The sequence below is a fragment of the Amphiprion ocellaris genome, chromosome 22 (assembly GCF_022539595.1).
Source record: "Amphiprion ocellaris isolate individual 3 ecotype Okinawa chromosome 22, ASM2253959v1, whole genome shotgun sequence".
NCBI lineage: Eukaryota > Metazoa > Chordata > Actinopteri > Pomacentridae > Amphiprion > Amphiprion ocellaris.
Window position 1 is genome coordinate 14,410,975 of NC_072787.1, and position 139,624 is coordinate 14,550,598.

General features: G+C 41.0%; 2 protein-coding genes and 1 long non-coding RNA gene across 25 annotated transcripts; 1 reads left to right on the forward strand and 2 right to left on the reverse strand.

Moving 5' to 3' along the window:
• Positions 1 to 6,111: 6,111 nt before the first annotated feature.
• On the reverse strand, positions 6,112 to 7,550 carry LOC118469502 (uncharacterized). Its single transcript, XR_004846392.2, has 3 exons — positions 7,418 to 7,550; positions 6,827 to 6,978; positions 6,112 to 6,391 (listed from the first exon to the last, which is right to left on the reverse strand). It is a non-coding gene; the product is annotated as an uncharacterized LOC118469502 (long non-coding RNA).
• Positions 7,551 to 17,520: 9,970 nt separating this feature from the next.
• Positions 17,521 to 81,844, forward strand: eya1 (EYA transcriptional coactivator and phosphatase 1). 23 transcript variants are annotated; one of them, XM_055007176.1, is made up of 19 exons: positions 17,521 to 17,712; positions 23,166 to 23,227; positions 49,299 to 49,426; positions 50,098 to 50,163; positions 51,623 to 51,700; positions 53,712 to 53,778; positions 54,155 to 54,300; positions 55,209 to 55,346; positions 59,839 to 59,921; positions 60,501 to 60,687; positions 61,393 to 61,535; positions 62,253 to 62,336; positions 65,823 to 65,912; positions 75,200 to 75,258; positions 75,377 to 75,537; positions 75,763 to 75,877; positions 76,227 to 76,348; positions 77,165 to 77,265; positions 79,619 to 81,844. In XM_055007176.1, the coding sequence occupies exons 3-19, from the start codon at positions 49,303 to 49,305 to the stop codon at positions 79,697 to 79,699; spliced, it is 1,845 nt and encodes a 614-aa protein (XP_054863151.1). In that variant the 5' UTR covers positions 17,521 to 17,712; positions 23,166 to 23,227; positions 49,299 to 49,302; the 3' UTR covers positions 79,700 to 81,844. The 23 variants fall into 23 exon arrangements, with proteins under 23 accessions (XP_054863151.1, XP_054863153.1, XP_035798602.1 ...); XM_055007178.1 differs by lacking the exon at positions 50,098 to 50,163 and having other exon boundaries at positions 17,522 to 17,712; XM_035942709.2 differs by lacking the exons at positions 17,521 to 17,712; positions 23,166 to 23,227 and adding an exon at positions 41,530 to 41,825 and having other exon boundaries at positions 54,158 to 54,300; positions 61,396 to 61,535.
• Positions 81,845 to 134,001: 52,157 nt separating this feature from the next.
• On the reverse strand, positions 134,002 to 137,746 carry xkr9 (XK, Kell blood group complex subunit-related family, member 9). Its single transcript, XM_023297771.3, has 4 exons — positions 137,594 to 137,746; positions 136,485 to 136,930; positions 135,950 to 136,164; positions 134,002 to 135,872 (listed from the first exon to the last, which is right to left on the reverse strand). The coding sequence occupies exons 2-4, from the start codon at positions 136,799 to 136,801 to the stop codon at positions 135,244 to 135,246; spliced, it is 1,161 nt and encodes a 386-aa protein (XP_023153539.1). The 5' UTR covers positions 136,802 to 136,930; positions 137,594 to 137,746; the 3' UTR covers positions 134,002 to 135,243.
• Between the last annotated feature and the right edge of the window lie 1,878 nt (positions 137,747 to 139,624).

Genomic DNA, 139,624 nt, shown 5'->3' on the forward strand with positions numbered 1-139,624 from the left:
ACAAACTTCTGACACACTCTAATTTTCTAATCTGCATCAAAACCTAGTAACATAGCAACAGTAAACCTCAACACAGTAAACCAGACTCTCTGTCCTGCAGCATTTCTGACTAAATGCCCATATTTTGTTGAAATAGTCGAGCATGTTTTTGTTTTTGACCTCATTATTCATCTTTCCTGCACTGTGAATATTCCAGCAGTCTGCCGCCTCAGCCTGTGGCGTTGATTAATCTCCGTGATAATGAAGACACGCCACAAGCCCTGGTGGGGGTGTAATCACCATAATCATTTAATAATTATGTTGTATTCATAAGGAGCGGATGTTTAATGATCTGTTTACTCACTTTATCTCCACTTGATTAGATCTAATCACACCTCGGCGATACAGAGTTGTTTTTTTGTAATAATTACTTGCACCTCTGGTGGATTTCTAATGAGCCATTTCCTATATACTGAAACGTAGAAACCGTGATGGCTCATTTGCATCTATAATGCAAAAAAACCAAAACTAAATAATAGCTTATGTCAATAATCATGGGGTTGAATTTCACAATCTCTCTTAGCTGAGGACCATAAAATACAGTTTTGCAGCATGAAATTTCCTTTGAAATCCCAGAGACACCTGATGCTTGTTTGAGCTACTTCATGCGTCTCATACTCGCCTCCTCCACGTTTTTATTAAGCACCCTGCAATTTCAGACCCCATGTTCCCCTCTCCACTGCCTCTGCCTCTGGTGTGCAACAAAAAGACACACTGTAGTAGTACTCATTGACTTCCTCGCGCTCCTCTGTCTCTCCTCTTTCGTTTACAAGGTGGCAAAGCTCTCTGCAGTGTCTCAGTGCAGCTGGCATCTCCAGTAAACGGGGGAATCCCAAGTGATCTATCTGCATGGCGCTCATGTTATCTCCAGCGAGGGCATTTAAACTGCTATGTCTTTTCCACATGGTCCAGACTAGTTTAATTACCCTGCCCTGCCTCAGCTGTAGCTGTTGAACGCCCACCACTGTCTCACTATGTGGGAACCAGGACGGAGGAGGACAGGGTCCAGAGCAAAGCTGTATAATGCTAATATGCTGGAATTAGTATATGTCATATGTTGATATACAATGTGTTAAAAGAGTTAGAAAATTAAGAGCGGTGGCACATTCTCTTCTCTACTGTATACACACAAACAGTATATATGATCATATAAAAGCATTTGCATACCCAGATCCATAAATAGTTACTGTCTTGTTTTCCTATTCAATAATTATAATTTTAAACAAAGATTACTTGTTGCAGCAACACATCAGTTCATGTCATTATAGCTCTTCAAAAATGGCCTCATTTGGTCACATAATTTTTAACCCAATGTCTCATTCTGAAGGACTTTTTCTGAACTGAGCCAAACGGAATAATCCATTCATAAAATCTTCCAGCCCCTTCCCAAAATCGACCTTCCCACCATTATGCTAGTCTGGATCTTACCTGACACTCTGCAGTCCTCTGTAATTAGGGGGTCACAAATATATACAGTCTATTAATCAAAGTTATATCTGGAAAAGTTATAAGCTTTCTTAAGGCATACGTGCTCCTTCAGACCTTTGACATTCCACATTCTGTGTTATCTCTGGGGTTTTATTTTGTTTCCTCTGATTACTCCACTACTTTATGTCTCTATTTTTTGTACATAATTAATCTTCAGTGATACGCAGTAATATAAGGTTCCCAGCCTTTTTGGCTTGTGACCATTTAAACAAATAGAAAGCTTAATAGAAAGTCTTGTATTACTATGAGCTCTGTACACTTAAAGCAAACAAAGCCTGATTTGATTGAGTTTAATTTGAATAACCTTTAGAAGCCCAAAGAGGTAAAACTATCCAGTATTTAATTCTGATGTGAGCACACCACGCAGTGATACAAACAAGAGCTGTTTATTGCTTATTATTTACTAAAAATGCTATTTTTTTATGTGCCACAAATGCATAAACACCGATGTATATACCTGCAAAAGAAACAGGAACAGTTTTGAGGGGGGAAAAGTGTTGTTTGCCTTAACAAGAACCACCCAGTGTTGTGTTCATATGATACTGCAGGCCCGGCTCTGCCTGTGTCAGGTCTTCTCTGGCTCTGAGCAGTGTGAGAAGGTGAGACACTCTGATAGGATCAGCTCGAATGACCTTTTCACTCCTCTCCTCTCTTTCCTCGACTGCCCTCCATCCATCCATCCATCCTCCTCCCCCGTCTCACCCTCCATTCCCTCCCTCCCAGCACCGTTGGCGCTGGGTGGCACCCAAGAGCCGCTTGGCCCGGGGGGTAGGGTTACAAGCAGACCGGGGCCTTGGCTCACATGTTTTAACAATTTCCTCCGTCCTCTGTGAAATTATGCAAATATTTTAGTCCAGTTTCCTTGAGTCTGGAACACCAATTAAGAGTGTCTGTTTGGTTTTCATGACAGCTGTTGAGGAGACTTGCAGACAGGCAGGCCTTGCGCTAGAGGTGAAGGGCTCCCATCAAGTAGACCTGGATCCAGATGTAAGACATACAGATGCTCAGGAGGCTGCACACACGGAAGCGCTACTGATGAGGTGAGACTGGGGTATAAAAAGGGGAACATACAGGGATAAAGAGGCTGAAAAATGAAGTATGTGAGGAGGAAGAGTAACACTGACAAGGAAGGTAGAAAAGAAAACACAGTGATGACAACAAAGACAAAAGAAGAAGAGAAAGATTTGGATTTCAGAAAAAGTGAGAGGAGAGAGGAATGACTATATCAAAAGCTAGTGTAGATTAAAGAATAGCAAACCTTTGTGTTCACTTGAAGGAAACTTCCAGTGTGTGGCTTGAAACACATCAGTCTCACGCAATGATGTTCCAACACACGTCCGCCAGCAGCAGGTAAGGTCATATCAGTTATTACCACCATTTAAAAGCAGGAGGTCAAAAAACGAATGAGACCCACTGCTGGGAGTACACGCTTCTTCTGGGTTTCTACTCAGACCTGCTCCGTCTGACTTATTTTTATTCTCTCTCTTCCTTTCACCTTATCCCACCTCTGTAAAGACCAGCTACCAGTCATTCCCATCACAGGAAAACCTGATCTAAGCTCCTAAAAAGGACTATGAAGTCCGCTCTACCTCTCTGGAAGTCCATCTTTTGCTTTAAAGGCCTGGTGGCTCCAGAAATTCTCCATCATGCCGAAGAATTTGATCCAGGGGATTGTGCTGTCTGGATAAAAGTTCACCATGCTCTCTAAGGGGAATGGATCGAGGTCACGGCACTAAAGCATCTCCCTCAGTTCAAAGGTGCGCATGAACGTGAGTCCTGAGGAGAGATTCATCTTGGTTAGAAAAAAACCTCTTGAAAGCAGGGCATGTAATTGCACTATGGGGCGTGACGGACCATATCGTTATTAAACGGTATTGTTAAAGGAAATAGGAGAAAGGGGTCAATTTTGATGTAAGCCGCCTTATTGTGACATTTGAGATGAGTCCTTCACTGATGCTGGTGATAGATGGAGGAATAGCTTTGATGAGCTTATCCATCATTATAAATTATGGCATTTGGGTAGATGCCACGTGGGGGAAAGAGATATTTTATAGTATTTAAACTTCTAATTTCCTTTGTTTTAAAAAGCTAAAACTCAAAAACTGATTGAGAAAAATAATACTCTTTAATGACAATATCCTAACTTGTCCAGCGAAATTCAAAATGACAACATTTTAATTTCTATTATCTATGTTTGTCATTAGCATTTCAGGAAATGCACTTATTTCTTGCCTTAGCCAGTTAGCTTAGTTTAGCTTAACACAAAGTATGAAAACCAGGGATGGTGTCTAACCTGGATCTGCCCAAAGTTGGGGTTTTTTTTGTTTTTTTGTTTTTTTTTTAAATTTCCACCAACCAGCACTTTTAAAGCTTACAAATAAACCATTTGTTTGAATCCATACAAAAACTCACGTGTTCAGGCAACAGTTGTGAGTCCAATAGGTCACTGCTTCCAGCCAAGAAATAGTCCAGCATCTATCCTCCTTGTAAAACCACATATTCTCATTTTGACACTTAGCTTTTTATACAGTTTAAACAAACAACTTCTAACATGTTAAATAATGAGCTTTAGATGAGCTGGGAGGTAGATTTTGTTCACTTTAGACAGCTGCTCACCTGTTCCCAGTCTTTGTGGTAAGCTAAGCTAAAAGACAGCTGGCTGCAGGTTTTTTTTTTTTTATTCAAGGTACAGACATTAAGATGGTATCATTTCTCTTTTTGGCTCCCACTGAAAAAGCAAAGTGTATTTATCAAAATGTCTTCCTATTTCTTTGGGGTTTTTCAGTTGCTTGCTAAGAATAGCTAATAAGTTAAAGGTGGCCTGCAACTTTGCTCCACCTGCCAGTTGGTTCTGGTCCTCTTTTGCCTCAGTCAGTGCTCTAATGCCTTTCCTTTGTTTGGCTGTTTCTTCATCCTTCACTCTGTCCACCTCCCCCTCACCTCATTCATAATTTTCTCCCCCTATTTCCAAGCTCTCCTCTCTGCGCTGTCTCCCAGAGTTCTTAGTGTGGCGGAGCTTTTCTGCTCCAGGTGGTCTGCAGCCAGCCACCTGTGTTGTCTTTGTGGCGCTGTCATCTGTCTCCGGGCAGGCTTTGTGGGGTTGCCAGTGTGAGGACAGGCCTGGTGAGCACCGATGATGGAGATAGTGCTTTCTGCTGCTGCTTCTCCCAGACTCTCACAGGACTCCAGTGTTGCTGGACACAAGGAGCAATGTTTACACCCCCAGCCGGTCCCGAAGAGAAATCCTGGGAAAATGTTTCATTTGTCTTCCTGCCTGATTGCTTGGATTGTCCAAAAATCCAAAGTCCAAAATATAATGTTCTGTTCAAGCATTTAAATATCTCTCCAAGCAACAAATACAGATTGAGAATATGGTAAAAACAGAGTTGTAAAAATCCCAAATTTGTCATCATAAGAAAAGTGGGAAATCAGAGTCCAAAAACATTGTACCATATAATGTATTCCTGCTGTATTTGTGCTATGTGCATGTGTTAAGTTTTCTACTGGTTCTAAGTAGAACCATGATGCTCACAGGTACTGCACAAAGGCAGATCAGCCAGCAGAGATGCTCATTCACCGATTTGTTCTAAAAGGAACCTCAAGCAAGAGTATCATTATTACACTGTCAACCTGACAGACCATAATACCTTCGTACGTCATCATATCACGTATCATCCATCTTAAGATGCAGCATTTGGAATTTAAAGGAGTTACATGATCATCTGACTTCTGTGTGTATACATTTTCTAAGAATTTAAATGTTAAAAAGCATACAACCTGATTCATAACTGTCCCAAATTACCTATTGTATGGAGTTGGAAATTGAACTACACAGCATAAGAGACACACACAGTAACTTAGTTTTCACGGCTAATGCATTTTTCTTAATCTCCACTTGAGGGAAACATTATTCAGCTATGGCACCCATTTGTTTCACTATGCAACAATACAGAATAAAAAGCAAATCTGATGAGAGAAAACTGCTGAAAGTTTAAAGAAAATATAGCATATATATTTTGGGGGCATTTCTGCTTTATTTGCTCGTTATTTTCTCAATAAATAAATGAATTGTCTGGCCAGAAAACAGTCACAATAAAGATGACATAGGGGTATAGTAGTGTTGTTTTCAGTTTGGTTCACAAAATAGAACTTCAGACTACTGAATGTTTGGCATTCTTACTTGGAATGAAAAAAAATTATAAAAATAAAATGGTTAAATAGCCAATAAATTTATGCCAGTTGACTGCTGGATGAATCAAATGATTATTTCATCCAGATATTCCAAGAGAAAGTTTATAGAGTTGGTTAAAATACAACATATAAAGAATGCTTTATGAGCCTTATATACTGTAGAGGATAAAATACCTTCAAATAGGCCCCAGAAAGTCATTAAAAGTGGCACAGTCACATGATTGTTAGTCGGTTTGTCAATTTATCACTTTAATCAGAAGTAGGCACACATTACAAAAAAAGCAGGGGGCTTAATTAAACTCTCTTAAATCCCATTAACCCTTTTTTCTAAAATGAGGCCTAATAATCTACATAAATGTGATTTGAAGAATAAAATGAGTTGACGACTGCTGGTCAGAGTTTAGGCATTTCTTTATTTACCATTACACCACTGGATATGCTCTACATCCCAGGACACCCCCTCCTCCTCCTCCTCCCCTCCCTTACATATTCAGAGTTTTATTTACTCCTCATCCGGAGGGGAGAGTGTTGATAAATGACGGCGCTGCGCCCTGGGACTCTCCTGTTTAAGGAGCACCGGGGCGATTTATGAGTGCGCTCCAGCAGGCTTCAGTGTGATTAATCGACGCCGTCCTCCTCGGCCACAGGCGGGGCAGGGGCAGCAGGCCCTCCGCTGTTTGGATAGGGAGATAACATCAAAGCAGCCTGCTGCTTGTGTTAAGAAAATACTGCATTCTGGGTCAGTGCAAATGAATCCACGAGGAGCTCCAAACTGTTTTTAATGGCATTCCCATCGATATATTATCACTCTTGCAGAATTTGAGTCTAGAGGTCGTCAAATGACATTTGCAAATGTCTTTTTGCTCCTTGAACCCCCAAAAGCTTCCTTCAGGCTATATGGCTGGCTTTGATGATTTAGCTGTTCGTGTATAGGGCCGTATTTATGAATGAAGGGTGTCAGTGGGAGTAAACACTAATAAACGCTGCAGCACTAAAAACAGTGATTACCTTTAATTGCCAGAGCATAAATTTCTATTTTTCCTCAACTTAACTCTTGAGACTAAGTTTATAATGAGCAGTCAAAGGTGTTAGCCTCTGAGATATTTACCTGCCCTGCTGCTCTCCTCCACACCTGCACCATTGATCACAGGCCACACTGATGAGCAGCATGCTGCAGGGCTGACACTGCTGCTCTTTTGATCTCTCTTCTCAGTGACCTGCTCACCACAAGGCGCAAAATCCCTCTTGTCTCACTGCAGACTTAACAAAAAAAAAAAAAAAAGAAAAGAAAGAAGTTTGTCCTCAGGAAATGACGCCCAATGTTGAAATGTTAATCCCTAAAAGTAGAGCAAAGTAGAGCATCTACTGGATGCATCTAACTGAGGGCAAATTCCCATTTTAAAAATGTTTGGTTCAATGAATTTATTTAAATGCATTACCTAGTCGGGTCTGTTCTATTAAAGTGTGCAACAAAGTAAAGCAATCCCAGCCAAATCCCCTCCTTTTTTCCTCTTGTCTCATTTACACATCAAAATAGTTTCTCTACTTTCCCATTGTGAGAACACCATACTCCTCCAGTCAACTGGGAATCGTTGGGCGAATTTCCGCTCTTTATTTTCTACTCCCAACTGCTTCCCGTAGTTCCTAAAAGGATGCCAATTTAGCTGAATTCAGGCTGAGTTGAAAGGCGCTCTGTTACCTGTCCGCTGGGGTAGAACCTCTGCGGTGGCTGCCCTTTCCCATGCTTCCACTACAGGACCTCGACCACAGGCAGACAGAGGGGACACCTGTTCCCTCAGAGTGGTTGGCCAGCATCTGAAATCTTAGCGTCGGCCCTGCCTATTGAGAGTGGGCAGCACGATAAGGCCCTCGCACTGTGATGGGGCGGAGGAAACCTGAGCAGAGAGCAGGAAAGGGGATGCCTATAGCCAGATGAATCTGGTGCAATTTGCCAAAACACAGTGCCTCCTTCCACGAGACGATTACCCACACTTGCAATAGAAAAGCCATTGTCTAGTATGAGTCTCCACTTATCTGTGTATTCTTTATTGTAATGCACAGACATAATAGCCTGCCTGTGCTGCAGTAAAGGACAAAGTTTAGTGCAGGAGGGAGGAGGTGAAATTGAATGTTTCTGTAGCTGTTGGTGTAAATCAGCTCAGTTATAGTCTGGCAGGAAAAAACACTGGCCTCTTCTGGAAATACCTTTGACTCAAAATCATAAATTGTTGGCACAAAAAGCCCATCAAATTTTACACTCTTTGAACTATTTGTGTGTCTTTGGCGCTGCTCTGCCACCGTCCGGCTCCTACGGAAACAGAAAGAGCTGATTTGAGACCCAAGAACTCGTTCACGCCCCATTGAACATGGTAACTTTTTAAACATGTGGTTAAAACAGTGGAAGGCTGAAAGATGACTGTGATTCTTCTGTAGTGTTTTTTTGTATCCCTCATGGTTGCAGTATAAACCAAACCCTCAGCCACTTCCTGACCTTGTTCTGACTGGAGCTTCTGAGCATCTTTTGGGGAAGAAAAAGCAAAAATAATAAAATAAATAAATTTCCCTGACTGAATGCTGTCAGGAACATGGGTCACAAGGGCAAACACGGTGCACTGAGAGTTTGCCCAAGATGTTTCCGCATGAGCCCCTCAATGAGCCCCATACTGCCTCTCTCCTCACACCATATATCAGCCTTCCCCACTGAGGGTGAGTCACCTTCCCCATACCATCTTTGATGTCCTAAATATCCCGGAGTACAATTTGTAATCACTGTCGAACCAAACTGCAGCGATGCCTCATGCAAGCCCCAGTCGACTGCTCTCTATAAGACAATTTTAATCCTTTCAGCTTGCTTTTTTTTGTGATTTTCTCCTCGCTTCCTTTACTGTAACATCTTACAAGTGCACTCTCGCTGATATACTTGAGTCGAGTAAGCTACGGCATAAAAATGTCATGCACCTCAGTGCTCAAATATGTTGAAGATGGACACCGGGAGGCACGATGGCCACCGAGGGGCTATTACAAGAGGCCTAGGTCAATGTCTTTCGGCTGCCTTCAGAAGCCATGGGGAAATAATCGTCAGCTCTGGTGGAAAGAGTCGGAGAGGAGCACAGATGCTTGGTGCTGAAATCTTCAAAGATTCCTTCCTCCGACTTTCACTTTCAAACATATGTGCAATAAGAAGTCGGATCTGTAGAGGAGAAAAGTTTGGAGTCAGTGTGATTTACTGCAGCAGAGTTCTGTTTTAAACAACAGGATTTCTTGAATATGTCTCTTGGAATACACCAGTGGTGATTTTAAAAAGAGGGTTGTTTAGTTTTACTGTGGTGCAGTCTCTCCAGCGGCTATTGTTGATGTGTGTGGAGATATTTGAACAATATACAATTGAGCAATGGCAAAGAAAAAAAAATCACATTAAAGTTAAACATTTTCTCAGGCCACTGTCTGGAAATTCAAACACAGTTACTTCGAAAACCAAGAAAAAAAAATCCAATCCAGCTCTTTTTGGACTTTTTTTCCATTCAAGAACTTGTTGCTCAATGTTTGTTTTCTGAGAAGCACAGTCACAAGTGAAAAGCCAGAGTGTGTACAAAGTCATGGATGACAGCTTAATGTGGCTTCCTAATTTATTTCGCCACCCATCTTTTCGACTCAGAACCAGAGAAAAAGAATGTCTTTTGTAGAAGCAATAGAAGAAGGCGTGTTATTGGGGCTTAGTCCGTTAAGCTGTCCTCACCTCTCCGTCTGACCTGAGCTTGCTTGAGATGTTTTCTAGCTGAGGCATCCTTCCTGCCAGGGAAGCGGGGGGGTGATTTATGGACAAACGTGTTGAGAGGGAAATGTAAGGGCACCCGCCGAGAATTATTGATCCTGTGAATCAAGAGAGGGGAAGAAGCTGTGGAGAGAGAGCGAGAGAGAGGGACGGCCAGTCAGACAGGAGACTGATACAGAAAGGGAGGAGAGGGCAAGCGTTGTGTACAGCAGAGGCCATTAGCCTCTTCCCCCTTTGCAGGAGAGACCAGGCAATGATGGGTGCTCTCCTGTAAAAAGAGGAGGAGTGGAGCACAGGAGGGGCTCTAATAGGATAACTCCCCCATTAACCCAGGGGAGCTGCCTTTCAGAGATGCTATCACTCCGAGCACACGTCTCCGTAAGGCCTGCCACAATGTCGCCATGCAACAGAAGAAAGGCAGCATCTGTCTATCATCCGATCAGGCAGTATATAGTCAAATCTGCTAGACAGGACACATTATGGTGCAGGAAAATTTGCCTTACTGTTAATCTAAAGTATTATAAATAAAGAAGCAAAGTAGAAGTCGAGGTGGTAATCGACTACAGACTTCTGCTTCATTTCTGGGTTGACGTCATTCTAATATTCACTATATGTTTACAGTACAAACATCTGTGCGGAGCTGCTAAGCACTTAAGGAACTGTGCCTCTAACAGGCAAAACGTGCACTTGTTTTCTTAAAGTAAACACCATCTCCATGGTGAGTTTATTATTTAAAAGGTAACTGACAGTGTTCATAAAACTTCATGTGATGCCATTGTAGCCCCCGATTCAAAATATGATGTAATCAGGGTCTAATTTAGTGTGTTTACTCTTCGCTCGCATACGGTACAGCTCGATCCTTTTTTTTTTTTTTTGCCAGACGTACCAAACTGCTAAAAAGGGGGCTACTTTGATTGCACAGAGAGAGGGAGAAAATGAGACTGAAATTGTTAAATCCAATTTGCCATATCAGCATAACATACAAAATATACCCCCTTTACATGCCAGATTGCGAGCCAAATAATCCTAGAATAACAATATATTTTTAAAATTTCACAAAGCCAGACAGGTTCGTTGCCTCTTCAATGTAGCGCCCGCTTTGATTGAATAAGCCCAGCACTTAATGTATGAAGAACGAGTGTCTCCGGACACCTTGAGTGGATAACCATATGCTGTCACAGTAGACCAGACGCGCCTCATATTGAGAGCTCTGTTGACCTGGGAATTGTGTGGGAGGTGGAGAGTGGGGGTGGAGGCGCACGGGGGACTTGTGAGAGTTTTGAGAGGTACAAATCAAGGATTTAACTACTCCAGCTCTCTCTCCGATTCTCAACATATAGGCCAGCGTCCGACTGTGTTTGCGGCGGCTCGCAAATGACTGAAATTTACATTAAAGACGCAAAGAAGCACTGGGTCATGGTGCTCTTTGAATCAAGTGTGAAAGAAAGAGTGAGAAAAAGTGGGAGAGAGAAAACTGATCTAACAAGAGACACAGAGAAAGGCAGATTTTGCGCCAGTGCCAGGGGTCTTTATTGGGCCACACATTAAATCAAAGGCAGATGTTCATTCCCTTTGACCAAACCACATCAGCTGTCGCTCCCCTTGTTTCCTCCAGCCTCCCCAATTATGTCTCAAATAAGACAAACCAAAACCAACTATCAGTAAACATGCAGACTCCTCAAATTCCATAAATGTCAAGCTGTACAGACAACAAGTCAGCCAGCCTCTGTTTGTATAACTGGGAAACCCCGTTCTGGTTCCGACACAGGGCTACAGCTAGCACGCTAGTTTGGGGGAAGTGTTATTATGGTTTAACATGCCAGAAGTTCTCCCTCATCATGAAACAAACCCACCAGTCTGTCAAACAACTGTTGACTTCTTAGGGAGGCACATTATCATTTGCTCTGCTGAAGTCTTACTTGTGGTCGAGTGTTGGTACCACAGAGGAGAAGCAGTTTGTGAATAAGCAACAAAATACAAATGTTCTTTTGTGATTCACAGTGAACAGAGAAAAGGCAGCAGCGAGGGTCTGGGAGATTTTACATAATGTGCTCATGCAGTGGTCAAACATTTGTGACTGAAATGTGTCACTCTAATTCAAATGCTGATAGCACTCATATACAGCTGAAATCAGACTCAAGCGATTAGAGGTTAACCTAAAAAAATCATACAGCATACAACCTTCACAAATCCATTTCTACTTAATTTTTCATGGGAGATAGAACGTGCTCCCTTCCATTACTCTGATTGTGTCTCAAGTGTATGAAAATGTAACATTTCGGAGTGCTGCATATTCAGCTCTTGCTTGGCCTAATGGTGCCCAATCAGTTCCACCAGGTCTGTTCCAATGGGCTAGGCGGCCTCTACCCTGATTACACTGAATTGTGGGTATTTCCTGCCTCTAAGCCTCGCATATGGATTGAGTAAGGCAGTGGCTGAGGGACTACCGTTTCTCTCCACTGCATCTTCCTCTCTTTCTCTCCCACTTTTTTCAACGGAAAAGCAAAACACTTTTGTTTTTTCTGGCTCTGCTGTCAAAATACTGAGCTGGGCTTTGGCTCAGTGTCTGCCTGCATGTAGCCAAGGAAAATCCCATGAGACAAGTGTGGCTAAATGCAGTTTAATCCACATGATCACTATCCGTCTGTGGGACTCAACCACACCTATTGCTGACCTATTGCTATGAGGCACATTTTTATTCAATATGTTTCCCACTTTAGGATATAGATGTTTTCAGTACGTTCAAGTCTTGGTGAGGGTATGTGTGTTATGATTAAGTCAGCTCCACCATATGGGCTGGGGCCTGTTTTTTATGGCAAAGCTCCTTTTGTGTTCATTATAAAAATAATGAAAAAAAGGCCGGATGGATGTTTTACAAATCCAAGCTTTTTCCCTGCTAAAAAGAAGATTATAACATCATCATGAAATACAACCTTTATGGTGGAAAATGCCATGCTGCTACCTGTAAGTGACAACATAAATGCTTTTAAAGCAAACACCAGCACTACTTTTTTATGTGTATAATGTTTTTATCAGCAGGAATACTGTTCCTGAAAATCTTTATTGTATTAAAACCACATATATGTAAGGCAAACCTGGAGGAAAATGGTGTCGGTGTGAGATTTAGGAAGTTAGTTGCAGATGGCACATCAGTGGAATCATATTATATCCAAGAAGAGTCAATAAGGTAACCTCTCCCTGGTATTCTTTATGACATTTTTAACCTTCATACACATTATTTTCTCCAAAAGTGGTTTCTACCAGAAGTCAAAAAGAAGGAAAAAAAAAAAACTGTGGTAAGGTAATAATTTAAAATCTCCTTTCAGTGCCGAAAAAGCTCTATATGTTCAAAATGAGTCCACTGCCAACTTTGGCAAAGTTTAGATGATGCTGCTTTTAATTTAGGAAAGATGCCACATAAATAATCATGAGTTTGCAAAAGGGGGGAAAAAAAGGCAGCTTTCGGTGCCAGTTTTCTTCATGACATATTAACAAGAATCCACACATACCATATTATTGTACTGAGCCGTTTTGGACTGCAAATTTCCCATACTTCATGTTATCCCACTGGACTCCGGCTTTGTAAGCACTTTTTGTGGAAGATTTTGGCATTTGATGCCAGTTCTTGTATGTTTGCATTGAACATTTTTTGGACTGGACAGCTCATTATTTAGCAGTCCACTTTCAAACACTGGCCATACTTCCCCTCATATATAACTGCTGATAGAGGACGGATTGAAATGTATTTTTCAACATTTTTTTCCCTCACATACCTGCGGGGGTATTTGATTTGGCAGCTAAACAGCCTTCACCTCGAGGCCATATCAGAAACCAGAGCAATGAATCAAAGTATTTTGGTTGTTACTTACATTTTTGTATTTGGATGTCTAGCAAGTCAAACATATAAATGCTCACTAGTGGCAATTAATTATTATTCCTGGAACAGTTTTACAGGGTTGACTAAAAAGTCTCCCCTTTAAGGCACAAATTGTGAGCAAAAGGCAGAGCAGAAAAAGAGTTTTAAGTGTAGTATTTTACAATTCAAAGATCAAAATCATTTATACAACCTTAAAAGACCTCCTGCAATGAAAAATCAAGTATTTTATGCTGTTAATATGTCCTTATTCTGTTTTTTAAATATTTCTGAAGACACATCATGAGTGAAATAAGCAGTCACTGCCATGGCTGAGCAATTCTGCCACAAAACTGTAACGTACTGATGAAAATCACAAAAATACGGATTCGGGTTTCTGGGTTTTCATACATAACAAACCTAACAAACAAATCCTGTGTACTTGCAGGCTGTGGCTTTTCTCATTTGTGTTTTTCTTCAGAATCATTTTCACTTTTAAAGAGATTTACAGTGTTTAAGCAGAGTCGTAGGTGAGCTGGTGTGCTCAAGCTGTAGCAAGTGGTGGAGAAAGAGGCATGAATGAATTCTATTCACGGAAAAACTTTCTAAATACACAACTCTCGTACACAGAGATGAGTTTTTATTTTCGTTTGATGAATGACCGGAAAGGGACTTTAACTGAATCAGTGACTGTCATACACAAAATTACAGTAGATATTATACAGTATCCATATAAATGATGTATCAAATTCCTGTTTTTAGCTTAGATGCATACAAAATTGTTAGTCTCCTAAGTTGTTTATGAATTGTCACTGTCTTGTAATTTATTTAGGTGATTTAGACAAACACCATATAATGATTCATAATCTGATTTTGCGAGGCATCCATATCCGATTCCGTGTCTGAAAACCATTTTGTTGTCCGTCTTCTTTCTGTGACTCACTCTGCTGTCCTGTGGCCAACAAAAGAGATAGTGTGACACCTACTAAATTACTGCTGCACAGAATGTGATTGATTGACTTGTTGTTGGCCTGCCATGACCACTGGAATGCACCTCGTGTGAAAGGTGCCTCCAACAGACACACTGGTGCATGGCTCCTCAGGTTACCATGGGTGGCACTCTTGGCATTATAAATGTCATTGTGTGCTTTAAAAAAAGGGCAAAGAAAACAAAAAAAAAATCCTCACTGAACTTCTCCTCCCTTCTGTGTATCAAGAAAACATGTACTTTCCTTCAGGTGTAGGTTATTTCACTTTGCTTGTAATGTGATAGGATACTAATACGAAACACCTGACCTCAGAATGAAACGCCACATATAATGTAATAAAGTGCATTGTCTGATTGGTTATGGTAATTCGTCATTTAGCCACAATAACCTTAAGCTCAGCCGCCTCAAATCCAGTAAAATCACTTAAAACAGATGTGGTTGAGATGTGGGTCCAGATAGATTCATGAAAAATGCGTCCCACAGAAGAAGTACCACCAAAAACCTGGTCCTCAAACGATAGGAGAGTATCCCCATGAAGACCAAGAGGCGGTGAATTGTTATATTTTACTGTATGGCATAAATCACAAATTATAGAGGTGCTGAGAATAAAAAGCATCTGACATTTTTAGCGTGACAGTTCCGCCATTCCTGAGTTTAAGTGGTGGTGGGAGCTTTGTGGCGCTAGACCGAGATCTCCTCCTGTTAAGCACACATCCTGTGGGCTTTGTCCCATGGCAGTGACCTGATCCAGCAGAAGGAAGCAACCAATCAGGGAGATATTAGATCAGCTCCGGGAAAAATTAATAAAATTCTCTCAAGTCTGCCTCACCTACTGTACTGAGCCATGAGATTCATACACAAGAGTGAAGGCGTGCACTTTATATGCTTTCATCAGAGCGACTCCATTAAACTCCCCTCTCTCTCCAGGTTCAAATGATCTATGGGCATCATGATATGCTTGTGGAAGGTGTTGTGTTCCTTACAGCTGATGTCCAGACAAGGGTGGTCTGTGCAACCGGATCCTTTGACATCACGGAGAACATGAAAACATGAAACATAGTTATTGATCACAGAGTCCACGCTAATCAAATAGCACCCTGGTTTGTTTGAAGTTAAAAATGGTTACAGTGGGTGTTTACGGTTGCACTTCGGGACCCTCCAGCCGCACCCCTCTTAAACATACACAGACAGAAGTGTTATTTGTATTGTTAAATTTACATTAAGTCCATTTTAATTGCATCAAGCCACTAAACAGATCTTACAATAATGGGCCTGACAGAGAAAATTGCAATCATCTGTGAAGAGCCTGCGGCGGTATAATGGACAAACCTGATTAATTTAATCTTGTTGCACTCCATTATGGCTGCACTTTATCATTTCAACAGATGGAGCACCAAGAAATTAAAAAATGCTCTCAAGGATATGTGGCACTCTCCATCCACTTGCATCCCCTTTATCTGAAGGTGTGTTGGCTGCTGTGCTGAAATGAAGGCTCCGACTGGAACCTTTGAGATGAGTGCATTTCCTAACCCAAATGAGATTATGTGAACAGTCAATTGATGCAACAAATCATCAAAACTGTCTTGTGATGTATTGCTGAAGGCTGTTAAAGGCTGTCCATCCAATCCTCTCGTCCAATTAGTCGATATTATCAAAGGAGTAGAATGACAATTGCTTTACTATATGGAGGCCCTTCAGTGGAGCAAGAAGGTTTCATTCACTCAACAGCAAAACCTATTATTATCACACAGCAGGATGTACATTTTCCTGATATCTGCATTTTAATGTAGGAGTCAATTTAGGGTAAAAACCAGGAAGATAAACTGAATAAAGGACAATCTTTTTGTTGTTTCTTGCTACAGTTTGAATCTTTTTAGAATTTTTTCCCTTCACCTTGAAAGCAGGAATTGTGTCAGAAATCCCAACTCTAAAAGTCAATTCATACAAAAACACCTCACCTCTTTATCATATTTATATACATTGTGAAAAGCTAAATAGAAGAGTAAATTTGTTTGTATTTCTAGACCTAAAAAAACCCCAGAACTTCCCAAGAAAGATGCAAGAACTACATAAAAAGCAGATAAATAAGCATAATTTTGTGCATCAGATTTGTTTTTTCTTCTTTCCATATATTGCAAAATTATAGCTTTGGAAATAATTATTAGACCACTGGCTTCCACCTCTTCCTTTGTGGTTCTTGGTGGAGCCGTACTACATTTTCATCTTAAGATTGTAAGGGACAGCTATTTTACTGATTCCAACTCGGATAGCAGAAGCTTTCTAACTGTATCCCTCTTTGTTAAGCAGCGAGATGGCTGTCTTCCTGTTATCAAACTATTTTTAGCCACTGCTGAGAAATAATTTAGCACAGATTATCTGTAGACTTTACATATACAGCTTATGCTCAAAATAAGGGTGAATCAATAAAATATTTTCAGACCATGTAGTGTGAATTTTGACATTATTAAAGTTAAATACATCATATTTTCAAACATACATTATTCCATGTGTTGGCTTATTCCAAGATTTTTTTTATCTGTATTTTAGAAGATGCTGTAATTACTTAACCACTATAAACAGAACTGTCATAGTTGCAGGTCTTGTTTTATTCCCAAAGTTGTATTTCACGACAGGGTAAGGATGGAGTGAATTAGAGCCCTAAACATGAGATACTTTTAATAGATTCTTGTAGGACTAAATACTGAAAAAGAAGCAGCCATTCTTAGCGAAAATAATTCAACAATATTTATGGCTATTGGAACCCATAGGTGGCGCTCTAATTCATAATCAGTAAGAGAAATGAATTAAGATTACAGTGCAAGGCATCATAATAAACTAATATTTCAGCTTCCTTATATGCATGTGAGTTTATTCTCCTGACTGATTATAAAACTACAGAGCAGTAGAGATGGAAAACATAAATTGCAGATAGGATTACTGTTATTGTGTTTCAAAATATCACCAGATTGGTAAATGGCATGTCACAGATGAGTATAAACAACCTGTTGTTGACAATAGTGGCTGTAATTCTGTCCGAGCTTTCCTCACGCGTGCTGCATTTGATACCAGCGGGGGCAGCGCGCGCACGCACGCACGCACGGATATCTTGTCAATGGAGTGTAACCTTCCGACTCCGCCGCCGCCGTGAAAACGTCCAGCTTTTATGACGGACACTGATAAGCCTTTTACGAGGCTTTCCCCCCTCCGTTTCTTTTCTTTCTTTCTTTCTTTTTTAGTTCGTCTGTGTTTGTCACGCACGCATTTTCCAGCCGGCCGGGAGAAAGGCATGAAACGCTGCGGCTGACGGCTCAGAAGACCGTAAAAGTTTATGGACAGACAGACTTGTTGCATGTGGTGACAGCGGGGATACCCACAGTAAGGTAGGTACCAGTGAGACCAGTCGGGTAGTTTTTTTTTTTTTTTTCACGTTTTTGTGTGTTTTCGCCCCTTTTCTTCATTTTTCGTAATTGTTCCGTATTTGTTTGCGTTGTGTGGCGGATTGACAGCGTGGTATTGAGCCGTTTCCAATATGGGCGGAGACAACGCTGTTACTTTGACTAGGAGCTCCAGCGCTATGAATCATAGGGCCAGTATTAGCTGCGGAGGGATCCAGTGCACAGTGATACACTCACTAAACTGAGGCTTTACATACAGCTACTTTAACTTGCAATGTATTCATCTTAATTTGTATGTATTTTATTTAATATACTATCAATTTAGTGTTTAAAATGTTCCTTTTTTGATTTTATTTCAATTGTTTGTCTTTCTGTAAAGAATTAATGTAATTTATTTTGCAGCATTCTATGCATTACCTTACTGCAATTGACTTTAGTCTTAGTAGGTAATGGTTAAAAAATAGTTGAACAGCACATTTCAATTGTCTCTGCCTCGAGCTCCTGTTTATCACACCGTAGATCTATCTTTTCTTTGGTATTATATAGTAGGTAATTTATTTATTTATTGACATTGATCTCAGCTGATAACGTTTAAGAAAAATAGCTCAACTGCATATTTCCATTGCCTCTTCCTGAAGTTCCTGTTTATCATAACATAGATCTATGTTTTCTTTGGCATTATGTAGTAAACTATTTATTTATTGACATTGATCTCAGTTGATAATGTTTAAAAAATATTTTAGCAACATATTTCTATGGCCTCTGCCTCAAGCCCCTGTTTACCACAAAGTATATCTATGTCTGTGTTTGGCTTTATGTAGTAAATTATTTATTTCTTGACATTGATGTCCGTTGATAATGTTTAAAAAAATGTTCAGCTGCCTGTTTCAGTTGCCTCTTCCTCAAGCCCCTGTTTACCGCACCGTAGATCTATGTTTTCTTTGGCATTATTTAGTAAATAATTTATTTGTTGACATTGATCTTGGTTTGTAATGTTTAATAGTTCAACTGCATATTTCAACTGCAAGCCCATGTTTACTGGACAGTAGATCTACGCCTGCCTTGGCTTTATATAGTAAATTATTTAAGCACCTTCCGATATTTTTTTACAAGACCGATACCCAAGTATTGGTAATCAAAGACAACAATAACAAATATTTGGATCTGTTATAAGTTTACAGTAAAGATTTAGAACAACACAAACTCCAGCAGAAAGCTTCATTGAAATGCCTTTCTTTATATGTATTTTGTATGTATTTTATTAATTGTGATGTGTAACCAACTAACCAATCAGCCAATACAAAGTTGCTAAGTGAGTACAGATCAAGTGAGGTGGCTGCATCCATGATGAATTTGCATGTTTAAAGAATTCGGAGAATCAGTTAAAAAGTAACGATGGCGATAATTGGAAATATAGTGAATATCAGATTCAATAGCTGTTTGACCCCTGATTTAATTTCATGTGTTGACTCACCTCAGTGGCCTATAAATATCAAGCTTTCACTCCCAGTAATAAGGTGATGCAGGTAGTACAAGTTGTACAAGGGGCATTTGTCAAAATATCATTTGCCCTAAGTTAACAGCAGTTGGAGCTCGGTTTTGCTCTCATTCATCCTGCTCCAGACTGCAGTCATTTTTCTGTTTAATTATTTCCTTTTTTGCTGTGCACCACATTTGACAGTGATGGATAACAGGTTAAAAATGGACATTTTCTCCTCAGTTAGTGTATGTTGGGTTGACTCAAGCATGCATGGTGTTCTTCCCTCAGACCGAAGGACGTTGGAAAGATTGTGTTCCTCTCTGCTTTTCCCATTCCGATATGATACAGTTTGTCTTCATTTTCTTCTGACTTGGAGTTATTTTCATGATATATAGCTGAAGCACATCATCAAGACAGAAGTGTAGGTTATGTCAAAGATATGCCATCATGATTACAGTCTTTGCAGAGGCAGGCCTCTGCTAGTCCCACAGCACTGAATAAGCATCACACTGGATCAAGTGCGTAACGATGGTGGTTCACTGATTCACTGTTTTTCTTTGCCTTACAAAACAAAGTTGTCAAATATCAGTGGTCCTTCAGTGTCTAAATGTCAAGTCGAGAAGCCGCCATATTTATACACCTGGTTAAATGTTATGATGAGGTTACTGCTGAATATTGGCTCATTTCTGACCAGAGGTTAGACTAGAAATACATGGGCCCATGGTTATACAAACCTTGTAGCGCTGCAATTACAATGCAAGAAAAGTGGAACAGGACACACAAATGATGTTTGCTTTGTGTGTCTGTTTTGTTCCGTCTTTCTGATGTAATCTCAACAATTACACAGTGCAAACTCTTAGTCCTACCCAGCAGCCACTGTCAGGTTTATACACTCTTGATGGTGACAACCTGGACTGGATGTCATCATATATATAAGCTGAATTATGTATTGGTTTAATGTACTTTAAACATCAATGTACAGACAACCAATGCCTAATCGACACAGTTATTTCTCCACCTAGTGTTTCGTTTAACAAGATACCATTTAATCTATGCAAAAAGCCTGAAAATAATGTTAGAAAATAATCACAATTTATGAAAGCCTGGGTGATAACTTCACATTGGCTGATTATGCAGCAAACTATCCAACACTCAAAGACATCCAGTTAACCATCACACAAGACAAAGTAAAGCAGCATATTCTCACATTTGAAAGATTGGAGTGAGGCATTTTTGGTTGAAAAATTTTTAAAGAATTAGTTCTGAAATAGTTGCAAATACATTTGCATGTTGGTGGAATAAATTGATTCATTGACTAAGCGTTTTATCCCTACTACTAAATTACTTCTCTTATAATATGATAAAGTCATCATTTTACAAGGCCACAGTTTAATGTTGCCTTTCTTGGATTTCCTTGAAGAAATATTATCTATTTTATGAAAGATCAGAAACATGGTAAAAACGCACAACACTGTACATGACACATTTATTGCGACTTGTGGTCATTATATTTTATAGTTTTTTGTAGGGTGATCTCACATCCTCTGTCTTATACATTTTATGGACATATTTATTGAAATTGTGGAAAATATTGCTTTGTTTTGATCCAGTTTCTTTTTTTGGTGCATTTTGTACCATTGATGTTTGACCTGAGGTGGAACAGCTGTATCTCAAAGATTCCCGTTCACAATTCAGTCACTTTTAAAAGTGTGGTTGCACAGCATGAATACTGCAATGTATCATGTCTGCAGCAATGAATAGAACAATTTTATTCACACATGTACTAGATTCCCTACTGTACTGTACATGTGCTTCACGTTTTCTTTAAGACTTCACTTCAGAGGAAAGTTCTCCAGTCTGTTCTCCTCACTTTTGAAGTTACATGCTCCTCCAATTACGGGGGCCATGCAGTCTCCCCTATGGTGTCCTTGGACAGCTCTTTGAGTGCCTGAAAATGTTGCGGACCATTAATTCTGGATTGTCTTCATCTGTTTGCATAATTTTCCCTCCGTAACCATTTTCCTCCCCCATTTTCACAGTCTCCAGTCATCTGCCCTCAGGTTTATATTTTTCTCTTTTACAAATATTTGAGTCTTCAGGACATTTTAGTTTTATTTTTTTTTTCAATACCACTGACAGTTGTTAAACTTTTACATCAGCCTGTTTTATGGTATACAGCCTGTCAGCTGTGTACTGTACACTGCCTCTGTGTTTTACAACCTGTGCGCTGATGTTGCCTATTGAAACTTTTCACCTGCCAACAGATAGGTTTACAGATGCATGCACCGATATTTTTTATTCTTTTATTAAAATTTCCAGAAATATATAAAATCAGTAACACAGCAGAGCAGGCAGTAAAAAGGAAAATCAGTTTTGTGTAAAAAAAAAGTATGTGTTTTCTTTAACCTTATATATTTTCTAGTTTTTTTCAGTTAGACTAATTTGCTGTCAGGCAGGAGGTTGTTTTTGCAACTCAGACAGACTCCAGAAATTAATTTATCCAAATAACCAAGTCCTTCTGGGCCATGGAGGTTGGGACACTGAAATGGCCCTGGTAGGCAAAGCCGTCGTTTGAAGTCTGGAATGTTTTGGCTGACTTAGAGCAGGCGACTGGAGTGGAGGGATCATTTTCACTGACCCATGGGATTTTTAACCATTTTCATATACCAAGAACAAAACAAAGTGAGGAAAAATGCCTGAGCTGATTTGCATTGACTTTGCTATCAAAAACCAAGAGGGAGAATTAAGTGAGACTGATTTAGGGGAGTTGTATTTTTCTTTTTTGCTGATTTGTAGAATATGATGGCTTATTAACTGTTTAAAAAAGACTTATCAGGGATCTACTCGAAAAGACTAACATTGGGAATGAAGCTGTGTTGTTGTTATGTCTCTATTCATGCAAAAAATTCTTTAGTTTATCTTTAAAAAGTTCTGACATATAATAAAAAATCTACCTTATTAATACAATCTGATTGCTAATTAAAAGGTCATTTGGACTGAGGGCAAACCAAATAGAGGGCCTATCCTAATAATCCAAACACTTTAATTATGCACTTACATTGTATAAATGCTCTCATTAGGTGCATGTACTGTTGGTAATTTGTTATATCCCCTATTAAAAAATCACCACAGTAGTTACATTAATAAAATTAATTCCTATTTATATATTGGATCCTCTTAAAGACTTTAATTACAACAGCTAAATGGTATGCTTTTATTAAACAAGCCCAAGGAAAGGGAAGCGCAGGAAACCAAGCGGTCTTGAGTAACGCAGCACTTGAGTTTCCAGTGTAATAAATAATTCACAGGTCCTGTGTGATGAGCTGCTGAGGACAGAAATCCCTAATGACAGCTTTTTATAACCTATGACTCAGCTGCCCATTATGCTTCTGACATCCCTACACAGACCACATCCCCTCTGCATGCTCAGTGCTCACTCTTCTCTCACCCTCCACTGCTTCGCCTACTGCATTGACAAAAAGGAGTTATATTACAAAGTACTATATACAGTCACTTAATGAAACAAACTGAAATGGAAAATAGATTAAAACTGAAATATTATAGGTTGAATTTATTCCTTTGATACGGCACATCACAGCTGAGAAATTGTTCACATTTAAACTCACTTTCAAACTGTCTTCACATGTAATTTAATGAATTTACTGGCAAGTGACTAATTTAATCTGTAAAAATCATACAGCACTCTTTCCATGCTAGTCTTTTCTTAATTCCTGGCCTGAATAGTAGAAGATGGACACCACATCTTTGTAACAGAATTCATTTATCAGTCCACTTCTCTTTCTTCTTCTGAGGTCGTTTGTCAACTGAAATATGCTCAAAATGTGAACTTTACAGGGAAACCAGTGGTTTTGTTTGTATGTGAAGGGTTGTCTCTGAAGATGTGTGTGCCCTGTTGTAAGTTTACTTGTGTAATTTCTCTCACTTTTTTCTGCTTCAGGTGCATGCAGGAGGGAGAGATCTAAACCTCAATGCCTGTTGCTACTGCTGTAAATGTGTGAGGTAAGACTGAGTAATTGAGTTTCTCCGGTCTGCTTTAGGCCAATGACTTTAAGTGTTGCAGTGTTTGATTGGCATAATGGCACCATACCCCCCCAGGTAAGGTCATTCTGAGCAACATCTGGGTCCATTGTGCATTATGCAACTCCCAGTATGAAAGGCAAGGCCTCATATGGTTTTGGTTGATATCATTATTGTTATCATTTCCAAACCCCAGTTCTCACTAAGAATAGGTGGTTAATTTTAGATGCAAAAACGATCCAATTACTCCAGCCTGCTTGTGGTTGTCCCCTGAGTTAGTGCAGGGAAATAAATCTGGTGGCCTTGATTAAGTACCTGACAATAGAGTTAGCACAGCAATAGTAGTTTATAGTAACACAGCGGACATGGGCAATTAGGCCCACCAAGTAATTTACAGTACTGCTTGCAGGTGGCGACCTGGTATGAGCTGGAGACCACCTCAGTAACAAATTAGATCGTATAGGCAAGAAGAGTAGAAGCTCTGTAGGACTTCCAAATAAAGCAAAGCAATCAAAGATTATAAAAAGCTTGACACATAATTCAGATTTGTTATGATTTTGTTTTTGTGAAAGGACTAACATACGGCACTGAATTTTTTTGTCTGTAATTTTCTGGAGAAAGAATGATCACTTTTATATGTTGTTGATCTTTTTACGTCAGCGTGGACTGTTCTCCTCTCACTGCTACCTATTAATTATGAAATACTGTAGGTCTTGCCCATTTCATTTTACTGCTTCTTCCTGCTGAACTTAGTGTGAAAGGCTGCTGTTCTTAAATAGGTGTATAAAAGTAAGAGCGGAGAAAGTTCCCCCCACCACCAACTCTCCAAGCATTATGTCATCAGAGTCAAAAAGGCACGGCTGAAGAAAAATAGCTTGTTTTACACATAATAGACACCTTAACACATGGTGCAAATGGAGCAGGGTATGTGGCTACTTCTCTTTACTGTTGCAGGACACACAGTGGCAACCTTGATAAGAAAAGCATACATCCTTACAGCTGGTGAATTGTCATCCATGAGAGGAACTAATTTAACTTTGGACCAAGAGTAGATATGTCTTTTATCCTAAAATGTACATTTTTCAATTAATATTAGGAGTGTTTTTTTACACAATGTTTGAGATATTCTTGGTGAATTTGAAGAGTTTCAGAGAAATTTCTTAGATAAGACCTTTATTATTGTACTGCAGTCTGTGTCACACTGATGAAAAACAGTGCCCTCTTCTGCCTGTCTGTCTTTTTTTTTGTCTTTTTTGTACGCAGACTGAAATATTACTGCAGACTTTGCTGTAGTTTACAGTGTGAGGACAGTGTGGAACTGTGTCTGTGGCTTAACAACCTTTTGTACAGGTCAGCTCCTGGGCTGTAGAGTGGCAGGACCCTCAATGACCGCCTTGATCCCCACTGTCAGCACCTTGGCCTTAGTGTGGGGTGATTTCATCAAGGCCGCTACAGTATGGTAGATTCCCTGCTCCCTATGTTGAACCACTGCTGGGTTGGTTTCCTCTGCAAGCCTGTTTCATTTAACAGGGACATGTCCTGTGCTGCTAATGCAGTTTCTTCCTGAGACATTAGGTGTTTTATTCTGTCTCATACTTGTGTTTTTTAACCAACACAAAAATACACAATGTGTATTTACTTTATTTTAGAAATTTTGATCTTTCTCATCACACATTCAACAAATTCATAGGCTATTGTTACTAAAATCTTTTAATATTTTTTGTTGTATTGTTTTTTTATCGCCAGTCAGACCAGGCACAGTGCCGCATGGCTTTGTAGGATGGTCCATCTATTTTCATTTATGACAAACACTCTACAAATAGTTAGGACAGCTAATTGGCACAGACTCCAATGATGTGAGCAGAACCACACAACCAACAGCTGTTTGTGGTTTGCAAATGCTTTTTCAGCTATTTTAGAACCCCAATCTAGAGAAAGTATACCGTGTGTTTATGCTACACCTGCATTGCCTTGAAGACAGAGAATGTAAGCAACAGAGGAATTAGCTTTTCCTATTATTTCTGGGACAGTTTGTCAAAATTCATACATGAGCAGGCATTAATGAATGAAGCCTGTCTTTCCTGAGATGATTATATTGTCTGTTTTTGATAGGTCGTGTAAGTGAGCAGATAAAAGTAATTCCATCACTTCATTAATGATTTTGCAAAAGTGCTTTGTATAGGACAGGAAAGAAAATTATCGATAAGCTTTTAATTATGATTGTTATATCCGTTCACTCAATAATGTAAAGTTTCCTAAGTTATTTCTTGAGAAGTAAGCTTGAACTTCTTGCTCAGCTACTGAACAATATTTAGCATTCCTGCCACGCATGTTTAATCTCTCATTAGCCTTTAGGTGACATGAGACAGCATCAGCCTCATTCTTGTGTTTGCCAATCAGAGGCAGGTTGAGTGACAGCCACAGAACAGCACATCTCTTATGTAAACCTTTCCTCTACCACCACGAAATTAGAGTCCCTGTTGCTACACACTGCTGCCTCCTGCTTCTGCACAAATGAGAAAGTAAGCACTCTGGTTCAGAAGTTCACATTTTGGATGCATGCCGGAACTACTTAAAGCCAGTGACGTTTTTCAGGGAACAGGTGGTCAGAGTGACATAATTCTGGCTCACTGTTGTGATCCTCAGAAATTAGGCCCTGTTACTCTGCCAGAAGGGTTATTACTCTGTCAATATGTATAAGTGCGACTTCATCTGACTTATTATGTAAATAGATAAAAATGGACAGACAAAAATAAGATATTAAAGCAAGCTCTTCCTTACAGCTCCTCATATTCTTAGATATGTTAAATATTTCCAAAAACAGATAAATCACAAACATGTGCACCTTCTTTGACATGTCTTCAGGCTTGGCTGAGGAAGCTATTTATTCTCATCCACTGTTAACTACTGGCACATATGCGTTAGAGTGGAATGCCATTCAGAATGCAGAAAATATATTTAGTTCTCGCCAACAGACAGCAAAAGGCACCAGTGGGTCTAGCCCCTGTGTGAGAACAGTTATTTCTGTCGCAGTATGGACTTTCAATTACTGTAATCTGCTGCTTCACTCCTTCAAGAACATCAGGGCCGATTAACTATTTTGATACTTCAAATGTGATACCTACAGTACATATCATAAAGAGATGCAGACTTTATTTTCACATTTATTTATTGTTTTCATCTTGGAAGTTTTGATTAAGTGTGTTAGTTTGGGATATAGTGGGTTATAGAATAGTGTGGTCATTAAAAATTAAGAATGTACTCTTGGTTTATTTTCTTTCTCGTGCACTTAAATTTTTGCTCAGTCGCACTTTAAACTATGTAAGCAAGGAGAAGCTCAGATATCTGTTTGTTTTTTTATTTTATATGAAATGATTGCATGAAAGAGTTAATGCTAGTGCAGTGACTGTTTGACAGATCTAAATTATTATTTTGAGTTTCTATAAGCCCATTAATAGGTGGGCGCGTATGGACAGTGGAAATACCCCACAGCTGCAGTCTGACTGTTGCTCCATATGTGACCCCTCAGAAAAAACTCAAACTTCGCTACTACACAGACTTGGTCTCACTTGCAGCCGTGCACGCCTTTCCATTAATCTGATGGCATCTGAACATGTCAGCGTCATGCCTGGTTGAACATGCTGGTTACTTTTCTGTAAAAGTCATGACACCAATCTCATTAGTTTCAGTCTAATAACATTTACATATTGCTTTCAACATGGGACAAGTGTGAATTGCATGCAGTCACATCATTAGCTAGGCATGCACAAGATTATGATGTACTGACATAGGACATTGTTACGTATCGCGAATGACACAATAGCCAAGGAAGTAATGCTGTAACAGCTGCTTACTAATTACATCTATTGTTTTGGAGAATGCTCTAAACAGCAATAATGTGAGAGAAATAAAATCTCCTCAAACACACCTATGTGTGTCTTCTGTGTAGTAGTACTTTGACCTCATGTATTAAACATAACTTAATGTATTGTTAAATCGCGCCTATATGGCAAATATTATCAGCATACTGTGGCTCTCCATAATTGCCATTGCTATGTCTCAGTGAATCTTTGAGGAACATTAATGTAGAAGTGAGCCATGTCTGAATGGCAGATTGCCATCACTTCAACAGATTGATGAATTCAGTAATGTTACTTATCCCATGTCTTTTCAACAAACATACTAGGTACATGATACAGCTATGGAAGCCCTGTTTTCATACACAATTAGCTTAAAATACAACATTGCTGACAGTCTATTTGTGCCCACAGTGCAGTTATTAGTAGTAGTGATCCATGGTGCGGACAATGCAAGTCTGTTTAAACTGCTTAAATGAACTCCCTGGTAAAAATAAGGATTCTGCATGGTTTTATTTATTTGAAAACCTGTGAGGTCTGGCGCTTACATATGAAGAAGGTTTTATCTCAAACTGGGCAAATCTGTTGACAAAGCCATGTGATTCAACAGGGATGAACTGAGAACAATGCCCAGATAAGTCAATTACCTACCTGGTAGGAACACACAAGGCTTGTGTCCTGGAGCTAGGCAACTGGCAGGCCGTCTGTTTGTATTAGGAAACAGTTGAGCACCTCCTGCAAACAAAACTTATCCTGCTTAATTGGTGTGTAATTCCTGCAAAGTTGTCATATATGTCTGTTTTTCTTGCCCTGTATAAACACTACAGGGTAGTGTGAATGGTCATTGAGTGGGTAAGTGGCAGCTTCTCTGGAAGGGCAAATAACTGGTGGTAGGAACTGTGTAAACATTTTGGAACTTTTGGTTAACAAAGTTGTATTGTTCGTCTTGGAACACTCTAAATGACAGAGCAGAGTTTCTCCTTGGACTTTTAACAGAATGGTACTGCTGTGTATGCAACGTTCGACCCACATTTATGTGCGTCAGTGGAGGAATAGCTTAAAATAGCTTCAAAATCAGTATGGCATATACATATCTCATGTGGTAATATTCCATCGTGTTTTTAATTTATCACATAGTGAACATTGAAACAAGCTAAGGATACATTACAAAGTTGCAACAATTTGTACATTATTTATGCAGGCAAAACAAAAATTTGTGTTTACACAGTTTTTGAGGAAGGAAACATCGCATTATCAAGGTTCGGCCACAGATTCCCAGTAATGTTGAAATGACTCCAGAGTGCTGGCAACACCTTTTTGCTTTAATGATTCACTCATTATGAGTATTACAAATAGGAAAGAAATTGTGACAACTTGCAAAATAGTCAAACACAGCTGTATGTTTTGCATGCGTAAACATTCACAATTGATGGACGAATATGTAAGACCACTTAAGAATCATTTGGCTGTTAATAGGATGTTGGGTGAAAAATTTCTTGCTGTAAGTCAAACTTTTATTCTTTAAACTTGACTAGTGCTGCATATATGCTTCATCAGTTGTATGAAGCACTCACCCTACTATACTAAAATAGCTAATTAATTTATGTCAGTTTGATGAGGAAGTGATTGATTTTGATGACTAATACCGCAATAAATTAAGATCCCCCAATTACTCATGAAGCATTCTATGTTTGGATTCTGCATTATGTTTATTGTGATTAAGAAAATAATGCTGCACAATGCAAATTGGTTCACTATAAGGACAGGAAAAGTGCACTTAATGGTTGAAGTGACCAACATAATGTATCAGACTTTGATTCGTTTAATTAACGGTATTGAATAACTTCATCTGAGACACTGTATTGGTGTCTGTGGCTTTGCATTAATGAAGTGATGCACTACAGATATTGAAGTGAGCGTGCTGTTTGCAGATTTCAAATTAAATACAAATGTGGATTATAGCAATGAAATTTTACACATACAGTGTTTGTTTCTCATAGCAGCTATCTATGCCCTCAGCTTTGGAATGAAATCCATCTGGTTTGACTAAAATAATCAAAAATAAATTCCTTAGTCATAACTCTGATTTGCTGCCATGAGTGAACAATATCTTTACCTTCTCTCAGTTCTCAAACTTTTTAAATGTCCTGGAGGAGTTCTTGTTTGAGTCCCAAACCTACTGAGATCTCTAATGAAGGCTTTACCTTCCAGGCAAGCATATTTCTCCAAATGACAGTAATTTACATATGATGTATTTAGAGAAGAAGAGGGCAGGCTAATTCTATTTGGAGATTTTCCTTTGTTTTAGGAGTCATTAGCAGCTAGCTCAAATCTAATTTTTACAATTTCATCAGGCCATCTTGGAAAGCCTCTGTGAGCTCATCAGAGAGGAGCATTTATTGCTAAGTGTTCTCTATTGCATTAGCACACAATAAAGCGGCCAGGGACTGCTACAGACGTTTATGTGGAATCCAGTTAACACTCTGCCAATTCGTTTTTTATTGGGACACAATCAATTTTTATTCATTTTAAAGCCAGAATGCTTTCTTTCATTGTGTGCCTACCCCAGCTTATTATGCCCTAAACTAATTACTCAGTTGTTTTCACAAAATGCTAATGTTTATGTTAAAGATTTCCTCCTTGAAATGCAGGCCTGACGTGCTTATACATACACTTCCCCCTATGCTTTAAGCATAATAATAATGACATTCATTTCATTTCAAAGTCTGGCAGTGACAGTAGGGTCTAAGTAATAACACTGATTAAAAAAAAAAAAAAAAAAACAGTTAAAGTCATCAGGCATGGCCCTTGGGTCAAATCTCCCCTTTTTCTGGCCAATTTCTTGAAATTTAAATTTTTCCCTCATTGGAATATCACAAAACTTTTGGCATGTTTTGGAAATCTAGTATGGAGAGAACAAAAAAAAACAAAAAAACAAAACAAAACATTACTTTAGGTCATAAAGTTATAACATGAAAGCGAAAATTAACTTAATTTGTGCAGGTATTTATTAGTTCACACTGTGTACATAGTAAAAAGTGTTGAAACATGAGCAAACAGTAAATATAAATAAACTCCATCAGTATTATCACACCAGAATAAAATGTAAGTTTTTTGTTAGAAGGACACTGTGGCCTGGTGTTGGTGAAAATATAGGTGCAAATTTTGACCATGTCCTCACTAAAGCTTCTATCTATTGATCATTCTTTTGATTGTGAAAGTGGCATAATGTGTTTTATCAGGAGTAGAGGTGCTGACTTTCAGTCTAGGCTGGGCTTATTTGCAGAAAAAAATTTGACAGCACCTGTAAACCTGTATTAGGATGTTGAAATACTATAATGGACCCTTAGCTGAGCCTAATAGGCAACCTTTGAACTACATGCTGATTTATCATCCCAAAACAATAATGATACTGCAACAAAGTTCTGCAAGGTCTCTTTGCATGCCCAATATGTGATCTGTTTAAAATTAAAAATGCAAACCTTTTGAGAGTTGTTATTTTAAACTTAATTCTTGCTATTATGAATTTGTATTGATTTTCCACCTCAACTTGAATAAATATTTTTGATCACAGACATTTACTGGCCTAGTAGATAGACATGACAGTGTATCTATCATACATATCTACATTTAATATACATTTAGCTGAGAACTCTATACATGTGTAGTGAAATAGCAGCTTAACTTGTCTCAGTGTGAGCTAGATGAGTGCATCTTCACTGCGATGTAATAATTAGAGTGCCTAAGTGCTCCTGGAGACAAGACAAACCTAGATACCCTCTTCCTCTCGTTCACCAAGAAAGTCTTTAATGGCTCCCATTTGACTCTGATATCATTTATTGTTTGGTATCAGATGTACACCTTGTACCCTTCACCATTTGCACTGAAGCAAGTTGGACCTAAACTGTATGGTGGGCAACAGACATAAAATCTTATTTTTTTCATATTATCCTTCAACTTCCAGTCCTCCATTGTTTTCCTGTCAGTAAAATGCCCAGGCATCCTCTGTTTGGTATTGCATTTCAATATGCACAAATAAACAATATTTGTAGTTCCATCCACAAATGACAGTAAGTGACATTTTTTTGACATACAGTAATTGTGTATGTGCTCTCAAATTCGCAGACTTTCTAAATGTGTGTGCCGATATTTTTGTATTCCAGTGTTGGGATTTGTTCTGCAGTGGGCTCTGGAATGCTTTCAACACATTGATGAGATGACAAGTTATCATTGATCTGTCCTTACTTAGTGGGATCTATTAAATAATGTATGGGCTCCTGTGCATTACCAGTGCACTCTCCTGTCCTCGACCCATTAGAGGAGTAGGGCATGGGGCCCTAGTGGCTCAGGGCCCTCAGAGGTCCTTGGGCTTTCATTTAATTAAATTATCCTATAATGAAAACTCCCATAATGAGATTAATTTTAATTATTTATCAGCGACCGATTTGAGGGAGAGGCTGCATTAATAATGCATGAACAGGCTAAACATTTTTCAATTCATCACCTTTTCCTTTTGTTAAAGGTGCAATTTATTAAGTGCTCTGCAGCTGCTCGAGGTACTGTTGGGGGAGACATGGATGGCCAGGCCCAGAGGTCAGGCAGAGGGGCTGCTAAAGTGCTTGACTGTCATTTGATAATGTACATTATATTGATAAATGAATATACCCAGAATAATTGTGTACTATTGTGCATTTACCTTGTGTGTTTATTCCTGCTTTTTCAAAGAGTTTTGAACACACTGTGAATAAGTCATAGCCTTCCTTTTCTCAAATATACAATAAAGTTCTCCTCAGTTGCTTAAAGTTTGATGAGTTTATGTTAATACCTAAGGCATCAAAATTATGCCAGTAATTCCCTGCTGATGTTGGTTTACCTCCATTAGACTGGCATGTTGATTCCCCTTGTGTGAGCACATTAGAAGACTTTGGTGTCTGGCCAACAGAATAGGGGAAGATTGTTAACTGTCACACTGTGTGAAACTGTAATTAGCTGGCTTGGTAATGTGCTTTTTTTGAGTTCCCGGGCAGCGGAGATAGCAGCACACTGAAAACTGTAAGATGATACATTGTCAAAAACAGTTGCCTTTTGTGATTTAAATGAGCACATTTCACATAATAAGGTTTGTATCAACTGACAGAAACATATAGGCAGACGGAGCGGCAGAAGTGGCTCAGGGCAGGAGACAAGAATGTCATTGGGATGGTGAGCTGGGTGCATTTATCAGGCCTTCATCAATAGTTGATTAATAATTCAGTCAGAGTCTGGGGCTTCTTTAGGGCAGGGTTTCAGCTAGCTTGTAATTTTGTAAATTGCATAGTCATCATGCAATGGATGGGTCAGGCTTCTCTAAGAGTCACAGCTGTGAATCTAGGTTGGCCTAGGGGATTTTAGAAACGAGAAAGATTTTTAACCCAGTTGTGATAGCATTGTAGTCAGATATTCACAACAAATGTAGTGGGAGGAAAAGGGCTTACAAAGAAGCCTGCAGAGAAACAATATAAAGACAGTTGGAAGCATCTTGTTTGCCAAGAAAGTAAACATTAAAGCTGTGATACTCCACAGATATTCTAAAGCAGACACAAAACAAGATGTCAACATACATGGAGCTTATATAACAAGGTAACAGTTTCAAGCTCAGAAGAATATACTCTGCGCACAGTTCTATCCAGACTAGAATCACTACTTTACATTTCAGCTTGGCTATAAAATGAACAATACTTTCCAAGTCAAAAGGAAAATCAATATTCAGAAAGTGGCTTTTTGTTAAACCACCAGCCCTGTCCTTTGACAGATTTCCACCAGATATTCCCCCCGGCTTACAGAAAACAAACAGGCATTTCTTCCCATTGTGAGTTGTTCAAGGTGCTTTGGCCCAGGTGCAGCATGAGCAGAACACTCCGTGGCCAGTGAATAAGTAAACCCTTCAATTACCCCAAGCCAGCTCTCTGATATCTCCCATTCAACAAAATAGGCCCTCTAATTGCCCTGACCAGTATTACCTGTTCTGCATCCAAAAGTACACTGTTCTTCCACATTGTTTCCTAGGCAACTGGAAGTTTTCGTGACCTATAAAAAGTTGCTACTCCTGTAACTGATCCGAGGCTATGCGGTTGTTTGTTTCCATGGTAGGCTGGTGAGCTATTTATAGGTCTATCTAGCTGGTAGTAGTAGGCACAGAAAGCGCTACTAATTATTTTATTCATTTATTTAGAAGAGATAAAGTTTCTGCTGGTTTGAAAGACTAAAAGTCAAGAGTTGACTGGATGTTTTGAGAACAGAAACACCTGGGGCTTCAGCAATTGAGTCACAAAGTCAAGAGGAAGAAAGCTTCACACTCTTCCCTGTTTTCCCACTGTCTGCTTTTCCCCCCTCAGTGAAGAAGCGGATCCTTGTAACAAACGCAATGTTTATTTTGGAGTCAGAGGCAATGCCCCGGATGACCGGAATTTCTTTGTTGTGGTTTTGTTTGCGGTTTTAGCAGAGACCTACAGATCTGCTGGTATTGATGAATCATATTTTCATCATCAGAGGTCCCTAGAAGTTCATCACGTCTCCACTCACTGCATCCGACTATCAAAAGGTTAATCAGGGAACCTTCCATATTAAAGTGATAATGTATCTCTGATTCACAAGGCTGAAAAGGTATATAAATTATCAAAGGTGTCGAGTACAGGGTTCAAGAAGAGATCTCCCTACAGGCAATTGGCAGCTGTAGCAAGCTTAACTCCAGTTTCAAAATCTGTCTCTAGCTTTTACGCAGAGTCGTTATACACGGCATATAGAGTAGAGTCCATTGTAGTACCGTTTGTTCAACCCTAAATGAACACATTTCACATAATTTTTTTTAAAAATTTGCATGAAATAAAGGAAACATACTTTATACCCCATAATTACTACCTTTACATACACCTTTAGTGCATATATGTTGCTGCAATTGCTTTTGTTCTATTTTCAAAACTCAGTTCAGTAATTGTAGCCATTGCCAAATTTATACATGTTATAATGCAAAACGTTACTGTTCTTTGTAATCAAATTTCCAGTAAAAAATGTTTGAGTCCTCAAATAAGATTGAAGGAAGCTACACAACAGATAGAATGAGATGGACTTTTAAAAGAGGTGAGATGTCAATAGGAATTCATTTAGTTTATGGACTCGATACGTTAACTCGGCTAACAATCAACCATTCCCATCCTTAAAGCTTTTTAATGCACATAAATCTGACCTGTCAATACATTTTCAGCTTCATGTCCACTCTTAACACTATTATTGTGGTTGCTCTTCTGCTATAGTTCATTTGTTGCTTCCCTGTATGAATGCAGTCTTGTACTGTAAAGTCTTACTCATGTGTTTACAAGAAAAATCTAGTACGCCAGATATTAAAAGTTGTTCTTGCACTTACTGCCTTTCCAGTGGACATAAACTGACTTTTCAGCATCCTTTTTTGAAGAGAAAAGGGCATATGATGTGCCCCTTGCATTTTGCCTTTTTTTTTTTTTTTTTTTAAATATGGCATTACTATAACTTAAGGGCACATGCTGTATACTGAAAACAGAGAAATACTCTACACTATAAGGGATACTAATAGAGAAAACTGTAAAATATGAGATAGTTTTTCTTCAAATCAGTTCTGGCTAAACGAGATAGAGCTTGTTTTCACACAGGCACAAAGGGAGAGTGTTCTGTAAGGAGTGAATTGCAAATTCCATTTCCTCATAGGGGAAGTCACCTTTTAGCGGGGCCACTGCTGCTCCGAACACATCAAGAGGAAACAAACATGGCATATCATTGACCTCTGTTGATGTATTTCTCCGTGATATATTTGTAGAGAATGAACTGCATCAGGAAGTTTAAGATCTCAATTCTCAGTGGACTGACATTTTAACTAATGTTTACAGCTTAAGTGAATTATATATTTGTTGTTTCCTCCTGGTTTAGAACCTTTAGGTCTCTTCTCACTTAGATGATGGAGTCTTTTTTTTTTCATATGTAAAGTAACTTAGACAGCTCTTCCTGTCCATTGGATATTGGTAGTGCAGCAGTAGTTCCTAGGAAAAATAATAAATGAAAGGCTGTCTCCCTTACTCATAAGGACTGCAAGAACAAGTACCAGACACATGCACAGAAGCCACCAAAAAGTACTTCTGGGTAAGGTATTAGCATATACGTCAGCAGCCCTCTCACATAGTTTCAAACTGTATTTATCCCATTGGTTATTTTAAAACTTCATGCCATTCTTAAAGTCCTTCTGACTGGCATGTTTGGAAGTATCTTCAAGTTCAGCAAGCCGTTAATAGTTCACACTGTCTTCAAGGCTTAGAAAATTGTGCAGCTCAGCATGTTTCCTGCTGTTGTATAAAATATGTGACTGGTGCCTGGATAATCCAAGCTTCAGCTTTTTTTATAAGTGCACATGCAGAAGAAGGCAGGGCAGACAGATAAGCCCAGCTGTTAAGTCTGTCCAGGAGTTAAATATTACTGAAAGCTGGTGTCCAATGGCAGTGCCCATTCATCACTGCAAGTATCCAAGCTGTGTTCACTTGCACTTCCTTCTTTGAGAACAAATGTGGATGTAAGTTAAATATAAATTATTTTCCAGGCTGTGGTATTTCTGTTTTGTTATATAAGATAGATAGCTGATTGATAATGCCAGTGGGTTAAATATCCATGTCTGTGCTCTTGTATTGTCCCTTGGCAAACACAGCACCATAACTCGAATATGGAAGCATATTCTGTCAGTAAGAGAAACCACTGACTTGCAGAGCTCTGCCTCTTTTGTAACTGTATTTAGTCACTAAGCAGTATGGCACAGACCCAATCTAAGTGTCTTTCATCTGGCCAATTCAAACAGACGTTTGACCCCAGACATTTGCCTAATGTGTTTTTGTTATGTGGACTCCTGGCTTCACAAATGTCACAGTGGTTGGACTAGTGGGGGGGTTTGGTAAGTGAGTCAGAGAGGGAGACAGGGAGCCAGCCTGAGGGGGTGGGGTTGCGAAGCAGCAGTTATGTCCATAACCTCTGCATTTTGTGCACTAACCAGTTGGGAGTTGCTGTTGTGGTGAACATAAGTGTCAGTGATAACCAGCGGCCCCACCCCCCTTCTTGCGAGCCAAACCCACTGCGAGCCTGCTGATCAGCGGACTGGCCCCCAGCGCTCTGCTGACCTGGGCAGCTGTGGAAGAGACGGGGAGTGCCACATTTCTGGCCGCCTGGGTTGCACAAGTCAGAAGCCAGCCCCAGACAGTTGGGGCAACCCTGACAAATGCTGCCATTAGAGGGGTGCTGAAAATTTATTACCAAACCTATTGGTATTTTAGGGTGCAGCTGATTCAGATTTAGTAGTGTTGCTTGTGAGGCTCTCTCCTTAAACCAGAATACAAGATTACTACCAGTATGCTGCACAAGTCACACTATCTACTTACTACTATTACCTTTGTAGCACTGATGTCTTCTGAACTTCTGAATTTAGATTCCTCAGTAGCTGTATTTACACTCAGAATAAGAGTTTATAAAATCAGGGCAAGGATGCACGGGAATACTGATAATTGTTTCTGTGCATAGTTGTATATTTTTATATTGGGGACAACTTCAAAAGTAAAAATGTATTTGTTGTATTTAGTGAACCAAACTAAAAACATTACTCTTCAAAATAATCTAAATTTAAGACTATGTTTCTTTTGTTCTGACTGCTTATGATTGCATTTAGGTGGAAAGCATATGAAAGCAGTTATCCATTCTGTGTTTGATGTAGTGTAGCTGAGTCGATACAGTCTGAAACCTTATGTTCTTTTGCTAAAACACTGGTGGAGGCTGAGGGCCATTCATTCAATTTGTTTTAAAACCATTGAGACATGGCAAAAGTATCTCAAAAGAAGAGCGAGAAAATCTGTCGTGAAATGACCCTACTTTTTATACTGACGAACTCTAACCCACAAATTTAAATGTGAGTACATTAATATGCAAACACTTAATTTGGTCTCAGATATTTAGTTGAGGAGTATTTTTTTACACCACAAAGGCAATTAAACTCTAAATGGTGTGTTGTTATATCATCTGTGCTGTAACTTTCAGCTGTTTCGTATGATTTTTGGTAGTGCTAAAATCTGGCCTGTTGAGTGAAAAACATAATTTTAAATAATTTCAGCATTAAACCATACAAGATTAATTTTTATCACCCATTTCAGTCATTGAACTGTAGTGTTGAGGTAACTTCTTAGCTATATATTTATATGTTTCTTCAGTTAAATTAAAAATACCATCAAATTATATGTTCCTACACTCAGATGTTAGAAAAGTTTGCCTTCATGTCTGAGCGGAAAATAATCGAAACGTTACGTTTACATTGCACAAGCACATATTGAGCTTAGATTTTTAAGGAAAAAATAAATCACATATTGATAACCTGAATCTTAATGTATTAAACAAACCACATTTAAGTGACTTATGAAACTGAATTTACTGTCATTAATTTATCTTTCAACAGGGCATATATTCTATGCGTAACACCCGCGGTGATACTTCGAGCCATAGTGAGGTCTCATTCTGAGTAATAGGTCTCTGAAGTGTGCTTGTTTGGCTTTTTTGGGGCCATTGGAGAGCAATAAAGTATCTGTCTGAGGATTTTCAGGGTCCTCATAGACTTTCCCCAGGTGTGCTTCACTGGTCATAAAGTACACTTGTCTCTCTCGGTATATTCAAGGGCAAATGTGTCCGTGGAGAGTGTTTAACTACATATTAGTTAGCATTTACTGTGACAACTACAAAATATAGTAATTGCTTTTGTAAATCCTCAAAGATTCCTGCAAGAGACTGGCTGAGCTGACGGGTGCTTGCTATATTTTGTTCGTAAGAAAAGTGGGTATTTTACTTAATTCAAAACATGTTCTCCTTGTTTTGTTTGGAACCAAAAAGGCTGCAACAATAAGGTCACTCCGTTAATTTAACTTTGTGACGTCCACTGAGGTTAACCATTTCCTTTGTTCCTTGCTTTCTGTGGAGGAAAGCTCCAATGTATTTTCATGTTGAGGTATGCTGTGTTTACTTTTATCACTGCTCCTCAGCGAGGCAGGCCAACCTGATGTTTGTTTATAAGGAATTCAGGCTTCACTCGGAACTTTCATTCACCACTTGAAAGTGCTTGACTTGCTACTAATTTACCTTGAGGGACTTCAAAATTATCTGTCTGCGCTGTCAAAATCTTTTTTGTGGTGACAACTTATCATCATCAAAGATTCTCTTTAGAGTTTAATGAAAGCCTGGGAGATGGGTAAATGTTACATTGCATATACTTGAATAATGCATGCAGAAAGACATGTTAAAATCAAGGTAACATGTTTTTGGTCCTCAAAGTGGCATTGGTTGTTTTTCGTTTTGGCTCTGATTGCTGTCATTGCTGCTATGCAAGTTGCTTTTAAGTTAGTATTACAGAGTTCACATGAAAACACAAGCAGTGGAAGGAATGGAATAGTATAGAAGATGATCTTGAATTTCCTTTGGTAATCTGTGTAGCTTTGCTTTACCAAGGATATGTCACTCTGTGTTGCTTGGATATTTTGAACAGGAAACTACGCGCATTGAATAACTCAGGAATATCCAGTCCCTAGCACTTGCCGTGCTCTTTGACAAATTGCCTTCCAGCAAACTTAATGTGCCACTTGAGTCAGGGGCAAGGTTGGAGGTGGGAGGTTTGTATAGTCAAGGTTTTTCGTACTTTCTAGTCAGTAGGTGAACACTTCACCCGGTAATGCCTGTATAAATATATAAAACTGTTATTTTATCGCAAGTTATCCCAAGTTCAGATTTCCCTTCTTGGGGAAAGGTTTTGAATGTAATGCTCTGCTGAGATGTATGTCAAAAAAGGAACTTGATCCCCCCAATGTGTGACATTGTATAAACACTGTAGTAGCTCTACCTAAACAGGTTTGCAGCATATGCATATGAAAATATTGCAACTGTGTCACCAGGGCGTTAGCATTTTGTTTCATCCGTACCACTTGATCCCTTGTCACACCGTTCCTGTTCCTTTCACACTGTTTATATATTCTTTGTCAAGATAAGTAAACTCACTTTACTGAGATGTTCTCCTTTGTGAAACAGCAGAGGAAAAACTCAACCACAAGTACTAGGATTCCAGTTAGATTTACATAAACTCTCAATTCCTTATCTCAAGAACTGAATCAGCCATTTGGAATTGAGTCTATTTCCATGTGTGTGAGAAGTGAGTGGATAACCTATTGGCAGTGGAGGACAGTACAGATCTCTCTTCACTCTAAATTGCAGGCAGGCATCCCTGCAACCCCACATGAAGACCATTGAGTCCCATCAAGATAATCCTTAATAAAGAACGGCTTCACATTTAATCTTAGCTCACTTCTCAAATTTCTTACTTGATATAGTTTTTGGCAAGTGGCGTTTTAGCGCTGATGTCAGTTGAACGGTATCAGTGCATCTTTTGTTAAGCTGCCATTTGGCAGATATAAAGGGTTCCAAGTTTTTATCGTTGCACAGAAGGTAAATTTATTGTGTTAATTTACACATCTTTTGATATTTTTTTTACAGAATTTGTTAATGTGTCTTTTAAAGCTTCAGTCTTCATTCACAAATTCAACAACTCATATTGACAATTTAAAATTCAAAGTGTAGCCCTTTTTTTTTTAGATGAGATACTTTGCATTTAACACCCTTTAATCTAATGCTGTGAAACATGAAAATAGTGAAGTAATCACCAGTCATTCCCAGTTAAACTGCTAAGTTGATTGGAATTTTGATCCAAAACACACCATACAGCAGTTTATGAAGGAGTGTATGAGGAAAATCTGAGTTTAGTCACTGAGATGTAAACAACTCTGGGTAATTATGCTGTGCAATTTGAAAATAACTCACTTGCAAAATTACATCTCGATCTAATTTTATACAGCTGCTTATTGAAACGGAGAGCCACTGAATAAATGCAGTAACTTAATTGGCACGTGTACCCCTCTGCTATTAGAAATAGTTACTTGAGAGTCCCCAAGCATCTATTAGTCAATTGAGTTATCAAGAATCTGGTCAATGTGCAATATATTTCATGCTCTGATATTGTAACGTGAGCCCATGGATTTACCTGTGGGCAGTCGGTTTGGAAAAGGAGGCAGCACTTGCATTTCAAGCACGTCCACATTATTACTGCAGTGTGTTTAAATCAGGAGTAGTGCAGCTCGGATCTATTTCTGTCAGCTCCTCGTTGACTACTGCAGGCCGGTTGGTGTCGACCTGCTTTCACTAAGGGCTGTGAACTCTACAGCTGATCAAAAACAAATTGTCTAATTGAGCTTTAATAAAATGAAATTAATAGTAATAATAATAAGGATTTGAATGTGCTCTTTCAATGACACATGACATTTTTTTTATTTCTTATCATCACCTACTGGTTATAGGTAACAGAGTGGATACATAGTCCAACCACTAACACAGCACACTATTCTTCTAGCTGTGGGTGTTCTTTTTCTCTCAGCACCTCTTTACTGTAGAAAATGTATGATTTCCTCTTTCTTGGTAATCATTTGTCAGTATTACAGTTGGTGTTTCACCCACAGGTTTATTATATGGAAATAAAACAAATTTTAAACAGTTCATTCATGTCATAGCCATTCTTTACACAGAATTTATTGGAAAAAAAATGTCATGACATGTTGAAGCAAAATCTGTACAAGCCTCATCACCAGCTTGAATAAATCACCAGTTTGAGCTCATCAGTAGCAGCATGGCCTTGTGTAGCAGCTTTACACAGTTGAAATAATAACCTGGAGCAGACAGAAGGCAGTCATTACCTTGCACACAGACGCTGTGTGTATGTGTTGACGGAGGACTTCCACTAGAGTGCTGTGGAGACGGACAGAGCTGAGCCTCTCGGCCGCTGTTAAACCTCTGGCTCCCCATCACCTAAGCTAATGACCCAGCCCCTTGTTTACCCTCTGAAGTCCTTATATGACAGCAAGAAATCCAGCAATGACCCAAGGCTCACAAGAGCAAGAAAAAAAAATGTGGTTTGTGGTGGAGGGAAAAAAAAGAGCATAACAAAAACAAGAGAGAAAGGGGGGAGAAGAAAAGTGTGAGCCCTCAGGGTGTGTGAGCAGAGTCTGGTGTTCCAGTGGAGAGATCTGCCATTTCATTGTCTTACTCTCCACTGATACAATCTGGAGAGGACTCTATTGCTTAAAGCTGTGAGTGAATGACATATGGGGAGCTGGTGTGAGGCACAACTCCCCCGTGCCTCCTCCAGACCCAAAGTCTTCCTGTGAGAGCACCGAGCAACTTTTCTGCTTTTTCAAACGGCAGCAGGCTCCCTCTCCCTCCCTCATTCACGGCCTTTCTCCCTCCCTCCCTCCCTCCCTCCCTCCCTCTCCGTTGCTCTCTCTCACTCTCTCTCTTTTTTTCCCTCTTCCTCAGACACTCACTAGTCACTGCCTGAAGCAGTAATCGGACAACTCTCTTTCTCAATAGGACTGAGTCTCCTGAGATACCGCGCGGGGCTCCATGGGTTACAACACCTAAAATGAAAAAGAAAAAAGTAGTCTTGTAGTTTACATTTATTGTGCTACAGATTCTACCAACTCCTGAGAACTGTGATAGAAAGTTTGCAGCCTCTTCTGGTGGACTGAACGATCTTTCTCTAGAAGGTTTTTTTTTTTTTAGAAAGAAGACCTAAGAAGGGATAAACACACAGGGATTCAACCATAATTGTAGTGAGTATGACTTTTAATTTCTATGTCATGTTTGACATCTTGGCTCACTAACTGTCCTGTCTTGATTTGTCTAGTATTTTAGTGTGTGTGTGTGAAATTAGCTCTTGTATTTCATGAATTAGGTTCAGCATTTATATGTGCACATAAATCAATTAAAGCATTTCTATTAGCAATGGGGTTTAAATAACAATTTAATTTCTGGCCTACTCTTGTCATTAATTGTTAAAACACCACCTTCCATATCTCTATTATTTTAGTAAATGTAATGCTGTTGACCTTTTCCAAAAAATTATAATAAATGGTAATATTAACTCAAGAGGCAGGCTTTAATCTTCATATTTGCAATTTAGCAAAGATGATAGATAAATAGCTTTAAAAAAAACAATTGCTCTTGATGAATGTCTAGTTAGAATTTAAGTGAAAGTAAATCCAGCTTACATCCTTATTTAAAAAGTGTATTTAAATTCGTAATATGATGGCATTGAAATCACAATTTAGAGCTGTATATCTGACAATTGTTTGAAAAAATCACACAGTGTTCTGTTTTTATAACACGTGCAATTAGGTTTACAAATTTTCAGTCAAGTCTGTTTACAGAAATCTTCATTTGTAGATATAAATGACGTATAAAAAATGGTGTATTTTTCTGTATTCATTGCTAATAATTTGCAATTTAAAAATAATGGCATCCAAATTTTCTGGACTTATGATAAAAATTAAATTTATAATCTGCCAAAAAACACACACCTTTATTAGAATTTAAAATAATACCATCAATGTAAATATATCCAGATTTACCTCCGAAAAACTGGATCGTCTCTTGCTTGGCCCAGTTTACATTTTTGATCAGACAAGGAAAACATGCTTGTCTCTGCAGTAGTTCCTTTTCTGCTGGCAGAACAAACAAAACCAACACAGTTAAAGCAGCTGACATCTAATGCCATCTGCTGAGGCCCGGAATGCTGCAGGGAGACCTGAGAGGCTCTCAGTGTCTGACCAAGACAACAGGCCTTGACTCCCGGCCGTGCTGCGTCTCCGCTCGCCAGTATTTCACGTGTAGTGAAGATGACTCACCCGCTGTAATCACTAGGCTCTCTAATTGAAGGATGTTCTGGTTTAATGTTCTGTGTATGATCACAGGCTTACATCACAAGTCAGGGAATTATTCACTGGTGTGTGTGCATAAAGGGAATTTTGTCTTTGAGAAATTTTCCTTTTTTCCTCTTTCCTTTTTCACCCTCTAATTCCTGTCATTTTCACGTGCCTGCCCTTTTCGGTGTTTAAAAAGGTGCGTGTTGATGAAAGAGAGGAAATAGAGATTTAGGATAGGCTAGTGAGCCAGACTGCTTGCAAAGTGGCCTCTGCTTCATGTAGGCAAACATGACAATGTGTGTGCCTGCTGCAGCCATTCACACACACACAATAACCTTATTTATCCAATTAACAGATAATGAGCAGGCTGATTTGGGGCTGTTTACACTGTGTATTTGTTTTACACAGGGAGAGATCAGGGTCTCTCTGCCTGGCTGCAGCGCTCCATGCATGTGTAGCAGCAGTGTGTACAAGCAGGAGTGTTCGGTGGTGACGGTGGCATTGTTTGCCCAAGGACTGATGCCTTCCGTATGGATGTGTCTAGCCGGCCAAGCCCTTGTCCTCCTCTCTGAGAGGAGATTGAAAATGGTGAAAGACACAGAGGGCTAATTGATCCAGCCTCACTCAGCTATTAGTGAAGAAGACAGAAAAGTGTAGAGGGAGCACAAGAGAAGGAAGAAGGTAATAAGGGACCTCCTATTAAGTAGCCCATACTGGGCGATTAGTGGGCAGTGGTTGTTTAGTAAATACTGTGGGGTGTTGTTTTGTTAACATGCCACTGTTTGGATGTGAAATGTGTGGTTGAAAGAGCAGGAAATAAGCTTTGTGAGCTTTCTGATGATTGCCATTACAGGTTCTCAATCACTAAAATCCACTTGTGTGTTTGTTGAACATGGCAACATGTTTACGCTGTGCACAATAATATGGAAGCTGCTCAGTTGTAAGCGTAAACAGAAAATAAAAATTGTGTGAAGGGGTCAATGTGTTGTACTCTCTATAAAGCAACTATAATTTATGGATTAAATTTTTTTTATAAAACAAAAAATAAATACCAAAGATACTTTATAACCCTTTGAACAGCTAATATAAAGGATGCAATTTTAGCATCTCTTCTTTTTCCTATCCTGTGTAGGTGAAAATAAAATAAAATAACAAATCACAAGCATTAAAGAGATATAACCATTAAGATTTGTACCTGGACTTTCTTTCATCTTTGTCTTGTAAAGTTTCTCCCGTCCTGCAGTGGTCACGGTGGTAGGCAGGTTGTGATAAAATGTCCACCTTAAATCTTGTTTGATGGCCCCTCAAAGGCAAAGTGGCCTTCTGGAAATAATTTTGAAGGTTGAAGAGCACAGTATTAACAGATTTAATGTAGCTATTGAGTGAATTGCTAGAGCACGATGTCAGGCTGAACCAAACGAGAGAGACAAATTGCACATCAACAAACAGCACATCTGTTAATAATTGTGCTTTTAATTACAAAAAAGCACAAATTCTAAATTGTGTGTCAAGAACCATGGGCTTTCATAATTTTTTGCCGTAAGAATCATTTGTATATTGAGCTGTAATGTGTTCAACATCCCGTCACAGTATATATTTTTTAAAGAAATATATACATGCAATATAGTAATTAAAATAATTCATGTTTTTATGTTAAAAATATTTCCTTTAGTTATGTGTTTTAATATTTGCTGTAGTGTTAAAGTTATGATAAACTTAAACTGGAAGATATTATTTTTTCTTGTGTATCAGAAAGTTCAGAAAAGTGAATTCGGACATTGTGTAATTTTGAATATTAATTAATTTCATTATAAATGTACAGCAATTATGCAAATGCATATGTTTTGAGGAAAAAAACACCAGTCTATTTAATGTTGCATTTGTTGGCAATCGTCATTTTTTTTTGACCACGTATAGAGACACAAGTGAAGTGTAGCATTTTGTAAACTGTGCCTAATTCCACTCACATCTGTGTCCAATTGTTGTCTGCATCTACATTCTTTGCGAGTGGATTTATTTTTCCTGGGCCACCATGTGGATTCAGCTGACCAGCTTAAGTGGGGATTAGTTGTTTTAAAGTTAGATTTTGATTAAAGCATTGTTTTTCAAAAGTTGTAACACACAACACATGGCTTATGTAGTTTGCAAAATTCAAAGGATTATGCACTATAAAATTATTGTGTTAAAGATGACAAAGGGAGTAGAGAATGGAAATAAAACATTGAAGAATATTCACTCATATTCATTTTTTATTGTGTTCTGCTTATTTTTACTGTCATATCTAATTAATGATATGTGTAAATACTTTCTAACAAATTCTGCATTTGATACAGCACGGCCCATTTGAACTAGGCAACCCTTGCTTGTATAGTAGCACAGGTATATGTAATAAGGGAGAAGAAATGATTTGTGCCAGGTCAGACACCTTGCATGCTGAGATGATCTGTGCTAAAAGCTTGGCTGTGTCTATATTTACCTTTGGAAATGCAGGTCTTGAAATAAGTAAAGCGAAACAAAAAGGCCAGCGAACAACCATGAATGAAGCGTGTTGTGGCACTTCTTCTTTTTTTCTTTCTCTTGATGACACTTCCAGCGCTTCATCTAGCAGGGCTTTGTTCTTGTTAGCTTCAAAGACCTGGCAGTTCAGGTTGAAGTAAGAAGCACATCAAAGATGCTGAATGCAGCCCTTTTTTTTAAAAACAATAAATATTTAGCGGTGAAGAAGAAAGGCTAGTTTCTGCTTTTAAATCCCTGCCCCCCTCCCTTCTCCTCTTCCATCTTCCTCGCTCTCCCTCTCTCCCTTCACCTGGCCGGTTTCACCTGCTGGCAATGGCTGAGACACCAGCATGGTAATGGCTTTATTGGCCTGCACTGTTGAACAGAGAAGCCAGCCACCACCATACCACATCAACCCACCACAACACTCTCTCTCCACAACTTCCCCCGACTCTGTGATCGCTGTTAATGTGCTGTGGCAAAATGTGTTTCTCTTTCGTCTTCATGGCTTTTACCTCTGTGGATTTTCTTCACTTTATATTTTTGTTTCGTTTTTTTATATATTTAGTCTTGTTTTTTTTTTTTTTTTTACATCTTGTCTACAGCTTTCAGTATTTGGAAATGCCAGGAGGAGGCACTGCTGTTGTCCATTGGAAGTGAGAATGAAATATAATGGTTATTTCTGCTAAGATGGCTGTACCGTAAGTAGTGGGAGAGAAGGCAAATTGTAACGCTGGAATGGTATTCATGAAGGCTTTGCCTCGGTGTGAAGAGCAAAGCCTGTTGAAAAAAAAAGAAGAAAAAAACTTAAGACCATGGAGCTCAGGTTACCCTGGCTCATGTAAACAGTCAGCCATTAAAAAATCATGCCAGGATTTTTGAAAAAAGACTTTATATGTCTTTCTCTTTTTTTCTGACCAGATGAATACCTTTGACCTCTTTTGGAACCTGTATTCCCATGGTGGGCTGGAGTCAGGTCTAATATAGTGTTATAGCCATGCAAGTATATGGCTCTGCTTGATGTTTGCAGAGAGACAAGCAGAGCGGGAGTGGACAGCAAAATGTAACTGTCAGCTAAAGGAGAGTAATAGAGGCATTCGTAGCGTCATAGGAAACATATGTGGCTCCATATGCTCTCCATGTTCTTGTTTCCAGTCTCCTTCATTGTCTGAGATGCACCACTGATCTGGGGGCCTCTAAAGTGCCCTGTGTGTGTGAGTGTGTGTGTGCATTTGCACCACTCATCTGGGGGCCTCTGGAGTTCCCTGTGCATGAGTGTGTGTGTACACATGCAGACATACAGGCCTGAGTTATGTGTCTTTGTGTGCTACAGAAAAAGACATAAGCATAAGCTTTTGTGTTGCCGCAGAGAAAGAAAGGATTTATATAACGTGTGTGTATTGCTCTCACTGTGCTTTTCTGTCCATTGAGAGTAGGCTGCAAGTTGGGAAGTTGTGTATTTTTGTGCTGTGCCATGGCCCCAGGCTGGGGCAAGCCTGCGGGAAGCAGCCCTGATGGTCATTAGGACCTGTCAGTATGCCTGGAGGAGGAGTGCTGATAAATTTCAGATAGTGTCAATTGCAGATGAAAGATCTGCTGAAGATGCTGGGGGTGTCACGCTTGACTTGCCGCTGCTCAACAAGTCCCATCTTCCTTCCAGCAGCAGGCTACCTCAAGCAGGAAGATAGGCAAGCTCTCCCACCCTCTGCTGCCCCCCAGCCCCTTCTCCCCTCAACCCCTCACCCCTTTGCCTACCTTCGCTCCCTCACCCTCCTCGACGTCCCCCCTACCCCACCCCTTCCTGCTTACCTTGGCTAAGCCGCTTTGCATGTTGATTGGGGGAGGGCTAATCCAGTTTGCAGCTGTCGTAGACCAATGATGAATCACCTTTCCGTCATTTGGCCATGCTCCCCTTGCTCAGGGAGGAGGGAGGACCTGGAGGAGGAAACAACAGTGGAGCAGGGCTACGGCTCAGAGAGAGACAATGTGAGCCTCTGTTCCCCCGCTAGCCCTCTCTTCCCATTCTGCTCCAGAATAACAATAATGTTTTCTCAGACAAGCCTTTTTGTGTCATGGATGGCTCCGGACTGTGACATCGAGCTGCAGTAACAAGGAGTGACATTGTTTCTGCTGGGGCAGGTGGAGGCAGAATAAAGAAAGGGAGTGTGGTTTGAGAGGACTCAAAACCATCTAGGTCCAGGTAAGAGCACCGTTGTGCCAGTGCCTGCAGCATCAGGGACATGTAGCTCTCTGTGTGGCATCAGAGATTGCCTTAGAGACTCTGCTAAGCAACTGTCAACATTTCTCAGCTTATTGTGTTGTCTGACTGGAGATAGTGGAGGCTTTTTAGCCATCAGTTAATGACAAAAAAGTTTGGGCAAAAGAGGAGAAAATGGGACTAAGTAGTGTGTGCAAGAAATAGGGTTAGTTTATTCTGGATCTTCCTCAAGTGTTTGGAGGGTGTGATATTTTTAGGGGAGGAGTGAATTAATATACCTTTGGGAAAAAGACAATGCAGCTTCCATTACTGGTGCACGCGTAAAGAAGACTGACTTAGCCTTTTGTATTACTGTTTTATTTTTTATTACTCATGTTTCACTATTTGTATCCTAGTGTTTTTGGTATGTAACATAATGCTTAAAATATATATAATTTGGACTTAGACCACAAGAAAAGGCTACGCTTTCCAAGCTATACTGCAAAGTATCATAATATCATATCTATATAATATCATCTTAAATTCAGTAAATGCATATCATAATTTAATCTTTTTATCTCATAATTCTGTTCATTTTGTGGCATCTGATATCACTTAGACTACTCAGAGTTACTCGAGCATTTATCTTTGTGGCCTTGTGTAAAGGCCAATGTTTATCGATAGCAGAGATAGCCAGAACACTGAAATATAATTGAAAATGGCAGTGTAATGTAGCAAACATTTTATCCTAATTTCATTAACTCACTATTGAAATGGGAACAGTGGCAGAGACAAATGGGGTATAGAGTTTGTGGCCGTACTTTTCAAATCACTCGTGCCTTCTTCCTACTCCATTGTCTATACTCGATCAAATCCTTTGAGCACACAAATGAGAAGATAGAATAATGTTTTCAGTGGCGTGGTCTTTTGTATAAACACAGAAACAATTAAGGAGCTTGCCAGAGCAAACACATGCCGCATGAGCTTCTCATCTGCCCATCACTGAGGCATAGGCTCTTATAATCAAGCAGAGTGCTGCACTTTTAACAGGCACATTAACCATTGCCTCAAACCAGCAAACATCTGTTAACAGTCTTCATTACCACACAAAACGATATACACTTAAGGCCATTTTTGTTTCAAGACACATCGGACTAATTTGACAGTAAACATTTTGTGTTCACGTCATGTAAATCTGTGACTAACAGTGAGATTGTTGTAATAGGAGAAATCGGAAGCTGTCTCGTCAGAACGTCTACTGTTCATTTTCAAACTTGCAGTTCTGCACTGTTTTTCTTTTTGTTTTCTTTTTGTATATGAATGTGCATATGTTTGTGTTTGTCACACTTTGCCTTGTGTTTGTTTTATTTCTTTTTATGTGTTCATTTTTTTCTTTGTCATTTGGCATCGAATAAAAATTTCTTTTGTACTGTTGAAAATATCACATGCAAGGTAGCCATTAGCAAACATGCGTTAAATTATATATTTTAAAAATAATTTAAATTGAAGGTTTTTTACTTCTTTAATTTTACATTGTACTGTCTTCACCATTTTACTTCTGTCGCGACTGGATTATGCATATTATGTACATAGCGTTGAGTTTGAGAGCTCTGTGCCTTCCCTGAAACCAGAGCTATATGTGTAATTTGATTTGGTGTGTGCATGTGTGTGTGTGTGTGTCTTGTCAGGTCTATGGAAATGCAGGATTTAGCCAGTCCTCACAGCCGAGTAAGTGGAAGCAGTGAATCTCCTAATGGTCCCAACCTTGACAACTCGCACATCAGTAACAATTCCATGACACCCAATGGCACTGAAGGTATGTGGGCAGTGCTCTTAAGTTTAGCTTTCTCTGTCTTGTGTGCTAATTTATACTTTTTTTTGTAAATGACTGAGAAACTGAACAATGTGAAAGTATTTCAGTGCAGCAATAATGCTTTAGAAGCAGTAAAGTCATTCTAGCAATAAAGCCAGTACAACAGTTGTATTAAATTCATGATTTGTTTTTTTTAGGGTGAATTACCAATGTTTTTTGGAGTAATATAGTATTAAGCAACCAGTAAAACAGTGCTAGTTTGTAGTGTGAATTAATTTTAACCTTGCAATCTCATTTCTACCGTAGCATTTATAGCTTGCCAAATTCAGTGCTTGTAGTAGTTGTTTTGCAGTGACTATTAGCTGTTTATTTAAGTAACCATGTAATTATTCAAAGCCCACAGCATGGAAACGATTGAGCTTTGCATGCGGTTTCTACTGTACATAGTTATTTACTCAGGTGATTCGGCTGTGCTTTAAATCTGAGCCTTTGTTTAGTGAAGCAGTCATGCCCATGTCACAAACCAGCAAGTTATTAAAAATACCCCTTGTCACGTCATCTGCAGGTTAGTCTTTGCCTTGAGCTCAGGGTTTTTTGTATATTCATCACACAGGACCCATAGTCAAATATGCAGACTGTCATGTGTCCCTTTGCCATTCTTTTGTTTCCCATAGGTGATAACATCACAATGCTTACCACTGCAGACTGGTTGTTAGGTTCTAACTCACAGTCCGCTGCAGGTTTGTCTACTTTTTGTGACATGATGAAAGGACAATACTTGGTGTTTTCCCCAACTCCACTGAAAGCACTCTTTGTGGTTGACTTTTGGAAATCATCTGCCTGACCCGTAAAGGAACATAATTTGTATTCTTTAAAATGTTCCGTAAATACACTGTTTTCAGCTGCAAAATTATAAAATTGCCTCAACTATTGTGCCTTTCATTCAAAAACTCCTTGGTATTTATTGTAGTTTTCTGTTTTAAGCATGGTTTGACACTGACTGGACTTGAGATCATTGTTATTGATTGATCAGATTGTGAACTTGCATACTGAGCGTTTTGTTTTCGTTTGGATGTTCCATGCTGTTTCCCGAATACAGTAGTTACTGTGTGCTCTGTGACCTGAGTGTGTGCTAGTTTATGCATGCACTATTTTACCACTATGTTTTCACCGGTGTGTAGTTCAAAAGAATTACCCCACGTCAGCATATGTTTCTGCACTGAGCGAGCATAGTGGAAACATGTAAAACATGACAGCAAATGGCTTCTTCAACCATGAGGGATTCCACTGAGCATGACTTTCTTGCCCACATTGTCAATTTGTTTTGCCAAAAAAGAAAAAAAAAAGAAAAAAATCCTTCAGCCCGCCTGAAGTGAAATGGATTGATTTCAAAGATTCCTGAGCTGTCAGATAGCTGTGAAATTGTCTTTGCAAATCTATCGCTGAGCTGTATTATGGAGTCAAGGTCAAACAGCATTCGCTACACTCTTAAAAAGATTTTATACACCATATACTTCCTTGACATTTCAATTGTGCCTGCATATTCCTGCCGAGCTTTTTTTTATCAGTGACTTTAAAACACTTCTACGGGAACAATTTTTAATTCAATTCGTCGTAAAGCCATTAATTTATCATTTAATTTAAATAATAATATAAGACAGTTGTTTTTGGTAAGTAGAATAATGTCAAATTTAAATGAAGTTTATGGTGCTCTTTTAAAATGATTTAAATGCAGTTTTGAAATACATAAATAGGCTTTACATTGGAAAGTGTCTTAAGGACATTATTTAAATGTAGAATGCTTTCTCCAGGTCGAAAGATGAATGATAGGTAATAAAGATGAACTTCTAAAGCCTCCACTATTAAATTATACCTAGAAAAAAGACATACAGACAAGAAAATAAATATATATATGGAGACTATTTGGATCAGTGCAAATGCAATGTTAGGTTCAATATTCATCATGTATTTAAATTGAATACTGTTGAAAAGTCTTTTGACTACTCACTCCTCCCATTGCATTTATGTTATTTTACACTGAGGAACTTTTTGCTTTACGTAAAAAAATAGTTTTGTGAATGTGAAACTCTGAAAGCCTAATGTAGTTAGACTTCTAGTTAGTCTGATCTTTTTTATATTTTCCTTTTACCTTACATTGATTAGATGCATTTGGTGACGGTGTGGCTTTTTTGTTTGCAGTTAAAACAGAGCCAATGAGCAGCAGCGAAATCGCCTCCTCGGTAGCAGACACCTCACTAGACAGCTTCTCAGGATCAGGTGAGAGAGGAAGACTGTTTTCTGTGTGTGCACTCATGTGTCTGGCTGCTTCCCTCTCACACACACACAGCTGTAGAACTGATTAGATGATGAGATGAGTCCAGATATGGGTGACTGATAAGCCAGGCCTCAGGAAGTATCCCTGCAGCTAAAATGCCAATATAATGTGTGTCTGTGTGCAAGTGTGTCGAAGAACAAGAGACTCTACCTAAACTTTGTCAGCGTATTTATATGCTGCGCTTGCTTGCGTGTGTGTGTGTGTGTGTGTGTGCGTGTGTGTGTCTGCTCACTCTGCTGGTTCCCATGTCAGTGAGGACTGAATTATGACCTGTAATGCACTGAGCCTGTCTGTCCAGTGGAGTGACACGGCGTCCCAATGGCCCTCACTCTCTACAGGCTGTTACCTTATCGCCCTGTCAGAGCCAGGGTTTTCACACCTTCCTTTCAGCAAGGAAACATCACACAGACACACACACACACACACACACGCACACACAAACACAACACATGTGGCCTTGCTAAATAAAACCAAGGCCACAGAGTATAATGAGCATTGTTGGAATTGTAAAAGAAATTATCACTAATGTGTTAATTTTTTTGCTTATTTCTTTTTTCCACAAGGAGCAGTATCTGTGTCAGCCTGCAGCACCGTGTTACACTTTCTATAAACATTTATTAATAACCACACATCCAGATATCCACGGTATTAGCTTGCTGCTAATTTTCCTGTATTTCCTTAACTATTTAACTAAGTACTTGATACTTAATGCTAGAAGTGCATAAATCACTGTATGACTTTTGTCTCCGACAATATTAATGAAATTTAGTAATCTTATCCCCCATATCCTCCGTGGGGAAACCCAAAGCTCTGTTCAGAAGAGCAAGTTTTGTCCAGTGGCAGGTGCTGCTGATGTGGGAAAAGTGCTCAATATTAATAACGTGTGTGAGGGGTTACGGCATACAGTTACATACAGTTAGCGCTCCCCCGCAACCAAATCCCTTATTTTACATGTCATGACCAATTAGACAGATGTTTCAAAACTGTGCCACTCTGCTGCAGTTAGATATGAAAACTGAGATTGTTGCGTGTCTGAATTTTTCTCGTTTTTAACTAACCGTGAATTTGATGAAATGTATGTTTTATCTGACTTAAAATATTGGAATTATAATATTTATATGCTCATTTATTTACAAACTTCAAGTACATTACATTATGCATACTCTTCATACAAATTAAAACCAATTATGGTATTTCTTTAAATACAGTTGTAAAGTTGGTAGCTGAAGACTTTGAGACTGATACTTTGCACATTTGATATTTAAGATTTAATTTAGTTTTTTATATTGGACTTTTTTTCAAAATTTGTATTTCAGTTTTTTTTAACTAAATCCTGCAAGTAACACTTAGAATACCAATATAACTTTATCTGTCTCTATTAAAAAGTATTTATTTAAGGTTTTTCCCTTTAGACAAACTTGAGAATTATGACCGAAAAAGCCAATTTTGTGTAATCTAATTCTAACTGCAGATTCCAAACAAGGGTACTTGTTTGAGTTACGTGTGGCTGAACCTTAACAAGTTAACAGCACCGTGGAACCACGCAGTCTCGCTCTTAATGATGGAATGATTATGCAGTAGCACTCATTACCTGCAATCAGTGATGTCACTTCCAATGTGGTTGTGGCTTGAACGGCCCAAGGCAACTGAAGCCACAGGCCGAGACTTATTCAGACCATCATGTGTGTGTTTACAGCGGCGGTTGTCATAGCAGCCCAGAAGTATCTCAGAGATACGCCGGTCAGCAGAAGAACCTGATGTTCTTACCTGATTATTTTACTTCATTATTGCTCTCCGGTTTTCAACCTTAAATAAGGTTACCAAAATAAATAGAGTAATGCAATGTAATTACTGTTTCCAGATTCCAGAAGTTCTGTTGGCAAAAGATAATATTTACCTTATTTCTTAATGTTTAAATATGTGCTTGCTTCTTTTCTTTTTAACTCTCCTCAGCTATTGGAACCAGTGGCTACAGCCCAAGACAAACTCACCAGTTCTCTCCACAGATTTACCCTTCCAAGTAAGGTTTCTTTTATTTTTCTGTAAAAAAATAAGCAGCATCCAACTTCATTTGGATCTTTAATTAGATCCTTCTGCTAGATCGGGGTTTTCTGACTGACTTTGTTTGCCTGGATGTCTGCAGCTTGCACACTCTGAAATCTGTTGTAATTATTATCTTGCAAAAATTTCCTTTGCTATTTATTGTTCTTTCACTTTGTATATGAGCTGTGCGATGGTATCTATTTTACGAATTGGCTAAGTGTTTAGAATAAAGTAGCACAATCACAAGGAATTTGTCAGTTAGCAAAGTTTGTGTTATGGTTTTGGGGTAAATGGTCCTCTTTCTTCCTGCCTTCCTTTCTCACTTTTGTTTTTTTGTCTCTTTTCTCAAATAGCAGAACATATCCGCATATTCTTCCTACCCCTTCATCCCAAAATATGGCTGCGTATGGACAGACGCAGTACACCACAGGAATGCAGCAGGCCGCAGCTTATGCTAGCTACCCCCAGCCTGGCCAGCCCTATGGCATCCCAGCTTATGGTAAGATCAAGACAAATCATAACCTTCGCTTGCTAAATAAGTCATGTTAATAATGTCAGAGCTCTTTAATTTGTATTCATGCATAAAATAAGAAATGTACAATTAAATATTTTTCCTTCCTGAAGGTCAAGACCAACCCCTTGCTCATACAAAGTCATGTTCCCACAATTCCTCCCGTAAATCACCCAAGAGCAGCAGAGATGCTGAGTTGTTGTTTAGTGCCTGCATATTCTCCTTCAGTGCAATAAAAGAGAATTTGCTTGTGAAGCTGTTCAGATAGATCAGAAAGATTAGTGATATAAATCTGAAAACAAAAACTGGTTTCCTCTGGCGTTGCAAGAGAAAGCATGAAGTACATGGCTCACTGTAGGCTTTATTTGTCCAAAGTCTTTGGAGTGTTTTGACCCCAGAAGTCTCTCCAATATGTGCAGGAATTTACACTGTTTATTTGAATGGAGTCCTGCAACCTACGGTTGCAAAGAAACTACATTACGAGTAAATTATCCAAGATTGTGGTCAGTGTAGCTCACAAACACAAGCAGAATGTTTTATTACTTGTGCATCTTTTCACATATGACCTATATTAGATAATTGTAATAGTTATTGCTTTTTTCACAGAATTTAAACAATCATAGTGCAAACGTGCCTTTTGATTTTTCAGCCAAGTACTCTTTCGAGTTGAGCGAACTCCTTTGCAGTATGATAAAACCAAATGCAAGATAAAAAAAATTTCTAAACAATGGATCATAGTGAAAATCAGTTACCAGATAATCACTTCTTATCCATTGTGATTGCTGTGCTATGCTAACAGACAGAGGCGGTGCCCCTTTGCTGTGTCCAGTGTAATTTAAACCTGTGTTGACTGTTGTCTGTGCATCAAACCGATCTGGTGTCACTAACTGATTTAGGTCCATTGTGGGCAGGCATAAAGACGGAGGGGGGTCTCAGCCAGTCCCAATCCCCGGGACAGACGGGCTTCCTAAGCTACAGCTCTGGCTTCACCACACCACAGACAGGACAGGCCCCCTACAGTTACCAGATGCAGGGTGAGGACATCTTTGTGAATTCTTTATCCTCTTCTCTGTGTGTTCTCAGAAGCGAGTCTGTGTTTCTTTGTGGTGTTAAAATGCAACATGAGATACGATGATTTTTTTAAAATTAAAACTGGCAGCATACAAAATATCTGAATTGGCTAACATGACAGGTTTACAAAACTGCAAAACAGACTTTGTGTCACTTGCAATCTAAAGAAATGGTTACTGTTTAGAGTTTTTCTTTTCCTTTGGCACACCTTTTTATGTATCTGTTTCAGTCCATTGTCAAAAATATTCATCTGCCACTAAGCCCATCTTATTATGGTTTATTGTACTGTAAAAAAAAAAATAAGATAAATAGGTCTGTGCTCTGTTCCTGATTTAATGACATGCAGAGCCAGACTGATTCACAACGCGGCTCTCTGCCTCACCCTAGACGATGGCTGCATCCCGGTGGTGTTATGTACAGCCACGGCTGCTTCCCTCTCCTCTCCTCTTAAAAGAATCAACACAGATGGAAAAATGGCAGGCACTTAGGAGGCACCAGCCATGTCGCTCCCCAGCCTTTGTTTTTTCTCTCCCTGTGATCATATTTGTATTTGTTTAAGAGCTGAGGCCATACAGATTTATGGCCTTGAAACCGATAAAGATGAGTTGTTGCACCCTGTACTCCCCCTTTTCTGCTCTTTCCTTCCAGTCAAACAGTCACTTTAAATGTAGATCAGGCTGTTTGCCCGATGTACTGTTTTTGTTTCTCTCTCTACTCTCTCTGTTGGTTCAGAAAGCCTCTCTATCACTTGTACAATGCAAGAACAGTTAGCTAGCAGCTACCACAGTCCTTGTGTTCTCCCTGTAATATCTAAAGTGCGACAGTTGAAATATCTCCACATGTTGCTGAAAAGCCTCCAGAGCATCTCACAATAAATAACGCCAACTCAGCAGCAGATGTGGCTCGGGGAAGCCTCTTTTCCACGCCTCTTAACCAAATACATTTGGCCACAGTCAGAGTTTTGCAGCACACATCCGAGCACCTTAAAAAAGGAGAGACGGAGAGAGAGAAAGAAAGGAAACAAGAGCCCGAGTATGTGCAGCAGAATGCACAAGCTGCTATCCTGCCCTCAGTGGTTTAACTCACGATGACAGTATTATGTGCCCATTCATCTTTTAAGTATTATGCTCTTACTCTGTCTTTCTTTTTCTTTCTGTCTATCTCCATCTCTCCCTCACTCTCTCCTGCTATCTCTGGCTATCGGATGCTCATGTTAGCGTTAAGTGCGTTAGTAATTGACAGCCATGTTAGATGACAGATTGACCACTATTCTGGCCGTGGGTTCTCTAACTGTGGCTCTGGCCCTCCGCCACACCATCAACATTACTCTTTCTGGCCTATTGATCTGCCTGGGCGATGTGCCTCAGGCCTGGGTGTCCCAACCAAAGACTCTTTTTCCACATCTGATACTCCCCTCTCTGTCAGTGTCCCTGCCACCAGCCTGTGGCCAGCTGTCAAGGCAGGGTACGATTAAATTAATGTCTTTGCTTCTTGCTTTCATGTCCGATGCCATGGAGCTTTGTGTGGGTGCTAAAGTCGTGGCACCAAATCATAAAGAGGACAAAGGCGTTTTTCTGTGCCTCTGTTTTGCAATCCCTCGTGGCACTTTTTGTAGGGCATCTCATGAATTGTCAGAAAAAGGCTAAAACATGAGAGGTGTGTGAAGAGACAGACACATTGTGCTTAATGTGGGACTGAGCAGATGCTAATTAGGTGAATAATTGGATTCCAGCATTCTGTCCCAATGGCAGTTTGAGCTGAAGAAGCTGAAGCCTTGGTCGCCTTTTTAAAAGGAGAGGCCCATCTGGACTTGATAGCCTATTCCCAAGTGAGGCATACAAACTTCTGCTACAAATATTGTGCACTGATGATAGACATAGCCCATGGCAAGGGGACTGATCAAGCAAAGCAAATGGACTTCCAATTGTGGAGCCAGAAGGCAGGAGGGAAGGAGGAGAGGAGGGAGGGATGGTGTCTGGTCTTGAGTGAGCGAACTAACTGGAGCAGGACAGGGGGAGGGAGAGAAAACATGCCCCCCGGGGAACCACAAGACTCCCTCATTCTCCCCCGACTATAACCAGCACCACCACTCCCAACAGCATGGGCTCATTCTCACTGGGCTAGCAGGGGTCCCCTCAGCTTTTATGTGGCTCCTTGTTCTCCACAGAGCAACCCTCAAACCCTGCCAGCGAGAGCTTTTATGACTGTTTGAACTGTGCATTAGGCTAATTTGTTGTCCTTCGCAGCCTCACTCCTGCTTGTCTCCCTTATTGTTCCATTGGACTTTCACTTGATGTTGAACTTTCTGCAGAGAACACAAAAGCTTTGCAAATCTCCCGGCTGGCCTTGAAATATTAAACAAAACAACAAAGAGAGAGAACAGTTCTGCTGATAATTACCGGTAGAGGCCAGGATAAAAAACATTTTAGAAATCTGCAGTGCGTGTAATTGCTGGAAGTAGAGAGTGAGAAACTGCAAAAATAATTAGTGGATCCTGGTAATCCCGAGTGCTTCTCTCTTTCAGCCACTGTGCTGGTAAATGACTGACAAAACCAAACACGGCAGTACGTCTTCTCTTTTCTGTGCTGCTTTCTATACGTTACCTAATATGCCCCCCCCCCTCCACACACACACACACACACACTCTACCCCTCAACCCGCACACACAAACTTCCCCAATCATTTCCCCCTTTCTGAAAGCTGCTTCATGTTTGTCACGGTGTGGGAGGGCCCTCCTGATGGGGCCAATGACCAGAGGATGAAAGGAGCTCCCTATGTTAGTCTCTGACAACAAAGGTGTAATTACGCCCTCATTTAGGAACAGTAAATTTATCTCCCGCCTCGTTTTCACTGAAGCTGTGGGATGCTTTTTTGACTATAGGGGGATCAAGATGGTGAAAAGTGAAGAAGCTGTGTAAAGAATGCAATGGTAGTAGCCGTTAATGTCCCCTGTGGCTGTATGGACAAACGATCTGTCTTCGTATGGAGAAAAATAAGTAACAAAGGCAGGAGGCCTTGTTTGTAAAATTTGTAAGAACTGCCATATTATTAATTCATTAGTTGTAATGAAATCATTATAATTCAAGCTTCTGTCGCTTGGTATAGAAAGTCCCCCAAACTAACCGAAACTGTCCTATTGGGAATCTCCCATATTTGCTAATTTGGTTTTATATTATACTTTTGCTATACACAATAAAGTACATATACAATGTCACATGAATAATTCTATATTACTTGCAGTTATTATTTTGTAACTCCAAATAAACGAAGCTTATATATTTATGCTTTGCTTGCGAGTGTTTACACATTAAGTCAAGCACAGCCTTCATGCAGGTAAATTCAAAAGCTTTTGCAGTGAGAATTTTGTGACTAAATATTATCTTCTTTTTAAATGCGATTGTTGCTGCCAGCAAGACAGTTTCCACGCAGACGATAACCTAATTAGTGACATTTTCGTTGAGGGTATAAATTAGCCAACCAGTGTACATGATTTTAGTTTAATACTGTTAGACTTTGGGGCGATAATTTATCAAATTTTATTTTATTCATTTAAGGATTTGTACATTTTAACTCATTTTTACACATATATTTGTACATTTTGTAGATGGGAATGAAGATAGACTTTTTTGTCAAACTAAAATTTATTTTAGCAATTTTGTTCTGAAGGGTCATGATAATCATGATAAAATAAAAAAAATTATGGATGTTCTATCTACTGTGATCCCCTTTAAGCTGCTTCTCCTGCTGCTCTGTGGCTTGACGTGACAGTACTGGTGGATGATCACTAAGGAGTGAAATTGTGCCCCTGAGGTCTGCTGCTGCTCTCCCCCGTATAACTCGTGGCATCTATATTATTAAGCCATTAGATGCTATCAACCCTGTTGAATCATTTAATTACCCTGGAGGACCATCCTTTGAGCAAGTGAAAAGAGGGGCATACATATTCATTGGGAATGGATTTCAGCAGCGGACCCAAAGCTTCCGTCTTTCTTTCTCTGTCACTACAGTGCCCCCCCCCCCACTCAACCCCAACCCCACTCCCACCGGCACCCTCATGCTCCGTCCCAGTGCATCCACCATTTCTACCCCCTGTCGCCCCACGCCACCCTTCGGTAGCTCACACACAACAGTCTCTTGTGTTCCTCACATTGTGCGGGCTTGGAAGCAGGTTCTGCCCCTCCTCACCCCCACCGCATCATTCATCAGGCCTGATCCAATCACTGATAAGGAAGGAAGAGGAGAAAGATAAGGCCACTGCTAGGAGCATTCCCTGAGGCCTCCCTCTGTTCACCACCTCATATAGTTGTTTTTTAAAAAAAAGCTTTTTTTTTCTGAAGCAGTGTGCCATGTCATTTTTGTCACTGCATTTCTGTCCATTGCTGCAGATTTAATCTTGTTTTTTGATATAACATAGGCTATACATTACTCAAAATTCTGTTATTTTTGTCCCTACAGGTGGCACTTTCACAACAACATCAGGACTGTATGCAGGAAACAATTCCCTGACAAACTCAACTGGTTTTAACAGCACACAACAGGTAGCTGTGCACTTCTTCCTTATCGCTCTTTTTCTGTTGTCTGGTATCAATATGTAGCTGTAGGTTGATGTTGGAATTGCAGGCTTGAAACCCGGAAAACTTTATGAACCATGCATACTCAATATGTTACAATTCATCCGTGACACATTCAAACATAAATCACTCACGATGTCAGAAGCTTTGTACACAGGATTATCTATTGTACCTCCTCCAACGCATATGTATTATGCCACAGAGGAAAGGGAGAAGAAAAAAATAACAAGACAGATCGGTGTCCAGATGTAGGACAGAACAGACATGTGTTTGCATTTATATTTTGAAATCTGCACTGTAAAGTAGCAACACTGGTGCAGGGCATATCTCAGATTACTCTGCCAAACCTCCTACTTATTTTTTTTTTTTTAAGTCTGCTACCTTTTGTCTCTTTTTCTCTGCTTTTTTGATCAACATCTCCCCTCTACCATGCAGTTGTACTTATTGTTCTGTTATCTCTTGGTGTTTTTTGTCCTATTTGTCTTATCTTTATCCAAACATAACCTACCTTTTTTTCCCATTACTCTACTTTGTCTTTCTCCACAGGACTACCCCAGTTATCCAGCCTTTGGTCAGAGCCAGTATGCTCAGTATTACAACAGCTCACCGTACACTTCACCCTACATGACAAGTAACAACACCAGCCCCAGCACGCCCTCCACCACCACCACCTACACCCTCCAGGAGCCACCCGCTGGCATCACCAGCCAAGCCCTCACAGAGAACCCTGCAGGTAGGAATCAAACTGCAGGCATCAGGGTTGCCTTGTGTAACTTGAATATCAGGGGTTTGACCCTGGTAAGAGTTATGTTTCTCTTTGAAATGAACAGCAGTTAGAGTGAACCCCGTCATTCACACTGAATAGAAGTTGATCTCCATAACAGAGCATGAGCTAAATTCCAAAAATCTTTCCTCCCACAGTGTAAGTAGGAGACAATTTCACTCAGTACATCTAGTAAACTGCACTGTGGCGAACAAGGAAAAATAAAGCTTAAACTGAAGACAATTTCCCATAATTTCATTTGACATTAATGCATCATCTGGCAGTTGAGATTGTATCTTTATAAGCCACTCAAAACTTTATGACTGCATTTTAAATTGTCATCCATCAACACTAAAGACAGCCAGCTTTAACAGTCATCCAATTTAGATAATTGACATCTTTGCTATTACTACTTGACATGCACTCTGTTACCTCTTGTTTATTAAATCAGCATGGAGCACAATTGCTTTTAGTATGTGTTCTGCAGCTGATTTACGATATGTTTGTTACCTGCAGGCCTGAATTGTCTGCTTCTGAATAACTTCTCATGCAGGATGCTGCCTGTCCTGCATCAAGACAAATGGTCACTCAAACGTCTTTTCTAAAAGCAAGTAATAGCTCATCTTCGATACACTCTTTTTATACTTCCCTTCCTCCTTCTTTCTTTTATTTCAGTAGAGTACAGTACCATCCACAGTCCATCAACCCCCATTAAAGATTCAGATTCGGATCGATTGCGCCGGGCCTCGGATGGAAAGTCACGTGGCCGTGGAAGAAGGAACAACAACCCATCACCGCCGCCCGACTCTGACCTTGAGGTAGGGTGAGCCCGCTACCTTGGCGACAGACAACCTCGCCCTGTCTGAGGCACATGGACACTAATCCACTTACTATATGGCTGCCACACCAACTTTAACACTTGATGGGCATTAATTCTTAAAGACTTGATTCCTTAAATGCATTATTGATGCATTGTGGAATATGTGACTCATCACTAAACACGTATCTTATATAGAGTTCTCATGTATACCTTGTAAATAAACAATAAGGCATGTGATGAAATGAGTCATCAGTGAAGTGAATTATAAATATATTCTCGTCACTGAAGGCTGCTCAATAGCTGAGACTAACAATCGCACTCTCGCCTGCATTGATAGTGACCATATGTCAAAATAAACTCTTCATAATATAGAGGGCTCTTCATTAATATGTTATTAATTTTAACGACGATAATAGCAGCCATTATAGCACTGACATCATGGCATGTTAACATATCTAGTTAATTAGTTTGTCACTATTGATTACTTTAATGTAAAGGGCAAGGGGTGGAAAGTGTGTAGTGGGGTGATGAGAGAAGTGTTGCGGTGACCAACCCAAGCAAATGGATCCTGGTCCCTGTGGCACACAAATACACGCTCCTGGCCTATTGACCAGGAGGATCACCTTGCAGCCCTACAGAGTGCACCATTGATTTTGCTTCTTTTCTCTCTGTTTTTCTTTGTTTCTCCATTCCCTCTCTGCCCCCGTCTCTCCAGCGAGTTTTCATCTGGGACCTGGATGAAACGATCATCATTTTCCATTCCTTGCTTACGGGTTCTTATGCCAACAGATATGGACGGGTGAGTGACATCAGACTGTGGCAGTAGCAGCGCACTTTATCAGCAAAACACATAAATATTAAAAGGGAGGAAAAAAAAGGATCAGAGTGGGTTAATGGCCACTGAGCAGAGGATAGATTTCACGTTGCTTTAAGTCCATAGTAAGAGGATAGAGCAGAACTCAATGTACAGATAATTGTTTCTTTTTTTAATAGGTCCAATGAGGCCTGGCAAGTATTTCACTGCTCTTTGCAGCTGTTGGAGCTATGCATGGCTGGTCGGGGCTCGGCTGCAGGGGCTCACAACAGTTGCACTCTGGATGTCTATTGACACATCTTGAGTGTTCCTTTCTCCTTCAGAAATGCCACATTGTTAGTTTAATTAAGTGCTTCTCAATCCATCCTTTTCAGGCAAGGATCTCCCTGGAGACCCTGGCCGGAGACCAAATGTCCACCAAATGTAATTCAGTCAAAACCCAAACTGGAACACAGAGATTCTCTTGAACCTGTCTTAATTGGGATTCAAATTAAAGAATATATACATTTGTATATATATATATATATCTTAACAAATATACATTTTTATTATTATAGTGCAAGGTCATTTTCTATCCCATGTCACTTTGTACGCTTCTACAAGTTTACTTTTCCAGGCTTTGCTATTTGTTGTTTCATGTAAATTGCTTCTCTATATTTAAACTTTCAAAACAAACAATTTGGGAAATAAGGCAAAATCCTATTCTCATGGTTTTGTTGAGGTCATAAGTTTTATATAGCCTTCAAAGTGCATCATTCTTTTTCCATTTAGATATAGTACACATGAACAAAATTGACTGTAAAATCCTGATGTCCATTTATCGCAAATTCTTAAATTAATGTATATTTTATTTTATTTCGCCTAAGGGCAGCGTTTCAAATCACCAGTTGTTTTGGCTATGGATGTGTCGGTTTTGAAGTCAAAAATGACATATTGCTCCTCATATGTCAGAGAGCTTAGCGTCTGCGGCCCATGCTCTGTGCCTTTGTTCTGGTATGAGGGCGTGTTTGATGGGGGCAGTGTTTTGTTTTTGGGGTGAAAGAGGGCTGCCCCACGACCCTGCACTGTTTATTTACTTTATTCTCAGCCCTGCATGCTGGGTGAAGAGAGAGCTAAGGCTTAGGGAGCTGTGGCTCCGTGATGAGGGGCTCTCGCACCGCGCTCACACAAATATGAACACGCATAGGGTCTCCGGTGGGCTACTCTGAAACAGGAAACACTCCTGACTCCATAAGGGCCCGTTCCATCAGAGCTCTTATAGGATGTGACAGCCACTAGAGTCGATCTCACTTTCTGTTTTCGCTTTTGTTCCCTGTTTTTCTCCTCCTCTGCCCATTTTTAGTCACCTTTCCACCAGCGTTTCTCTTTCTGTCGTGCCCCAACTTGCTGACACTATCGCATTAAAGCAATAGCGTAAGAGAGAGACATGCTTCCCCACAGCAACCACAGAGCACACTATATCAAAGCCTATCAGAAATGCAGATCTGTAAACTACCTCAGAAAAGAAAGTGAGGCAGACCAACATCCCCCAGAAGCAGCCATCCACCATAACAACCACCGTGTCTCTCCTCCCGCCTGACATTCGTGTCATCTCTATCTTAGTGGCACAAACAAAAAAGTTACAAAACAGTTTTTCCTCCTTGCTGTGCTGAGCCTACTATAAATAGATGTGTATCTGAGTGAGTGCACATCCACACTTTCTCTCACTCGCTGTGACCTCCCACCCACTCTCTCTGACTTTTTTTTTTCCTTCCTCATACACACATAAACACACTGCTGTTCTTATCAGCTCTTTTAATTGGCATCAAGGCAGCTCACCCCCATAAAGCTGATGGCTGAGGCCAGCTGTGCTGCTATTGGGCTGGCCAGAGCTGGAGCTTAAAGTTGGTGGGGGGGTGTTATTGGTAAGGGGCTCAGAGGGAGGGAGTGGGGGGGACTTGGCGCCCCCCCTGGAGGCACTGACATCTCAGGACAGGTGGTGCTGGAGCAATGACAGCAGCAGCACTTTGGCCTTCTGGCCTGCTTGTATTCTTAACTCCCTCACTGACTGATTGTTTAGATTTAATTGGAAAGGATTCACTTGCGCCAGAGAAGACGGCCTTTTCCCACCGAACCAGTCCTTAAGACGAAATGACCCAACAGCGCCAGGGGTTTGGAAGACGGAGCTGGTAGTCTGTTGATGTAGAGGGCTAATTATTTTTGATGAATTCCTACTGAAAGATTGATTCAAACTGGGAGGTTAAGAGAACGGAGAAAGGCTCTAGAAGTGGGGATTGAGCTCTACTTGTGTGGTTTGTACTCTGTCATTTTAGTGAAAACATAAGCATTGTCGGGTGTGACAGCTAATCAGTGAAAAGCTCAGGTGTGTCTTTAGGTGGTTTAACTCTGTAATCCCTGCTTCTGGTCCTGCCTGGCCTGTCTTTAGTATTGGTCTCCCCCAGCTGCAGGAAAACCTTCTCCACAGCTGACCATTGTTTGTCTTCATCCTTTGCTTGCAGAAGACAATTTTGCTGATTAGAGATTTAAGATATAAAATTAATTCAATTTGTTAAAATGAAAGAAAGCATGGAAACACATCTCTCCAGTTAGTTAATCTGTTGTAATTTGATTTATATGTTGTTACATATTAGAACCATAACTTAATAATAGTATGGATAAATTACTTTTCAAGAAGTGAGGTATAGGAGTTAAACAATTTTATTAATATAGAAAATCTAATTACACAAGGCTTATATTTTTGTAAAAGTTTATTGAAAAAGCACTGAAGACTTTTTGCCTATTCATTATCTTTTTAAAGGGAAAATCACACACATTGTCACAGGCTCATTAACTATTTACAGTGTAGTTCACTCCTCTCTAGGTATTATCTTACAGACAGTGCAACCATATCACCATTACAGACCGTTTCACATTACTGACAGAGATCAAGATTTAAGTTAAAAAAAATGCCTGATGCAGGGAGTCTGTATTCTGCATTTGCAATTATTTTGCAATTATAATAACAGAGTGTCTGCCAATAGTCTAAAGAAACTTCAAGGGGAATAATATTATAACATCTAGAGAGCAATCAGATGATGCCTCTGCACAAGTATGTGGAGAATGGGCTATTTACGATGATGCTGTGACCCCGGCTCTTCTAAATCGACCACCCCTCCTGAGAAGAGACATGCTTTTACTGCATTCGTTCAAGTCTGTGGCGTTTCTGATGACTATTCTGGTCCCTTTCAGAGGGTCGTAAACAGAGGCTGAAACTTTCAAGTCCGGCTAATGTCTGCTTTTATGGGAAAAGCCTGCTGTGGAATTTAAAGAGATTCTGTGTTAATTGAGTGACTTACAGGGAACATCATTACTTACTGTATTACTTTATCTGCCTCATATGTTTCTTTAAACTTATACAGAATCTGTATATATACACTGACAATTCCAAAAAGAGATTTTTGTTTGATTTAACAATGTCTGTCTATTTTTCAGGACCCACCAACATCTGTATCATTAGGCCTGAGGATGGAAGAAATGATCTTCAACTTGGCCGACACACATTTATTCTTCAACGACTTAGAGGTGAGTGTATTTGTATGTTTGACTTTGCTGTGTTCTGATTCTTCACAAACACCTTTGTTTTACTTTGTGATGGTTTTAGCGGCCAGAGGAGCACATATATTCTAACAGGAGCGTAAGAACAGTCCATTAAGATTCTAGCAAAAGCGGCAACAACTGTTTCATAGCATGGAGCCTGTTTCTCAGTTATCACTCCCATAGGGGTGAAGTATTACCTCAGAGACCAAGGGATACCATGAATTTTACATGTGCTGTCAGTCTCCTGGGTCACTAGCCGTGCCCCCACCTCCACCTCCTTCCCACTCCCATAGAGGCTAGTGCAATTTGTCAGGCTCTAGTGTTTCTGTGGCCACTCTGTCTGACTGTGTGTCATGCTGTGTGCTTGGTGTCGCTGTCCACCTACACCACAGACCCTTCTGTCACAGCATGAAATACCTCGCCGCCTCCCCTTCCATGCTTCTTTGCCCCCCTGATTCATGTACAGCTAGTGTAAAATCTTCCCCTGGGGATCAGGAATAGAGGGATCAGGAATAGGGAGGTGTGCACGCATGTGTGTTGTGGTGTGTCTGAGTATCTGCTACACTCTGGGGAAAGGTGAAGCAAAGACCAGAGGGTCAGGGATACAGATAGGCTCAGACTGTATGTACAGAAAAATGTGTGTAACATTTGTTCACACACATGAACAGGCATGAAATGCACCCTCTGTTCAGGTCCAGATGTCAAACTCAACTGACTGTCCTTGCACATCACATTTAACAACAATCAAAGCAATTTATTTCCACGTTACTTACCTTAACACTCGCTCTATCCAATTCTCTGTCTACGATTTTATTGAGTTTTATTTCCGCAATTTCAGTCCGTGCCTCCTCCTCTCAGCTTCTTTCTCCCGGTGAATCTGATCCCACTGACCCAGCGCTTTTCCTCAGTGTCCTGCTTTATGCTGACCTCACAGGAGAGGAAATGTTTTGTTTGATACTTAAGTGTGAAGAGATCTGTGGCCACTCTGCCAAGTCTCATTACTCACCACCATGTTCGGCTGTATTACATGAAGCAAACCCAAGAAGGAGGAAAAAAGGGGAGACAGAGAAAGAAAATGTTCATACTTCCCCAGACAGACGAGTGACTGAGATTCCAAATGCAGTCATCGTGATCAAAGTTAATTGGCTGCAATTGGCTGGTTAAATATTTCCTTATGCCCTGGCCATGTAGAATCCATTCTAGCTGCACTTTATTTAATAGATGTGCCCCAATCATTTGAAAAAAAAATGGCAGTTTGTGACAACGCTTAAATGTGGTTTTGCTCCACATCTGTCCTGTGTTTTGATTTCTTTTCATGTGTGATGGAACTGTTCACAGATGAATTGGCAGCTCAGACTACTTATAAAATTATTTAAAAATGCTGTGCATATATTTCTTCTGCTCTATGTCAGTAACAAAATTCTTACATTCAGTTTTGACACTTAAAAGATTGTGATTTTTTTCAAGCTAAAACTAGAGCCGTATTATGACTAAAATAGCTGTCTGTCGTCTGCTGGAAGAATGCTTTTTAGAACGTCTAATGTAAAGACCTCTCTGCAGACGCTGCAGTGATTGTCATTAACAATCATACCAGAGGAGGAGTGACATTCTCTTGAAGGCATATTGATCTCTCCTGTTAAACTGAGCTGGGTCAGTCTGAGTGTTAAGTGCCAGTTCTCAGCAATGCCTAACCAGTTGTGTTTCCTCCCTGCTGATTTACAGTCCTCCATCTCAGATAGAGCTAAATAGAGTCCAACTATAAATACCGCAGCCAGCAGCAGTTATGTATTTAAGCATGTGCAGAAATGCATATGGTCCATCTAATTTGGTCTAAGCCATAAAGGGAGACCCCAGAGGCTGTGCAGAAACACAGGTGCAGAGTTAGTGGCCTAACTGTGTGTGAGTGGTCCATCTAAGTCTTAACACTGTCGTCCTGCCAGCCTCTGCACAAGGACATTAAATACAGGCTCCGTTTCCTTGTAATTTCACAATATATTGCTCTTTATTATTTTAATTTCTTTAAAATGATTTTTGTATATTTTTTTTAATATAATAATATTTTTTAAAGCGTTGTCATAGGATTGTTCAACATCACAATTAAGCAGCATAATATTGTAGTCAATTTGCAGAAGCCACAGCAGAAGCCTTAGTCTTAGCTTGTGTACGATGTGTGTTCAAGTGTGGATGTGTGTCAGTGGAGGCTGGACCACGTTGATAGAGCTGGTGAGTGATGATTCAGGGGAAAGTCATAAAAAGAAAGAGGGCATGCCGAAGGGGTCAACAGGGATCAGTTTCACCCTTACGTCGCTCTCTCTCTCCCTCTTTTTCCTCTAACCTTTTTCTGGATCAGCGCTCTCTTTTTTCATTCACTGTTTTTAAGGTGGGTCACAGAAATAGTGCAGCTTCACCAAAAGCCTTGCCCTCCTAAGCTGCAGGCGCAAATCTCACCATCGATCGTCCTGCACAAACCATTTGCTGCTCAGCCATTTAAAGGACGGGTGTAGTATTATATGAACAGTGCAATCTGTTTTTATGATCAAAAATGCGCTCTGAAGGAAGTATTAGTAAAGTAATTCAAGGCAATATGATCCCTACTGATGCGATCTCCACTGTATTAATTTTTCCTTATAGAAGATGTTACATTTCAGTAGATACAGAGATAAACATGCAATTCATTTTATTTCTTAGATTAATGAAATTAAAAACATAAAAAAGTCAATATCTGTTGCAATTTGTTAAATAATAGCAACATCATAGTGGTAAGGAAATAAAGGCAAGTAAATTATTAGTTTTTATTATTGTACTTTCAGAATTATATTTTGTCAGTGAGTGATATTTTTCAGTGTTTTTTTAATAACATACTTCTATAAATAAATAAGACGAGTTGTTGTTCATATGTCTCATTTTTGAGACATAGAAAAATTATTCTACTGAATGTCATTTTTATGCAAGCACTATGGCAGGGGTTGCATGTGGAGTTAATTGATGGTCTAAAGTGATGTGTATAATGAAGCCCACTGAGGCTGAGTTCACTGGGAAGACTGACAGCTCTGCTGTGACTCGGGGTGTGAGTTTACTGTAGGTGTGCTGCTGTAGCCCAAACGCTAATGCAGAGCAGTATGTGGGAACCAGGGGCCTCTCTCTCGCTGGCCAAGCCCCCTGTGCTCCCCTCTCAGTGGGGTACAGGGGCTGCCGTCTCCCGCCTCCCTGGGTGAGAAAACAACCCTCCCTGTCTGGAGAATAAAGGGCATAGGGGCAAACCACTCACAGAGAGACAGAGGGGGAGAGGTCTCTAAAGGTGGGAACATTTTAAATTAGTCCACTGATGCCTCCATGCTGTGTGCAATGCTAACTTGCACATTTGTACACATACACTCTAAACATGTGGTGCTACAACGTCTTAACACACACACACAAGCATATGCAAAGACATACATACTGTACATTAGTAAAAGTATCCACACTCACACACACATACCTATGTAGCAATCCAGTAATACTGTAAGCTGACTACCTTTTATAGCTCCCAGGCTGCAGTCGCAGGGTTGAAACCTCCTCTGTCACTCTCACCCAGGGTTTGCCTGTTAATGAGAGATGCTGTGAAACGCACGGTTACCTTTTCCTACTGGCTGAAATGGTCCTCCAGAGCCTCTTAGTGTGGAGCCATTCTGTTGGTTTTATGTCCCACTGTAGAGAGTCAGATCCTGTACTTGCCATTCCCTGTGACTGGTAGCTTTATTGTGTTTTCCCTGATAGTTTATTTTTTTGGCGATTTTTTTCCTAGTAAGGAAGAACACGAGGCTAACTGTGGTTTTCACTGAATCGTGAAATTAAGTCAGTCGGTTAATCAGTTACCAATTAACACTGAAGCTGTGTGCCAGTGATTATTTATATTTCAAATAAAAACCGTCATAATATCAGATAAGTCCATGAAACTCTGTACTGGCAAAAAACTTGTGCTGAAACCAGATTGTGCCACTTTCATATACTGTGTATTTTGTCAGATGGGCTTATTTGGTTCTGTACACCCTGATGTGGGTATTTCATCATTTGCTTGGCTACTGATGCAGCAGTTCTGTCATGTTCCTCGACACAACTCCATCAAGTCTGAAGGCAAGGCCACTGGTGTGTTTTGGAAAGACTACAGACAGAAAGTGGAGGTTTCAAAGCCACCCTGTCAATCTTCGCTCCACAGAGCTCCACATCACCCCCACCCTCTACCCACTATCCCAACACAGCCGATTCAAACACCAGAAAGGAGTTGAGGGTGCACGGAAAATATAACATTACTGTCTGGTGACAAATGATGATATTTAAGAATAGATTTCTTGTCCTGGATTAAAAAGGGAGACGCAGCACCTGTCCAACATGGTTTGTGGAGGAGGAGAGCAGAAACTTGCACAGATTTGTCCAAACAACAGTCCACTTGGCAGGAATAAACTGTTTCACTGTGGATATGTTCATTGGAGATGGAAAATGCTGAAATGACTGAGATTTGATATAGCATTTAATGTTGCTCTCCTTGAGGTGCGGTTTGAATGTGAAATGCCAAAAATAGGAAATAATGAGGAGCAGCTCATCTATCACACAAAACTAATTTATATTTTTTTGCTGCCTACCTGTGGGGTGTTTCCTCCTTCTCCAACTTTTCCGACACTTTAAAGACCACTTTGTTAAAATGTAGTTTGTTCCTGAGAAAAGCTCCCTCTGTATCCCTTCTCTTGATTGCGGGATTTTTTTTTTTTCTGTAAAAACAGCATAGACTTCTCTATACCTGTGCTTTGTTTGGCACTGCTGTTTGAATTCCGTGACTGTTCAAGCACAGATTGTGGATTGGAATGAAGTGGGTTTGAAGAACTCTCCCTTTGTTACCCACATCCTGTGTTTGACCCCCAGATAATCACAGCCCTCCCTCCTGCACCCTCCTCCTTCCCCCCCCCAGACAGGGGTGCCTGTGGTGGGAACAGAGAAGGAAGTTGCTGGGGGTCACAGACCACGGGGGGGATGACAGCCTCTGCCGGTAGAGTGGCGGTATTGAGAACCTGCGAACCATGGATGAGCCTTTTTCACATGGCATTAGCCTGTAGGGTCACAAGGAATTTCGTGATGATAGCTGTTATCGCTCACACTGTGGTTTTGACCACCCACCCACCCCCACCCCAGCAGCTCACCTGAGAGAGAAGATGAGATAGGGGGAGAGAGGGGCCAGCTTGTATCCAAAAAGTGGACACTATTGTATGGCAGTGACCTAGACCTTCATGGGGGGAAAAACAGGGCTAAACGGGAGTTAACATGGTCCTTTCTGTGTTTTGGTAACATGCATTGCAGAGTTGCTCCGTCTTTCTTCTCCCTGCCTCTGACTGTTGCAGTCACCACTCTGAGCTCTTTCCAGGGCTACAGGAAGACTCAGGCCGTCATCGCTGATTGCTTAATGACAGATGCCAAGGGAACAAAGAGGGCTCTGATAGCTTCCTCCCCAGTGAAAAGGTTTTCAGCAGACTAGTGGAAAGACAGAGACAGAAAAGGGAAGCGAGAGTGAATGATGCAGAGATGGAAGCATCCTGAAGCAGAGGCATCCTGTCTTCAATTCTTGGGCATTTTTTAATGTTTTATTCTTTCCTGTACAGATAAAGTCGGCTTGGTAGCTGCATGAATTCAGATAAAAGAAAAGAATGTTGCTGATGAATTTAACAGAAAGACAGTGTTTGTATAAGGAGTAATTGCAATGGCTTCTGGTGGAGGGTCTTCACTCCTTAGTACAGTAGGAACATCTGGTGTGAGTTAGTGGTGATTGTAGGTTTTAGAGAGACCACTGTTTGCTTGGTGAGGGGAGAACGGGGGGATTCGATGGAAAAGAGATGTTCAAAAGGTTCTAAGAAATTCTCAGACTGCCCCTTAATGTGCCACCGTCATGAAGGCCTGTCAGTCTATTGTTAGTGTTAAATAAACAAAATAATAGCAGCATGTCGCTTTTTCTTTTCAGACTTCCAGTGGGTCAGTAACTTCAGGTGCTTATGAATTATTTTTGTGAAGTTATGCATGACTGTAAATTAGCTACGTCATCATAAGGCGACACTGAATAATCACAAATTATGATTTGACCTTCCTTTGTCATTAAGCATTTTTAAAATTTGCATTCAGTTGACTATATATCCACCTACAAATTTATTTATTTTTTACTCTACAAAAAAATTTTAGGTGTTTATTTGTCGAGTTCAGAATTACCCTGAATAGTAAAATTCAGCACCAAATAGTGTTGTCTTTCTGTCCACTTCGACCTGCACCATTCATGGTTTTGTGGTGTTTACGAGGCCTTCAGAAGTGGCTCCTAATGAGTGTGTGTAAGAGTTACTGTACGACATTACCCACAGACACCTCCTCCATTAGCTCTCCCAGTCCACCCAGGGATCCAGTGCAGAGGTTTATGCCAGCCCCAGCTGGAAACAGTAATTGTTGGAGCCTGCTCATTCTTCCAACAACCTCTTCCTTTATATATTCCAAGTGCACACAAGACAGACCTCTATCTGGAGGTCCCAAGCCCCTTTTCATCTGTTAATTAAGCATCGTAACATAACTGAAAAACTATATAAACACGGAAAAACAATGAAGTGGAAGGGGCACGGGCATTCAAGCTGTAAAACCCAAACCCCTATATTTTTCTTGGCCTTTTGAATTTTTAACACTTCACAGTTGTTGAGGTTTGATGTGTTTATTAGCTTTGAGGATTTGGACCAGTCCATGAAAAATCATTCATAATCAAGCAGCACTTATAATGGCTGCAGTCAGCCCTAATTGCTGAGGGATATTTACGTGTCTCGGGTCATGGCAGAGTTTTGGCTGTAGGACCTAAACTAGGTCTATAATTATCACGGTGAATAATATTGTTCTCCGATATCTGTTTTGATCCATGCTGGCTTTCACACTCTGAAAGAAAAACATTACATGAGAAGAATAAACATGAGGAGCTATTGTCAGCAAGGTACAAGCAGACAGCATGCAATTTGGGATGATATGCCAAATGAGTGGACCTAAATTGTTCTGTGCCAAAGCAGTGAAAGAGGTGGCAGGAGCTGATTGTCAGCAGATTGTGTCTTATTCATCAGCAGGTAATTACTGGATAATAGAAGCATTCCAGTCACTTGCACCAGAATGGGAGGTCTTTGAAAGGAGGCTTTATGAGGTGCTTAACTCAGGGTACTGTTTTTGTTTTCCTATACAAACAGACATGCCTCCACTACTTAAGGAATTAAGCACACCAATACGTCTGGTTTGAGTTCTGCTCTGAGTCAAATTTGGAGATTATTCGTGAACATAAATTATCCACAAGATTCTTGGCATTAGATCCCCAAGCTGCGACAAATTGCTGCTTTCTTCAACTATTAAAGATCTGCTGGTGAGTGTCTGGGAACAGATTAGGCCAGCAGAGCAATGGGCCCCCACATGCACCCCATGTCAGTTGACAGTCCATCTTCTGGAACGTGGTGCTCAGAGCTCACTCCATGTGAGGTCACTTTGGACTCTATCCCCCAGCCTTTACCCGTTACTCTCCTCCATCTCCGCCTCTCTACCCTTCCACCCCCTTATCGGGGTGCCGGAGCCCCGGAGAGGAGGGGAGCCGGGTCACGGGGTCAAAGTCTTTTCCTCTTTGGATCTCGGGGCTTGCTGGGAGAGGCTTGGCGAGAGAATGGCTGCATTAGAGCTGGGGTTGGGGGTCAAGATTTTAATTCTGTTAAAGAACAGCTGGTTTGAGTTTCTCCTCACGTCGCTCTTCCCTCCCTCTCTCCACAAATCCAGGGAGATGAAAAATTTGTTCAGAGGGGAACCAGTAAAATAAAAAAGGTTTACGGTCCAAAGCCCTTACCCTTACCCTGCTCTAGCATTAGAGAGGAATGTAATAACGTCAGCATTTGGCCTCAGTTAGATTGACTTAAAACAAGGAAGTCCTTTCTGTGTTTTGGTGTCTTAACAGCCGGATGAAACTTAATTAAAAAGCTCAAAAAATTTGGAGGGATATTTCATACTTGAGGCCAGAGGAATTCTCTTCCTCAAGTTTCTATTTCCATGAGAAATTATTATTTCTCACATAACTTTAAGCAGGTGAGACTAACCTTTTCGGCAGTTACGTAACTAATTTAAAACCTGCAGCTTTCCAGAAAAATTAGAAGAGAAACTACATCATGGAGATATCAAATGCTCTGTGCGTTATTCACACTAGATTAGAGCTGACTGAAACAAATTTAGTGGTTAGCGTCACATGAATTTCAAAGCCTCTTAGCAAGCGTATTGCTCAACCTCCTGTTGCCTATATTTGTAGCCACACCAAGTTTTAGCAGTTAGCAGCTTTAGCCTCCCTATCTCTCCTCTGCCCCATGTGAAATGTGTTTATCTGAATGCCAATGCAGGACTCCCTCACATTTCAAGCTGGCTGATGGGGCAGAGAGAGGGGAGGAGGGGAGAGGCACTAGAGCGCTCCTATAAATGGAAAACTAATAACAGATTTTCAGTCTGCTTTCTCCTGCGCTCTTTTGCCGGCTGGCCGGCTGACTGGCCCCGGGGCTGTGTTGGTGTGTGGCGCAGCAGCAATCAGAGGTCATAATTTCATTGGCGGTTAGCATCAGGTTCAATTTTTCTAGTAGGTTACATTTACCAGAAAGTCTGGATTGTGTTACTGTGTACCGGTGGAATCAGTGCAGAGCTGCAGAATCCCTTTACCTTTCCAAGATGAGCCAGGCATCCCAAAGGGGAAGAGGGTTGTGCACATATGTTTGGAGATGCATGCAAACAGACACATGCTATGACTTTTAGTGTCAAGGCTCTTTATACTACTAGGCTCTATGTTAACTAGCCTACATGCATTCCTTCACTATATATGCCAACCTAGGGAGTGTAAGGAGTTTCTGATCTGAAGCTTAATTGACTAATTGAAGCCTGTGGGTGCCCATATCTTTAGACCCCTCTAGTGGTAGCAGTCCTTTCAGACTGATGATGAGGTAAATTCTTGATTTAGATAGAGCTAGTAAGGGTTCATGGTTAAATACAATAAATAAATAGATCTAATTCTAAAAGGATATAAAGAAAAAGTTGCCGGCGTGTCCAGCCAGAGCACACATTCCTGAATAAATATGTTGTTCTAGTGAAAAAATCATCTTGAACATGTGGGAGTATTCCTTCCAAGAAAGAAACTTCTCTGAATTCTAAAAAATAAAAAGTGGCATTTCTTAAAAAGCACAGGAACCCCACTTAAACCAAAATGAATGTTTTGTGTGTTTCAGGAATGTGACCAGGTACATATCGACGATGTGTCCTCTGATGACAATGGCCAGGATCTAAGGTACAGCACTAGTGCACACTGATTCTTCAAGCAAGAACAAGAAATGTCTCCTATGTTTAGCTGCCATCAATGGTGAAGCAGCTTGTGCTAACACGTTTTTTCTTTGTCTTTGTTTTAGTACGTATAACTTCAGCGCTGACGGTTTCCATGCAGCAGCTACCAGTGCCAACCTATGTCTGGCCACAGGCGTGCGGGGAGGCGTGGACTGGATGAGAAAACTGGCCTTCCGCTACAGACGAGTAAAAGAAATCTACACCACCTACAAAAATAACGTCGGAGGTAATCCCCAACAAGCAGTGCTGCTCTGTACAGATCTGTTGAGTAGAAATGAGCTTGCAGTTGTACATGCCCTCATTGTGTGGGCGCTTGTGTGAGTGTCTGCGCGTGTTCACGTGTGTGTTCTAAAAGCACACATGCCGCAGCACTTGGTCAGGGTAAATTTTGAAAATTTCAGTGGTATTCGGAGGGCTGGTCCAACCCAAACAATGTTACCCTGCGTTTCAGGTCTGCTGGGCCCAGCCAAAAGGGAAGCCTGGTTGCAATTGCGAGCAGAAATTGAAGCCTTGACGGACTCCTGGTTAACACTGGCACTGAAAGCACTAACATTAATCCACTCAAGGTAGGACTCCAGTGAGGAAAATTGTACCCAGTCCCATACCGCACATATATAAACTTGTATGTGGTGTAAATAAGTCAACTCCATACTCCCACGCTATTAAAGTCAACACCAATGCCCTGGATTTGTCTTTTGGACAGCCTTTATCTTCAGATTTTGATAAATGGTAGTGCTAAGAGATCTGACTTGAGAAAGGAGCAGAGATCCAATTCTTCATTCTATGACATGTTTTAAAGAACTGATACATTGCAGTGTCTTTGTTTTCTGCACACTGTGTTTTCTTTTGTCCTCCCTCTGAGTGTTATAAAATGATGTCATCCCTCTGCTCTCCTCCTCTGTCTTCCTACTTCAGGTCAAACTGTGTGAATATCCTGGTGACCACCACGCAGCTCATCCCTGCTCTGGCTAAGGTCCTGCTCTACGGCTTGGGAATAGTCTTTCCTATCGAGAATATTTATAGTGCAACCAAAATAGGTAAATACTGCATTTTGTATGTCATGTCTGAAATTAGTTTCTCTTTTGTTCTGCCCACTGTGCTCAGTGTTTTTCTCTGTGAAACATGACTGCTTATTATTTGAGCTTGGTGAGTGTAAACGGTTAAGACACATATGCTACCTAAGTGAGAGGACTGAGGCGTGGACAGGGTGGGAGATTCAGTCACCGGAGAGGGTTGATGTTCTTCTGTGAAGGAATAGTCCTAATCAGCCTGGGATTATTTTCTTGGAGCTGGGCCTGTGCTGGGCCTCTCCAGGCCTCTCCTGCTCAATTTCTGCATATGAAACCACTTCTGCACATTTATGTCATTCCAGAGCAACAGAACCCCCTCCTTCGCCTCCCCCCATCTTCCCACTTTTCTTCCCACCTCCCCCATTTTTCACAGTTTCAAATGCAGAATAAGCATCAAGCTTCACTCTTGCGCTGTTTTGAGGCCTATCAGTACAGAGCTGTAGCAAAGCTCAGGAGTCCACTGAAGTGCTCTGGTCCTCCTAACCAGAGCTTGTAGCATGCAAGAGTGATTGGTCTGTTCATCGTAGTTTTGAGGAGGAGAAGGGCAAAGTGAATGCTTTTAAGACTGTCTTTATCTAAGGTCTGATCTTATCACATCTCTTTCCTGGAGTCACTGTTTACACTCTGCCCTATTTTGTGCATGTGCTGTTTTAAAGGGGGCTCTTGTCACCCTGCGCCTTTGAATCAACTTCAGTGTGAGTCTTTGAAAGTGTGTGTTTGCCTGTGTCTCTGTTTGCAACCACGCAGTGCTTCACTAACATCCTGTCCTCAACTTCTCCACAGGGAAGGAAAGCTGCTTTGAGAGAGTAATTCAAAGGTTTGGGAGGAAAGTTGTTTACATTGTTGTTGGAGATGGGGTGGAAGAGGAGCAAGGCTCAAAAAAGGTAAGACAACTTGGAATAATAGATACCACGCTCTATACACGTCATCTGGTAAAAACATTCATGAGAAATACATGGAGGTATGAGAAAAGATAATGTTTGAACTCCTGATTACTTTCCATAAGGTCAGGAGTTCATTATGAATGCTTATGGAACACAAAACATACCTGCCATACCTTTCCAAAGAAAGGAACCAGCGTTCCAGCTCTCCTCCTCAACAGTTTTGCTTTACTTTCATTCGTTTATCCTCTTATTGGGCGTCCAAGTACAAGAGAGAAAGTCTGTAGTGTGTAATCAGCGCTCTTCCTCCGCCATCTCAGGTTTACAGAGCAGGGGAGGGGAGAGATGGCATAATTATATATTCCTGTTCGGTACCCTGAGCAGTGTGAATGCTGTATGTGTAATGCTAGACAGGCCCTTTCAGGCATGTTGAAGGCACATCGTAAACAGAGCACACATAAAGGAGACTTAAATCATTGTTGATGAAGTTAGAATATTTACTGCAACGACAAGCCTGTTAGCACAAGATGGACCAAGAAAGGCTCTAAGCCGACACAGCCCCCGTGCTCTTTTAGAAACGTGACGGTATCTCTTCACATGAATCTGACATCGGATTTGCTCTTTCAATGTTACCTGTTGGCTCTTGCTCCACATTTTGTGCATTCAGCGCTTCTGTCAAGTTTGGATGTACACCAAGCCACACAAAGCAAACATATTCATTAGCAAATTAATCAGCGGCCCATGAGAATGTTTCCCTGACAGCTACGGTGAGCCACAGTGTCAAGCTGAAGACGTGGAGTTTCCCTTTGAAAAGCCTCCAGCTCCTTTTTCACCTGTTTCTCAGTAAACAATGAGTAGAGGCGTGAGGATAGATGAAGAGTGATTAGGCAGTGATTAGGGAGAAGTAACAACCTTTACCCTGGATAAAAGTGTAAAGCAATAGCTCCGTATTATGAAAAGTGAACACGCCCTGGGAATGTGGTCTTGAGGGATGATTGTGGAAAAAGATGCAAATATTTTTACTCAGTCTTGAGCTGTTGGAGTGTGACATTGATGGAAGGATAAGGTGTTTTTTTCCCCCATTTGAGTGGTGTGAGTCCCACGACACGCCATGCAGTAAAAGGTTTCTGTGTCAACATCAGAGAGGACGTGAAATAACACAACAATTTCACCCGTCAGGAGGCGCATATCAGACGTGACACTGTGTGGAACTACAAAAGCAAATGTCTGGAGGTTCTCTCAGCCCTCATTCCTTCACCTAAAAAAAAATCCACAATCCCTGAAACAATTCTGTCTTCAGTTATTACCATCGCCTGGGAGAGAAGGAAGAGATAACATCTCCAGCTTTTAAACTTAAAAGCAAAGACAATTTACAAAACAAAAAGCAAAGAGCTTTTTAAGGGTCAGTGCAGGCTCTCCTAAGCGGAACATACGCCTGGGAGAGGCCATACCTTTGATAAGGGGAGGGTAATGGGCTCCACACACTGAGGAGCTGAGGACTCTACCTGACAAGCTCCTTTCATTCTCTGCGACTCAGGTTTCTCTCCCATCCTTTGCTTGGGAACAACAGTTCATTTGCACTGTCCTAAGCACACACTGGCAGGCAGGAGGTTCATTCAAAAGACACTGTGGGGAGTTCATTTCTGTTCAGGTTGAAGGCAGCTACTGGATTAGTTTGGAGGTATAAAACTGCATGTTGTTGCAATTAGTTGGAGGTACAGATGTACGATTTGGCTGCACAGGCGTATGCACAAGGGAGCAAGGAGCACTTGTGTTTTTGATATGATTGCTTTTCCTGGTGAGTGGACCAGGCTTACTGCATTCATTGAATGTATTAGCTGCAGTTTAAAGAAAAAAATCTAAATAGAACTTCTTGTGTGTTCGGAAGGCCTGCAAGTGTCCCAGATCTGAAATGCATGTTGATTATTTTGTCCAACCTGCAGTAAAATACCAATTCCACATATTTGTAAACTGTAAATTTTCCTTTTGATGAAGACAAATTTAAACAAAATAAATTGTAGATTACAGTAACTCCCATTTAATTCTAATGTGTTCTATAATCTGTTGGCTCTTTTTCCACATCTTGTATTCAGCATTTGTGCTGGGTTTGGATGGAAGCCAAATGCTGCATGCAGACACACATATTCATTAGCAAATTAATTAGCACCATTAGAGCATATTTTCTGGCAGATATAGTGGCAGAAATTGAGAATTTTTATTTTTCCTCGAATGAATGACTGAGAGGATGAATAATCTTTTTCTAATAACTATAACTGACTTACCAATTAATACCTTGTGGAACCTAAAATGTGTGTTTCAATAAAACTACAAATATTTGTTTTTTTTCCTCCCACAGCACAACATGCCCTTCTGGAGGATCTCCAGCCATTCAGACCTCATGGCCCTCCACCATGCTCTAGACCTGGAGTACTTGTAGCACTACACCACCATCGTACACCTTGCTCCGCCTCAGCACACCAAGCAACCTTTCACCTTCGCCCTGCAGCCCCGTCCCACGCTTGCCGCAGACCCCACAGCTCAGACGAAAAAAAAAAATCCCCCCTGTGCTGCCTGGCGTCTGTCTTTCACTACATAGGAAGAAGAGAAGAGGAGAATGGAAAAAGGAAGGCTGAGCACACGGTTAACGTGCTGACATACGGTCACACATCGTCTTAACCCTAAACATTTTCTTTTTTTTTTTCCACGAAGCCAAGTAGAGAGAGGTGAATTTACGGCGCTGCAGCTGCTTGCCCTGGTTACTGTGAATTGGCCGCTTTCTGAAGCTGTCAAAGTGTTTTACGGCCCCATGTTTGTGCCGGGACTCTGTCAGGGTTCACACCTGTGAGGGGAGCAGAGCTACTGATGGCCTCGCCTGCCTCACCTCACCTCGCCGCAGAACTCAGCTACAGTAAACCGCAGGCCCACGACTACTGGTGGTGACATTACTCCATCCCTCTAGCTCATCCCCCCTCTGCTTCTCACCTCCCCTTCTATTTCTGTTCCTTATCTGTTTACCTACTTTTTAGTCTCCCCTCCATCATGGGACAGACAGACAAAGCGACTGCTCCTCTGTTAAGCGTCGGCCTGGGAGTCCTGTGCTTCTTATTTATGAACAGAGACTTTGTGAGTGGCACCGAGCCACTGAGAAGGTACCTCGATGACAAAAGACTCGTGCCTTTTACAAAGTACTATTGATTTCCACCACGGCGAGAGGAAGACATTTATGGAAGAAACAAAAAAAAAGGGTTTTCTAATAATTTAAGAAAATTACAAAAAACTTTATTTACAATGCTGAGACAATCGTGTACAGAGGAAATCTTTTTTTTGCGTGTGTAAGTTTGTAATCACTGGACTATTCCTTCCTATATTCATTTAGGTACATGCTCTTGAAAGGTGGCAATGCTTTTTCATTGAAGTAAAAAAAAAACAAACAAGGCAACCCATCGCACATAAGCTTGTGCGACGCCTGAAAGTGTTGATGTGTTCAAGTTATGTTCGATAAACAAATATGTAGATAATGGGATTTTGTGATAAATTGTTTTGTCAAGACCAAAAGCATGGATGTCAAGTGTCAAGGACCTTTCTTTTGATTCTGTGATGTTTCTCATCCTTACAGGAAACTTCAATCACATCTTTATATAGAATTACAGGTCTCCTCTACTACACGTCCTTTTTAGACACATATTTCGAAGGGAAAGAGGTTTTTGTTTTATTGTTTTTTTTAGTTATTCAGAAAGGTAGTTCACGACCTGTGTCCTTATGGCATTTCACCAGCTTGCAGCCCTGGCCCCGTATATTTGAAAGCAAACTTAATTCTGATAAGGGTTTCGGATATGGCAAGTGGCAACTTCCTCCCTCTGGAAAGCCATTTTAATGACAAATTTGATGAAATCTGATATTTTAAAAAAGCAGGCTTGAATAGGTTTTATTATCTTTTATACAAGCACTATAACAACTCTTGTACAGCAAGCGTAATTTTGTATGATATAGTGTTTTTATTTCATCTTTGAGAATACATTCTGTGTCCCTCTTTGAAGTAGCTGAAATACATGAAGCGCTGCTCATAGTGCTTCTACATCTGTGGATGGGGAAACCATAATTAACATTGAGAGAAAAGCCACTAACTTCGAGGGGTTTGTGAACATACAGGACATGTGCTATCGACTGTGAATTTCTTAAAACGGAAACCGACTTGTTGCGTTTCTAATTTTCCCCTCCTTTGCACATGATCACTGTTGGCCTTTACATTTCAATTCAAATCCCTCTCTCCCTTGACATACCCCCCCACCCCCATCTTCTCAACAAAAAAATAAACAACTTCTCCCCCGCACTCCGGGGTATCTACATATTGCTGCTAGATCAAGGTAATGGTAGGTAAATAGAGGAAATGTTTTATAGATTCATACAGCACGCTTTTTTTATTATGTTGCAATCATAAATGCAAACTGGAAATAATTTACACTACATGGGCCTCATTGTGAAAACGCAAAAGATTGTTGTGTCTGCAAAATATGTGTACAGATGTTTTTGACATTATTATTTGATTGTGTTTAAATTAATAAAACTGATTTGTGAACTGTTACATGTCGCTCAGTTTTTTTGTTTTGTGTGTTAACTATCACTAAAATTACACTTCTCCTGCCAGGAAGCAGACAGAAACTGGATACATAGTAGGACTTTTTAAAGTAAAAGTTCTGTTAATTGAATATTTTACATAATTCCTGTAAAACAAGCCTAAATTTTATTGATCACTTCAGTGTACAACATCTATTATACATTCTTGTGGCTCCTGAACCTAAGCTTGTAACTACTCCAAAATTCAGAATAGTTCTGTCGGAACAGCATCCATAGGAACCTCCATGCATAATTTACATATATCAAACCACTCCAATCCATAGAGAGCTGCGTTAGTTTAAATAACACATGAAAAATATTTATGAGGCAGATTTTATGAGGTGGTCACAGCTAAGACAGTCCAGCATGTAACACTAGCCTGCACTGGGAAGAAAGTGTCCGGCCTCCAAAACCACGTTGGAGAATTAAGCATGCATGGAATTTTATTTAGAGCCGCACTGCCCCGTTTAATATCCAGATCAATTATGTTTTCAGATGGAGTGGGAGTGATGGCCAGGGGTGAGGCCTGTGTAGTCTGCCAGGCTGGACGAGAGCAAGTCGGGGTGCTACCGCCGGAATGCGCCGGCACAATGACCCCTAATGTGCTTTTCCCACTTCTGAACAGCTGAAAGACTAAGTAGTGTCTGAGGTCCTGACTGGCTCTCTTTCTAGGAGCGCTCTCACAGAATAGAGGTCTGTTCTCTTTGATAAGTTTTCCCGATGCTCGCGGATCTGGCAGAAATATTCAGACACAACCAGACGAGACATTTTGTGAAAGAAAAAGTGGGTGTTGATGCACGCCGGCCAGCCACTGGCTGCTCATACAAAACAGAAGGCAATAAACATAAGAGCCAGATTGTGTCCATTTTGCTTGTACAGTCCAATCACGATCCCTCTATCAGAACTTTCTGCTGAGATTTGATATGTATGAGCTGGTGGCTGCTTAGTGAATATGTTGCATGCTTGCTTTTGTAAGATAGAAGTGTTCCTGTGCTTTAATCAGGCTTAACAGTAACCATGTAATTCTCATGAGGCCTGATGTTCACTGAACTCCCACCAGCCTCCTTGTGGAAATAAAGGGGGCCATTACCTTGCAGGTCCTGTGCTGGGCATTCCTCTCCGGGACGTCCCAGCAAAGTGCCCCCCCTCCATAAAACTGTACTGCAATAATAAACAACGCCATAGGTGATTTACGACCTTGCCCAGACAGTGATTTCATGCAGATTTCCATAGAGGGGGCCTCTGACGGTGCATCACAATTGAACTAATATTGTATTACATGCATATCAAACTCCCCCCAAAAAACCTGATCCACATCCACATGAGCCACATCTCTTTTACGAGCAGGAAGCCTATTAATAGGCCTGTGTTCTCTTGGTGGCTAGTGTGTCTCAAGTTAGGGGAATTTGTCTCTGTACCGAGCAGATGTCCACAGATTGAGACAATAAGAATTCCCTATATGTGGAGACATAAAGCCTCCATCCTTAGCTGCTCAATCTAAGAACTATCATGCTATTGATATGTTTTCTTTATTCTCAATTTGGCTGATGCTGTTTGTGTCTTGAGGCAGGATAGAGGAAGCCGCTGTCACTGATTGCAGCTCCTCCTCAAGTGGTTTTAAGATGAAGAAAGGCTTCTTGTTCCTCTTCCCGAGTCGGCTCAGTTATCCCCGGCAGGCAGTGAGAGTGGCAGGCCTGTTGTCAAGCTGGGGCCGATGATGGTGCTAAACTAGGCCCTTTGTTTACTGTTTGTTTATTTCTCAGTTACTGGGATTTGACAGACAGAGTAGGGCAGGGACAGCTGGTAATCAGGAAGCTGTGGATGCCAGGGATCTCAGCCAGGAGTGTCAGCTCCGAAGGGGCCTGGTGTCCACAGCTATGTCTGTCCAATACAGACGAAATGAAGCTGTGACACACTATTAATGTATGTTACTGGAGGGTCTGATTGGTCCAAAAAAACTGTTGGTCATGGGTGTTAATGGACTTACTGAGGGGGTTGTGGCATGTGGAGGTCAGAGATGATGAGCTACATATATGTATTTAGGCATCCACAAGATGAACGATGGATTTTTGGGGTATCCTGCCTAATATTATAAAGCAGTAACATGTTGAAATGCAACTCGTCTGTCTTCTGATCGCACACTTGTTGCTTTCCTCGAAGCTGCACCTCCTGCAAGAAGTAATTACTCCGACAACAGCTGCAGCTTAGCAGGTACCAAACCTCATTTGCCGAGCAAATTCACCGACAAAGACACACTTTCACACAACCTCTCACCACAGCCCGTAACCACGGCGAGGTTGCAGTGTTTGGGTCGCCGTCGGAGCGTTGCCAGGGACCCGAGCTGGAACGATGCTCCCATGTCTGCCCGACCGCACCACAGCTCCACCTGCATCTGTGGTCAAACACACACACTCCCTCATATTTACTGGGCCCACCACACTATTCCATTTGAAGGTGAGTGGCAGAGATTTATATGGCGAGCTAAGGCCACCCCACAAGTGTGCGTGCGCAAGTGTGCACGTGCGTGACTTCTTGGTAAACTCATGAGCTGTGAGTTACCAAGTCCCTGAGGGTTTATTTTGCAGACCTCCCCGTGTGCCCTGCGTGTGTGTGTGGGTGTGTGTGTGTGTGTGTGTATGAGCATGTGCAGTGTGTTTACATGCGTGTGTGTGAGTTGTTGTGTGTGTGTTTGCAAGGACCTCCCTCTGGGGTGTTAATTGGGTCGGCTCTCCCCCAGTTAGGTCTCGGACTCGGGCCAAGCTCCCCCTAGTCTGGCAGGAGAAAGCGCCTCTGAGCCATTTTAATAAACTCGATGTCATCCGTTAATAAAACAGCCTCGCGTCCCACCTTGGCTTGTTTTTGCTCGATAAGTCACGGCTGATGTTTCCGTTCTCCTCTCATATTTTTTCTACAAGTAGAAATGAAATATAGGTGAACCCTGTTTCTTAGGTGGGCTGTATGTTCTTGCTTATTAGATTTTTTTTCTCCTAGTCCTAAAACTGTCCTGCTGCTGTTTTATGTCCTGAAATACAGCAAAGATAAAATATTTTTTTCTCTGTTTCTCTGTGTGTGTGTTTGCCCAAAGTGACATTTTTCTTATGTATTTAAAGGGTCAGTTCATATAATTACAGTAATTCAGAGGATAGACAGATCCAGATGCTTTGTGCAAGACCTCTTTGTGGAGATATCTTCAGCCAAAATAGCAGCATTATGCTTGCAAAACAGTCCAAAGGACGTTGAAATATTTAAATATAACATTAAAGCTTTGTGCAGCACAAATATAATCTCCTTCACCTCTTTTGTATTTGGGTTGTAGCAGAAACCTCAAATAAGGACTGAAAACCTCCAAAGCTACATTCTATTACATTTCAGGCAACACAAGAGCAAAGAGGGACACTTTAAAAGAGCAACACAATAGATGTTTTATGCCACATTTCTCTCATTTGCTATCTTCTCCTTTCTCCTGAGCCCATACTGCCCCAGTAGGAATGTTAATATCCCGTTCCAGTTGGCTGAAATGGTTTCTTCGCTCTGCCTCCATCTGGGCACGGTGGGGACGGCAGGGCAGCACAGTGAGAGGAGCCACGGGGACAGGAGAAAATATTCTATATCCTGGGTGACTCCGTTCTTCTGGGGGATTACAAAGGGTTTAACTGGCAGATGAAGGAGAGTAAAGTGGTAAGTGACATTTCTGGTCTGGGAATAAAGCAATCAGCAGCGTGGAGTTCCGCCAAAGTCTACCGGCCCGGCCAGAAAATGCTAAAAAGGCTTGGGAGAGTGTAAACAAACGCAGCACTGGCTAGCGGTGTGGGAGGGGGAAGAAGGGAGGGGAGGTAAAGGAGGAGGGGAGGAGGAGGAGGAGGTAAGGGGGGGAGTCCAGGGGGACAGATCTGTTAACCATCAGTGGCTGCGTTTCATCCCGCCGCCCGTCTCCAAAAACCTTCAAGGGAGGCTTTGTGTACCTGCTCTGCAGACAGGAGCTGGGAATTTGGGGAACAGGAAACCGAGGCTTCCCCCCCACCCACCCACCACCATCACCACCACCACCACCTCCCCTCCTCACCTCCTCACCCCTTCCCCTGTGCCCCCAGCTGCCCTGCAACACACACCCCACATTCACCACATGCGATGCCCTCTCTCCGTCGACAACCCCTCTCTTCCCTCATCGTTTCTACCTCGAACCCTGAAAGCGCATGTTGTGCTGAACGCCATTGAAAACACACACACAGAGAGAGAGAGAGAGAGAGAGAGAGAGCCAGGTAGAGTTGATAAGAGGACACCGGCTCGTCCCGCTGCTCCTCCCAGTATCAAAGGAGAAATATGTTGCTTCATGATCTCGCTTTCAAATCAACCGGCTGACTTAACGTTTCAGCCAGCAGCAGTCAGCTCAGACATGAATGTACAAAGCCTGGCCTGCATAATCTGAAGGCCGACATCCTGAACAGAACAGAGGTGGAGGTATTCAAACCGCAATCCATAATTCATGATTCTCTCCTCTTAACCACCAGCTGAGAGAATTAGAGCATTGACAGAGTTCACTATGTTAATTGTTTCAGGTAGTCCAGGAGCTGCTCGGGACTGTTGGGCCACACAGCCTACGCCAGCTCACATCAACACGTTGCACGCTGGAAGGATATTAATGATGACAAAAAGCTGCTAGGCCTATTACTGTTGCACTGTAAAGGTTAGCATGGGAGAGGGAGTTCAGAAGAGCTATGCATGCATGGATGATGAACAGTGACTGTCTAATCATAGCTTAGCAACCGTTATAAGTCACAGCAGGTCTGTCAAGCTGTGGATGTCTGCATACGCACTGATGTGTCCCTCAATATTTAGAACACACGCATTTGTCCCCTCTAATAAAACACACAAAAGAAGCAGAAAACTTTTATTTTGAAATACAGCGATAGGGTTACTAAGAGATGTAACAATGCCTTTATTTAGTTTTGAATATGACCCCACACAACCATTGAATCTATTGTGATCCATATAAATATCATTCCATATATATGTCATTCTATGTTGAAATGTCACATGGTGCCCGAATTATTGTATTTTCCTCCATAAAAATGAAAACATTTACAGCATAAATTGATGCAGAGAGGGAGCAAATTGGTGCAGAAAAAAATCACCAGAATGAAGTGTTAGATGCTCATAAATGATGTGTGGATGGACAGAACTTACCCTCATGAATATATTTTATGTCTGTGTCCAGTAAGGAGCTACACTACCTGCTGCAACTAACAAGCTAACTACAGTTATGAGGCTAATGTGTGTGGCCATTAAAGGCAAGGAAATGATCATTAACAATTTTGTGGAGTTACTATTTCTGCCAGAAAATGATCTGGGGAAGCTTGCACACTTACTTTAGATAGTATAATCTTATCAAAACATTTTGATGTCCTTATATTGGGCCCTGTTCATTTGTAAAATTGAACATACTATCCTCAGTCACCTTGAAACTAAATTCTCAACTAACTCATTAAGTCAGTAACTAAGTACATTTACTCTAATACTGCACTTTACTTGGAGATTTCTTTTTTCTGCTACTTCATTCTTCTACTCCATTACAAGTAGAGGGCAAATATTGTACTATTTACTCCACTACATTTATTTGATACTTTAATTACTTGTTACTTTAAATATTCAGATTAATGGTACAAAATATAATCAACAAATAAGTAAATTATGATGTTTTATTATTGGAAAGTCCCACAGTGATGCCTGATTATCTCTTTAAGTGATGAAAACAATAGTACATCAATAGGTTTAATTCAATAATCCTTTTTAATACCTTTATTTTGACGTCTTAACCTTTGCACTTTACTACTTCTTCCTCCACTGTTTGCTCATTAACTGACTCAAGTTAGTCTAATAGAATCTGTTTGCAGCAGTTTGCATTTCAGCTCTTTGGGGGCTTGAGGACTCGCAAGTGAATTCAAAAATGGAGTTTTTATTTTACCCAAAGATGACAATAGAAGTTACAAAAAACAATCCTAAATCCTGGCCTACAAAATAACAAACCAAACCAACTGAACAGCTCAGAAAAAAACCCCAAAAAAACTCTTAACAGACCTGAAGAACCACTGAATAACAGCTGGTACGTATACTGGCTGATCAGACCAGTTCCACACAATAGGGGAAACACAAAACACCTACAGCTAAACGAACAACAAACAGCACAAAACAGTACAACTGGTCTGCTTAATCAAGAGGATAATAACAAACAAACTCAAAATATATCTAATTACCCAACACAAATTGAATAATTAAAGCAATATTTAAATAAAAATAAACCTGGTTCACCCGTCAAAATGACAGCACTTGGTATGGTCTGATTGGTAGCTCTGGTATAAAAGCCTGCTGCTCCCTGAGGCCATATTTTGCCTGAAAACAGCCAGATGACCACAGCAGCAGAAAACTGGATACTCCAGGACCGGTAAGATTACGAAAAGATTAGTATAACTTAAAAAAAAAAAAAGAAAAACATACACAAGTTAAGTAAATGTGGGTGCTACAAACAGAACGTAAATACTTCAACAAAGGCTGTGTTGTTTGAAATGATCAATTCTGTGTATTTGCTTGTGCAATATGAATGTAAAGTGTTTCAACTTACCAACTTTCATGGTTGGGATGGCTTCGAGTGCGACCATCACAAGCTCCCAAGTTCTGTAACCAACTGGTTAAAAATGAGAAACCTGCTTTTGTGTACCTCTATGTAAAATCAAAGATGTCTTCCCATGAAAATCGCTACAAATTCCATGCAGTAAACTCCCCTTATCACTGAAAACGTGTACAGTGTGAGAATGGAAAGTGAAGGCAGGAGGGGTCAGTTGTCCTGATATATTAAAACCCAATTAAGTTGAACAAATCCTCTACTTACAATGTGCATATATTAACTTTGTCCAGCCGGATACATTACTATTGAGCTAAATCACCACCCACAGACACATTCTCATCAAAAACGTAAAATTACAAGCTTCAGAAATAACTTGCACTATCTTTGTTACTGTCTAATGTCAAAACTGACTGAGTGGGGCGGCTGTTGTCCGCTAATACGCATGATGAGGAGAAATACTCGTCCCTGGCACCGAGTTGACACAGATCATAAAGGCTTCATTGTGAATGCTGACTTGTCTCCCAGTATGCTAAATTAAAAAATGAATGTAACCTAATATGGGATGGTAGCGGCGATAAGATCTGGAGTCGGCCTTGTCCCTGCAGGCCCTCCTCCTCCTCCTCCTCACTACACCGCAAGAGAAGGCAAGCACAGTGACAAGAGGTGTTCAGGAAGCAGTGAACACCCCACAGATGAGCAGATAATAATTTTTTTGGCGAATAAATTCATTCCTGAACCTTAAATTACATTCACCTTTCAAAAAAATGTCTGCTCTCGAAGCCTGAGGCAGTGTTTGTCTGAGACGGAGGGAGGGGAGAAAGAGGAAGTGCAAGGTGTTAGCTGACGTGAGATGTATCCGTGCATGTGTGTGTGCGTGTGTGCTAGCTCATGTATGCATGTATGCGCATCTGCACGTGTTTACAACATTGCATGCATGTCTGTGTTTTATACGTGATTAAAGAGCGTTCAAGTCTCCGCAAATAGCCGAATAGCTGTCACTGTGAGCGTTTCATGCACATTATTGCTGAACTTATTGCCACGTGTGTGTGTGTGTGTGTGTGTGTGTGTGTGTGTGTGTGTGTGTGTGTGTGTGTGTGTGTGTGTGTGTGTGTGTGTGTGTGTGTGTGTGTGTGTGTGCAGAGCCAGAGAGTCACTACGCAGCACCATGACAACAGTGGAGCTGTCTGATCCTCTCTCTCTAATTGTCTGTGACCTCGTAACTGGAGACGCACTCTCAAGGCAGGAGGAGGGCCTTTCACACGGCAATCACTTTTGGATTTGTCCTCTATGCAACTCCTGAATGCTGCTGCCAAAAAGAGGCGTGCGTGCGTGTGTCTTTGTGTGTGTGCGTGTGAGTGTGGGTCTATGCAGGTGCGACCTCTCCTTTACATCCCAACTCATACACACTGTGCTTGGTTGATTGGCAGCGAAGCATTAAGTGTATGAGGTGAGCAGGTACGTGTGGATTAGACATCAATAGCTCACCTTTAATCTTCTAAAAATACTACTTCTCACTGTAATAATAAAATCTATGACTAATTGGATAATTGCAATGTGTGCTTCTACTACCATCAGTTAAACAAATGCTGTTAACTATGTAACCTATGTAACTACCCAAGTTTTCTGTATAAAAAGTAGAAAATATATCAAAGAAAAGAAACTGTTTAACGTTTTTTTGAACAGTATTAGAAGTTTAAGGTTTTTTTTCCATTTGATTTAGTGCAAAAAAGTACATTCTGAAAATGTTCACATTTAAGGAATCATCTTTTTACAAAACATCATGAACAACCTGAAATTTATGAAGAAAAATAAGTTCAATTTCAGCAATATTATGCCGCAGGTTATCATTTACACATTACAACTTCCAGATCACAGTGTTTCTACAAAGAAACAAAACATTTAGTCACAGATATCTGGAACTGAATGATATACATTTTTACTTTAAAAAAAGACAAAAGACAACAAAAACAAGACAAAATATTACAAAAATGAGATGCAAAATGACAAAAAGGAGACACAAAACGACAAAATATTAGGGAAACGACACAAAACAAAACAAAAAAGTGACAAAAAATTAGACAGAAAAGGTACAAAATGAGAAAAAACAGGGAAAAATGACAAAAACAAGAAAAAAATTGCACAAATGATACAAACGAGACCAAAAATGACAAATGTGAGAAACAAAACGACAAAAAAGTAGACTAACAACACAAGCGAAACAAAAAAAACATAAACGGCACAAACAGTACACAAAACAACGAATAAAGTGAAACACGAAATGACAAAAATTAGACAAACAACACAAGCGAGACAAAAAGGAAACACTAAACGACAAAAACATGAGACAAACAGCAAAAGTCAGACAAAAAACCCCCAACAAAAACCAAGACAAAATATTCTAAAAATGAGACACAAAATGACAAAAGAACATGATCAAAACATCTCGTTCTGGTCTAGAAATTATTTTAAATTTATAGTTTTACAATTTACAATTTGCAGTTAATGTCTTCTCTGTAATTTTTAGACTTTACAAAGTTGTCAGACTGGACCTTCTGGTGGGCCGATTCTGGCAAGCGGGCCGCATGTTTGACACCCCTGGGCCACATTCACTTTAGTGCCTTAAAAGTCACTACTGAATCTTTAAAGGTTTTACTTTTGGAACTTCTAAGTTCTACCAGGTACCTACTTTAAACCTGTTTCTCCTCATACTTGGATGTAGATACCAGCTAGTTCCTTTATGGGCTGAGAAAACTCTCCTCCTTTAAGCTTTAACTATTAAATAAACCTCTTGGATTAGCTGGAAAATCCGTGGATGTTTTTTTCCAAGCTCATGAAACGGGGAGTTTTTAAAGATATGTGGTTCTCGGTGGACAGCAGGACTACACATATATGATGCTCGTATAGAATATATATTGCATTTTTGTGAATCTAACTACCCAATGGTACATAAAGTAGCTCGACCTTAAACATCCACAGCAGTAACATACAACATAAACATTAATTCAGCAGTAATAGTGATCCTAAAACATCATATGTCATAGGGAAAGTTTTTTTTTTTTTCTGCAGCATGAGCACTTTTACTTTTACTTGCAGTGGAGCATTTTCAATGTGTGCTGTTGCACTTTCACTAAAGGACCTGACTAATTCTTGCACCGCTGAAAGTAACCGATTCCCACGTTGTGCTTTTCTAGCGTTTCAGGGAATGCACTCTCCTCTATCTCTGTCAGTCTGTCTGTCTTTCCCTCCGTCTGTCTGCAGAGATCGGGCCGTTCTGATGTCTCTGTTGTGCTCCACCATAAAGGGGCCTCAGTAATGGCCCCTGTCACACACAAAGGTATTAAGGCCTAAAGCCTCTCTCTCTCCGACGCCACTGGCAGCTGGACCAGGGGAATAATTTGATTTGGTATTTTATGCTGGAAAAGAGCCTTTCTTCCCAAGCCACATTTGCGCTTGGCTTCTCCTCAGCTCCACAGCCCCCTGAAAGACTTTACATGACATTAACACATTTCAGAGAGCATTACGGCTTGAAAAGAGATTTGTCTAGACAAAGACATGGTTTATTTGTAGTTAAAGCTTCATTTCCTGCCTGTTCCTTCTGCTGCACTCTTTCCCTGCACCTTTACTCCCCCACCGCCTCCACCACCCCGCCTCCCCCCCGCCTCCCTCCCTCCTCCCACCCCTCAGTGACTCCTGCCGGGCGCACAATGGTTGGCGCCCTGACAGGTAAGAGGATTTCAATTAGTTTACCTCAGAATGGGCCCGGCAAAACGTGATTAATGAAAGCAATTAGTCTCTGTCATGTCTTCAGCACACTCCTGCTAAATCACCGGACTGCTCCTCACTGACGCTAAGAGCAAATTACATCACCCAGATCCTCTCTCTCTCTGTTTCCTTCTGCCTCTTTATGAGCTCCCCACGTCTCAATGAAGAGAGCAACTGAAAGGAGGAAAAAAGAGAGGAATGAAACCCAGCTGATACCCATGTGTGAGGTTTTTCTTTTAAAGAGTGTACCCCATAAACATCTACAATTTCTAAGGACCTGCAATAAAAATCAAGAATAATGCTCATCTTTTTTTGCAATTACAATTTAAAAGGATTTCGGGCACGGCTGCTTAGAAAAAACACAGCTATGATACTGTGATAAATGTGTGTGTGTGTCACAGACTGACTAATATTATTCAGCCAGTGAGCAGTGTGTGTGTGTGTGTGTGTTTCTTAATGAGCAGTAAGTTAATCAGGGATCTGGGTTTTTGCTCCCTTGATTATAGCACGGATGATCTACAGTAACGGCATCACGCATATGTTTACACTGCCTAAACGTACTGCTCCCTCCATAACATCATGCCACGTGCACAAACTTGTAAACTATGGCGGGATTTATATGCTTCAAACTTTTTAGGCTTCAAAGTGCGTTATGGGTTTCTGTCACGGAACCACAACCTGAAAGGAAAAAAACCCAAAAAGATCAAATCAAATAAAAGGGAATTCACTGAGCCATAGATAATGTTTTGCTAGCTGCAGGCTGAGTGGACCTCAGCCAACAGTAATCACTGCACACTAAGAGGGAAACAGCCCCACCTGCTCCAAAACCCTCGCATGCATGCTTCTCACAGTTTTTCACTTGGGTTATATATTTATGGCACTATTCCTCTGCTCCCACACATCTGCCACACTCTTTATCTCGATGCTTTTTTCTGTGGCACTGTGACCCATTTGTTGCTGCTGAAGATGCAAACCCCTAAAAACAAGTCACAAATGAACAGTTTTACAAAGGCTCTGTTTTTAGCAAAACCAGAGTAAATTTGTATTTGTTAGGGACTACTTTCAGCTGCGGATGTTTGATATGCCAGTGACCGGGAATGTGCGATATAAAGCTGATCACACTTGTCACCTTGTGGCTCAGTGAGATGAGTTAAATAGTTGAGTTTCAGCGCTTTAAGGTGATGATATAATTACACGTTCTCACATTTTACCTCAGAAGAACCTCCAAGCACGGCTTTAAAAGCATTGTTCTCTTCACCTCCTGAGTGCCTGTGACGCACATCGCTGAGACCATCGAAAACAATGATGAGCGTTTGTTCTTCTTTGGTTTGATTATCGCTTCATGCTCCCTCTTTAGGGAAATCTTGTATTAGTTGGCAGCTCTCGCAGACAGACTGCTAGACATTGGGTTTATTTTACTGTCGTCATCGGTACCACTGATTTTTTTTTTTCACTCGTCGTTAAAACACATTTCTTAATAAACTCCATAAAATTGTTTCATCTGGCTAAAGGTTAATCTCCTAAATCCCTATGTTGGCTTGTCTGTGGCCTTTGGAAAGGTGTGCTCGGGATGATAGGCCTTGCATATTTTGATGTGATCCTATTTCTTCATTTCCTGCATTGGCTGGGAACAGGGGAGCGGCGCAGGCTTCAGCTAGACCTGACGCTCTTCTTATGCTTCCGCCGCCGCTCTTTCTCTTCCTCTCTTGCTATATCTGTCAGATAGAGGATACCCATTTGACAGGCTTGTTCCTATTGGAAATGGGATGATTGGAGGTCTTTGGCATCCACCGTGGCCTGTCTGCTCCGCTGTTCAACACAAAGTCCATCATGCAACACTGTGTTTCAGGCACATTCCTGAGCATGTCTATATGAGTGTGCGTCCATATTGCACGTTTTCATGTCTATCTTTAGCGGTTCGCTCATGTGCCAGGGCTTGTGAGCGCGTTGCTCCTTCCTGTGAAGCTTCAAATGAAGACTGCCTTGTCAAAGCTGTCATGCTTTAGAACAGTAATATCTGAAGTCCCCCCCACCCACCACCCCACCCTCCTTGAATTTGAAAAAGCCAAAATCACTGCGCATACACACTCGTCTTTCTCTCTCCATTTGTCAGCCTCTTTCTTTGTCGCTCCATCCCTCTCTCCCGTTGTCTAAGGTTTTCCTGTCACCGAGCCAAAATCTAATTGTTCAAAGCTCTGTCAGCCTCCAACACTTTGATATTTTTCCCAGGCTTCAAAAGAGCATGACAACAATAGGCCTGTGGCTGCAGGGCACGCCGAGGTAGCCAAGGCTATATTAGTTATCACGTCTTTATGTCGCTGGCATGGCTCGGAGACTTTTACTGGGTGGAGGAGGGTGTTTCGGAAGGAAGCAGACTTGTTAGTGGTTTCTCAGGCGGCTTGTTCGATGCCCCGGGATATTTTTTGGTTTGCGAATGACTTTCCAACACCAGCTCAGGTAGATATCAGGGCGTGTACGGTGTCAAAAAGGAAAATGGTGCTGTGTCTGTTCTATGGTAATGGCGCTGTTGAGGTTTCTGTAATTGACACTGTTTTAATGCGTGAAGTTTTTACACATTGTTACTCGCCTAACCACAAGGCCCAAGACTGTATTTAAGGGTCTGGGATGATTAAGCCTGTAAAGGATAGACAAGATCGGATAATTTGTTGCAGATTTAACCTTGGCAACAGTTCAGAAAACTGTAGGATAACATGAGAGAGACATTTACCTTTCAATCTCTTTTGACAGAGCTAAAGTCAAACCCTAATCTTGAAAGCGAGACTTGGCAGAATAAATGACAGCCGTCCTCTTAAAAATAAAAAGCTGAATTAGGTGATTACATTCAGTATAGCTAAATTCAATGCACTGACAGGCTTTGATGCTACATGATGGCTGTAGGACCAAGCAAGATTATTGGGTTAGCAAGGTACATCACAATGATGGATTTTAACTGGCTAGATCACCACGGTAACTCATGCTTCAGAGCTAATGTTTTCTGGAGGAGGTTTTGTTCAATGTTTGGGGTTTAAATTAGCTGGATTTAAAGTGACATCCTTTCACCAATTCTTTGCCTGACCACATTCTCTATGAACTGTACATGTAACATGTTACATCAGCAAACCTGTTGAGCTGTATGTTAGAAATGCCAATGAACGAAGCTACGTAGCTGCAGCAGGAAAACTGCTGAATTACAGAAGGAATTTACATGTGTTTAGCTGGTGATGCAGAAAAGCCATGAATATGTATAAATAAATGCATATGTTTTAAAACTTGGCGCTGAATTGCTGCCATGTCCATTTTCTGCCGCTTTTTTTGCAACTTACAGAACACAGATTGCAAAACTGATGAGACAGTTGGTATTTATCACAGAGAATATTCAATCAGTAACATTTATTTCACTTTGACTGGCCCACAATTCCCATGTGTCCTTCATTATGTCACAGTGTCAGACCTAAATGCACTTTTTAAATATCAGATTTAAATATATTAAGTTAAAGATTTTGAATCTATCTATCTATATAAGCTTGCTAAATGGTTAGCTCAGTAGCTTCGAAATACCAAAAGTAACGTCCATGTTGCCAAGCAGTGCTGTTCTTACAACTTATGGCAAATGTTACTACTTGAACTCCGAGCATTCATTATCTGAAGTCATCCTCACAAGTTTATGAAGTCTTACGCTACTATTAGCTTAGCATTTTAGCTTAATGCTTAGCGAAATGTTCACAAATAGTTTATTTATTATTTATTTTTAACATTTCTTTTTTTCCACCAAAAAATTTTCAAAGATTTCCCAAAAATGTTGAAAATGTGGACATCAGAAACTTTTTCCACATTTTCAAACTTTAAAACGTGTCAATTTTGACCCGCAGGATGACACAAGGGTTAAGTGTATAACTGTAACTAAGACAACCCAACAAATTGTCTCTAAATAATGTGCTGTATTTGCATGTTTTCACACCAGACTGAAACTCACATTCACCCCATGTCTGGGTAACTCTACTACAGTCTAAATAATCTTAGCTCAGTTGACTGTTTTTAATTTAGAGAGACAAAACATTTTAAATTAGATTTTTTGTTTTTGTGTTCAGATTGAGAATTTCCCTTAATTTTGAATCAGATACATCACACTATGCAACCTAAAGACATCCCTGTTGTTATTCAATTACTTGTAATATAATTCTGTCAAGGGAACCAGCACTTGACAACAATAAGCGTTAGATTGCGTTACACTTTCTTGTGTTTTAGTCCACATAACATTAGTTCACTTTTCACACAACAGTGATCCAATTTCTGTGTTTCTCTGTAACAAGTATTGTTTAGTGTGGAGGTTGCCAGCAGCAGGTTAGCACCTACTCAGCCCTGCTAACATGATATGCATTCACCTCCATTGGGATATGCTCTGCACGTTCTATTTATGGATGCTGAGTAAAATGACACTTCACCCTCAAACCCTTCTGTATGAAAGAGAAAAAAAAAAAATCAGAGACCAGACTCATATGTGCATGCAGGACAGCTTGGGACATGAGATGGACTAACAGGAATCAAACATACAGAAGGCATGGTTGGGGTAACGACACTGCTGCTTGCATCAAAATAGTCATTCACATTGCAACCATATTTTTTAAGGTGTAATCTGAAACATGCATGTTTATATATAAATGACATGTCCAAACTTTGCTGATTGTCCTGGTTTTGTATTTAGCGAGATGATTGACCCAAACTGGAAAAAATAAAAATTCCCTTTAATGTAAAATGCAGGAGGCTAGCACAGGCCCATCTCCACCCATCCATGTAATAAGTAAAGTGATTGCAAACACCTTCAGCAGGTAGAACAATGTGCGAAAATGGTTGTGGGCTCTCTCTTCTATGGACTGGAGTCTCTTTTTAACTCTGTGGGATTTCCTCCAGCATCCCAGCGCTCCTGTTGAACAAGAGTAAAGAGCGAGCCGCCTAACAAGCTGCCTTCTGCGTCTAAAACCAGACTTTCACTCACTCTTGCAGAAAATGGCACTTTCCGCTGGGACGGACGAGGTTTGGCCCGCGCTTCAGACGCAGATCGCGGTGAGCCTGCTGGCAGTAGCAGCCAGTCAATCCCCAGCTCCAGCAGCTGGGAACAGTGGGAGTTACAGGCTGTGATTACTGGCCGAGACGGAGCTGAGGTGAGCTCACACTCGCTGCTTTTCACTCACTCACCAGGAGCTCTGTTTTAACAAGCCTCCAAATGTGACAGGAAATGGGTAGCAAATGAGATATGATGTCCTCCATCAAAACACACTACATTAGAAGCCGTTTTTCTCGGGGTGAATATATCATACAATTATGCATCCTGAAAATCCAAGGAATATAAAGCAGACGTATAACAAAGATGTATAAATCAGCAGAGAAAGAGGAACTTTCTGTACGTATCAAGTGTCAAATCTGCATTTATATTCTGGAAAGAGTGGAGACGGTGTTTACACAATAGCTGGCCTTCACACAAATTTCCATAAAATCAGGTGTACAGCCTGAAGGAAACATCTAAATCTTCAGCTCTCTTCTTTCCTTAATAGACAGAAAGTCATTTACCTCCCCTTTCCAGTCTATCTTTGTCTTGAGTGTGTTATCAAACCTAATATATGTCTGCATCTCTGTCTCTCTGTTCACGAAGCATCTCTGCTTCTCGTGACACACTCGTTATTTCGAGCCAGCTAAAACAATACACAAAAACATATGTGGAAATTTTACATTCTGGGCAATTTCCCTTTGATAAGCAATCAGTGTCGGGTATTTCTATTGTGGAATCAGATGTAGCTTCAGAGCAGATTCGCTCCCAAATTCAAAGTGATCATTTCATCATGTCGGTGAAAACATAAAGGAAAACAGAGAGCAATAAGAGATGCCCTTACATGTATATTACAACACTGAACTTCATCCCAGCTCCCCAAATTGAAGAAAGTATGTGGAATCTATGAAGTGCTTCGAGACAGATGATACCATTTAAATGTTAAACAAAGTCTAGATTAAGAATGGAAGAAATTAATTCCAGCGGCTTCTCATTCTTCATATTTTTGCACTTGCTGCAGGAGAAACTACGCTGCAAAGTGAAGGCATCTTGTGAAAAACAGCCTGTAAAAATCAGTACAACACATTAAACCTTCACCAAAAGCCCCTGCATGTGCAACTTTTGCTCTGATCTGCGTGATTCTCCTTTTAAAAATGTGATGTTTGGAATGTACTTGGTTTGGTTAAGTCCTTGTGCCACGTTCTCACTGTGCCATTTCCTCTCATCCTCTTCCTCCGGTGACAGCAAGTGGATTTATGTGTATGTGGTTGCCCAGAAGACCCTGTACTGTACCCTCCCTGCAGAGCCTGTCACACAGGCTGATGTATTCCCCTCCACCCCCCCTCCCTCGCCAAGCTTTATGATGGAAACTGATACAAACACTGTGATAGGGTTTCGGGATAAATTATTCACGCTTCCAATGCTCTCTGCTGCTGTTTCAGTTCTTAGAGGACGTCCATTTTACAAATGGCCCTTTTTTTAGACCTCATCCTTTTAATTGATCCGTGGCAAAGACAATACATGTGTGATTGAGAGAGAGACGGGCGATTGCACGGTAAAAGTTCAGCGTAACACTTCGCCTGCGCTGGTGTGTGTTGTCGGGCGCTGGCGGGCCTGTGCGGCGGGGCATTAGGTGCCTTAAGATTTACTGCCTGGCTAATGAAATGGCTGTCCATCGGTTGCAGGGGCGGCACATCAACAGAGCGCTGGCCTAATGTCTCTACCATCTGGTAGGATAGGCCTTTAATTGAAAAGAATTTCTGGACTGAAAGGGAAGAGCTGGACCAAGTCTCCCAGTCCCCCAAGAGAGAGAAGTAATGAAAAGAAAATAACTTCTCTCCTCTTTAGTGCCTATGGAACCCATAAAGAATAACAGGACATGGTGATATAACAGACACACTGCCGTAGTGAGTGGGTGAATAACTTTCATATTACAGCCTACCATCTGCTAAGACGGTTTTGGAGCAAGGAAGCCAATTGGATTAAACGTTATGGCCACTTTGCTCACCGCGGCTTTTAGGACTACCTTCAGGTGGCAGTTCATAAAGCATTTCTTTGTCAGATTTATTTAGACATGAAAGATGTGTTTTTACTTTTGTGTCAGACGCACCCACTCCATACTCCCACTTTTTGAGAGTGGGATTTTTCTTAAAACAAACAGGAGGGAGGGGAGGGGATGGCAGACATCCTGGAGGCCATAGAGGATAACTGATGAGTCTAGCAGGACTGAAGGCAGAATAACAACACTCACCTTTAATGTGGCTTTCACCGTTGGGATTCACTGAGTCCCAGACACAGCCGGTGTGTGAGTCTGTGTGTGTTTGTATGTGAATAACACGTGGGTTGGAACCATGCAGAATTATTTCATGCATTACACAAATCATGAATCTGATTGCCTGATGCTTGGACTGCTGTCAGTTCTGGAGAAGATTATGGGTGCCGTTCACATCACGGCATCGGTATGCTCATGTGGCACACAGACACCCTTCCACTTGACAATATTACCTTCTGTGATGAGCACGCCGCCAGTGTGCATGTCTCCTGCCCGGGACAGCTGAGCTTTGCTGGCTACCTCTGTGACAACCCTCCAGACTAGCAGACTATTCAACTATGTGAGAAAATATATCATTTACATCCACTTAAAAAAAAAAAAAAAAAGTAGACTCGACCAAAATGTGCTGCATGAACCAATTCCACGCTTACTTCAGTTGACAAGTGTGTATACTGGATGAGGTCATTGGCTAAATCATTTTAAGCACCCAAAGGAATCACCCACACCCAAGGTAAACAGATATAGATACTAAAGGTAAACAATAAAGAGAGTTTAAAGTAGGCAACATCAATGGCAGATACTGTACTGCAGCAGATGAAATAAAAACAAGTGGTAATAATGATGATTTTCAACATCTATTTTTCCACGTCTTTGTAAACACCGGCAGTGTTGAAATTAGGCAGACAGGCCCTCTTTGAGCACACATCCAATGCCCCTTGTGTGTTTTGGCATTTGGCATCACAGCCATGTTCACACATGCACATGTATAAATGAAAATCTACTAAGCCTCACAGGGCGTCAATGCACCAGCACGGAGATTTAGATTTTGGAAAAGCGTTCCCAAATTCGCCTGGAGATTCCAAGATGGCTCATCACATTACGTCACAAGACAGGAGAGAGACTGGCGGCGATACATTTCACTTTCTGGCCTTGATTTTGAGGCGACGGAACACCGTCGATGCAGAATCTGCAAATACGAAGGAAAACGCTCCTGTCAACGGAGTAGAAGTGCCCGGGTAAGCCGCGGTCTTATGGCAGGAAAAACTGTAATCAGATATATCTCCAGTCACAAATACGGCATTGAACAAATTGCACACGGGTAAACCATTTTGTTAAAACAATCGGCAGGGTGACAAGGCTCTGTCCCTGTGTGTGTGTGTGCGTGTGTGTGTGTGTATATGTGTGTGTTTGTGCAGGCATGGGTCACAGCTTGTCCACTGACATGGACCCCATTAGATCAGATGACAGCACTTCATAATATTGACACATTCACAGCATGAGGTGTGCTATTCAAGAGGTCTCTGCACTGATGATATACTGTACGCACCTGACGGCTAATTTTAAGTCGGTAAACTGCCCCGGTCACGAGACAAAATGAGAGAAAGCTGAGCCTTATGGAAATATAATATTCTAATGTAACTCTAAGAGATAACACAGACATGCACACACACAGTATGTACATGCAGACGGGTGCAGATTACATGTATAGCTGCACAAAAGCATGAATTAAACATACATGGAAACACAGATTTTATAATATATTTGCAAAATAATTTAATATTTCAGTATTCAGTGTATTTTGGCACCTATTTGAATGTACATGTGTGTTTATGTACGTACAGTATATGTGCTAGAATAGTAAATATATGTTGTGCTTTGTGTCTGATTAAAAAAGTTTGTCATAGAAGTGAAAAAATGTCAAAATAAAAATAAAATTTGTTGCAGACAGATTTCATCCAAACCACATGCTTTTAGGGAAAATCCAGTATAAACATACTGTTGCTGCGTCCGTGAAGCTCAGGCTTTAAGCTCGTAGTCATATCTAAAGAAACAATCTGTACCAGAATCAGTGATCTTTCTATTATGCAGACTTTTAAGATGGCACTCTAAAATTATGTAAATTATCATTACGAGACGCTGTTAGAAGTTCTAAAGTATTTGCAGGATTTAAGTTAACTTTCTGTGCTATTTTGTAATTATTGTTTTTTGTCTCTGTGAGTGTTCAAAACCAACAAATCTGCCCTCTTTGCACTTTCAGAGAAGGTCGGATTACCTCAGAATAATTTGTCAGTGTTTGGATGGCAAATGGGATAATTATGATGTTGACGGCCGAGAGATGATTCAAACCCATGCTGAAGCCTCCCCAATTATGTGTGTGAGGTAAAGTGGCCTCAGCCAAAGCCAGCGAGAGCCGCTGTGGCTCTCCTCGCCTCCTTGCTCTTAAACAAACACGCCAGTCAGACATCAATAGGAAGCGTCTCTGTTTTAACACGCCTGACCTTTAGCCGCTGTCCCAGTCTGTGCCTGCCAACACCAGACCTGCACATCACACACATTCACCAGTAATCACTAATACCCACGTAGCTCGGCCACATGAATAACATCAGAAACCTGGAGTGACCCCCCCCTCCCTCTGCCACAACGCACCCAGCTGATTGGCAAAAGTATGATGAACAGATGCGTTGCTTAAGAGAACAGCAGAAGGCTTAAATAAATAAAACTGCTGCTGGATGACAGCGAGGGGCTTTAAATGGTGGGTGATGGAGGGTGGGAAAGGGGAGGAGAGGAAAAAGAGTGAGAAGGCATGATTGAGAGAGTGTGTATGTCAGAGAGAGAGAGGTTCGTAAAGGCAGGGCCCCTTGTGGGGCTAACATGGTCTGTGTTATGCCATGCCACGGGGCCAGCTGGCAGGGCCCAAAGCTGGCATGACAGAATGTGACAGAGGATCCGGAGAGCAGGGACTCGGGGAATCCCGACACAATAATGCGGATGGCAGAGGCTAAAGCCCAGATTTAATCACAACCATCACCCACCTGCCAATAGAAAATTACACAACGGATATCAATGGCAGCCTCCCCATAGTGTTGAGCCCCTAGCAGTGTTTCCAGGCCGGGACCAGCTGTCAATCACTGGGCTTTAATGGTGGAGCTCCTAAACAAAGCAGCGAACACCATACAGTCACAGTAGAAAATCACAAGTAATGGAACTGACCGGATAGTGTTTGCCAATCTAGCCAGTGTGATTTTAAGATTTCAAATCTGAGGAAAAATGTTCAGATAAAAAAATCCACTTGAAATGAATTCAAATGACTTCTGTATTGGTGTGCTGCTTAATGCTAATAGTATGACGAGTGTCCAAACCTGTGCATGAGCATTTTACAGTCAACACAAAAGTAAGATGAAAATAAATAGTTTACTTAATGGCCGTAATTAGTGTTTTTTTATTGTGTTAATTGCAGAGGTGTAGAAATAAAATCCTGCATTCTGATTTATGAAAAGTATTAGAATCAAAATATACTTTTTATATTATACATAATGTCATAGTTGAGAATAATTGATAATTATTAGAGCATAATTATTGATGCATCACTTTAACTTTGGAGCGGATAAAGATTATTTAACTACTTTGTCGTTTATCTGCTGGGTAGACTGTAAATTTCTCCTCAGGGATCAATAAAGTTTTTTCTTACTGATAAAATTACATCATAATTAATTTTTTTAATTGGATTTTGTTGAATAAAACTAAATCTGGAAAGTAACTAAATTTAGCAAATAAATGTAGTGAAGTAATGAGTACAACATTTAGCTCTGAATTATGAATTTATCATTTTTTTTATATTTGTCTATTTGTAGTCTGTGAAGATTTTTTTTCAGTGATATAAAGATGAAACATTCGGAAATTCTATTAAAAACGCTGATTTAGTGTAGTAGAGTCCATATATTTGCAAGTATTGTATTGTTTTGTGACAGAATGAATCAACCAAAAAAAATTACTGTCAATCAACCTAATCTGTTCATTTTGTGTAGATCTGGTGTTTCAGTGGTTGAGTGTATACATTACTATAAATGTATGTAAGCTTTTCTATCCACATCCTTACAAAATTTACCTGTATGTATCAATGTGGATAATATATATCAGCATTTCAGCATTTTTTTAAAAAACGAAAAATAGATGTTTTGTTAAAACAAATTTACAGTTTCATTTGCCGGCTGCTAACTTTTGACCATCATGTGATCTTAAGACCATCATGTGATCTTAAGAAAGAGATTGTCTGCTTTCATCAAGGCTCAGTTTCTCTGCAAATTGGCATTTTTCTTCTGTGCTGTCAGAAATCACATCAGAGAGAATTTAGATTATATAATGGCGTTGTCAGTCTGGAGCGGAGCGGACTCTCTGATTCTAACCAGAGCTTTTTTGGTGTCCCATGCAGGCCTCAGTTTCAATCATATGTAATCATGTACATACACACTAATTTACACACACACACGCATTCATCACGTTAGTATGCGCTGCTCGGACTTGACAGGTAACGGTCCTGTGGTTTGGATACTAATCAGTCTCCCAAAATGTTTACATTTTTCAGCTGTGCTGCATGCTTTGACTCTCAGGTGCCCCTATATAGATTGCTCTACCACAATTAAGATCTACCAAAATTAGAGCAATTTTACATACAGAACACACACACACACTCACACAGACACACACAGGGAGACTTATACATAGCCCTTTCTCTTACCTTCTGTCTTTGATTTCTTATAGAGAGAATTTGTATGCCGTTGTTCAAAAAAGAAAACCTTTAATGATTCTGATCTTTGTATTAATGTTAAATTCTATCTCAGAGTCATATTTTTTTTTGGAAAAATGACATTGTTCTCTACTTTGCATTGTTCATCAGATCAGATCGACTCGGCCAAATGCTCGATTTCAAGCTTTCTTTTATGTCGGTTTGGTTGGACTGCATGTGTTTATGTGTGTGCGTGCGTGTTTATGCTTCTGTGTGTTGGATCCTGACAGCTATCACTTCTGACACAAAGTGGTTGTTTTCTGAAGGCTTTGCTCCGTTTCATGTTGTAATAGCTTCCCTGTGATGGCAGAGAGGACCTATGCTCCATGCTGCTCTCAGCCATGACTCCTGCAATATTTACATGTTTACGCTCACAATTTCCATCTGTTGTTTCTGGAACAATCAGCAAGCGGGGGCCTGGAGAGAAGCACGGGGAACGGCTGTGTAAGTCGCGCTCAACTTGGGTTTCATGATTGGGTGGCTGGGCCTGATTATGCTGGACTCGGCTGGAGGGGGAGGAGGGGGTTCGTTTTCTTTTTCTTCAAGGCCCTCTCAAGGTTTCTGATGGAGGGCTGGAAGAAAGCGAGGGCTCTGGGGATCTGTACGAGCTCGCCCTCAGAGAGCGGCTTCGCTAGGGTGAGATCAGTCATTGCGGGCCTGTAACCCCGCTCATGATCCAACTGGCCAGGGCCAAAGTCACTAATGGATTTCAGATACGTTACAAAATCAATCGCAAGGTTCAAATTTGGTCAAAAACATTTAATGTGGCTGATTATGAGAGAAAACCGGGACGTTCCGCCATGAAGTTACAACAGCCATTTCAAAAAGAGCGGAAAAAATCTAGTCAGGGTTAATAAGAGGGTTGAGGTTAAACATGTACATAGTTCTTTTCAACTTTTATATTCCAAAGTGCAACACTAACATCATGCACTTTAGAAAACTATTACTTGCAGTTGAATAGTAAAATAAGTCATTTCTTGTGTACTATCAAGAGTAAGTGCAATTTTTCCTGGAGATTAGAATTAGATCTTATCAAAGTATCAACAACACTGCTATGATCTACAGATGGAATGCTAAATAATCATTTAGAAGTCAAAAGAAAACTATTACTACTGCGAAGTAAAGTTAAAACCCCCTGAGGACAAATGGGAGCTCTTAAAGAAAGGGTGATACTGATGACTGTGTGGATAGAGGGAGAAAGAAAGCAAAGAAACACAGGCAGGATGAAAGGGTGTGTGGGTCCCTTGTGATGTGGCTGCAGACGTAGCGGGTCCCAGCGTCAGCCTGGCCCAGCGTCGGGTTTCCCCATGCCGGAAGTGGCGCGTTTCCCCTGGCGACAAGCTCTTCCTGCAAAATAAAGAAATCATTAGAAAGATGACAGCTGGTCCAGCCAACAGAAAGCCCAGGGGGCTCGGCCTCAGAGAGCTGCCACCCAGCATTAGCTAGTTGCGTTCGGCTTCACCATCATCTCCTTCAGGAGGTAAACAATGCTGCTGCAATGCGGCTCCCATCGAGATCACCGTTCGCTGTGTCACACTCTATCCCGTTCGTAATTTTTCTTTTTCTTTTGTATCTTGGATCTGAATGTACTTATCTGACCTCTTGCTTGCACACATCCTTCGACTTCTTACGGTCCCCGAGGATGACGAGTCCAAGAACAATGTGGGGGTTGGCCAACAAGCGGTGAAATATTCTGACACGTTAACCCCAAATCATGCGTGCCGACTATGGAGCTGAAGGGTCCGGGCTCAACCGGTGACCCCTGGCAATCATGGCGTGTGGCAGCCACACTGGGGCCTCTGTAGCACGGCCTTCTGGGAGCACACCACGCCACATTCCAGCCCGAAGTCCTCCCCAAGCATTTCCTCCACAAACCATAGCTTACTTCTGTCTGCCAGACGAACGTAGCCAAAGAGCCAGAGGACTTAAGGACGCATTAAGAGAGCTCTCTCGAAAACCATCAGTACTCGACCTCAGCTGAAATGATTACACTGTAGGGAAGATATTTGAAGTTGATCCCAAAAGATAGTCTCATCTTGAGCTTAAAAGCCTAAAGGGGGTGAATTGATGCTGCTCTAAGAGAAAATGATGCTGTACTTGCATTTAGCTGCTTATTAGTTCAGGAGACGCCTGAATCATTCAGAAAATTGCCTTAGATTTTTTACCTTATGCACAGAATAATGAAAATATTGACATTAAATGTGAAATGAATCATTTCCTATCCTGCAGAGATGCCAACCTCATATCTGTTGGCACAATAAAAACCTGAAACCAGACGACAGTTAGCTCAGCTTAGCATTAAGAATGGAGACAAGGGGAAACAGCTAGCCTGAATATGTCAAAGTTAACAAACGTCAGACACATCTGTCTTTATACTTCAACTGCTGCAGGGACTCAACTCCAATACAGATATGATGTCTTCAGCGATGTTTTGGAGGTGCTAATATGTGAGATTTGGTTCCTTAAGTCAGTTTAGCTCTTTCCCTCTTTAAGCTAAGTTAACATGAGATGGTTAGCTGGATCATCTCATCTCTCTGCAACAAAGCAAATGCATTCAAGTCCCAAAAATACTGTGCTACTCCTTGAATCATCACTGACATGCAACCACATTTACACGCTAAGCTCCCTGAATCTTCATCTTCTAATAAACATGTATGTGTGGTGGTCGGGAGTCATGATCAAAACATGACACAGCCTCACGGACACCTCCAGGTGCCATGACTCTGTTGCCATGGCGATTAGGAGTGACATAAGTTAACACCTGCTAGTGCTCACTCATGGAGATTAATGTGGCCGCTCAAGCAAGACACACATACAAAAGGCGCACACACTAACACACTCACGCTAGACTCCTGTCCCCTCTAATGGGGACTGATAAAAGACAGGCTCCATCTCTCACAAACAGGACTGACTGGGCTGCTAGAGGTCAGCTCCACTGCAACCATTTCCATGTGCTGCTGCATTTAGACATGCAGGGCCATGACTAGGAAGCAGAGCACAGCTTCTCTGCACTCACTTGGCTTCGCTGCATTGTGACAGAAGGCTGGTGGCTGCATGAGGTCACTTTTTTTTTTCCTCAGTGATACGAAAACACACATTAGTGAGTCAGTGCTGATGACAGATAGACAGACGCGGGCTGCTTTTTTTTTTTTTTTTTTTTTTAACTGTCTGTCCAAGACACACTTTAAGCAACCCAAAAAATCCAGACACAGAACCACACAATGAAGCCTCACAGAGAAATACATGTTACAACAGCAGCCATTGTGTTCTGTTTTGTCACCATGGCACAGCAAATCCTAAATGAAGCAGGATGAGCAAGTTGATATAAACTGCTGTGAGACTGTTGACATACTGTGGCTCATTTCCATTGCTGATGTCTGAGCCAGAGGCCAGCCAGCTCATGGCTCAGGCTTATTTACACACACAAATGAGGGTGACAGTAGAGGCACACGTTGCCCTGATGGGAAGATTGCCAGGATCTGCATTTGACATCCATTCTACTGAATGCCCTGCTTCTCTGAACTTGGACAGTGCAAATTTTAAAATACAAATCTTCTCACCTACTGGCAAGGATATCCAAAAGTACAGATAGTTTGGGTTTACTGTGTCTAAGTTATTACATATCCAAATGTAATACCTGTCGATGATATGACATTATTCTGTGACATTTATATGTTCACAAGAAAAACTTTCTCACTTGCATTTCATGATATTTAGCCATGCAGACATTTTTTTTTCTTAAGTATTTAACATTTAAAAATTTTGTTTTGTTAGATCAGCTCAGCATGGCTTATATGGATGGAAATGTCAGCCTGGTGGTCAGTCTCTCAACCACTTAGAGCCAAGCTATAATACTAGTGATTTCCTGACTTTTAATGCAGTCTCATTCCAATAATGTATAATATTTACATTGGTCCACAATGAAAAATGTATTAGTTTCACACAAAAAAAGCTGCAAAATATTTCTACACAGGTCTTTAACCTAGAAGAGTGGAATTAGAATCCTGTGTGGAACCATTCGTTTTTCTCATTATTTTTTAACCTTTTTTATGTTTTATCTTGTATTTCAGTCACTGTTTAAGGCCACTGTTTGCTTTTGCTTGCACTAAAATACTACTTGGTTAAGTTTCAGCAGCAAACAACTCGATTTTACAAAAACATCATGTTCTGGATTGAATAACTCCCCCAAAAATATAAGCATCTCACAATGTTACAGCCTTTTCTGTCAAAATAAAATGTTTTTCACTGTGGACCAAAGTATCATTATTATTATACATTCTGGTGTGAAACTGGGCTGAACTTTTCCCAGAGAACCACCATGAAGTTGATATTTGTGGTTTTGAATGAAAAGTTTTCGAAACCGTTGAATGGATTGCCATAAAATTTTACACATGTAGAAATAAACACATGCATTTCCACTTGAAAACGGCTAGTATGGGGGTAAGCGGCAAAACAGATTTTCATAATTTGGATGAACTCTTTAAACTGGCTTTGCGCATGTTTTCAAGTAGTAATGATGTAATACTCTGTGATCGCTGTTTAATTAAAAAGTTTCCTTCATTCAAAAGTTCACCGCTGACTCCACAAGTGGTTTTCATTGGGCTAAGCAGCCTAGAGCAGCTCCTAGCTATCATACCGGTGTGTGTCCCAGAGCAGCGACTGTAAAATCCATTTGGGACACTAAGCCCTTAATGATGAGGGGATGCTGAGGTAAGGCAGGTACCCTGACTTACCTCCTCAACTCTGATGGTTTTTGGACAACTCTAACTCTCCTGGACTTGGGTGTCCATCTGGGCCAAATCACTCACATGGTACTATTTATTTGGCCTGTTAGAGACTCAGGGATAATCTGACCTCCCTGTTTTTTCCCCTTCTTCTTCCTTTTCTCTTCTTTTTCCCCTGGTTCTAATAGCAATTGATATGCGCTATTAGAGGGTATTCACTGTGTAGTTTCTGCTCACATAAAAGCGGTGGTCTGTTTACAGAACTCTAAATGATTGGGATTTGGAAAGCATTGTCATCACGGTTAAGACCAGGGAGAGGAAGGCACTTAATAACAATGAAGAAAGAGATCCACTGGCATGCTTCACGGACAAGCCAGAATGTTAGAGAACATGAGCACCAAATTCATTCACTGACACATAACCAGTAAACTGTGGATTGGCATGTTTTTCTGCGGCATACATTCGCTGGAGATTTTAGGAAGTACATTATTTTCTAATGACTTGAGGTACATAGTCAAACATTGTCCATCATCATCATGGGATTCCTGGTTTACTGTGACACTGTATGTTTTTTGTAGGAAACTGATTCGAGAACAATGTAGGGTAAAAGACCTTCCAAAACCGCTCCTACAATAGTTATAAAAACAAACCCATTCTGCTTAGAAATGGACAGTAATGCTTCATTTTTTAGAAGGGTGCTTCCCATCAACCAAATCAAACACTGCAGAGTAGCAGTCATAATAACAGGGTTTTTTCTGTCTTGTATATGCCAACTGCAGCGCTCTTTTCTAGGCGCAACACTGAGGACCTCAATCTGTTCGTGATTATCAACAATACGTCACTCAGCATTAAATCTGAAAGGAGCTGTTGTCACAGTGCTGTCACGCTATGGTTGCCACCATAATGGCGCACAACAACAATAAGGCCTTCAATCTTTTGTGGAACAGCCCTGTGGGCCACATGCACTTATTCCAGGGTTCTCGAAATATTTTTTTCTGCCGTTGATCGGCCCTGTCATTTTGCACATTTCACAACAAGAGGGAGGAGGAAGGACAACAAAGCTTGGAGGTGTAAAAATAGCCTTGAGGCTTTGGGATGCATTGTTTGGTGTCTCAATACAAAAGGGAGGAGTGAGAGGAGTCGAGGCTGGGAATCACCCCGGGGGTGAGGGTGGAGAGGTGGACTCACGCTAAGAAACAAAGTCCAGGTGACATCCTAGTGTCGGTGTCACCCATTTAGCTCACAACGCGGTCGTATCGGTGACAAAAAGCGCTGTGGGCTCTGGGGCTGAGTCAATGCTGGCGTGATCCTGACAGGGAGGAGAAGAGTCACAGTTTTCAACACAGACCTTAAAAAGACAACGTGCATCTTATATAAGGCCCCACTTATTGTACATGTTAAATGCTGCCCTCTTTCACTTGGTGATGGATGTGAATGTGCCCTAGAAACATACTCTATATGGACGGCTGAAGTGAGTTATTCTTGTCCATCTCAACAGTACTGTGGGAGGAACTTATTTACATCTTAATGCATAGTGTCATGTGGCTTCTCCAGCCAAAATGGACCAAATCTGCACAGCACAGCATTCTAATGATACTTCCAAACAGTTGTTTTATTTTTTTTTTTTTTTTTTTTTTTTTTTTTTTTTTTTTTTTTTTTTTTTTTTTCTTCTTTTTTGTCTGCATTTGTTCTCATTGTTTAACTCCACAAAAGGGGAGTCAACATTATATGAGATTGATGCATATTTTAGTCTTGCAACCAAATATTTTAATATTTAGTGCATGTGTGTGACCATCACCGGCCCTCCCTGAAAGCTAAGCAGACCTTCTTTATTAGAATTCCCTATTATAAGCCAGGGAGGGCAGTGCTACACCTCAGTGATGTGTGGGGGAAACAAAGACTGGACAGGACGAACAGGACGAACAGGATGAACAGGGATAGAAAATAACAGGCGTTGCTATTGCAATTAAAGATTGTAAGGTGGTGTGTTATGCCCAACTACTAACTGTCCATCAATAGAAAAAAAAAATAAAAATTTGAAAAAAGAAAAGAAAACCAAACCAACACAAAAGAAAAAGAGATTCAATAATAAATGAACAAACGGTACTGAGCACCATAATTGTGTGTGTCTTGATAGTATAGAATAGAATAGAATAGGCCAGAAGAGGATGCTAGTGCGAGAGAGAATGAGTTTAGGGTAGAGACTGGAGAGATTCTCAGCACATTCTGGCGGGACCCATCATTTGCTGAAATGGGACTCGGCAGTAGCTGGCGAGACCTGATCAAACATGCAAGTGTGAAGAACCCCGAAGCCCAGAACAGCAATCACGGCAAGGCAGGGCCAAGCCAACAGGGCACCTCCCCCCCCAGGCAGTAGGAGCCACAGGGTGGCACCCCCAGAGAGCCACCGGGGCCACCGTGAACGACGAGGACCCAGAGAACAAGAGGGAGCAGCTACCGACACCCCCAGCGCGCCCAGACCGACCCAGGCGGCCCGGGGCACGAGGACCCACCCGCCACCCAAACCCCAACCCCGCCCACCCCAGCCCCCACCGAACCCCCCACCCCACCACCCGACCCGCCCACCCCCATCCCCTCTCCCTCCCCCGAGGGGGCCAACGGCCCCACACAGCCAGGAAGCCAGACACAGGGGCCGAGCGGCCCACCGAAGGGGCGGCAACCAGCCCATCACAAGGCAAAACAGTTGTTTTATTAGCCTTGGTGAGTTAGAGAGATTGATCTAATGCTTTTGGTCTATTCTGAAAGTTTGCCATTGGCGTGGATGACTCCCAGGTAGATACATCAAACGCTTCCCCCGTTAAGATTAGCCACCTCTTTACGATGACAACGAGGTATAACAGCCACATCTCTGGATGCTGCTATTTCACCATAAAGAGCAAATTCAGCTTCTTACTCTGCTACAAAACCCAGTGTGGATCAGACATTACGGCCAGATGAAGCACTACATCATTATCAAAGAAGCAGAGGTACTAGCCCAAGCCAACTAACTAGACACTTAACTACACAGCGGAGTACTGCTGTTGCTCTCTGGTGTTAAAAGAACCCAATAGAGGTGGTTCAAGCATCTGATCAAGAGGCCTCCCAGCTGTCTAACAGCAGAGACGTCCTCCGACTTGGAGGAGACCCCGGTGCAAACACCCTGGAGGAACTTCATATCTCACTTGGCCGAGTCATGTCTCAGGAGGCAGTGGAGAGGAAGGACAGCACAGCTACGTTGTCTGGACGTAGACAAGCAGCAGAAAATGGGTTCAGTTTACAGTATGAAACTCCAGTTTTGCCTCTGTCTCTCTCAGGTGTGAGTCTTTTCTGTTTTGAGATCCAGACTGGGCCTCCTTCCAATCACTGTGGTGGTCGAGCATTTTCCTATGACGAAGTAGGGTCTAGAGTAATGGATCCATTTAGCAGTAATATTCCTTAATGGAAACAGCCTAATTACAACCGCAAATAACCACAAGCCTTCACAAAGGATTAAATATACAATAGAAGAAAAAAGGCAGGTATACATTTTCCAAATGATGAAAAAGTGAAACATCTGCAGTTCGTAGCAGGTTAAAAAAAAAGTCTGGCCAAAGGGCTCGGAGCAAGAGAGAAAAATGCTTTGTCACTTTAGATTTCACAGCACCAGTTTGAGGTACAATGCAGCCGGTTTGGATTTCAAAGCCCTCTGGTTCCAGGGAGAAAACAAAAACAAATATTTGTTTTGTGGTTTATTGTGTTTTAATATGGCAGCAAGACGAGACACAAATTGAATGCAGGAAAAAGTAAGATGCAGCTGCTGAAATCAACGAAAGGGATCTGCCTCTCCGACAATCACGAATAAGCCATGACTTAATCTTCCTTTGAGGAAGATTTGTGATTTTGATTACTGACCAGTTTGATTATTTGAGTTTCAGTCTTTTGATTATGTTACTCGGATGCAGATTTCATAGGAAATAGGAGCTTTTTTTTTTTTTTACTTTCTCAAAGGATTTGCTTGATTTAGCTTGTTCTGTCCTTTCAGCTATGCACTAATCCATTGTTACTAGCTACATGATCTCAGATATACGACGACTCAAACTCCTTCAGAACCTCAAAGACTAAAGGATAAAAAACAGAAACGGCCACTTCCAAACAAATAATTCCCTTTACTCTGTAGATAATTTGAAGCAAGGCCCGGATAGCAGACCAAATCCAAATATCCAGGGTTATTAATAGTGCATATGGTTGAAGGCAGGCCACTGTAAGTAGCAGGTATAGTGAAATGAGGTCACCGGGGACTGCTGATTGTGAGTGAAGGCCTGTGATCATCACTCATCACCAGTCGTTACACCCCTGTCGCTGCTGTTGGTTGGCCCACTGGCTGCTAAAATTGAATCTCAAGTTGTGTCCTATTTTGGTTTCAGGAACAGGTGATGTGCTTGGCCCAGCATGTTCCCCTGCCTCCACACCACCCCCTTGGGGCTGTTAGCGAATGCAATGACAACATAGTTTTCCAAGAAAAGGAGCAGAGGCAAAGTGGGTCCTCTATTCCTGCAACGCCGATCGATACCTGGTTAGCACAGCCTAAACGCTGCTGAGCCTTGGCACGCATGGTTGTGCTCAACATGGGAAAAAGACGTGTTTCACATGAGTATCTCAATAAAAGACATCCGCCTCTGATTTTGTTTGGTAAAATAAATCCACGTTGGACAGCTAGCGGTAATCAATCCAGCATTGTTTAATTTGCTGTCAGCCTGCGTAGCACGGAGCTGTCTGTCTCGCTTTGTTGGCATTTGTTGACAAATGCTTGACTGACTTGAAAATATCCACTCAAATTAGGCAAATCCATGGTCCCTTGTGTGCCCTGATAGAGAGTTGCACAGCATAAAAAGTTAGCATGTAAATTAATTATTTAACCAAGCCATTTTCCAGTGCAATAAATTATATATTGCTTTGCTTCATCGATGGAAGACAAACAGCAACACACAGTGGATTTGTGTCATTGTCAGCACACCTGGACTCTCCTCTGCTGTGCACCTGCCCATCTGCTTTCAGTGTAAACTTTTCCCAACCCACCATTTACATGCAGGTCAAATCCTATTCAAATGCCTCCATCTAAACAGAGGAGCATTTCAAAACAGACACCCTTAGCTGACTGGTGATTATCCGTCAATTTGTATAAGGTCTCTGCAGACGCAAGAATTAGAATAATCAAATTGATGCTGCAGACAATAATCTCTTATTATTACTGATGTCAAGAAGGGCCTTCACAAATCAAATCTCGCTCATCTTAAATCTTCCTCTGGCAGCTGTAAACACAAATATCTTTCCTGTTACTCACAGCAGGGGTGGGATTGAGCGGAATAATGCTGCGCCGCTGTGACAGAATTGTTGTTATTTGCCTGGCACATTACCGAAAACTTTCCTACAATCTTACACTTATTTCTACCATGTGGATGATTACAGGGAGAGCAATAGATATGCACGGGCAAATTATACTTCAATCTGGGATGCTTAGATTTGAATACCAGCATGCTTAACTACAAAGACCATACTAAAGAAGTGCATGAATCATATGAGAGGGGGAAATAAGAGGCAGACAGCACGCAGCCAAAAGTTCCACATCCCTGCTCTCAGGGGCACAGAGTGGTTCATGGATGGAATATTAGTGCAGAGTTGTATATTATGTGTAATTATGAGTGTAAATTTAAACTGGATACTAAGATATTACATCCTGGGAGAACATAGCCCGATGCTGCAACTTCATTTAAAGAACTGAACCGTTTATATTAACCACAATGAAGACAAACTAGTACAGTGTCTACTCTTTCCTGTGAAAGTGATCACATCTTTATGGCTCCCGTCACTGCTCTTTACAGATCTGTTTCCCAGAGGTATTTGATGTGGGGAGCCAAAGCAGGAGGAAGTGTGGGTCTGCAGCCCGCATGTTAACAATGGCTCTCCTCAGACCCCCCGGCCCAGGCCCAGCCAGTCATGAAACACCATGGAGATGTTATTGACCTCAAGGTTAACTCTCCTCAGGTAAGCCTGGGAGATAATGGACAAAGAGCAGTTCTTTTACAGGTGGAGTGACACGGCATATCCGCGCTGCGCAACTCCTCTCGCATTGACAGATTTTCTAATTCACTGCAGATTCCCATAAAACTGGGTGGCCAGGGCCAGCTCTAGCCAACAGAGGGCCCATTCATGCTGGGTGGGATAGGGGGCCTGGCCAAATTAACCTGGATTAATTTAAAGGAGCAAAGGGTCCTTGCATCCAAATAAAATGAAGATCAATAAATTAAATGTCCGGGTCAGGATGTCAAGTTGCAGCGATGATCGACTTGCATACAGAAAGTTACGTTCTTTGGCTCAGGCTGGGCTCAAGAAAAAAAAAAAAAAACGGGAGAGAGAGATCCTTAATTACTTTATTCCAAGGAAGAGAAGTGCTTCCATGCGTCTCTCTTTACATGCTAGAGTTGCACTCTTATAAACACACTCATGTCAGAAAAGAATGCTCATTACTTCTCTCATTTGGCCCTGGGATTAGTTACTGCAACAGAAAAGTCATCAAAGAAACCACGCAGAGATTTTTAAACATGTTTGTACTCCGCAGTAAGAATTATTATTTAAACGCGTGATTTATGTCTCTTAGGATTTTCCACTGTTTTGTGTTTTTTTTCCTCCATTTATGGCTACAGGCTTCTGCTCTCGTCAGCATACAGAATGTTTTTTTTTTTTGTTTTATCAAATCTTAAATTCAAGCTGACGTGCATGTCGTTATTTTCCCAACCTGAGAAAAAGGTGAAATAAAGAAAAGGTGTGCCATAAAGATAAAAGCTGATCGTGACTCTGAGGTAGAGCAGCTAGACCTAAACCTGAACCGCATCATGTCATTCACTACATGATCAATTATCCAGTAAGGGCAGCTTTGTAAGGAGGCCATCTCATCATGCAGCCATTAATATCTAAACAGTGTCTGCCTGGAGATGACATATAGGACAATGGAAAGAGGGCCTAAGAAATGACCAAGTGGCCCAAGCCCAAGCTGTTAGCAGATTAAAGTGACTTAAAGACGCAGGGACCTGAATTCTCCATGACAAAAGGTAAGGCAGGCGACACACAGAGATTTGGTTAAGGTCATTTGAAGGGTTGTCTGCATTTTCAATTCAAAGACCATAAATATGATACAAACTCAGATGCTGATGTTTACTACTATTTGTGATATTTATGCACTGATTTCATAGACGTGTATGTCTGGTTAGATTGTTTTTTGGTTAGTTCAGTTTTAGTTTTCATATTTCTTATATCAGATCTTTACATGTCACATGAGAAAATTTCAGTGCAGGCATAAAAATTCTACTTTTCAACTTCAAATCTGACAATTTTTAATTTCATGTGTAAAAAGTTAAGTCGCAAAGAGATGAGTGATGACATTAATAGGTGTATTGCAGGAAATTTGGTCCCAAAAACACATATTTTGTATTTTTAGTGTAGATTTTGTGATCTTTTTGTAAAGCACCACTTTAATCTGTTCTAAAAAAAATTACATTTGTTGAATTTGTTGATTTCCCTCTCAGCCACCAGTCTTCTGATCCCCACAGTGGCTTTCCAAATGAAATACCCAAGCTGTTGCTGAAGCAGGCTTCACAAATATGCCAGCAGGATACTTCCTCAGATTAGCAGGGCTGTTTACACAGTCCCCTGGTAATCTGGGCCACAGGGGACATACCTGTACTGTGTCAGAGACTGAGCTAGTGTTACACAGTGGGACCAACCAGCCACAACGGCCCACACCAGAATAAGATCCAGAGAGTCCAGCGGGACTGGCCTGGCTCCAAAGGGGTTGGCACTGGGTACAACTGGCCTCGTCTCCCCCTGCCAGACAAGAGGAGGTGTGGAGGACTGGTGTGTATGTGTGTGTGGATGTGTGTGTGTGTTTTGTGTGCAGTTGTGTAAGGTGGTGGCTGGAAGGGTATACCGGCTACCACCTCTACATCCTTCCTTCCTGTTCTTGTTTTTTAGGACATACTTTGGTAATTAGCTTGTCTACAGGTCCATAAGCAATACTGGCAGACACACATGCGGGCACACAAAGAGGAAGCTTTCCATCAGGTAAAAAAAAAAAAAAAAAGTAACCATGCCTTATGGGCCTGGACAATGACAGCACACAGATAGGAGAATACTGGTGTTATTGTGTACTGAGGGGAGGGCAGTTTTAATGGAGCCTAAAGCTGATGGAAAGATAATAGGGGAGAGTTGCCCTGTTTGAACGGCATGTATTATAATGAAGCATGCGCACACACAAATAAAAACACACAGTTGTGTGCACATGCACCTGTGTATGTGTGTGAGAGTGTATTCGCTACAACTTTCTTTCAGGTGCTTCTCTCTCTTCATCCTTCAGCTGTTTCTCTCCACAAAACAGATGTCTAGGGACAAAAGACAGGGATGCTCACCACCTGTCTCCACACAAACAGAACACACAAGACATTTATTTTTACTCTGGCACACTTAGATTACACTGTTTAGGATTAAAAAAAAAACCCTTTTAGGAAAGCGGTAAGATCCAGTGTATCTCTCCTCTTGGATCAAAACAATACCTGAGATGAAGCCACTCTAATATGCTGCTATACCAAGAGACAGCAGAACTGGTCTGACAGGCTGAACTAGCTCTACATTATTTTACCAGTGTCCATCTGCCCTTAAGTCCATCTGTCCGCCCATCCATCCATCTAACCCAGAAGGATAGTGTACCAGCAGGCAGCAGGGCGCCACACAAAGGCTTCCTTTATCACATCAGGGCTTCGAACCCGGAGTTCAGTTTTCACAGGCCTATCAAGATCTTCTGCAAGTGTGCTGAAAAGACACTGATGCAATGTAAAAAACATGCCTGGGATCTGCCCCACACATGCAATATATTACTTATGTGGCAGACTGTGTGCACAACACGATGAATAGTGATTTTCAACCAAAGATTTTACATCAAGTTCTTGATTTTATACATAACTGAGCTGGTAAATACAATCTCAGCAGCAAACAGACATTTAAAATAAGCATTTTTCAATTTTTTATGCACATTACTTCATATTTAATGAAAATCTCACTTGTTTCAGTTGAACAAGTTTGATTATTGTTCTGCTTGTATAAAAATCGAAGCTTTGCTAAGTCATTAAAACTTGTAAGGCAAGGAAGTGTCATTAGGAGTTGTCTGTAGGGGAAAACTCCAGAACTTGACAAATTCTCTTTAAACCTTGTTGTAGCACTATGCAAGTTCTAGACAGCTGATTGAAGATCTGAAAATATATCCAACTGATGCATATAACTAGAAGTTTAAGGAAACTTTAGAGGTCAAGACAAGATCTGGATAAGCAAGAAAACATTCAGAAACACAGGCCAAGCAAACCCCCTTTTATGGAGCTGTATTAGGGATTAGCAGACACAGGAGTTATGGTGCATGGTTCCACATTGATGCACAAACAGGGTCTACACTGACGATGTCCTTCGACCTAACCACAAACTCAACATGTGAAATATGCAAAGCAACATCTGAATAAACCAGACTCATTCTGGAAGCAAGTGCTATAAACAGCTGAAGTTAAAGTTTTGCTCTTTGGCAAAAAACTATTTTCTCTGTAACTCAGAGAAAAGAGTAGCAGCATATGATGAAAACAACACCTCACAAACTGTATGAGGGTGGGAAAGTTCTGCTTTGCGGTTGAGTGGCAGCCAGTGACACAGGAAACGTTGCACAGTGGATTTCCTAAAATACCAGCAAATTATGGATGCAAATTTCATGCAGGCAGTCAAGGGCATGGAACTGAAAAGAGGCTGGCTTCTACAACAGGACAATGATCCAAAGCCTGAAGCAAAATCTGAATGAACTACTCCAAGAAATGCAAGACGGAAAGGCTGAAAATTAAGAACTGTAAGACTCTTACCAAGCTATGATGTCTGCCAAAGGAAAGTTACTAAATTTTGACTCAGAAGGATGCCAAATTTTGTAAAATGACTCTTCATATTCCTTTAAGTTAGTGGCCTAAAATGCATTTGAAGAATGATACATTTCTGATGTGTTTTCTGGAAGGAGGGTATTTACTTATTTTTTTACTCCAAAAATACTACTAATAATAATAACTATAGCATTCAAGAGTAAAGTGTAGACTAACAATGGACATGCATAGAGGCATGTACAGTTACAGCAGTAAAAGGAGAGACAAGAGATACACAACAATGCTGCTAATGACAACGACAATAATAATGATGTCATTATGCCCCCCCACCCTCCCTCCCGCCCTCCCTCCCTCCCTCCCTCCCTCCCTCCCTCCTTCCCTCCATCCTCCTAATGGGAGAGCCGCTACAGGGTGTGTTCAACAAGCTAGTGAGGCAGGAGGATGATGCTGGAGTAAATCACTTGTGGAAAGGTGAAATGTGGCCAGCACGAGTCAGCCTAATCCATGCCAGACATGTGCAGAACACCAGAGGAGCAGGTGCAAACAATTGAAGCAGCTGTCAGTGAGCTGCCGTGATCTCTTTTGATATCTTAATTGTTAGTCAATCCAAGAGCAATTTTGGCAACATTGCTGTCAGCCCCAGGACTTGCCCCGCTCTGCTCCCATCTGTCAGGGGCTTGAAGGGCTCTGGTGCTGCTCTCCCTCCCTGACTGAGGGCCCATGTCTCTTTGGATGTGTGTGTCCAGCCCATCGAGCATCTCCGAGGGAAATCGGGCCTGATTGCTGCCATTTCCGCTCACTTTGGCGGTTTGGGTCGGGGGTGCAGGCTAATGCTGATAATTGCCATGTTTCAAAACTACTGGAATTCGTCGAGGCCTCCCACCCAACTCTGTCCGGCCCTGTCCCGAACCCCCTCTTGTCTGTTCAATATTCCTAAACATTGTGATTAGCATAAGAGCAGAGTGTGTGTCAGTAGAGATTTGGGTCTGCGGTCTGAGACTCTCCAGATACCCCCGCTGCGGAGTCGTTAGGACAGGAGTGATCAGGAGTTATGTGGCTGGAGCTCCACAGATGTGAGACCAAGCAATCAGACAGTAAGCAGCACGGCAAAGAGCATATGAGCTAATGCAGCTCTCAGCCAAAACTAGCTAAAACAATTGTTCTGTTTTGACTTGATAGTCAAATTAAAGTTGAGGTGTTCCTGTTAAAAAAAAAGAGAGAAAAGAAAACACATCTTGGCAGACAAACACAAAGGGAGGCTCACACACATTCACAGACAACCAAGAGGCGTCATTATAAAGAGATAACTCACGGTGCAGTGACAGTGAGTGACCTACCTCTACCCATTCAAAGTGAAGTGAGGCCTGACTCTAGGCCCAGCCTGACCCTCGCCGTGATTTATGTGGCCCCAGTAAGCCGGGTCTATTTGAGGGCCCATGCGAGGAATGAAAGTGTTAACAGTGGGTGTTGAGGAAGGTGGGTGCCGAGGGGAGAGTTATGAGTTTTCTCAGCTGAGTGCCCAGCTTTGGGTTTCTGACATTGTTTTCATCCGGGAGGGAGCAGGAGTAGTAAAAGGTGGCGGCGGTGGTGGTTGGGGGTGAGGAGGTGGAGAGGCAGGCAGAAGGATGGGAGAGGGGAGGGGAGTCCGTGGAGCCCGCAGGCTTGAACTCCACAGCTGAACCACTGACCCCAACCATCCATCAGTGCAAGGGTGTGACAAGGCAGGGGCAGGGGTATGTGACAGGAGGAGGGGGGTAGTAGGAGCAGAGACCAGGGCTGGTGACGGGGGAAAAGGGGACTGAGGGGCTATAATGGGGTTTGGGACATAGGAGGGGCGAGTCACTGAGGAGAGGACGGGGGAGCAAGGAAAGGAAAGGCCAGTACTGTAAACGGAAGGAGCGGATTAATGGACTGAGGTGTCTGGTTAGGAAGTGAAACAATAAAATAGAGGCTCAACAAACATTAATTTGAAGCAGATAAACGGAAATAATCTTCTATAGGTTGGCGTGGCACAGTTACATTTTAAGCACACGCACTCATAAATACTCATAAATACAACAATAGTTAAATAGTTACAACTAAACATTTCGATTTATTCACTTTCAAATGTGTGGTATCACTAATAATTGTTCATATTTTTGATCCATATTGCTACTTTTATCACACTGGGAACAACCGGCCATAACATTTACACGTGATTCATGATTAATTGTAAATTTTCAGCACTCCACACAGCAGCATTAGTTATATCCTGGCTTTATATTAAATGTTACCTTCATGAATAAAAATATCTCCCCAAAACAAAAATGAAAAAGCAACTATTTTCTAGATTTAATTAACCACAGTAAATGTTTTGAATATCACACTAAAAAAATAGAAATGTAAGAAAATAAAAGCCTGAAGACTTGGTGAACTTCTTCCGAATGGAACTCTACTTCTTTTACATTTTTCCGCTACACTGCTTCCACTTTTGTGAGATTTAGACTGAGCTCAAAGCCAGACTGACCCCTTCCCCCATATAGGCTCATACTGCCAGCGTCTTTCAGCTGTTGCCCAGGACTCACTGTCACTTGGCTCCACACACACACACACACACAAACACACACACACACAATGCATAGCCAATGGATAGACCGGACCCCGGCATCCGTCCTCAGAGGGGCATTGGCCCTCAGCCAGACAAGCCTGAGCCGGGGCCCCTGTCACACTGAAAGACTAGAGGAACACTAATGGTTAACTCCGAGTCGAGCCTTTAGGAAGAGTCTGGGACGAGAAGGGGAGGATCGCTTTAATATGATCCAGTTTGGAACTCCATAACACATATTCCGATTTCATTAGGGGCCAAAGATGGAGCCTTATGTCGGCAGCATTAGCAGTTATAGGGGTGACTGTGTTCGTCTGCTTGACACTGTGTAAAAGAGGGTTAGGGCCCGCAGGATGAAGACATGACGAGGGAGGAGGGGGGAGAGAGAGACAGAGAAAGAGAGAGTTCGTGGCCCTCCCAGTTAGGTTATGGCACTGCAGCATGGACAAATCCATGAGCAAGCGAAACCACTGTTTTAAATAGCAGGTATCTGGTGTCAGCCTGCCCTGAGAGAGGCCCTCTCCATCAATATGTTCCTTTGCCCTTGTCTGCTCCTGATATCTTTATCTTGTCAGGACCTCTCCTGTATGTTCCACCTCAATGGCTTCCGTCTGTGCTCGCCCTGTCCTGTGCAGATGGACCCCTGCTGGTCAATCCGCTATAGAGGCCTCGAGGCTGGGTGGTTGGTGGAGGTTGAGGGCGAGAGCAGGAGGGGTTAAGGTGCAGCGGGGGTGAGCTGAAGGCAGTCTGATGTCAACCTGTAGTCTACAGGGGCCTCATTACACAGACGCCAATGGAGAAGCTTTTAGAGGGTAATTAGACCATTACAGATAGCCAGGGGAATAAATGAGCACTCCCTATGTCCTCTGAATAAATGAGATGTTAAAATGTGCAACTACTCTTTTCAATTGCTAATGCATTGTGGAAATGCTTCCTTTTGCCTCAGAAAAAAGATTCCACAAATACACAGCTTTGCATGCCGAGTGCAGAAACTAGCCGAAATATGTTCAATCCTCGATCATTTTAAACACGAAAATTCATATGCTGTGCTTTTCTGCGATTTGTTATGACCGTTTCTATCAGAAACCCACCGTGTTGAAATTGACTCGACACAGATTGTACAACAGTCTGTTGGCAGGAGGAAGCTGCCACTGTTCTTTCCTGTAATTTCGAGCTTACCGTGAGATGAAAATGAGACCGGGATTGTGGGAAATGACAGATGCGGCTCGGGAGGGCCATTGAAGAGGTCATATGTCATCACGGGGTCGCACATTCCCTTTGAGGAGGGGCCGATCGGAGGGGGGTGTCGGCCTTCCCACACTACCTGGGGAGACGAGGCCCTGGGAATGCAGCTAACCTGGACTCCGCTCACCTGTCACTCTGCTCATGAGCACATCCTGGATCTGCCGTTAGCCCGTCTGGCTGCTCTACATGAGTTTTTCTGCTCCTGCTAAGAAAAAAAAAAGGCTCCAGCAATGTGATATATTTCTATAAAAAGAAGCATTTCACTCCCCTGACTTTCTATATCAGCTACACTTTCGCCCTCATGTCTCTAGCTGGAAGCCTTGTAGCGTGGCTTTATCACATATTACACCTATAAATCATCGCCATCATCGGTGCCATGTTCTTTTGCCTGGTATGTCCTGCCAGTGTTAGAGTTTTTGACAGACAGGCGCCTGCTCTATATTTCATGTCTGTCTGTCCCCTTCTCTTTTAGACTCTTGCAATGCGTGTGAGTGTGTGTGTGTGTGTGTGTGTGTGTGTGTGTATGTGAGAGAGAGAGAGAGAGAGAGAGAGAGAAACCCAGTGTATGTGATTTTAATAGCCGCCGGTTACCTGCTCACACATGATACCCCCGCAGCCTGCTTGGGCAGATGGCTATTACTTTCCAGTTGTGAAAATCAAGCTTATATAAACACAGGCAAGGCTGAGATGCACTGGACCAAGTGTAGTGTCCCTCTGATAGATAGTATTGGTTAGTGTGTGTGTGTGTGTGTGTGTGTGTGTGTGTGTGTGTGTGTGTGTGCGCGTGTGTGCGTGTGTGCGTGTGTGTGATGAGGGCTGATTCTCTGGCGTCTGTCATGCGCAGCCTGTCCTGTGGAAATCATTAAGTAGGAGCATTAGGCCGTCACTTCCTGGCAAAGCATGCAAGTGAGATGAAGAGCTTTATCACTTTCCAGGACAGGTGGGAACATTATTGAAGGCAGCATGAGCACTAGTGGCAGATCTGAATCAAAAGTGAAAAGCGATTTTTAATCTGGATTGGAAGTTTTGTGGACATATTGAGTTGGAATCCAATCCTTATGTACAAATTGTTTAACATTTACTTAAAAAAAAACAAAAAAAGACAAAAAAGTGTTCCCTATTTCAACCTACAGGCCTATCAGTGGGCTTATTTGCAGACCTCCAACTGTAATTTTCCGGCTTCATTAATTGTGGCCACTTCATGTTTGGTATGAAACCTGAACTTCTCGCTGCCTTGAAACTCAATATTCCTTTTAGTGTCAAGGTTGGCCCTGTCGTGTTGCCCCTCTCATGGAATCTGCCGTCATGTGACTTGCCCCCACTGTCCCGAAAAACTGCCGAGATTATCGATCACCTCGCTGTTGTGAGCGAGACGTTTGCTGTTGCCCATATTTGCTGCGCACCGGAGAGCTGCGCACGGATCACTGCTGTCCTGTACAGTCAATCGATAGATAATATCGCGGTGAATTATTCATCTGCTTCGACTTGCACACAATGTAATAATAATAATAATAATAATAATAATAATAATAATAATAATAATAATAATAATAATAATAATTTCAATGCATTCTATAATTTAATAGCAATGTTTTATTTGCATAGTTACAGCATGAGTAATGCAGTAGTAATTAAAAATTATTTGTTCAATTTTTCGCGAAATAAATAAAATAAACAAATAATTTAAATATAAATTCAATTTAAATTTGTGGAATGCTTTTAATGTGAAAAACACGAATAAAACGCATTTTTAAATTTTATCATGTCGCTTATCGGCTATTAGAATTGCAAAAACAAAACCTTATTATTATATTTTTTATGTTTTTTATTTTTAATTAAAATTATTAGACCGTTTATTCATCATATTTGCCTAATTTATTTCGCAGTTTTAACAAGGATAAGTAATCATTTTGGCATTTCCGTTAAATTTTACGCAAATTAATTCTGCTTTATTTTATGTTTTTAATTATTTATCATGATTTAATTTTTTATTATCGCCTGTTTTTAATTGACATTTTCATATCATGGTATTATATGTGCTGCTTTCTGTGATTTTGCCGATTTTAAGCAGAAACGTTCACCGAAAGAAACTCGACTTGGCAGCTTTATTGTCTTAAAGCAGCGCTTGCATTGAAGGCTGCTCATTAAAAAGCTAATTAGGCAAAGGACAGTTTGCTTGAGACCAAGTCAAGCGTTGGCCGCTCGGCTAATTAGTGCGGAGTGGAGATGAGGATAATGAGGCCGATCAGGTGTCTCTGACTGCTGGCCTCTGCTCAGTTCGGGCCGGTCAGCGACTGGAAACCCTGCAAGGCCGGAAAACCTCCACTGTGGATGACACTTTGGTGTACATATACCGCCATCTACTGGACGCACATCTGCCAGGAGCCTCTCTCACTGGATAAAATGACACAAAGAACACTTGGTTGTAGATTTTGAAGTGTCTGTAGATAGTGACACTGATTCCAAATCGCACACTTGAATTTAAACTATTAAACTAGCCCAGAGGAATAAGAATTTTGGAATCTGATGAGCAAAAATATCATTATATCTTATGTTTTTTTTGCTTTATTGTTCATGTTGCAGTAGGTCAGGCGCTCAGCACAAGTTACACCCTGTAGTCTGATCGAATCTACCATTCTCTATATGTGCAAAGCATCCCAAAAGGAGCTATATAATTGCAAATTATTATTATTATTATTATTGCTGCTGCTTTTGTAGAACCTAACATGCGGCTACATGGATAGATAAACTGTCTAATGAATCTAAAAATTCCACTCAGAGCTGTCTGGTGGATTAACGTCACCCCATGGGTCAAGAAAGCAGCAAAAGGCCTTTAAAGCAAAATACTGTACACAAGCCAAAAATCCTGAAAAGAGCTTTATAATAATGCTGAAACTGTGTGTGTGTGTGTGTGTGTTGGTGTGTGTTGTGTGGGGAAATCCCACATGTGCCTGCCTGAACTCAGAGCCCTCTCTGGGTATGTATTGAGCCCAGCCTGGACAGGACCCTTGGGTGGCATAAACTATACTTTTGCTCCATAAAATGATCAATAATAATTATGTCAAAGTTAGAGCTCCTATCACAGAGTAAGTTGATTGGGACGCCGGGGAGTGTTTGTTTGAGTTCTCCGTTGCCCTATTAAGAACAAGGCACTTCATTCATTCTTGCTTGCTTGCATGTTCCTTGAACTTCACGCAAACTCGCTTGAATTTTATCCAACGCCAGTACGGCATTCGTTGTAAAACAGCTCTTGTATCATTTCCACTTCGCTGGTCAACTTTCACCCAGCATCACCTCTGACCACACTCCTCTGTCTGAAACCTCCATAAGCTTTCCACAGATTTCTCCAACAGCATAAACTCTCAAACATCTCTGGCACAAATTATAGTCTGTGATCCTTTTGGCGTGGGTAGAATACAAAATAAACTGCCTCTAATTGTGATGCTTCGACCATCTTCCCCCTGACTGTTATTTAGCTTGGCTGCTGCCTGGGCCTTTGTGGTTTCAACTCAAATAGTTCAGTCAGTGTGAGAGAGAGAACACATTATTATTCTCGCTGCCCGCTACACTGCACATGCTAATAAGGGAAGACCACTTGGATGTTTTTTTTTTTTTTTTTTTTTTTTAAAGAGGGGGGAAGACGGTGATGTCATCAGTGTGTTTTATCTGAGTTGGGATCTCAGGGGGGTGTAGTTTCCTCTGGTAGAGACTCGGGGGCCCAGCAGTGAACCCGTGGCCTTGCCAGGGAGCCTGTTTAAGGAGATTACTCAGTCACCACACCTTTGTTGCATTATGGGCCAGACTGAAGGGCCTTGCACTGTGGACATCCCAGTGAGATGCCATACTGATAGCTTTTTGACACTCAAATGAAAAGCATTCACCTAAGAACGTGTCTAACTTTCTGTCTGTTAGAGAAAGATTTAAAATTTTCCATCTACTCTGAGTAAGTTTGAATCTTATAGACAAGAGTTTCTCTGATGGTAAAATGTGTTTATAGTTAATCATCTGATTCCTGATTCTCAATCAATCATCATATGTATGATCACAGACAGTTGTTATTATGTGTATATATTTTACATCAATTGCACAGCATTAACTGTGCATAGCAGGCTCATAAAATCAGGCAACACTACCTAATATGGTCTTAGTCTCATACACCACAGATCCACTGTACTGAACAAATAACAATTAGAAAAAAGAACAAGACACTCACACAAAAGTGGAATCCCCTCTGAGAATTTACTGCTGACCCACAATAAAATGAAGTCACTTGCTAATGGTCCTGTAAAGGCATGGAATTCGTCAGTTCACTCTGCAACATTAATACTTAAGAGACATGAAGAAATGAGCACATCATTATTGTCGTGTCCAGGTTATTGTCGTGTCCAGGTTGCAAAACGATGGATGGACCCTCCATCACGACACATATAGGTTCTCTGAAGAGCGATTCTGAAGCTATCACCATCTTGACAGTGCCTAATACAGAAACGAGTTAAAGAGATGCGGGTTTAGTGGAGTTAAGGTTGGTCATACATATGTACTATCCTGTGATACTACCCACTTGCCACTCATAACAGTCACACATTTAATTATACATAACTTGAAGAACCCATACAATTTAAACAAGTGAGTTAAATAAAAATGCATTCCCTGTATAGTCGATATGAAGCAAGAAATTGTCCTTAAGACCATAACTGTTTTTAGTACCAGGCTGTAAACATGTTTATTTTTACTGTAAAGTTGGTCATTTTAACATGGAAGTCATGAGGATTGAGTTGCTTTTGGAACTACCTTCTAGTGGCCATTCGAGGAATTGCAGTTGTTGGCACTTGTGTGTTGACTTCATTTTGTAGCACTGGAGGCTTCCGCTTGAGTAAAATGCAAATACATATTTGGTCAAATTTGTTTTACTTTATAAATTATTTAATGCCTTTTAAAAATTGTAATTTCTGCTCTATTTTTTTTTTGTGTGTTTTTGTTTTTTTTAATGAATTGTTGCCCCCACAGAAAAGACAACCATCTATGATACTGCTAAGGCAAGAGGATTATGTCAAGTTTAAAGTTGCTGATCAAATAGTCATAGCTGTACTTAGCTAAAATTAAAATGACTGACAACTTTTTCCACTAGTTGTTATGAGAAAATAGTCTGGCAAACTTTGGTTTTTACAGTCAATGCACTTGCCAAAACTATATAGTCGCTAAATCTAATTATGATGGAGGGAAAAAAAATCTCTTTAAGCTAACTAATTTTTGCAATATTTTGTGTAATTAAAGATAAATTCAAATATTAAAACTGCATTAATCCTAAATTCATTATTATTTAAACAATATATAGGAAATAGATATCAATAAAAACAAATCCATTTAATTTCTGTAAAATATGCTGAAAATACTTAAATGTGGATAAATAAACAAAGTAGTGAAATGGTACAATTTTAATCTGAAAGACTAGACTTTGTTGGTAGATCCAGCTGCATTTTGTAGGGTCTGTGGTAAAATAATTTGCTTAAAAAGGAAAACTGAATACATTCCAGCCAGTCTGAAAATTGCAAACCTTTTTCCTGCTTTTGAAGGTGCTGCTCCTTGCATTTGTAGGGCAAACTAGGGGTAAGCTTTATCCTTATTGGCCATGGCAGAAGAGGAATAGTGTGCCAGGCTGAGGCTCGGCCTGATCCTAGTAGGCGGGGGAGTTCCACAGTCTAGTCCAGCCACACAGAGCTTGATTTTATTGCCCTGATAAAACGTCCTCCAGGGTAATCATGACAGGCAGTTGCCCCTTTTCGTGCACACACTGCAATGGCACCGCAAGAAACCAGAGAAAAAATCACACATCCCATTTCTCACAGCGGCCTGTCCCTCTTGCTGTGGCCCAAAATGCGTTTTATGGCCACCACCACCCCCCCGCCGCTCGCTGCAGATGGGTTAAATATTACATCAAAGCGTCTTTAATGTTTCACCTCTCACATTTCTTCTCAGTATCGAGTTCAAAACTAGTGTAGGCTGCGTTTTTACAGTAGATTTAATGGATCAATGTCCATAATCACATTAGCACTGGCTTAACGTATAACAAATTTCACCGTACCAGCATCAAAGACCTGACCTCTTGTTATAATCAGGCATAGCATCTTTTCCTCCACTCAAGATCTATGGACTCTCTGATAGTGGGCGAAAAAGAAAATTGTCAAGGGGGTGATAAGCTGTAGTGTACGCAGCTCAGAGAGAAGCTGTATGAGAGAAAAGCATTTGTCCCTCATAGTCGTAAAATCACAGATGCTTTGTGCACCTCCTTACTGTTTTCATGGATTATCATGATAATCATTTCCTTATCTGAAGACTCTTTTATTGTTTGTGCGTCTCAGTGGGATAAAGCTCTAATCAGAGGGGACTTTAAGACAAAATAAAACATATTTCAGAGTGCCAGACAAATGTGTAAAGGAAAGGGCCCACATGATTGATGCAATTTTGACAGAAAAAAAACAAGGAAGAATGAAATATGATGTCTGACAAAAATACACAACAGCAGTCATCACTCAGTGCTTCCTGTACAAGGCCAGCAGGCCATCAATGAATAATCCAGATTAGCGAAAGATTCAAACAGACAAACTGCAGACAAACTAGAATTGATGGCTTCCACTGAGCCACTCAGGGAACCGGCCATGACGTAAAAGGAAAAACATGTCAGGTTCCCCCGGCCAGGTTAATCAAGACAAGTTTCCCCTGCAAAAAAAGACTTGTGTGTGTGCGTTTGATTGCACCCCGGTGCTTTCTGTGTGTGCATGTATGTGGGAACCCATTGCTCATTCATAATATGCAATCTTATTTTACGGCTGATTGTATTTACTATACATAGGCTGTATGCATGAGGTCTCTGCCCATATTCCTCTACCCAGCGCAGCATAAATAAACAGGAACAGTCGATAATCCATCATCCTGTGTGCTGTGGGAGTGTGCCCAACACAAACATGGCTTCTGTTTTCTATCTGTGTCTGTGTGAGAGAGACTGTGTGTGAGGGCTAGGATGGGTAGCAGCATTATGTTAGTGCTGCTGATGGTCCATGGCTGTGAAACATAAACCTCCTGCACTAAATGAGGATTATACAAATGAGCTTCCTCTGTGCTCTTTGTCTCTGTGTCCCACTGCCTGGACAAGACACAGAGGAGGAAGTACGCTTTGTTTCAGGCCTCCAACAATTCTTTGAAGTGCTTTAAAGATGACTCACACGTGTGTTTGTGAAGGGCTGAAAAAGGGCTAAGATGACATGCTGGTAGGAAACTGGCTTGATAACTGGGATTTTTTCTAGCGTTTATGTTCCATTTGTTTAGCCACGAATAACTGTGTGATTTGCTTTGGGGAGGAAACAAAACACTCAGATAAATAAATGCTAAATGGAATCTAAAAACTTTTGCATAGTGATGCAATAGAAGGAGCAACAGCCAAGGTTCTTTAAAGAAGAAACATCAAAAAGTGTTCCTTTAGGCATCAAAAAAGACACTACAAAGGACTTTAGCAAAAAACTGGTTCCTTTAGAAAACATTTTCAGGATAATTCTTTGGGGACAGACATGGTTCTATTTTGATAATAGGATTAGTAATATTTATTTTTAATTTTTAGCAGAAAAAGATTTCTGGGTCCATTCCATTATAATACAATTAATATTTTGGGTTCTGGACTGTTGGTCAGAGAGAACAACATATTACAAGATGCCAGCTTGGGATCTGAGAAATTGCAATGAACATTTTTCACTGTTTGCTGATGTTTTATAGGCCAAACGATTAATCAAGAACAAAAAATATTGTTGGTTTCAGCTCAGCATCTTGCACTGTTATATGCCATCAAACCAAATAACTCAAATGAAAATGAAGAACCTGTATTGCTTTGTAGAACCACATCAAGTACACAAAGAAGCATCCCCTAAATAAAGAAGCTCTTCAAGTGGTCAAAAAGAACCAGAGAGTTTTCTGAAGAAACATTTAAGGACTATTATTTTTCTGTCACACGGTGGTGTGTTAGCATGAATAGAAAAGAGTAGTCAGTTCCAAGTATAATACACAAACCGACTGGGAAAATCTGAAAGCTTGAGGTGATTAAAGCTGCTCTTTTATTTACCCAACAAGTTTTCAGTCCAAAATAGCCCTAAACATCAAACCTGCTGGAGCTGCTCTGATGACAGCAGTACAAATCTGTGGATGTTTGAGGATATTCCCAGGTGTAAAAAGAAACTTTTCACATGGAGTAAAAGAGGTAGCCACATCAGAACCGAACGGTGCTCCAGATTAACGTTCATACATATCTAAATAAACGAAAAGGTCCTCAGAGACTAAAGATGTACCTGTAAAGTTAATTCCCCACCTTATGTGACTAGTTACTGCATGTAAATTGCTGCCTTATGTCAGATGTATGGTAACAACTGACCTCACCTACAGTATTTTCTGCTTAAGCCCAGCTTGACTTGCCTTTTGCAGCTCCTGTCATATTACACCAACAGCTACTCCGGAGCAGAAATCCAAATAGTAACAATGGTGGGGCTATTGTGCATGGCATAATGCACTATACAATCTCCTCATTCATTGCATGAGGACTTTATTTACAGAACCCTCTGGGTAATGCAATGCCACGCTCTGATCACACACCAGCCCACTGCATGTAATTATCCTCAGCCTGCTCTCCAATCTGTCACTGCCCAAACTAATTTGTACGTGTGCATGTACAGTGATTAAAGAAATTTTTGTGCCACTGCAAAAAAAAAAAAAAAAAAAAAATGGGGGGTTTTATCACTCCCCTCCGACCCTCATCCTCCTCCACATTCGGGGAATTCTCCCAAGAAGGAGGCGAAGCTGCCATGTCAGAGTGAGCCAGGCAGACATGTACAGATCGCCAACTTTGCTAATGCATCTGAGGCGCTGGTGCAGCAGTCAAGTCATAATAATTAAAGACATACAGCATCTCAGGGCTTCATTAATCATGGTTTATATGGACTTTGAAGCCCTAATGAAAAACAGCCTGCCTCCCCGGGTTTATTGTGTCTGTACAAATTGTGGGGATGGTATACGCCAGGAATGTCCCCCTCCTGACCGGCTGTTACAGGATGTGGTGATGGAAAACAAAAAGATAAGATTTGGTGAAAAGTCTCGAGGTGGTTATGGAAAGGTCAATGGTCAAGGTTGTTTATGCAGACGCTGAGTGCCGTTCAATCAGACAAAACTGGGCTGCTGACAGTGACGGCAGCGTACAAGTCTTTGTGTTTGCACATTCGCCCTGTTGTGTGTGTTCGATAAGATCCACTCAGTGGTCAGCGTTCAGCACAAAATCCCAACCTGCGGTGCATTTGAGATTAAACTTGCGCTTTCACATATCATCATCTCTGACTTGCCTCTAGTTTCTCAGATTCTCACCGAGCTCTCCAGCTTTTTTGGAGGTGCATTTCAGTGAGATCAGAGTGAGAGATTACTGGGTATTAAGCTCTCAGTGCCAGAAGTGGAAATTACAGAGAGGTTGTCAACGCCAGACTTCTCTCTGCTTGTTTTCTCCTAGAGAGAGGGAGGTAATGCTTTACTCAACATGTTTCATCCCAATGGCTTGTGACTGCTCCCTGGCAGTGCTATCAGGGGTGAGTCACAGCCAAAAGTATGTGCAGCTCGACAAAAGCAAAGGACAACAAAAGAGGGAGAGACTGCTTAGGACTCCAGTCCAGGACACATGCGTCTTCTCCCAATAAAAGTCCCTTTGGCAGGTTTACATCGCATTAGTCCATTGAACCAAAGGAAATATACAGTAGAGGGCAGAGAGGGGAACATTAATCATCTTAAAAGCAAACGATGATGCAATTTTGTTTTCTTTTTAATGACGAGTCCCTGCAGGTGCAAATACCTCCCCTTAGTCTCAGAGGTAAGCCAGAATTATCATCTAACTTATACATTTGTGTCTATTTGAACAAACTTCATAGGACATTTTTGTTCATGCAGTGGAAAAAAAAAAAAAACATTTAACAGATAAAAATAGAAGATTCTGTCCACTGCAGCTCCACAGTAAAACTGAATTGTGTGCGGTAACTACCTGGCAGTGATTTATTTCCTCCCCAACAAAAGTTCCCCGAGTAAATTTGTCATTTTATGGAGTGCTTCTGACAGAGCGCAACTGATAGATGAAAGTTAAAGTGGCCTCTTGGAGTAAACAAGTCAGAAAGCTCGGAGTTTGGCTGAATTAGAGGAAGAGGGGGTGGGTAGGTGGGGGAGAGGAGGGGAGAGGAGGGGAGAGGCCGCACTTACTCGGGTGCCAACAACCACCGTGTGCTCTCCGGACCCTGTGGTTTGTCAGCGTTCCTCCCAGGTGAGCTCACACTGGGCCAAACCCCCCTCCACCCCCCGCTTCTACCCCAGCGAGGAAGAAAAAGTGTCCCGAGCTCTCCGGATTGACTCGCACAATATTTTGCTGGTAGTCAAAACAAAATAAGCACTGGTTTGTTATTTCTAGTTAGCTCATCTGTGACCCCCGTCTTCATGTTTTCTGAGGGGGAGGGGAAATGTTTAGCTGCGTCCTGTCAGTTTATGCACATTAGGATGAGAGAGATCATAGTAGCAGCTGGTATTTTTAGCTTAGTTCAAGGCCAGTGAGGTGGCTCAGGTGATAAGATTTCCCCTTTGAACATCTGTCCGGCAGGACTGTCATCGAGCATGATCTCGAATCTTCTCCAGGTCTCGTTAAACTATATCTGATCCTCTTCTTTAATAGGGATCAGTTAAGCATTTTTGTTATCATTTTTCATTACAATTAAGCTAAAGGAACACTCCAAGGGGAGGGTGTTTTTAAAAAAAGGCAATTAACACACATTCCAGCCACAAAGGACTGAATAATATAATTAAGGAGTTACATGAATCAATACAGTTTAAGGAGATTATGATTTTAAAAAAGCACCGAAGTGTTTTGTAAGATTATATCTAACTGGGAGTTAGAAATGTTAGCCGTGATGAAGTAAGGGTAATAAGAAAATTATTGACCTGGGCCTGAAGTATTGTTGCATGTTTTCTGACTATAAGTTTGGTTATTGTGGCCCACACATACAGTTTGTGGGCCCACAGCAGCACTGGACCACCTTTAAAAGTCAACCTAGATAATGGCGCCATCCTGTGTTGAGCATAAGTACTACAGATCTATATAAAATATCTGTACGTACTAACCAAATAGTCAATATTATGTCTGCAGTAAAGGAGGATTGTTGTTTATGTAAATTTGTAGGTATTTCTGGGCGCCCTTCTATTATAATGCATTTAATATTTTGTGTTCTGACATAACAAGTTGCCACCTTGGGATTTATGTCTATGATGCGCTTTTCTCACTGTTTTCTGATGTTTTACTGACTGAATGATTAAAAGGTAGCAACAACATCATTAGTTACAGCTTTATTTTAAGCTAGTGCCGGCCACCAAACCAAATAATTAAAAAAAAAAAAAAAAAAAGACAAACCCACAGTAGCACTGAACATCACTGTTACCACAAACAGTCAACCTAGATCATGTCGCCATCCGGTATAAATGAGGCTGCAGTTTCAGGACCGCACTTCTAGGACCCCTGTTTTTCACAACAACCCCACCTACTGAATTGGGTGATAACTAAAGTGCGTCTTTCTGTCCAACTACTTAAGTTTTCAAAAGTTCATTCTACCCAAACAGTAATTCTGAACTAAAAAAATTATAGCTTTAAAGGTTTAGTTAAGCAAAGTACCACTTTCTGCCCTGCAATTTAACTTGGTTGCATTTTGAGCATATTATGCACTTTGCATAATTTGAAAGATTTGACAGAGGCTGACACAACACCTCAGTGAATTGTTTTCAATGTTAGACAAATCAAACTTTATTCACATTTAGTATCCATTCTATATTTTCCTTCCATACTGGCCAGAAATGTGGTTCTTGCGTCAATATGTGCTACTCCCTTGGATATCTAATTCAATAGGTGTTGGTGCTGACAAAAAAAGGGTCCTAGAAATGTGGCCCTACACCTGTGACACACAAAATACTACCTATTAGGTGTCAATATTAAGATACAATTGGAGATGACTGAGCTGTCTAACTTTTGACAAATACAAAGTGTAAATGTCCAGACTGGTAATATGACGCACTGGCTAACAAGCTTTCAAGATGCAAAGGAAGGCCAAATTGCAGTTATAGATTAGATTTTATCTGTATGCCATTGTATGCATACCATACCATCAAAACAACACAAAAACAGTTGATTTCCAACTGTCACATATTTTTTAAATTTGATGACAAGTGGTCTGTGTTGGTTTTAAGATATTTTTGGCCTTCATTAAGATTAGCAGATTCTTAGATATGATAGGAATAAATAAGTAAGGAATAAATATATTTGAAATTATTTTACACATTGAAATATATCGTGATTAATTGTTTAGCTATCTATTTACATGAATACTGACAATGCAAGCTTTACCTCCAAATACTAAAAGATAACTGACAATAGTATTAGTGACTTACAAGCACAATATCAAGATGACATCTCTCTCTATGTCTTTTACTTGTCAAACTGTTGTTTAAGATTTACAACCTGTGCATGTATTTCTGTGTCTTCTCACTGTATCAAGCCATGGAAACAGTTTCAAAGGACCTTCATCAAGGTTGCAAGAATTTCCTTATTCTGCTTGTTGTTTCTGTTTCTTTTCCCAGGCCGTCCACCTCATCCGCCTCACGCTGCTTCCCCCTGGGGTGCAGGAATAGATAGTACACCAAGAGACACAGCATCCCCAGAACTGAACATCCATAGATTAAACCAATGCTTACCAGCAAAAATGTGTTTGTCTGCAGGTCCTGCTTTAAAAAAGCCAACAATATTGGGGCCGCGAGATTTACAACATAGTAGAAAAAGTAATAGATGATCATGGGTACTTTTGTGTTCTGTCCTTTCACGTTGAAAAAGGTGAACATGAGGATGACTCCTACGACTGCCCGGTAGAGAATTTCGAGGCTTCTGGATTCGCAGAAGTTGGTGTGAAGCAAGTGTGTCCATAGTGTCCCCAGCAGCCAGATGACAGTGAGGGCTATTGTGCTGTAGGCGCTTAACATGAGGAGGAGGCTGTAGCTGAGAATGTGGCTGGTGATGGTGCAGAGTTTGTAAAGGAGGTAGATGGCTGTGGGGAGGCCAGAGGGCATCTCTCTGATGTGGGGAAGAGACCTGCGGAGACAGCGGCGATAGTCCACCAACGCCCAGGCAGCATTGAAGAAGGAGAAGGCCACAGATAAATCTGAAAGGAAAGACAGGTGGTATAAATAATGATTCTGTAGGTCTGTGAACAGCAGATCACCTTCTGAGTCTACTTACACTGCATGACTGAGCCCTCATCGTGGCCTAGTATTATGTAAAGCTGTAAAAGGAGCTGGGGGACACTCTCCAGGAACGCCTCAAACAGTTTCAGCATGCTCAGATCAGTCGCCATACCAAACAGCCTCTTGTGCTCATCCCTGATTTCTTCCTCTGTATAGGAATCTGTTGACGTCCAAATCACGTTGATGCCTTTCTTCAGAAGGTGATAATACCTAGCAACAGGCCAAACACAACGGAAACAAAGTGAGACAGGTGGCCATTATGCGAAACATTTCTCATGAATGACTTTGTTTTTCTGCTGCACAGACAGTACTGCATGTGCAAGTCTTGTTTCTATCGTCACACAATGCACTACAGCTTGAATGTGGTTATTCTAGTTTACACATTCCATAACGCCATGCCAACGTGCATGATAAGTACGCAGCACATTTCAAGTCAGAACGTGCAGGCACTCGCAAGCAGCTCATATTAATCTGAAGATTGAGGGTTAGGCTGCAATGGTCGTATCAGAGTCACCATTTATACAACATACCTGGTGAAGATGCCCATTCCAAATACATGCAGGGCAGCAAGTCCACATTTTGACCAGCCTGATATGCTTGATTTTCCCTGCGGGTTTATGAAAACATTGCTCATATCCTCCCAGTACCAGGCAAAGCTGAAGATCTGGGTGACCAGCAGCCCAGTCAGAACAAACATTACAGTCAGTCCGCCCCACACATAGTGCCTGTCCTGGAAAAACTTCAGAGCCAGTCCAACGTCTGTCCATATGTCAAACACATAGAAGAAGAGTCCAGCAAGGGTTAATGACCATCGCAGTTTGGAGTACTGGTTGTCTGACTGAAGCATCGTGTCATCAATTGGACGATTGAGCTACAAGTTTCCCTCCGTAGTGAATGTTAGAAAGTTATTCATGCTCGGTTTTGCTTTGAACTTTCCTGAGAAAAGCTGCTGTGGACTCTCTCCATTCTGGTCAATCTGCCAAAAATAATGCAAATAGAAAAAAACATCATTATCAATTAAAAAAAAAAAAAACAGTGTTCTGAACATTTGTCAGTTTACAAGTTTACCACAATGTAAAACAAAACTCTGCTCCTGTCAGCTGAAGTGTTGAAATGCAGCAACAGTCAGATACTGCATCGTATTTTCCTGCCCTTCGATCTCTGCCACAAATGCTTTAGTATATCAAGTCCTGATAAGTGGCATACATAGTAATGTAATGGACAAACAATCAATGACATTATCCATAATGATAATAAAATGACATAATGAGAACTCTTATGCAAGACACGATATTTTTGTCGTGCTTATGACACAACAGCATTATATACTGTTCGTATTTGCTCACAAAATATATAAACATACAACAAAATGCATACAACAAATATATATAGTGAGATTCCATTTGTGAGAAATTAAAGGCAAATGACTTCACGTTCACAAAACAAATCCATTGCTGTTTAACTTACTGCACTTTCAGGAAATTGCTTTATAAACTATTCTGAGCTGATCTTCAAATCTCAATTTGATTACATCCTGCTTAAAGAATTCCACACAGTTATCAGTGCATGTCATCCTACTACGATCACAACTACTACAAAACACTCTCACACACAAATAGACGAAAAAATTTGAACTTACGAGTGCATTCTTCCCGTGGTAGAGAGCTGTGTACAGTCACAGAAGCAAACAGCTCGACATGTGGCTGTCCTCTTTCTCTGAACATGTGGAAAGCCCCACCTTAACTGTTACAGAACGTATATGGTCAAACCGGATACAAAGATAATTATGTAATAACCCGTGTCTGTATGTATTTGGGTGTGTGTGAGTGTCTGTGGCACACTTCACTCTTCCCTGTAGCAGTCCTCAATTCTTTAGAACTCGTAAAACATTTTGGGAATGGCTAGAAAAAGTCAGCCAGCAAATGGTGAAGAGCCTGGAATTCCCCACAGATATATTTTCGATATCAAGAAATGAAAACTCCTGAATGTAGACATAGGTGTGTCTTTCAACTGGACTGAACACACAGGGTGGGAAAGGTGATGTAACACTTCCCACGTTGGCTTTCCTGTAATCTAAATACTTACTGCAAGCGTGTGACTGATCTTATCTGGTATCAATAACCATATTGAACTTCAAGATTTCCAGAAGGCAGACACTCCTAATGTACAAACCTCAAAATGAAAGTAAACCTGTGTAAATTATAAAGAGAAGAAGTGGTCTGAAAGTATAAAATTAGCTCATGTGAACAACTTTGGGTAAATATTGCAGTATAATTGGCATTACTGAATGTGTTTACTTAAACTACACTCACCTCATCTCAGTGAAAACCTATGAACCCTGTTGTGCAATGCAGTGATTTTCAACATCAGCAAGTGGGAAATTCACACAGATCAAAGATCGATTTAATCTTTAATTGTTTTTAATAATGAAACTGGATAAAACTTGTAGAAGGAGATATACAAAAATGAGCTCTGGGTCCCGACTGAACTCTTCTTCTTTATGTATCCTGAAGAATTACAGAACCTCTTATGAGAGCTGAGATACCACATGCTCCTGGTCTGCAATGTGTTTATGTGACCTTGTGGCATTTTGACTGAAAAGAGTTCAACATTTTGGGACTGTTTTCGATGAGAAGACTGAAGTTTGTATCTGAGCAGCAAATATGAAAACAGACAGAAAATTGTTCTTTGCGCAGCTTTGGTGACTCCCTGGAAAGTTGTTATCACACGACAATGCCAGTTAAAGAGGATCTGGTAGTCATCCAGTGGGCTACATAAACCCCGCCCAAACTACAACTTCCGCCTCAATTTGTTTGTTCTACTGACTGAATAGATGAGATGTAATGTGTTAGAGAGTGGGGGAGCTGGTGGTTGATTTTGTTACATCTTAGGGCAGCAAGATTAGCTGTTTGTCTCTGCAGATTCTCTGATGAACTAAATTAATCAGCAACCAGCTGTATTTGTATTAAAAAGACAGATATAAGAGTGATATCCAGTTTTTTGTTTGACGCTTCGTAAGATATAAGCACTTCTTTTAAATTGTTGAACAAAATCTTTGTTTTTTTGGCAAATGTTTTTAGAGATATACCAACACATTACAGATGCACAACTGTGGTCATATCTCCAAAGTATTAAACCCTGCTACAGTTTAAAATAATGTCTTCTTTGAAACCAAGGTGCATTAGAGGGCAAGTACCCTTTCTCTACCCAAACAACTCCCTCAGTCGCACTCATTCATACCACAAGTAACAAAATGGACTGGACAATCAGATGATAGGATGTATCGATAAGTGGAGAAATAATGTACCAAAATTAATAAAAGAACAAGAGAGGAGGGGAGAAATAATAAATAAAAATAATAAACATAATCATCAGCTCAGTGGTTCATTGGTTTTTTTAGCTTCAATATGCAAGGTGTCTATATGAAGTAAAAAAGGCTGCCAGATTTCGTGAAAGGCCTGTAGGGAACCCTTAAGGGAGAATCTGATTTTCTCATGTCTCATGCATTGTCAAATTTCTTGAATCCATCTATTATGTGTCGGTGGAAATGAATGAGTCCATTTAAGGAGAATGAGCCTCCTGGCAAGCAAGGCGGTAAAAGCAATGATGCGTTGTGAGGATTTGGACCAACCGAGTGTTGGGGGCAAACCAAAAATAGAGACGATGGGGT

Bases quoted from the DNA above. Each gene is read 5' to 3' on its own strand.
- eya1 (XM_055007176.1), top strand. From the start codon at position 49,303: ATGGAAATGCAGGATTTAGCCAGTCCTCACAGCCGAGTAAGTGGAAGC. The intron at 50,164-51,622 runs GTTTGTCTACTT...TTTTGTTTGCAG, and splicing joins TAACTCACAGTCCGCTGCAG to TTAAAACAGAGCCAATGAGC. The intron at 53,779-54,154 runs GTAAGGTTTCTT...TTTCTCAAATAG, and splicing joins CCACAGATTTACCCTTCCAA to CAGAACATATCCGCATATTC.
- xkr9 (XM_023297771.3), bottom strand. From the start codon at position 136,801: ATGCTTCAGTCAGACAACCAGTACTCCAAACTGCGATGGTCATTAACC. The intron at 136,165-136,484 runs GTATGTTGTATA...GCCTGTTGCTAG, and splicing joins GGAATGGGCATCTTCACCAG to GTATTATCACCTTCTGAAGA. The intron at 135,873-135,949 runs GTAAGTAGACTC...CTTTCCTTTCAG, and splicing joins TGAGGGCTCAGTCATGCAGT to ATTTATCTGTGGCCTTCTCC.